A 121,037-nucleotide genomic window follows, 5' to 3' on the forward strand; every position below is an offset into this window, starting at 1 on the left:
TTATCCTGGAAATAAGGAGAAACTTTCTGACAGGGAGAACAATCAACCCATGGAAGAGAAGTGGCCCTCGGATGTTGTGGGAGCACCATCACTTGAGACTTTCAAGAAGAGACAGGACTGTCATTTGTCAGAAATGGTGTAGGGTCTCCCGCTTGGGCGGGAGGTTGGACTAGATGACCTACAAGGTCCCTTCCAACTCTGATTATCTGTTATCTCTTATCTGAGACGATGGGAGAGGAAAGGCTGACGGAGGCCAACTCTGCAGGCTTTTGTGTACATCGGCTGAATCCTCCCTTCTCTTGGAACACCAGGCAACCAAACACCAAGCTCTTTCCTCCCTCACCTGTACCAACTCTGTGATATTGGAGTGCCATCCACCCAGGTGAGCTGAGCCTCTCGCCACGCCAGTCCAATCCAGAAGTACGATGCATGACCCCTGGCACCTTCGGTAAGGTCCCTCAGGAACATCTGTGCCAAGGCAAGTTTCAAAGGCAAGATTGAGACCACGGCAGCATTTTCTCTGCTCCTGCAGGAAGTGGTCGGGCTTAAGCTTATCTATGGCTAATGCAGCAACAGAGCTGTCTTCATGGCAGCTGGACCCAAGCCAACCCCTTGCATGGCTAGTTTTCCACCCCCATCCTCCTCTTTTTATTCCCCGAGAGAGCGCGGATTGCAAATACCACCTCTTACTTGCTTGCTATAATCCTTGATGACCACTAGATCTGCGTTTTGGTCCTGACAGAAGACTCTGGCCTCCTTCCAGGAGAGAACAGGAGCAACCGGGAGGTAGAGGCAGAACTCATCTCTGTATGGGATCCATTTCGGGGGGCATTGCCCCAGTCCTGCATGCAGAAGCAGTAAAGGTGCATCTTGGATCAGGGTTTTTGTTGCTAGACAGAAAAGGGCTAAGCCTTAGTCCTACGGTGTTTAGTTCTGCTTAGTCCTACAACAGCTCCTGACACATCAGGCCAAGATTCAACCTTCCCAAGTATGGCCACTTATCACAGGCAACGGCGGAGCACCCAGACGATCGGTCCTTCTAACTATAAGCCAGCTTTCTTCCTTGGTCTAACATCAACTTGGCACTGATTCTGCAGGCAATCTTCTACTGTAGCAGGTTCTGTGTCTCTTTCTGTCCTCACTCACACAGCCAGACTCACATGGCCTGTTAGGATCCACAGGCTAAAATCTTTCCATCCAAATAATAAAAGGAGCTTTGGCAGACCCAACAGTAGAAGAAATGAGAGGACATGAAAAGGAAATATTTATATATAAGGAAAACCAATATTAAAATGTTCTATCGTTGACATTTGGCACCCTCAAGACTGGCTAAGATTTACCCAAATTTAAAACCAAATTGTTGGAAGTGTGGACAACAACAAGGTACCTTGTTTCATTCTTGGTGGACATGCCCCAAAGTGAAAAAAATACTGGAAAAGGATTAAAACGTGGTTAGAAGAGTTAACTAAAAAACAAAATTGATTTTGTCCCGGAATTATTCCTCTTAGGAATAATAAAAAAAACTATAATAGAAAGACAAAATATCTTATATTACATATATTAACAGCAGCAAGAATTTCATATGCTCCATACGGAAAGAAAAACTCCATACCACCTGAAGGATTAATAATAATAATAAAAAAATTTAGAGTGTGTGGAAATAGATAAATTAACTATGGAATTAAAAGGGAAAACAGACAGAATACAATGCAGTATGGGAAACACGGTTTATTCAGATTGATAATAGATATAAGAGTAGAAAATGTAAATAATGTGTATAATAAATAAGGCGGCATGAAAGTATTATGTATTGTAAGTTTTGATAGGACACGTAAATGTGTATATGATGTCACAGCGCCGTTTAATAACTATTGGCGTTATGTATCAATGGAAAAAAAAACCTCAATAAAGCATTCTTTAAAAAAAATAAATAAATAAAAGGAAATATTTTAGAAAGAGAGGACCTTGGGAGAGTGTGAGATAACCTCAGACCAGCGTGATAGTAAGGGGGATCTCGGTCCGCGTAGATAAAGGATTAAATGAAGTACCCACTCACCAGAATGTACGAGGAGCAATGCCAAAAAAACCCATGCTACCTTCCAGTGTGATTCTGGTCCGCCCATCTCAACGGGTCCTAAAACCAGAGGAAAAACTATTGTTTTCCTTCGGCCGCCTCTGGGGTGTGAAAACACCTTTAAGTGGGCGCATTTCCACCATGGATCAAGCCAAGCTGGGGGTCTCCCTTAAGAGCTGCCCAATTATCCGGTCACACACACCCCCATCCTACCCCATCGTGCAACATGGGGCAAGGGGTCCGGCCCCTCCCCAGGGAGGGCATCTCTGGGCATCCTCCTCTGCCCCATGGGTCAGGCAGCCAGAGCACCACCTCTCCTCTCTCTCTTCGTGGCTGGGCCAAGACCCCCTCAGAGACCCTCTTGGGCCCTACCTGCCTCCGCTGGCCCCGCTAACTCGAGGCAGGCTTCTCTGGTGAGGCCTCTGCCGCTAGGCCTCAACGGGCCTCCCCCAGGAACTGTAGCAAGGACCGGGGGGGGCGGGCAGTGCTACGGAGGGTGACCTGGGAATCCAGATTTATTTATTTATTTGTGTTCTCTGATTTGTCAACCGCTTACAAGATAACAGGTATAAGTATAAACGTAGTTATGAATACATGAAATGGATACATATAAGAGAAATAAATAGGATAGGGACGGTAGGCACATTTGGTGCGCTTATGCACACCCACTACAGGCCTCTTAGGAAAGGGGTGAGGTCAATAGCAGACAGCCTAAGGTTAAAGTTTTGGGGGTTTGGGGAAGAAACCCCAAACCTCTCTAGAAACCTGCTCCTCCTCCAAAGGCCAGAGCAGCAAGAGTCCTCTTGCGACAGACATACGTACCTGCCTGCATGCTTCCTACCTGGGCTTCCATCTTCTCACCTGGCCGCAAGCAAGAGCCTCCCCAGGCCCGCCATCTGCAGAGACCCGAAAGAGAGGCGCAACCCAGAAATGCTTTGCCTTTTCCAGAGAGGTTTTTCCTGAAGAGGTTCCCCGGCTGGCTTCCCCTTGGTTTGGGGCTACCTAAAGTCCCTCTGTACCTTCAGGGTCCGGTTGTTAAGCCTTTGTGGCTGCCTCGCGAGTAAGAATTTGCCTGCTTTTATTTTTTAAATAATAACAGCCACTTATAGAAAATACCAACCAATACCGAGGCATGAAAAAAATCATGAGCAGGTTCCTATTTGGAAAGGCAGATCGGTGACTTTTAATAAAAAAAACAAAGCATCTCAAATTTAAAATATCCAGTAACGGTGCATCAGGAAAGTAGAAGTAGCCAAGCCTTTTGGATCCCTTCGTGATTTGATGCAGCTCTGCCTGCTTGTCATTCAAACATCTAAGATGGGCTAAATTCAGTATTTTCACTCGTGCAGAATTCGACCAGTGAAATTAAAAGGGGATGAAGGTGAGAACAAACTATTGAACAACATTTTGACTAAGGGTCTGAGAATCACTCGGGTATCACGGATTTGAAAATCAAAATTCGCTATGTAGTACTGACTCCTCATGAAATTAGCACCTCTGTAGATCATCAATGTTAACGTTATTTTCTTCTAATTATGACATACCAGAACATATTTTAATATCACTATTGCAGCAGCAAAGCGGTATCAAGTTCTTTTCACTTGTGAACTCTTGTCAGAAAGACGCTCATTTTCGAAGCAGAGACTAACTTTAAAAAAATTAAGAAAATATATCTTTTACAAAACTTATTGAGGCTGCTGAGGTTCAGCCCCCCAACCAAATCAGACCCCAAGCGTGTTCTCCAAAATTGGAAACCGAGAAGGACGGAAGGGCATTTGCTCCAAGGATGCCTGGTGTTCAATGCAGCAATAGGACAAAAAGGAATCAGGGGAGGATAAAAGAGGGGAGAAGAGCAGAATGACAGAACTGGAGGGTTGGAGGGGCCTTGGAGGTCTTCTAGTAGGACCCCCTTGCTTAAACAGGAAACCCTCTTCTATTTCAAGGAAATGGATCTCCCTCCTCTGCAAAAACGAGAGCTTCTCTGGAAGCAGCCTGTGACCGACTAAAAAGAGACTAGAGGCAGAGTCCGAGCCATCGGATCTACTAGAGAGTCACTTGCAGATCAGATTTATCCTCTGGACACTCTCAGCAGCAGCGAAAGTATCAACTCAAGGGAAGCCCAGGAGGTGCAACTTAGAAAAATAAATAAAACGCCTCATTAAGAACGCACCCCGAGGAGTAAGACCAGCTGGCTACAGTCTGTAGCAATGCCCAGTTTGAAAGTCCTGAGGATCTGGTGCAAGATTTGGGGATGGAGGGCTTACGCGCATCTCCTGGGCTGGTCAGGAGATTGTGCTAGAAAACCACAGAATAGGGAAGTCCTGCGAGATGCAGCAAAGAGAGAGACATTTTCAGAAAATCCTGGAATCTGAAGTCCAGCAATGGGTCAACGCTTCTCCTCCCTTGCCAGTTACTCCCCAAGGCAGGCAGGAAGCTCGTTCAGCTCGGAAAGGCTGCAGCGGTTCCGCAGCAGAGAATGGGGTCGCAGCAGCAGCAGCACCACCACCAGCAGCAGCCATTCCGGGGAAAGCAGGGCTGGGGCTCAGGCAAAACTTCCTGGCACGAGCCGCTCAGCTGCTCCGTGAGGACCGGCTTCTCCTTGGAGAGCTGATCCGGCTGCAGCCGGCCTCCGTGCCGGGGAAGCACCTTCTCGGACTTGACGGCGAGGAAGGCCGCGAGGTCCAAGTCAAGCATTGCCACCCCTCCGCGGGGGGTGGGGGTGTTTTGCCGGCACTGGGGACACGGGACCCACCACTGCTCGTTGGCCAACACATTGAGGCGCCGGATACAGGCCTGGCAAAAGGCGTGGCCGCAGTGGAGGCGGCGAGGGAGGTGGGAAGAGAGGTCATAGGAGCAGTAACAGACGACACACTCGAGTTTGAGGTTGCTGGGATTGGAGACGGTGATCTCCAGGCCGGGTTTGGCTGCCTCGTCGTCCTCAGGCCCGGAAGGCAGAGCAGTCCTGCAGGGAGGAATGCAAGAGAAGAGCCGTTCAGGGCCAGCCGCGGACTGGACTTGGGCAGCAGCTCCAGTGGGTCTCAGTTGCCGCTCGGTCAAAAGCTCAGGGACTGCCTCTGAATGCCCGTCAGTCTGAAACTCCCGATTTTCTTTCAGAAGCTCTGAACTACTCGAGCAGGCATGTCCAAAATCCGGCCCAGAGGCCCAATTGCAGCCCGTTTTCAAATTTCGAGCGTCCCGCAGCCTCTTGTCCCCGCCGGCTCAGCCTGTCACTCATCCCCACCGGCCGGCATTTTTCCCTTCACTGCACAGCAGGGTCGGCCCACACACATTTTCACCTCACCAAATCTGGCCCTCCTTGCAAAAAATGTTTGGACACCCCTGTATTAGAGTAAAAAATAAAATAAAAATAAATAAAAAAGAGGAGGGACACAATTTCCCCTCTGATGTGGACAGCTGGGTTGCTGGCTAAGGAATGTCAGGTTTTAGATGGTGCCTTGGAGGATCCTGGGTGGCACCAGCTGCAGTTTTCATGCGAACCTACCCCTTGAAAGCAGGGGACAGCCCAGTTGACCGAGCCAATCACTTAAGAGCCTTAATTCAAGTGAAAAGTGAGAGAATTAGATGGGAACCCCTGCCAAATGCAGCACCCCCAAAGGGGCGACCTGCACAAACGGCCTCCAGGCTGCAGTCAGCAGGCCAAGATCCCCCTGCAAAGGGTTCGCCTTACCCAAAGCCAAAGAGTGGAGGCTGGTGGGGCTCTGGGGCTACACAATCGGCAGCAGGCTGGTTTCTGTGGGAGAAACTTACATTTCTTGATGCATCTTCGCTCTCCTCCCGAGAAAGAAAGGGAGGCTGACAGCCTCTCGGGCTGTTCAATTATACGAGAGGTTCACATTTCAGGCACAGTCGCCGGTACTGTATCTACCATGAGGAGGCCAACTTCACAAGATAGAGTTACGGTTGTCCTGGCCAACAACATAGCCACAGAAACGCAATTAGGTGCTCCCTCCCTTGCCTGCCTCCTCCAACTCATCCCCCCCAGCGCTGCTCTGGATGTCAGTCACGAAACCACTTTTTGCACAGACACCTGAAGTGCTCACCTCCCACCCACAGGAGAAAGGACCCTTAGGATTTAAGTATTCCTGCACCTCCGGAGCCATCTGCGACCACCCCTGGGCCTCAGGGTCCCTATGCCCCTCCTTCTCCACAGGGCCTCCTCAACTCAGCCTCAGAGTCTGGACCTTGGGCTTCTGTCAAGGTGTGTGTGTATGTGTGTGTGTGTGTGTGAGAGAGAGAGAGAGAGAGAGAGAGAGAGAGAGTGTTCTATCCTAAGGCTGAGAGAAGGATACCTGGAAGAGAGGGGCTGCTGGCTAGAGGAGCCTCAGGCAACCCCCTTGGGCAACGGGGAGAACAAGAGGCGTGGCGGGGGAGCATGCGAGGCGAGGATGCTGGTTTGTCTAGGTCGGTGATGGTGAACCTTTTCGCTGTGGTGTGCTGAAAGTGCCGGCATTCACAATGCTATGTGCTCCCCCGCATGCGCGTGTTCGAGAGAAGCCTCTGCAGCCTTGGGAGGCCGAAAAACGGGCCCATTTCGGCACTTCTGGTATTTCCTGAAGGCCTGCAGAGGCTGCTCTCTCTCAAACTCCACCAAAAATGAGTCATTGGGACCCTGCAAGGCCTCCTGCTCCAAGAGGCTGCACCGGCAAAGACGTAGTCACTGAATCGGTAGTAACACCGGTTGAATCCCACCCTTGATCAAAACCAAGTCTCCAAACACAAACCAGGATTGTCCAAACTTCCACAAGACTTGAAGCGCAAGAACTTCTTTGCTTCCTGCAAAGAATCACATCTCTGAGGGCTGGCTTTTATCCCTTGAGGGGACATCACTTTGCAGCCTTACTCCCGAGTTGCCTGTGCTGCTGCAGCTGCTCTTTCCTTCGAGCAGCTCTGCGTACACACGCACTGGGCCCAGGCTCCTCGGGGACCTCTTCATCACTGCTGCCAACCTCCACAAGCTCCGAAGGCAGCATTCTGCTCCCTGATGGTCCTGGCCCCATCCCTACATCGCACGCAAGCCCCTCATCTGAATCCTCGCTCTCCGAGACCTCAGCCATCTGCATCTGCTGCCGGCGAACCACAACACTGCCATAACTAAGATCGGGGGAAAGAACAGACCGTGGCCTAACTCTGTGAAGCCTCACCCACATGGGGCGTAGACGTTCTGGGGTGCCACACTGCAAGTCGAGACAGGGGGCTGAAGAAGGAAAGACTGTGGAGAAAAAAATTCTGCTGTGGGCTTAACGGTTGAGCGTGCTAGATTCGGAGCAAGCCTTCTCTTGCTTGGTTTCCTCCTGAACAAACAGCCGGCAGTGGGGCAGGCACCTGTCTGGCCACATTCCTCAACCCTTCACAGAATGCAGGGGGGGAATGTTTCATTTAAATGGGTTCCCAAGAGACCGTGGGTGAGGGGAGGAGGAAAGGGGTGGGAGTCAGCCCTTCTGGGGGTGGGGGAACATTTAGGTGGTAAATGCCTGCCTTCTGCTGCTTGCTTGTGTGCTGACCAATTTCTGCCTCCACCTGAACCCCCCCGCTCCCCTCCCACATAGCTGGTCACAAGCAGGAAGGAGGGAAGCCCAGAATCCCCTTTGGCACACACTAAATCACACACACAAACGACAACTCTTGATTCCTTTCCCGTAACCGGGCGAAACGTGACCGGAGGGCGAAATGTTTTGGACCAAGTACTTCAAACGGACTAACTCACAGAACGCGTCCGAAACCCAGGACTCATGACTCCAGTGGCATTGAAATTTGGCAAATTTTATAAAACTTTCGATGGCCTAAGATTATCCGAATACAAAACGTCATAAAATATTTCCTGTGCTGATGTTTTGACTATGTAAGACAGTTCTCGTGATGGGCCATTGTCAAGGCGGAAATGTCTCTGAATTGTCTCCCAGTGAAGAAGGCCGGTCGAGAGACCCCCACCAGTATTGAAGGAATTGAGAAATCCGGTCAGGAAAAACCCCCCAACGGATGAGCCGATGGTCCGTGGGTTGCCCAGCGCAGAAACTGAAAGCAACGCCCTTCCTCTTTATTTTTCTTCTGGCTTTTTTACTCTGCACTTTTTTACTCTGCGCTGCTGTCCAGACAGCCTTAGCAATGAATTTTGCTTTCTTCTCCTTGGCTCAAAGCTGGACTCTGCTTTCCAGGCCTCAGGGAGCCAGCTCCAAAGACCCCCAGTTCTCAAACTAGTCTGGCATAGACGCCTCTATGGCCAGCGAGTCCGAAAGGGAAGCCAGGCAGGGCTGTCAGGGCGTGGCGGAGAACAAGGCAGGGTGTCGCATTCAGCAAGGGTGGCGGGGCAAGGCTGGCAAGGGAAACGTGGAATCTCGCCCTGCTGGGGTTGTGCCAAGGAACGCCCATGGGTAACCTTCTGGAGCGTGCGTCCTTGGGAGGCATACAAAGCAGGTCCCAAGCCAGGGAGATGTGAAGATAAGGAAAATGAGAAGGCCAACACAAGGTGCAAGAACAACTGGGCAAAGAAGGAGAAGGGGTGCCCCTCCCAGGAGCACCAGGGAGACAGGCTGGCGGGGCAACAGCAAGTTTTATGACGCTCCTTATCAACAGATAACTTTCACCACAGCCTCCCTTTAAAGGGCAGAGGCCAAAGGCCCCACCCTGAGCAAGCAAGGTCATGCGCCTGCCCCAGTCCAGTGCCCACTCTGCCTCCATTTGTCTTCTACCCGCTCCCCTCCAGAGAAAGCACAGGGGCGAGGCTAGGTAAGGGAAGGCACGGCAGGCTCTGGCTGGTCCTCACAGAGGCGGGGGGCAAATGCAGCTCCAGGTCCATGGTGAGTGCCGTACCCACGTTCCATGTTCCTTTGCCAGGGGAAGCTTTTTCTTCTTCTTCATCGAAGGCCGGCCCGGAGCGCCCTCCTCCGCTGCCCACGTTGCCTCAGTGGAAATGCGGGGGGAGAGAAAAGTTGACTGTTCCTTTAGGCCTCCCTCCCGGGCATCAGGGCACCCACCATTCTGGCAGAGGGTGGGCGATGCCCAGCAGTGGGGCAGGTGAGCGCAGCCACGTCCGGCCTCGACTGCTCCTCGGTTAGGAGATGACGCAGCAGCGCTTCCTGCAGCAAGCTGAGCAGCAGCTGCGGCAGCCGCGGCAGCCGCCAGGATCCGGAGCTGCCTCTTCGTGGCTCTTCCAGCGGAAGGGCTCCGGAGCGTCCACCTTGGGGGCCGCCTTGAGGCTGGCGTAGGGGTTGGTGGGCCTGGCTTGAGACTCAGCCTGCGCTTGGCCGTTCCAAGCCAGAGAGGGGGATTTGGGGTCTGCCTCTTTCTGGGGGGCTGCCGAGCAGGAGCCCAAGACATTGGGACCGAAGTCCTCCCCCAGGTAGTAACTCAAGAAGTCGTCCTTCAGTTGAGCCCGCGGAATGGCGACGCTGGCATAGGGGTTTTCGATGGTCAAGCCCCGGTCCATGGCTGCCTGCTCTGCCTGTCGACGCTCCCTGCAGGAACAGTGGCTGCAGCGGCCCCAACGGAGGGAGGGCGGGTGGGTATGTGGCACCAGACCTGCCCGGCTGCTGCTTCTATTGTCCAGTCGCCAAAGAACGGACGCTTGGAGAGAAAAAGATTTTTTTTAACAACAGAGCAAGAAAGGAGGCACGAAAAAGAACCACATTGAAACTAACTTTGGTAAAATGACGGCGGAAGTCAGGAACCAGCCACAAGCACCTTTCTTCTGGAAGAGGCACAGCAGCCTACAGAAAGGGGCATTGTGGATGGGGGGGCGAGGGGGGGGGGAAGGAAGGCTGGAATACAGCCCCCACCCCCCAGTTTCCAAAGTTACTAACTTCCTTCTGGCCTGGGGCACCTCCCAAGTTTACCTGGTGACGGCAACACAAAAACAACGACAAGGGCGCCGAGAAAGTAAAAAAAAATGAGGAGAGGGGGGGCAGTGGGTTGTCCCCAGCATTTGGTCCACAACTTTCAACAGGCTGAATTTCAACCGGTGGGCCTTGTTTCTCTGGCTCCTGGGAGAGCAGCCCCCCCTTGACCTTCGCCCAGGAGAGGGGGGGGGGGGGCTGTCTTTGGAAAGCCCATGCTTGGATCCGGGAAAAGGAAGCTGGAACTTCTCCCTCCCGAAGGCAAAGGGGGAACCCGCCCTTGGGACGACGCCGAGGCTCCTGGAAACGAAGCGCGCCCAGCGGTGGAAGAGCTGAGCCGGCCCAGGTTGCCAGCCCAGCCAGCCCCTCCCTCCCTCCCCTGGGTTAGACGGATAGCTGGACGCCTCTGCTGCTTACCTGCCTGCCTTCTTCGGGCAGCCCCGACCCGGACCCGGAGCCCAGCCCAGCCCAGCCCCGCCGTCGCTGCCCGAGCAAGCGAGCCTTGGCTTCAGCGCGCTCCCGACCTACCTGGCAGGAACGTCGGGAAGAAACCGGCGCCTTCCCGGCCGGCGCTGCCCTCGCTTTGCAACGGTCCGCTCCGCCTCCGGCCAGGAAGGGAGGGACCTGACGGCCGCGCCGCCTCCGAAGGTCGACTTTCTCCCGGCAGGAGCCGGCAGCGGCACCGCCCAGCAAAGGCCGGCCGACGTGCCGAGCACCCGGGGCAGCCCGCCCGCCCGCCGCTCCGGGGCTCCACGCGCAACCACCAGGCGGCGCCCCTCCTTGAGAAAAGCCCCCGAAGTAAGAGAGAGAGAGAGAGAGAGAGAGTGAGTGTGTGTGTGTGTGTGTGTGTGTGTGTGTGTGTGTGTGTGTGTGTGTGTGTCAGTCAGTCAGTCAGTCAGTCAGTCTCCCCCAGCCCGGCGCCTTGCAGGGCTCCGGCAGCGGCAAAAGATCCCAGGGCCCACCGGGGAGGGGGCTAGGGATGCCCTCCCCCACCTCCAAATGCCCGCTCCTCATTGCCTGATGGAGGCCATTCCTCCCCCCCTGGAGGAGGGAGGGAGGGGGGGCTTCAAGAGATCTGGGCCAGCAACCCCTAATCTTCGCTGCCCCCCACAGGGCGCCTGGCTCCCCGTCCCCACAGAGGCGGGCTCTTCCTACCCTGAGGCTGGGGACAGAAAGGTTCCCAGGGCCTGCCAAAGGTGACCTACCTAAGGCATATGAAGAAAGGTTGCAGGAACTGGGCTTGGCTAGACCGGGGAAGAGAAGGACCAGGGGAGACAGGAGAGCATCTTCCAATATTGGAGGGGCTGCCCCAGAGAGGAGGAAGGGGTCAGCCTGTTTTCCAAGGCACCCGAAGGCCAGACAAGGAATAATGGATGGAAAGTGACCCAGGAGAGATTCAACCTGGAAATAAGGAGGAATTTTCTGATAGGGAGAACAATCAACCCATGGAACAAAAGTGGCCTTTGGAGGTTGTGGGAGCTTCATCGGTGGAGGCTTCCAAGAGATTGGGCTGTCATTTGTCAGAAATAGGTCCTGCTTGGGTGGGGGTGGGGGGTTGGACTAGATGACCTATAAGGACCCTTCCAACTCTGATTATCTTTTATCCCGCCCTTCTCCCCAAGGGACAGGCAGGCCGGGCAAGTGCTTTTCCCCAGAGCTGACGCTAGGGGTCAGCCCTCCCTTAGCCCTGGCCTGTTTCCCCTCCCTCCCTCCCTCCCTCCCAATGCTTGAGAGCTGAGGAGTCTGGGGTGGGAGGGGGTATGTTATCTCAAAGGCCCCAGGTTAACTAATCTGATGGATAAGGTGCGCGTGGCCTGCCTGCCTTACATACTGTCCGACATACGAAAAGAACTCCTAGGCAGGCGGTATAACTTTCTTAAAGCAAGGAAACGGGAGGTGCGTAGGCACATGGAAATGAAATGAAAAGAAAACTCTTTAACTTTCCCCCTTCCTCCCTGCTGGTTCCCAACGTGGGTTATTGTGCGGGCGATACTAAGGCCGCACTGTCCTCACAACCTCCAGCAAGCCCAAGAGCCTCCGGCACCCTGAAGCTCAGCCGCTCAGGCGCACCGCTTCAGCCACACGGAGGGGCTCTCCAAGGGCTGGGAAAGCTCCCCTCGGCCCTGGTCCACCCGGGGGAGGTCCAGGCCAATCCAGTTGCCTCTTGCCGACAGGGGCCTAGCTGGCCTGACTCCCCACGCCCACCCACCCCCTCTCCAAGGGCGGAGGAAAACTGGCCATTGTGGCCGCCCACCGAGTCTCCGGCTGGAGGAGAACTTGAGGATTTCCTGCCCCGGGACCGGCACTTCCGCCACCTGGGCCCCTCCCTGTGGTTATCACACACACACACCCCCATGTGGGTTCCACCCTAAGTCCTGCCCCGTGCTGCCTCTTAGTCACACTTAGCAAATTTCCCAGCTCAAGTCATGATCGGGGACAGCGATGCTATTCTCATTATTACTGTTATCATACCAGGTCAGAGTATCTCTCTGAGCAAGTTTCCTTAGTGTGCCGGTGGCTTTCTTGGTTTCCCCAGGGAAGATTCTGGCTGAAAAGACGGTGGCCTCTCTGCCTTTTGCAGTTCTCAGCCAGGAGCCTGCCAATGAAGCCTGCGTGGCCTCATTTCCCTCGCTTGGTTAGTCCAACCAGTTTCAATTAATTTCGTCTGTATTTCCCTATGAGTTAAGGCTATTAGATTAGAAGGAAGACACAGCTCATCCATAACACACAAAGCTTTGAGTACTCCTTGAAGGGAAAAAAAAAATATTGTTCTCTTTATAGAGTGTACAACGTGTACAATGGGATTGGCTGAGCCTCCCTTCGTGCAACACAACTCACAGCGAGGACAGAAATTCCTAACCCAGTCCCAATCTTATCACGCTATGTGTGACCTTGTTGCACAACGCCACAGCCCCGCAAGTCTGTCACACTATGTTGACACGAAGTTATTTTCCGTTCAGAAGTCTCACAGCCCACGGGTAGAAACTGTTCTTCAGCCCGTTGGTGTGCAGCCGGCTCTGCTTCTCTATCTCCTACTCAATGGTAGGAGAGTGAAGAAGGGCTGACCGGGATGTGAGGATTTTCCTCGCTCTTCTAAGGCAGCGAGCCCTAGCGAGGTCATCTAGTGGTGTCAGGTGTCAACAAACAATGACAATGCCCAAGCACCTCCGAACCCTCCAAAATTCCCTACCTCCTAAAAACACACAAGCATCCGCACAACAGACCACGTAATACTGTCCAACAGCTCACTGATGATCGTCCTTAAGTTCATTGTTAAGTGCAATTATGGCTCTGGGTAAAAACTGTTCAGGAAACGTGTGGTCCGAGTTTGAATTGTTCCGTATCTTCTGCCATGGGGCCTCGGTGGAAACAGGCTGCCCTGCCTCAAAGTCCATCTTCAAGGATGGCATCTGCCAGGCCTACCTCTGTGAACGCCCTCTTGCCCCCCTCTTGCCCCCCCCCTCCTTCGATGTCCAGCGGGGCGGGGCAGGGGGCCACCAAGAGAGACTAAAGGGCCGGAGAAAGAAGGCAGCTTTGTGCAAAGGGCCCAAACACAGCTAGGCGGGGCCAAGGAAGGTGCGCATGCAGGTAAAGACCAATTGCAAGCAGCCTGTCATTTGCGGCTCTCCCATGGCTGGAGGAATGATCCCACTAAGCCAAGGGTCTTCAAACTTGGGAATTTTAAGACTTTGTGGATTTCAACTCCCAGAATTCCTCAGCTAACATGACTGGAGGAGGAATTCTGGGAGTTGGAAGTCCACAAAGTCTTCAAGCGGTCAAGTTTGAAGCACAAAGGAATTTCGTTATCCCACAATCCTGATTTCCCTCCCACTTTTTTTGGGGGGGGGGGGAAATAACCTCCATCCTTTCTACTGAAGAGACAGTCCTCAATGAAGGCCGATTCCCTGCCCCTTCTGTGGGTGTCCCCTGACCCATGTGGGGTACAGACCCCCAGGGAACAAAATGATCCTCCCCACCCCCCACACCCCGCCTGCCTTCAATAACTTTTGCCAAGGCTCAGCATAGTCCCAGAGGAGGAATCCGCTCAAAACAACAGCACCCTGAGCCAAATAAAAAACCAAACCCACTTGGATTGTGGGATAACGAAATAAGCAGTAGTCTTACTGCTTATCTTATTTTCCGAGCAGTTTACGGACATGGAAAAAAAAAAAAAAAGGTGGGGATTAAAAGGGATTCGGTGAGCTGCTTCTCACTGAGGCCAAGATGGAAACTCTGCAAGGTGGATCCCGAAATTGGGGAATGGAAAGCACGGTGGTGCCTTGGGTGCTAAGAAAGGAGGCTGATGCCCTGCCTGGCCCCAGAGCCTCTTTCATTGTTTATTTCCACTGGGTGGGGGGGTAGGCAAGCAGGCTGAGCGAGTTTGGGAGGGATGGCTGTGGAGGGGGGGGGGGTTTAGAAGAAGGGGGTGTGCGTTGGCCTGAGCCACAGCAAGGGTGGAAGCATCAAGAGCTCCTGGGGTGGGGGGCGGCGGCTGCAGAGCGCCTTCCTCTCTCTCTCCTTTGGGCTCCCGCCCAGCCCAACTGCTCCGGGGTGGAGGTCGCCTTGGCCTGTGCTTTGCCCTTCGGGCTGCAGAGCGACCTACCCCGCAGGGCTCTCGTTGCAGGGTGCAAGGGAAAGCCCGGGCCACCCGGGAGCCGGAAGGAAGCTGCTGCAATCGCCGCCGCCGCCGCCCAAGGTAACTTCGCAACGGCCGGGCGGCCGAGGAAGGCGGAGCGGAGGCCAGCGAGCCTCTTTTTCTTCTCCTTCTCCTCCTTCTTCTTGCGCGACCTGCCGACAGAAGCTTCTCCGCAGCGCGGCTGGCTGGCTGGCAGGAGCGGGCGGGCGCTAAGGCAGCGCAGCCCGCGAGGTCGAGCCGGCGGCGGCGGCGGCTGCTGATTGAGGGAAACGTGAGCCGAGCGAGCGGGGCTGCCTGCATCACTGCAGTGCTCTCACTGCGGAAAGAGAGGGGGACGGAGCGAGGCGGCGGCCGCGGGTGCTAAGGCAGCTTCCCCATCGACCAGAAGCAAACCACCCCGCCGCCGCCGCCTTCGGGCCGAAGCATCCCCGGGAGCCCGCGCATCTCCGGCCTTCCGCCCGCCGCAGGAGAGGAGGCAAAGCCGCCGCCGCCGCCGCGGCCTCTCTTGGGTACCAATCGCGCCCGGGCGCAGCTTAAGCATCCCCGCTCCGCCTCGGGGCCGCTCGGACACCGAGAGAGAGAGAGAGGACCCTCCGGCCGGGCGCTCCCCCTCTCCGCGCACCTGCTCCACCTCGGACGAACCGCTGGAGCGGCGCCAGCCTGCTGGGGAGTCAGCTGCGGAGGATGCCCGGGGTCCCCTGGACAGCCGGGAGGGCACGGCCGGAGGTGAGGATCCGGGAGCGCGATGGTGGGGGGTGAGGGAGAGAGGGTGACGGAAGATCGGCCTCAGGCCAAGCAACATGGACCCGGGAGTAGCGAGGCCTCACCAGGCAACCTTCTCTACAAAGACAGCAATCTAGATGGGCTTGTCGGAGACCAAAACAGGCCACAGGCTTCCGGGCCTCTGCAAGGAGGGTGGTGGACACGGCCACCATGGTGGCCTGAATTCGCCAGGCCCTTTCCCTCAAAAGATGCCCCCCCTTCCCATCCCTCCTCCTCCATTCGCGTCCTCCTTTCACCAAACGTCTCTGCCACCTAGAAGAGATGGGCCAGCAGCAGCGCCTCTCTCTCTCTCTATCTTGGGGACCAGCCTCAAATTTCTGCTCCAGAGAGATGCGGGACTTGCATCCGAGTCCCCAGAAGCAGCTGAAAGGACGCGTGAGCGGTGTGGCAGAGCAGAGCAGAGGTGCCAAGCGGTCGTCTCTTCCTGCTCTCCGGGTCGCTCCTGGCCGCGAGCCTTCGCTCCTTGCTTTGCAAAACAGGCTTCTTGGGACGAACGCGGGGTTGGTGCTCTCACCCCGTGGCACCGATTCCTCCCCATCAGGGTCTGTGAGCCCCTTACTTCAAAAACTGCAGTGTTCCACCCTAAAAGGTTAGTACGCATCAATGCCTCCTGGCTTGTCCCTGGTGAACCTTAACCAATGGTGTCACCTACAGCCCTTAGATTGGTAAGCTTAGATCTCCACATCTCCGTTGCTTTCTTCAGCAACAAACCCCGCATCCCCTGGGGGCTTCTGGTCTTTAAACGAACCCCCCCCCCAGGAAGAGGCAGGCTAACACTGGCCGCTTGGAGTTCCCAGATTCCCCCAGAGGAGGAAGCGGCTGGTTGCACTCGGCCTCCGTGGCCAGGTTTGTGGCTGGAGAGCGAGGGAGCCCTTGACGTGGAGAAGGGGCCGGGACTCTCAAATGCAGAAGGGCCGGTGACTCTCTTCGTAGGGCAGTTTGGAAATTTGCCTGGCGCTGTTTGAGCAGATTGTTCCTGGAAGCTGTGGACGGAGATTGGCACAGCCCTCACCCAATCCTTTCCCCAGTCTCAACTGGGATGGGGTTGAGGGAGATTTAGGCGAGGGAGACCTGCCTTCAGAGTCCAGGGCTCATTGTGAAACTTTTCCACGTGGCCCCGCAAGGTCAGCCTTGTGCTCCATCCGTGTCCCGAGTGCGTTGGGAGCCGGAAGGTCTTTTGCAGGGTTATCCTTTCACGTAGATGCCCAGGCCCTGTCTGTTGCCCCTCCCCACAAGCTGAGGTTTGAAAAACGTCTTGCAGAACACCCGGCCTTGTCCAGAGCGCCAGACCCCTCGGACCTGTCTCCAGGGAGGGGTGATAGCTGAAGCCCAGATAAGATGCTTGGCACAGAGACGGTGCCCGGTTTGGTCCCTGCTATCTCTGGGTAGGAGGGTCAGGGACAGTCAGTGCCGAGCGAAGAGGACCCACTGCCCCCATATGGCACTGTTGCTTCAGAGCAGCGGGCAGAGGAGAATTAAAAATGCTCCTAGCCCATGGAGAGTAAATACGCAAAAAAAGGAAAGCGGGCACTGAGTAAGTCAGGGAACAACGGAGAAACAAATGACAATTGCCAGTGGGGATTTGAGCAAGAGGCCCAGGAAGATGCCAGGCGGGATTGCTGGTACTTTAAAAGGAGACTCCGGTTGCTGAATGCATTTTATCTGTTGCTTTGGGGTTCGGGAAGCAAAGGCACCCACAAACACTGCCGCCCGTCTGGTGACTTGCCTTGCTCTGCTTTGTTTTCCAGGGGTACCTGAAGGGCCAAGCCTATTCCAAGTGAAGAAGGAGCAGCTCACCCAGAGCGAACCCTCTGCCTGGCACCGAAGCAGGACCGTGCCCCACCTGGGGGCCTTTTCCCGGGACCTGATCGTCAGGGAAGAGCACCGAGAAAAAGGTGCACACGTCACAGCTCAGGAATTTGCAAAACACATTCTTGAGCGTTGTTAGGATCTCCCCGCACCGTAAACAGGAACCAAGGCGGCGCAAGGGGAGGGGAGCGCTCGGGCCTCCCTGGACACTCCAACGGCATTCCAAACGCTCCTCTTCCCCCCGCGTGGAATCAGCCATACCAGCGGGGTGATAGACAGCCCACCAGCCTGCGCTCTCCTTGGCCTCCTTTCCTGGTGGGCCGGCTGAGCATGCTCCCTGGCAACTAGGCCCAACGCCCGGCTGCCCAAGAGAGCTGGGTCCGTGGGGGTAAAGAAATCTGGTGTGGATATCACCCCTGGCCTGGCAACCTGTCTTGCCCAGAAAGCGTGGAAGGCCCAGGCCGCAGCCGGCGCGACGGTCGGAGCTGTTTTGGCAGCCCTGCTGCAGGATGCGTCCCGGCCCTGCTGTCCCCCTCCAGCGCTGCCCCTCTATGGTCCGCGCCCGGTTCAAAGCCTGGCTTGCCCCCAGCCCCATCTAGCCTCATGCAGGAGGCCTTCGGGGGACCCAGAGCTGCGGACAGGAAGGTGAAGAGCCTCCTCATGTCATGTCTGAAAGGGCAGCAGGTCATCCTCAAAATGGAGGCCATGAAGATCATCCACCCTGAAAAGTTCTCCGAGCTGCAGGGCTCCCAATCACGCTACGCCCCGGCCCCTCGCCGGGACCCTCCCCTGGTGGCCAAGCGGGCCTGGCCCTCGGAATCCGAGATCATCGTCAACCAGGCCTGTGGGGACATCCCAGCCTTAGACCACAACCCGGGGTCTCTGGGGCTGTCGAGGACCCCACCCCTGCCCCGGCGGGAGAGGCTGTATCCGGGGCAGCGCAAGGGCAGCTCTGACCTCTGCTACCACCGCCAAGCTCCGGCCCCGGACGAGGTGATCGTCAACCAGTACGTGCTGCGCCCCTCCACTCCGCCCGAGCCCCTGGAGTGCCCCACCTGTGGCCACACCTACAACTTCACCAACAAACGCCCGCGCATCCTCTCCTGCCTCCACTCGGTATGCGAGGAATGCCTGCAGATCCTCTACGAGTCCTGCCCCAAGTACAAGTTCATCTCCTGCCCCACGTGCAAGAGGGAGACGGTGCTCTTCACCGACTACGGCTTGGCCGCCCTGGCGGTCAACACCAGCATCCTCAACAGGCTGCCGGCCGAAGCGCTCTCGGCCAACCAGGCGCAGTGGAGCAGCGAGACCGACCGCAGCTGTTACCAGACCTTTCGCCAGTACTGTGGGGCAGCCTGCACCTGTCATGTCCGGAACCCGCTGTCTTCGTGCGCCATTATGTAAGCCGTGTCTCCACCCCTGCCCCGCTCTGCCCACCGTCTCTCGCCGGCCTCGGCAGTGGGATTGCCTGAGGGAAAAGAGGGTGGCTCCTGCGGCTCCTGGGATACGCCAAGGCCGACTGGACTGGCCCTCCGGGATCAGCAACCCTCCGGCTGCAGGTGCCCCTTGAGTTGGGATGGCTGCTGCTTTGAGGAGAGGAAATAATCTTGGAGGGGTCACCCCTAGTCGGGAGGGCTTGCTCCCGGGTGTGGCACTTGGAAGAGCCACCCAGGAAGTGCTGTGGAGGCCCGACCGCCCACTGCCGTCCCCTTCCATTTGCCTCCCCTTCCTCTGTGCATCTGAGAGACCCTAACCCACGCTTGGATTGGATCTTCAAGGGTTGGATTTGTTCTCTTTCCTTTTCAGCTCACGGCTTAAATCCCGGTGGGGAGGATAGGGCGGTAGTTGGGAGAAGACGAGCCAAGGCAGGACCCTGGAACAATACAGAAATGATGCCAGGCGGGGCCTGTGCTGGAAAACAAGGCAGACGCCAGTTTTAAGTTATTTTGCCAAAGCTTCTGATTCTGCGGCCAAGCGTTGGAAATGCACCCCGTGCTGCCAACTGAAGTCCAATTGCAAACAGGAATTCCTGAAGAATCACCCTGTTTTCCTGGCGCAAATTCTTAAGGGAAGCGGAAAACCAATGTACAGTTTTAAATCCTCGTTTTGGAGGATGCGTCCCTCAGCCCCTGTTTCAGACATGCATTTTGTTTGGGCCCTTGCTGCTGAAATAAAATGGACTGAGCGCAGTGATCCTTGGGTTGCGTCTCCTGGGGCAAAGGGAAAGGTGTGCCCCCTGGCAATGGAGGTTCTAGGCGTGGCAAACACCGCCCCTCCTGCCCGTGGCACGGAATCTCCTCCCGGGAAAAGGAAAGTGCTCTTTTCCGTCTAGGGCAGTTTCAGGAGCGGACAGTCTGTGGGAACACCCCGCCAAACTGTAGCCAGGCCCCGATAACTGTGTCTAAAGACCCCTCAGTCCATGAAAAAAAGAGCTTCCCTGACTGAAGGGGCAAAGAGAGGGCGGCCAACACAGTTTGATCCCTGGGATGTCATGACAGTGTCAGGCTGGAGGGAAGAGGGTACCCACTTCCTCTGGCAAAGGCGAGTCCGGGAGGAAGTGCCAGTCTTGCAAAACATTCTGTGCCAAGTTAGGAAAAAAAAAACCACCAAAAAAAACAAAAGCCATAACTTGATGTGAGTCCAACCCACGCCCCAGAAGTCAGGCTGAGAGAAAAGGGCATCCCTGGGTGATCCGTCTTCCCCATGCAGAGCTGAGATTTGCCATCGCGTTCGCTCGCCCTGTGGGCCTTTCTAGAAGTCAACCAGGAAGGCTGGCCGTGATGGGCAAAGGGTCACCAAGGGGTTAAGCTGGGTCCGAAATCTGGAGAACCCGCAGCGCAAGGAGGGCTGGGAGCAAGGCCCGGTGGGAGCCCAACAAACCCTCCAAAGAGGGACGCTGACTCTTGCCCAGCCGGGGATGCCAACATCGGTCGAAGGGCAGAGCCGCCTCTCCAGGCTCTTCTCGGCTTCGCTTCCAGGGAAGGGAGCCGACGACGGGGAGCCAAGGCCCCAGGGTCCCTCTCAAGGGGCGAGAGGAGGAAAGTGGTTCAGGAAAGGTCTGGGATTGGCTTGGCCAAAGGCCCACAGCCGCTTGTCCCTTCGCCCAAAGCCCAGGTGGACAGGAGAGGGAAAGGGGGAGCTGTAACCGTCAAGCTGGAAAACAAGATGGCTGACGAAGAAGATCCTGTTTTATACCTGGTGGTCTTGTTAACCCTCAGCCAAATCTAAATAAAGAATGCTCCTGAACCAACCTGTGCTTTCCATTCATGTGTGTGGATAGAGAGAGGGGTGTGTGTGAGAGAGAGAGGAGCAGGGGTGCAAAGAGGTCAACCCGCAGTGGACTGGGTGCCGGAGGAACCACTGGGCTCTGGGCCGCAGAGGCGGGACTCCCTCCGCTGACCGCTCTTGTCTGCAGCCAGACAGCTCAGCGTCAGATGGCTCAGCCCTCTCCTTGCCCTAACCAGCCAGCACCACGGGGGGACCAGCCAAAGGCAAGACAATTTCAGCCCCTCGTCTGGAAAAGATGAGACAACCAGCGGAAGGAAAAGCTGTGAAACCTGGGCTCCCTCCAGCGGGTCTCCGAGGGCGTCAAAACCAGCTTCTCTGGACCAGTTTGTAGAGATGCAACTGGGCGGGGAGAGGAGGATAGAGAGCAGCAACGTGACTTCTGACACCCCGGGGCCCCCTTTCCTGGGGAAGCAGCTCCCCCTCCTGCTCTTATCCTGACTTGTGGCAAAGAGGCCCAGGCCGGCTTGGCCTTCGCCAGCTCTTCCTCTCGTGCGCTGGCTTCCTGCCTCCTTCAAGATACCCAGCTCAACCCTGAGCTGCTGCTTTGAGGTCAATGGGAGATGGGCGGGCGGGGGGGGGGTTGCTTTGCCTCCTCCGCTGTTTCTCTCATCTCTTCCTCCACGTAGTTCTTGCTGCAAGGTGGAAAGAGGAAGTGGTTCTCTTCTGTCAGAAGCTTTTGCAACAGAGTGAGAAATGCTTGAAAAAAAAGGGGGTGGGGGGGAGGAAGCCTAGGAGAGGTGTGGCGGTTGGGGTCACGGCGGGGCAAAACGGCCCCTGGAAACGGGTTCAGAGACACACACCACGCACACAAAACGGGACTCCCAGGGTCATTTTGGTGAAGGATTCATATTTGTGTTGTAGGAGACCCCACACCATAACACATCGGCACACGGCACCTCACAGAGGTCATTGCTGCACAACACAAGGTGAGAACAGGCTCTGGGGTCAAATGTTAAAACGCCTGCTGGCGTAACCCTCCCCTCCCTCTCCCCCTCCTGCCCTCCCCTCCTTTGCCGAGAGGCCACAAAACACAAGCAGCTCCCCCAGCCACGGCCCTCCCCTTCCCTGTCCAGCTCTCCCAGGGGGGAGGTGTTCGTGAGCCTCCCCCTCCCCAAAGCGGCCACCCTCAAGGGACCCTCGTCTGCTCCACTAAGTAGAGTCGATTCCAGGATGGTCTGGAAACCCCGGCCAGAAAGGAAAGCCACACGCCTTGCTAGGAAGGAGCAGTGAAAGGACTGAAAGCGAGACAGCCATTCTCGGAAAAGCCTTTATGTGGGTCTGCCCCAGACAGCTGGCGTTTTGCCATTCGGGGGGGAGGGGGCAGGGCGCAGGAGAGAGGGGCGCTGGGGGGGGGGGTGTCTTCCAGGTGGGCAGACTGGAGAAGCAGCTGCTACGAAACCTCCTTGCGGGACACAATCCAGAGAGGCTGCTGCAGTGGAACAAAGCCAGCGGCCTTCGGGGCAGCTGCTGACCGGCGGGCTGCCTCCCCTCGGCTTGGGGCAGGCCGTGCCAGCCGCTCCCCACTCCGTCCTCCGCCCGGCCTCTCCAGCGGCTCCTCCACCAAGCAAGCAGAGGGCGCCTGGCACCTGCTGAGTCACTGCCAAGCAAGCCAGAACCCCCGCGCGCTTGCTTGGCCCGATTGCCTGGCACCTCCCTCTCTTCCCTCAGCCCTGTTACAACTGGACGGTGATTGTTGTCGGCAGCCACCATTCCCTGCGACACCCAGGCCAGAAGCTCCTGGCCAGCCTCCCGTCTTTGCTGGCTGGGCTGAGGATGGAGAGAAGCCCCCGCAGGGAGCAAGGATCAGAGCCTGGGCGAGAAGTCCCAAAGGCTGGCATGGGCCAAACGAGGCCAGTTTCCTCAAAGGCCCTCTGAAAGCACAGGAGGCCAGGCTGCCAAGAGCTCACCTGCTTGGCTGCCCCTCCCTCTGCCGCCCAGCCTCAAGGCACCAGGTGCTCCTAGCCGGCCCCGATAAGAAGGCCCATTTCCTCAGGCGCTCAGAGCCGTCTCCAATTCAGCTGCGACCCCCTGCCAAGGCCACCGTCCTCTGCTCTCCCAAGGAGCGGGCTTCTTGCTTTGTCGGAGGAGTGGGCAGCGTGCCATGGCTTGCTCGGTTCCCAGGGAGGCCACGCAGAGAGCGGCACCGAGCGCCGGCACTTCCCAGCTTGCGGGCTGTGTTTGGGGGGGGAGGGGGTCCCCACCCTCGCTCGCAGCCCCGGGAGCCGAGCCAGGCCATCGGGAGTCCTACTTGTCCAAAATGAGGAAGAGCAGCAGTAGCAAAAGGATGGGCAGGAAAACCAGCAAGAGGCTTAGCATTTCCGCTGCGGCCAGAGCCAAGAGAGCCGTCCGGTAGCACCAGGAGCAACGCCGCTCCAGCTCTGCCAGGCCACCCACCAGGCAGGCTGGGTAGCGGAGGCAGGGGAGGAAGCCCATCACGCGGCCCGTGTGGAAGCGGACGTGGAAGTGGTGCGCCAGGCCCCCCCAGAACCCAGGCTGCCGAGGCGGCAGCGGGCTGAAGGCGGGAGGCGCCGGGCCCTGGGCAGCGCTCAGCAGGAGCAGCTCCTCTTGCAGTTTGCAGATCTCCCACTCCATCATGGGAGTCTTCTGGCGGCAAATGGGGCACCGCACACGGCCAATGTCGACCGCGCTGCCTGCCTGCAGGATGGCCTGCAGGCACTGGCCGCAGAGCACGTGGCTGCAGTTGAGCACGGCCGGCTTGCGCTGATCTTGGTCGTAGAGCTCCGTGCAGATGGGGCACTCCTGCTCGTCCCCCACGGGGTCCTCGGCTTCGATGCAGCAGGACTGCACCAGGGACCCCTGGGCACCCCTGGCCGGGGCTTGGCTCCCCAGCAGGCAAGCCCCTTCCGTTTCCTCCTTTTCCCCCAAAGTCAGCTGGGGCGCATTTCCCGACGGGCAGCTCTCCTCCTCCTGCCCAAGCGCTGCAGGCCCAGCTGTGCCACAGGCCTCTTCGGTCACTGGGGAGCCTTCAGAATCCACTCCCGCCTCATCCAGACCTCCTTTCAGATGCCAAACGGGGGAATCGATACTTGCCTCCTCCTCCTCCTCCTCCTCCTCCCTGAATCCAGAGGGGTCACCTGCTGCTGGCCCTCTCCTGGGCCCTTTGCCTTCACTGCCATCCTCTTCCTCCTCTTCCTCTTCCTCCATAAACTGGGCACCAGTCCGCTCTTCCTCCAGCAAGCCTTGCTGTAAGTCGCCCAAGGAGGGTGCAGCCCTGAACACAGACACCTCCTTCTCCGGGTGAACCAGAACAACCGGCTCTGCCCCAAGGGCTGAATCCGAGGGGATTGTCCCCATCCCCGTCTTGCTCCCAGCTTCAAGGTAAAGCAGTCCGGAAGCGGATCAGCAGCTGCCGTCTTCTGCTTCCCGGGGCCGAAGTTGCCCGTGGGACATGGCAGGCTTCCATCTCGTCTAGCTGGAAAGTCTCGCCCGGGAAGAGCTCCGGGCTCCACGGCCCTGTGCTCTCCGGCTGGGCGGCCTGACCCAAACAAGTTGCCAGCTGGAAGGCTGGCACCAATTGGGATCCTCTTTCAACTTGCGACAACCGAGACTCTGCACCGAAGGTGGAGCAGCTTCCTGTCGGCTGCAGGCCAGGGGGCGGGGCCGGCTGAACAGGTAGGACCATCCAGGTTGCTCCATGGGCAGCAATGCTGGCAGGCGCAGCTCCTGTTCTCGCTGCCTTTCTGTTGGGAGGAGCTGGGCTGCCCCCTTCTTTGGGCTGGAGGGGAGGAGGGGGTGCTGCTCTGAGCAGCAGCAGCAGCGGCTGCCATTCTAAGCACTGCCTGTTTGAAGGGGGGATCTTCTTTGCAGCTTAATCGACAGCCCTGCTCACAGGGACGACTGCTGGCAGCCTAATGGAGGCCGAGAGGCCGATTCTGTCTCCCCGTTGGCCTCAGTTCTCGTCCTCTCTCCCTACCCCGGACCCTCCTGCACAGCGTTTCCATGAAGGCCAGATCCTATTCGAGAGACCTGGAGGATGTGGCTTCTGGAGCGAGGCAAACTCTACCCTTGTGTTGTTGTTTTTTTTTGTTTTTAAACTGTCCATGTTCCCCAGCTCTCCACTGGCACCCATGTGCCACTTCCAGGTAGGAAGGAGTGAGGTCAGCTTTGGCTCAAGCCGTGGGGCCCAGCCTATTTTTCTCTGCTCGTGGGTGGCACAGTGGCAGCAGCCACAGCAGAAGGGCTGAGCTGGCAGCAAGAGAGGGCAGGAGCGGTCACATCTGGAGGAGTCCCGAGTCTGGACTGGCCAGGACTGGACTTAGCCTGGCTGCTGGGCTAAACGGCCTGCCTCCCGTGCCTCTGGCCTTGGCTGCCTGTGAAGCCAGCTGCTTCGTGCTGCAGGAACAGAAGCCCCAGCCAGGTTAGCTTTGGGGGGACCCCAGACAAGGAACCCCCTGAAAATGACAAGGGAACGAAGGTCAGTCGGGCGAAAACAAGACCTCTCTGGCCAGAAGCTGGCTAGGAAGTGACGGTCCCAGCCTGACCTCTTCTGGGGCTGCTTGGAGCAGCTACTCAAATCGAAGGGACATACTTTCTTCCACTTTTCCCTTGATCTTTTCACCCCCCGGTTTGAGAAGAAGATGTTATATTCCCCCTTTTGCAAACCGTGAAGGAATTCTACTTCTTACGGTGAGAAAAAGAATAAACTCCCTGTCCGGCGACTATTTTCGCAAACTCTGTAGGGGCAAAGGCGGTTGGGTGAGACGCGACACTCGCACGCCACAATTTAATATAATTTAAGGGAGTTCAGTGGGGCTCCTCTCCCGTCTTCTCACGCAAGAGTGAAACCACCGTCCTCTGAATGCCTGCAGAGCGAGGAAGGACTTCTCAACCTGTGTCCTGGCAATGGCCGGGCATCTTTCCCAGGGCTGTCTTGCCATGGACCGCCGATCCCTTTTGGAACGAGGCAAAAGGGACCCGGAGATGTCCCAGTGGACACCGGTAAAGCCCTTCCACCAGCCCTCCTCACAGTCAAAGGCAAGAACCGAGCGGCGATAGTCTCCAATGGCCTGGCTTGGTTTATTGGTGGTGATCACCGCACCCGCTACAGCAATTTGGTCCTTGGCGATAAGCTTCCCCAGCCGTCCCAGATTCCTTGGCAGTTCAAGACCAGGTCTCAGCTTGGAAGCGGCGCGTTTGTGCCAAGAGGGCAAGATATTCCTCCGCTTCTGCAGCAGAGAGGCCTCCTTCCGACTGGAAAACAAACTTCAGGGCTTCTGCCACGTCCTCTGGCATCTGCTTGGCATTTCTGGAAGAGAGGGGTTGCCGTAACAGGAGGAGAAAGTGGTGACAGCAAAGCCTCAGGGCCCGGTGGGCACACCGGAGCTCCTAAGGGCTGCAGAAAGGTGCGAAGATTCAGTTCTGCCTGGGCCACCGCAGAAGGACCCCGACCTGGCTGATACCTGAGAAGATGCCACTGTGCCCCGTGGCCGGTGGATCGAGCGCTAATGGCCCTCCAGCCGTGGCTCAAAGTGGAGCCAGACCTTCCTTCGATGAAGCTACTTACAAGAGGAGACCAGGACCAAATCCGCGTACACCGATCCCCGTATGTTGTTTCTACATCAATGCTTTATATAACCAAGAAATTATACAAAAATCTAATGCAAATTCTGTATAAAATAATACCAAGTATCAAAAGTCACTGTTACCTTTTTTTTTTAGGTATTAAAACAAATCCTAGAAACATATTTAAATATCTTGAGGTGGGGAGGGAGGGGGGAGAGTAAAGGGAAGTTGACAATTCAGGAAATTGTTCTGGAAAATCTTGGCATCGGTTTTCTTTCCCCAGAAGCTTTTAGGGATTATTTTTGGGGCACGTGTGAAAAGTTGCTTTGATTGTGTCACCGTTGTGATGTTTAAAACTTCAGACAACTTTGAGGAGACAGTGTGCAACCTGCATCTGGGCTAACCACGCAACGCCCAGTTCCTCCTCAAGGCTGGCCTCCCGTCTGCAGAAATGTGAAAAAACTCGTTTTGGCCCCAGAACTGGCTCGACGCGGCCTCCACCCTGACCTGGGCAGGAAGGTGAATCAGGCGTTTCCGCCCAGGATACACACAAAGGTGCAAACAGGCCACACGTTGGAAGAAGGCGAGGCTTAAAAACCCAGGAAATGCCGCCAACGCTGGAGTCAGTGCAGACGTAAAACCAAGGACCGGAGCCCCAGCGTGGGAAGGAGGGCGGAGGGTTAAAAGCGATTCGGATAGCAGCTCCTGTCATCGCAAAAGATCCACTCTCTCTGCCCAGAAGCCGTAGCCGCTGAGTCAGCGCGGTTGCCTGACCCCCCGCCGGGACCTGAGGGTCCTCGTGATGGGAGTTCGCTCTAAATTCTAGCACCGCTCAATGCTACGAATTGGCTTTCTGTCCCCGGATGGCAAGAACCCTTTGCTTGCCAAGAGGAACAGGGGGAAAGTGCAGAGTGCAAAGCACCAGGCCTGTCCCTGAGCAGCCCTTTGGAGGAGCCACCACGGACTCCACCGGCCGTAGGATTCCTTCCACGCCCTGCCACTGAAGGGGACGGATATGCTACAAAAAATCCTTGTAAACGGGAGCCGGAGTTTGCTCGGGTGCTGAGGATGACTGGACAAGGGCTTAACTCTTTAGGCTGCTTCCTGGCACTCACCCAGATAAGTAGATGTGGGCCTCCTTGTGCTTCACCAGTTCCCACACGAGCGCCGCCTTCTCTCTGATACGGTGCTGGACATAAATTTTCTCTTCCTGTGGGGAGACGCCACAAAAGGTCAGGCAACCTCAAGCGATTTAGGCTCCGACAGGGAGCAGAGACAAAGACGGGGAGGGGGGTACTTGTTTAACCGTCCAACTGGGAAGCTCTCGAATTGGGCTCGGGGTGCAATCGCGTAGGAGCCCAAACAGAGGGTATACCGGAACAAATGGGAAGCTGTTCCGAGAGTGACTCTTCCACGAAGGCACACGCCGGCCTCTACAGAGACGCGCTTGGGCTGCCCAGTGAAAAGATACGAAGCAGGGAAAACGTCGTTCTTATACGGTCGCTTTCCTCACGCTATACTCCAGCCTGATCTCTGGTTTCCTTTTCCCCCTGGGCGAAACGAAAAGGCTGCTAAGGACCCTCAGCAACACGGAAAACCATATCCAACCCTGGTGGGAGACGAACCCTCGGAACGCCTGGGGTCACGGCGGGAGTCCGGCCTGAGCACCGGAGTTCCCAGGAAGGTGGCGGCGAAGGGAAGCATTTCAAACATGTGGCGTGACAAAGCTCCGCTCGGGCTTTCGGAGGAAGGCCACACCAACTGCGTGTTCTCAAGCAGCCACCGCAGGAAGCTGGGCAGGACACAGGGCCGCTCCTGTAATTGTTCTCTTCCTAGCCTTCTTCCGAAAGGCATCTTTCTGACTGTTTGGCCAGAGCCAAACTGCACGTCCAGCAGGAACACCCTGTGTCACCCCTTCCTGGGCGTGAGCCACATCAGAAGACCAGTCGCAGGAGGCCACGGGCTTGGCTAATCCTCTGGGCTTTAAAAGAATGCCGCAAAGGGAAGGTGGTGGCCAGGAGCCCCTTCTGCAGGGCTGAGAATTTGTAAAAGGGAAGGAACCATTCCCGCCGTGCGGTTTCCACCACCCCACTCCACCTGCTTGCAGAAATGGGACAGAATTAAAGCCAGAGGCAGGGCTGAAGCTGGACTATTACACGCCCGACTCAACGCTATTTTCCTTTCCTGAGCAGCAAACCACTTCCTGGAGCCTCGGGAAGGACTCTTGATGTAAGGTGGATTGTTTAAAAAAAAAATCTGATGCCTCCATTAGGGAGAGAACTGGACACCTTTTGCCCACAGATTCTTCGTCAGTTAATGCAGGAGAGAGCCAGAGTCAGGCCTGCCTGACTGGAAATAGGCAGCACTCTTGCCATATCGAGCCCGCATTTATTCAGTATCATGGACTATAGAAGGAACAGAACAGACCTCCAGCCCTTGCTTCTCAATGGAGACCGAGTGGAGCAAGTGGCTAGTTTTAAGTTTCTGGGTGTTACCCTAAAAGAAGACCTGACCTGGGGGTGCTCGCATTGCATCCCTGGTCAAAAGGGCCCAGCAGAGATTAGACTACCTGAGACTTCTCAGAAAACAACAACTGAATAAAAAACTGCTGGTGACCTTCCACCGCTGCACCATAGAGAGTATCTTAACTTACTGCACCTCTGTATGGTTTGCCAATTGCACAGGGGCAGGTAGGACAGCGCTCCAGAGGGTTAATGTCATTGTCCAGAGGATCATGGGTTGCCCTCTCCCCTCTTTGGAAGAGCTTTATAGTTCCCGCTGCCTTAAGAAAGTTCAAAACATTCTCAAAGATCCATCTCATCCTGGGCACCCCTTTTTTTTAACTACTACCATCTAGCAGATGGTACAGGATAATAAAAACAAGGACAAATAGGCTGAAAAACATCTTCTATCCCTGGGCAGTAGCTCTGTTGAATTCTACCGTATAGTGCGGTATCGGGGGTTTTCCATTCAATGTGTGGAGTGTGCAGGATGTGTGTGTTTGTGTTTATTTTCAGGGTCATGATGTGCACTGAAGATGGTGCTTGATTTCGTTGTACGAGGTGCAATGACCATAAAGTAAACTATCAGAACAGCAATGGATCCAGACCTTAGGCTAAGTGGAAAGCCCCGTCTGCTCCAGTGAAACAAAGCAAGGGGCAGCGAGGATGGCTGGATCTTGTGACCCAAAGCACCGCAATCTGTGGTTTTTTGCCCCCAAAGGCCAGGCAGTACTGGAGCCTGTCCACCTTGAGTAAAGGACCTGCCACCCAGCCGGCTTCTCCAAGGTGAGACCACCCCTCAACAGAAGGAGCCCAGCTGACCAAGCCACAGAAGCAGGTGGGAGAGAGGAAAAACAGCTGATATGCCCCCCCACTCCACCTCCTCCAGTGCAAACATGGCTCCTGCTTCCAGCCTTCCACGGAGGACAGTTCCAGAGCCCTCCTCGATCTGCCTTACGTCCATTTCATGGGAGCGGAAATCCGAAGTTTCCGGCTGGCACGTGGGGCGATTCCTTCTGCCCCCCGCTCTCCCTCCCGGTTCGGACCCCTCCAATGCCCATTGCAGCAATCCCGGCTGAGAGGCATCCTGTGCTTGCATCCTGTGCTTGGAAGGGCACGCGAACCCCCCCCGCATGAGGCTGCGCCCCGCGGGATTTACCTGATCCCGGGAGAAGGCCACAAAGAGCACCAGGAGGCCCTTCTTCACCAGTTCTTCCCACTCCGCCTGGCAGTAAAAGTCTCCGGCTCTGTTTCGGCAACCGAAGAACAGGCAGTTCCCTCCTGCGGGGGAGACCAAGAGGGGGAGGGGGGCGGCATCAGGAAGGTCAACGGCCAGAGCAGCCAACTGGGCAGGAAGAAGGGTCAGCTGGGCTTGTTTGCTAAAGGCTCTGGGCAGAGCCATCGCCCATGTCGTCATGGTCTAAGGGAGACTGGCCAATCGATGCCATGCCGGACAGGAAAACAGAGCCAATCCCGGTTCCCGCTTGACCGATGTGCGGACGGGGCAAATAAGGGCATGTTGGACATTTAATGGCCGACAGCTGGAATCAAAGCAGCGGAAGAGATCGCACTTCTGACAGCGGCCATTCACACGGCTGCTAAAAAAAACCCGAGAGGCCTCTGACGTGGCACCCAAGCGGAGACGGGAATATGGCCGAATTCTCCCGTGCGCCACCCTCCTGAAAACTACGGGTGAATCCACAGCCCCTCCGGCCGAAAACCACAAGCGAGACCACGCCGTACGCGTCACGGCTGTCCCAGGTGTGCTTGGGCGACTGCTCTCAAGATCAACTGGCCAGACTTTTAGAAGTTTGCCTCGCCCGCACAGCGACTTCACCTGTTTTGCCCTGGGCCACTCGCTCCTGTATTGCCGCTCTAAAAACCGCCACGCCAGTGCCGGGCCCGATCATGACTGCCGGAGTGGCTGGTTCCCCCGGGAATCTCAGGGTCCCTTTCTTCACCCACAGAGGAACCAGCACCACCTCTGGAAAAGGAGAGAGGAGCCGCTGAAAGGAAAGGAAAGCGAGGAGGCGTGGGGTGGGCACAGCGCCTCCCCCAGCCTCAATTTGGGATCTTCGAACAGAGAGGGCGCAAAGCTTATTCTTATTTTAAGTGCTTATTTTACTGCTATTTTCTTCTCTTGATAGTTGGCAGTGGAGTTGTTAGGAGTTCGGCGGCACACAAACGTGACCGGATAAATAGTCCCCAATACACCCCCGTCCCTCCCGTTCTGTTCACAAGGGTCTTGATGGGGCGAAAGCAAGGTAGCTCACCGTTCTGTGGGTTGAGAGAGGCCAGCCAGGTGGAACACAGGCCCCGCCGAGCTTTACTGAGGGAGGTCTTGTATCGCACCACAGCCAGGAGGATCTGAATCCGGCTGGGATGCATCTGGGAGGAGGAAGGCGGGGGGCAGAGAGAGAAAGAGAGAGAGAGAATAAAGCCCTGGACCCCGGATGGAGGCCCTTGGCGGAACTGAACTCGGGCAGCGGGGAGAAAGTACCTGATGCCCCGAGTAGCAGAAAAAACACCTCCCCCCTTTCTTGAAAAAATAAAAATAAAGAAGTGGCGGTGGTGGTGATGCCCATAAGCAATCAGTTGTTTTTTTGGGGGGGAACTGGCCAGACACAGGCAGAAAAACTCCCCCTGCATGAGAGTTTTATTTCTTTGGTTCTGTGGGGAAAGGGAAAGGACCAGCACAGCCTGTGATGACCTGGGGCGCGGCCCAAGACAACACAGTCATGTGTGTGTGTGTGTGTGTGTGTGTGTGAAGGAAGCATCCATTTAGCATCAGTTCAAAGCACCAGTCAGCCCCCCCCCCCCCTGCCCCGTTCCCCTCCCCACCCCTCCCCTCCAGGCACCTGCATACTCTTACTAGCATTGAGGAAGCGATGGAAAAGGCCCGGGGCCTGACTGGTGGAATGAGGTCTGGCAGGTAATTCCAGGGAATGGCACACGTTGTGTGGGGGAAGTCGCAGAGGACCTTGGGGGAAGGAGGGGAAAAAAAAAAAAAAACCAGGCTTGATTCAGGTTAAGTGTCAATGGCAATAATAAAAGAACCCGACACGGAAAAGGAAGCGGCGACATTTCTGCTGCCGGAAAGGACTTCTCTGAAGCAGCCAATCCCGAAAGAGAACCTGATGCAGAGGATCTGGAGGGTTTTTTTTTTTAATGGAACCAGACCAGCTGGGGCAGAAAGCACCCGGGTAAATGGTTGCGAGATCTCAAGCACCAGAGTTGACGGGGTTTCTCCAACCCAGAGTTCACAGAGGGAGAAAAAACGAACAAAATCGCAGCCACGCAACTAAAAAGGGCAAAGCTATTTGAAGGGCAATGGCTCCTGGCAGGCTCTGAAGGTGATCTGGACTCATCGAGGAAGGTGGTTGAGTTTGTTGACAGACAAGGAGGCCAAGACCGAAACCTTCCGATTAGCAAACAGCAGCCTTTCCCCGTGGCCGGGTGCAGATCCGGAAAGGACGCTGGCTTGGCCTACCTCAAGTACGGTCCTGCGGGGCCGGTTGCAGTAAGCGAAACGCTCCTCCTGGCCTTGGGCTGAGCTGAACTCCTGCAGCTTACTTCGCTCCAGGTCATTTGGAGAGAAGTGGGAGAGGAACTCGAAGAAGGAGCGACGAGGGACGCACGTTATGTCAAGGTAATGGGTCGCCAGGTAACGGACAGTGCACGGCTGGGGCAGGTGAGCGGGGAGAGGCGTACCTGGAACGCAGGAGGTCCAAGAAATCAACAGGACCGTGGGTGGCTGAAAGCCTACTGGGTTAAAGCTCCTTGGGAAAGGGGCTAAAATCTCGCTTGAAGAGCCTGCAGAGGGAAACTATTCATACCTGCCTCTGTTGGCGTCAAGGTGAAGCAGGCATCTGGGTCCAGGCGAAGGAGATCACAGAAATGCCGCACCTCCTCAGCGTCGTTCTGTGGCTGGATCATCACAACATCACCTGCAGCGTATCTGCCAGGGAGAGGCGAGGCCTGAGATCTGGGATCCTTGCTGGGGATCAATTTCAGAGACTCTCGGGGTTCCTGCTTTCTTTTAAGACAAGCTGCCCTGCGAAACCTTGTCGGGGACCCAGGAAGCTGCCTGCAACCTCCTCAAGTCGTGGCAACTCTTAATGAGGGCTGGGCGGGGGATGTTCCCTTGCCTTCCTTTTACCAGGCGATGCAACCAGGGTCTAACCTGGACGCCGGGCGATGGACCCTCCCTTCTTGGTCCTCTTCTAACCCTTTATCAGCGCACTCCACTTGAAGACCCAGGAGAGAGCAGCAAAAACGAACCAAGGAAACTCACTCGATCCCAGAGCCGGTGATATCAAATTCAAGAAGACGGACGTCTTGGAAATGGGATTCGGAGGTCACCCTCTCGTTGGAAACCATCCGGGCACAGAAAGGATTCCTTTCTGATGGAACATCGCTCAAGGCACCTTCCGGTTGTAGCGCCGCCCTGCGGAGGTCACCAGAGGCCTCATCCAGGAACTGAAAGGTGTACTTGGGTGGTAACCTGTGGAAGTCAGAATTGGGGTGATAAGTTGCCTTTCCCCAGCAGGTGTTCTGACCCAAACCTGGTTCCACGAGAGTAAACACAAAGGTAACAGCAAAACCTTTTCCTGGCTCATTTACGAATCCTGTTTCTTGACAGATAAAAGGCGGCGTCCAACTAATTAGCTCTGACAAGAAAGAGCCTTGCCAAGTTCTTGCAAGGCTGCCATGAACAACAGAATAAAGTTCCTAAACCATAAATCAAAGAGTCTCCAAAACACCAACTCAGATATTCTAACGTCCACCAGGCTCGAGTATCAAACTTCTTTGCCTTCTGCAAAGAGCTGCAGTTTCTCATCTGGCTTTTATCTTCTCAGGGAGGGGCCATTACCTTGCAACCTTTCCTTCAAGCAGCCCTACGCGCACGCACACTGAGCACAGGCTCCTCGGGGACCTCTTCCTCACTGCTGCCAGCCTCCACCATCTCCAAAGGCAGCATTCCACTCCCTGGTGGTCCTGGCCCCACCCCTGCATCCCACGCAAGCCCCTCACCTGAGTCCTCGCTGAGACTTCAGCCGTCCACACCTGCTGCTGGCGAACCACAACAGCAGGTGGGGCAGGCAGGAGAATGCTGAATAGCTGTGGCAAACCCATCCTTTTTTTTCCTTTACCTCCCTTTAAAGGCAACCCAGTTCCGTTTGGTTGGTTCAAAAAGGAAAAGAGTTTCGATTTTATTTTAACCAACACGTGCACAAAGGTAACCCACGTTTCTATGTCACTTTTCCTTCTTGCTGTACTTACAAAACATCGGGGCTAATCACACAGAGGCCGGGAGGAAGAGGATATAGAGCTAAGATCTTTTCCCATAAACTCAAAAGCCAGGGGTCGATGGCGGCATCCGGTCTAAAAAAAGAAAAAGAAATGGGTTTCGGAAGAGAACTTCCTTTGTGTTCGGTTACTAGGGTTCAGTACAGCAACCATGAGCTCGTAGAGCGCCCACATTTTCTGACTGGCGCCTCCAGCAAGGGTGGGAAAAGAGGCCAACCAATGGCCACCACACACAATGAGCCCTGCGACTGGGCAGGAGACAGCTTCTGTGAACCTGGAAGTGGGATAGGAAGCTTTTGACCCAAGGAGCAGAAGAATGGTAAAGAAAGTTAGGGCCGTGATGGCGAACCTATGGCATGTGTGCCACAGAGGGCACGCAGAACCATTAGTGCCGGCGTGCAAGCTGCGGGCAAACTTACCTCACTGCGCTTGTGCATGCCTCGCAGCTGATTTTCGGTGGGTTTGAGGCCTTTTTGACCTTCCAAAGGCTTGAGGAAGGCTTCTGCAGGCGAAAACTAGCCCCGTTTCGTCACTTCCTGTTTTTCCGAAAATACCGGAAGTGACGAACGGGCTAGTTTTCGGCCTGCAGAAGCCTTCCTCAAGCCTCTGGGAGGCCGAAAATCAGCTGTGAGGTGCAGTGCAGGAAAGGGGGCGGTGGGTGGTGGGTGGGGATTGCACACGCATGCGTGGGGGGGGGAATGTGCACTACCTTCTGGGTGCCGGCACACGAGTACAAGCGTCCAAGCGCATGCACAATTTTTGGCACAGGAGCCCAAAAAGGTTAGCCACCACTGGAGTAGGGGATAAGAGAAAAGCTCTGTGTCAGGGCTCCAGTAGTGACCCCCATTTAAATCATGAGTCTCTAGCCTGATTGTCAAAGCTCAAAGATTTATTAGGAGAAGACATGCTGGCGCTGCCTGGGTGTAGCTGACTCTGAGACACATCATTCATTGTCGCTATTCTGCCTGTCCTGTACAATGAATTGTGTGGTGTAGGAAGATAATAAGGTCTCAACTCCATGATGATTGAAGAAGCCACATGGTAATGGCTTCAGGCAAGAGTGAGGAAGCCTCCCCCAAACCGAACAAGAGTCAATTTAGTGACCAATCAGGATTACAGATGTGACCACGTGACATGGACTACATTTCCCAGGATACCTTAACTACGTTGATCATGAGGCACTCCCTTAAGGGGACAGCTCTCAATTCCTAACTATCCCAAATCCCATAAACTCTAAACTGTCTGGACAGCACAGTCGCCCTTGACCCTGGTTTCCTCCCACTCCCTGGATGTATCATAATTCATATTCTCCAATGGGACACATCCATAGCCAAAAGTATTCATATTCTCCAGTTAGAACTTTGCACGGCAGAAACTTCCGTCGCCTGGAAACTATCTATGAAAACATTTATGGAATGCAATTTCGTTTTTGCAGCTTTCTACACTGCTCCCCGCTCCCTTTCTGTTGGCAACTCTAAAAAGAACAGAGAAATATTTTATGAGTTCACACCCTGTGTTTTTTTCAGAGTTCCCTAACAAGTCCCTGTATTCTTCTCTTACCCCAAGTCATGCTGGTCATCACCCAGGGCAGCAGGCGCAAGGGGGTTGCCTCCAAGCTGAAGAAGCCGCCTGTGCAGTTTTTTGGCAATGAAGTTGAACCTGGACCAGGAGACAGAACAACATGCGGAGCAGCAATTGAGGAGGAAGCTTCCAGAACGTCCATCCCCACAGAAACAGAAGGCGGAAATGAGTTACAGAGCAGGAATGGTCTTTTGGATCAAGGCAATGCAAGGAAGCACCTTGTTTGCCAGGACACCTCACAGGGGGACAATAACCTTGTTAAAAGCCTCCTCCTCTCACTGCGTTCGGAATGATAAACAATTCAATCCTCTAGGAAAAAGCAGAGCGCTATAATGGACAGGGTGGTGAAATGGCAATGTGTGTACGTGTGTGTACGTGTGTGTGTGTGTGTGTGTGTGAGAGAGAGAGAGAGAGAGAGAGAGAGAGAAAGGGGAGAGAGATAGGATGGGGAGGAATCTATTCAACAGCATCCTGAAGAACTTATTGGCACAGCTGGATGAGACCCCGGAACAGCGAACAGGTTTGTAGCGATAAGCACAACAGGGCAGTCTAAAGGCACCGCCATTTAATGGATGAAAGTCACTACCACGATAGGGCATTTAAAAAAAAGGCGGGGGGGGGGAGAAGAAGGTTGCAGGAGAAAGAGAGGCCTGCAAATCTTATTCAGAATATAGTGAATGCTATTCAAAGGCAAACAAAAAAAGGAAAACGTCCCATTCATGTAGCATTTCAATGACCTGTTTCTGTACAACTCTATAGCCACCTATAGCTAACAATACTTAGATCACCCCGTTAGCTACTTGTGCCCCACATTTCTTTTGACAAAGCTCTAGAGCCTAGAACCTGTGGCACGCAGAACCATTTTGTGCCGGCATGCGAGCTGCAGGCAAACTTACCTCACTGCACATGTGCGCACCTCACAGCTGATTTTCGGCCGGTTTGAGGCCTTTTTCAGCCTCCCAAAGGCTTGAGGAAGGCTTCTGCAGGCTTCTACAAGCTTTGTAGGCCGAAATCTAGCCCCGTTTTGTCACTTCCGGAATTTTCAGAAAAACAGGAAGTGACGAAACAGGGCTAGATTTTGGCCTACAATGCTTGTAGAAGCCTGCAGAAGTCTCTCCCAAGCTTTTGGGAGGCTGAAAATCAGCTGTGAGGCACAGTGCAGATAAGGGAGCGACGGGGGTGGGTGGTGGTGGGTATTGCGCGCGCATGCGAAGGGGACGTGGGGCGGGGTGCACACTGCCTTCTGGGTGCTGGCCCCTGAGCACAAGCGTGCAAGTGCACGCACAATTTTTGGCACAGGACCTCAAAAAGGTCAGCCACCATGGCTCTAGAGCCCCAAAACCTGGTCAGCAGTAGCAGCCGCTGCTCAGAAGGCTGGAACTACAACATGATGAAGAACTCTGACTACCATGCTTGGCCTATTAACTTCCCTGAGAGAGAGAGAGAGAGAGAGAGAAGCGGCACTTACTTGGGATATGAGGAATCCCCAAGCCCCAGAACAGCGTAGTCCATCTGGCACAGGGAAGTGGGAGGCAAGTTCTTCCGGAATATAAACTTCCAGAAATTCTGGAAAATTAAAGAAGTCCCCAAAGGAAGACATTACATGGAAGTTTTTCCCCCAGGAACCCTATCCTGCTCACTGCATGGACTTTGGCGCCAGCCCTACTAGAGGGGGAACCAAAACTGAATGGCAGCCATCAGCCCTGCTGGCTGGCAAGGAAAAGGCAGAGCGGGGGGTCAGCCAGGTCAGCATTCCCAGGCTGCAGCCAGCCACACAGGCAAAGGGGCTCCCCCTCTGCCCCAGAGGCTTCCTAGGGTCAACTCGTAGACGGGAGGCTCTGCTGCCAAACGATTCGAGCCCAATAAAGTCCTATAATCAGGGAGGGAAAGGTTCATGTTCATGGCCTGTACCCTCCCAAGGAACAAGGGGAGGGGCTCGGAGCTGACCTTCATATTATCTGGAGGGTCTCCTTGTCCTGTGGTTGCACAAACAAAGATCACCAGCGGCTCATGAATCAGGTTTGCCTTCCAAGAAGCCATGCAACAAAGAGAGAGAGAGAGAGAGAGAGTCACAATCGGTTCCTCAACAAAGCCCTCAAGGTTCTTCACGAACATTGATTTCATTGCCACCCACCAATTATATTTGGGGCAGCTAAAATGGCAAAAGCACCACTTGTTGAGCTGGGCGGCTATTGAAATGAATTAAAATCAATAAAAAGTGAAACAAAAGGGCTAAAATGTAATTTAAAAATTAATAAATGTGAAAAGCAGTTCCCACTCAATTCAGGAAAAACCACGGTCTCCTCTGGCTGGAAGCTCTCCCTTGGGACCAAGGGAAGGAGTTCTTCCACAGGTCGGCTAGCTGGGTCTAGGCCAGGGGTCGCCAACCTTTTGGACCTCAGGGACCACCAAACTCATAATTTTAAGTCCCAGAGACCCTGGGAAAATTCAAAAAAAAAAAAAAATCTGCAGGAAAATTCCCCACCCCGTTTTCCTACCAATGGATCATTCTTTATTTGGGATCGCAGGATACCATCTCCAGCTCCGTTGTCACGGGGAGGGAGAGACTTTTGGCTTCATGCAAGGAAAGCAGCAGAAGTCTTTCTTTCTCTCCCCCAAATTCCACCAGAAATGAGTCTTTGCTGGTGCAGCCTCTTGGAGCAGGACGCCTTGCAGGATCCCAAAGACTCAATTCTGGCAGAGTTTGGGGGAGAGAAAGAAAGATTTCTGTTGCTTTCCTTGTGTGCAGCCAAAAGCAGAAGAAGAAAGAAGCGGAAAGAAGCAGTCCAATGGCCAGGCCAGGTGCGTGGGGTGAGTGGGGCAAGTTCCTCCCCTCCGCCCTTTCCCCTCTCCCCTCACTACCTTGTGTTGTTCGCAATGCAAGCAACACAAGCCTTGTGTTCCTGCACAGCCTGAATTAACTGCTTTGGGGGTGATATTTCTCTGTGCACCACCAACATTTTATCACAGACCACCAGTGGTCCTCGGCCCATCGGTTGGCGACCACTGGTCTACGCCACAGCTTAAGCTGAGGCGGGATGGCTTTCTATCGATATGTAAGCCGAAACCACTTTTAAGACCCTGAGCTGCTACTCACCACCTGGTAATCGTCCAGGGCCTCAACCTTACAGTGGAAATGGCATCGTTTGGCTTCTCGGCCAACCCTCTCGGCGGCATCCTGGGCAGTTCCTGTCTGGCTGCCATAAAGCACAAGCATCTTCCGGGCTGCCATCTAAAGGAGGGAGCAGGATGGAAACATCCAGGCATTAGGAGGCACAACTTTCCCAGTTTAAGTTGTCAGTGGAAACAGGGGAAAGAGAAAACGGATTTTTTTTCTCTCGACTTCAGCCCAGCTGTACCTACTTGCCGCCTCCTGAGCAATTCAAAGAAGATCCCAAGTCTAAACACGGACTTGTTTTAGACAAAACAGGTTGGTCCTGCCAAATTTACCCATGTATAAAATGAGATATATTGTAATGCCTACATGTGACCGTAGAAGCGTTTGTGGAATAAAATAAGATCTGTGCCCCTTATTTTATGTGTGTGTGTGTGTATGTATGTATGATGTATGTATATATGTACGTATATATGATGTACGTATATGTATGTATGTATGTATATATATATATATATGTATATGTATATATATGTACATATGTATGTCTGTTTTCTTATGTTTCCGCGGGTATTATATGTATGGTATTTAGGTTTCTTCGGGTATTTTCCCACGTCTTAGTATTTGTGCTTTTATTATAGCGACGTTTCAGCAGAATTTCATCTGCCAGAAAACAAATATCTATATATCTATATCTAATATATATCATCTATCTATCTACCTACCTACCCAATCTATCTGCCAACCTACCTATATCTATATCTATCACCTATCTATCTTATCTATCTCAAATATATATACATAGATAGAGGGAAAGATTTATATATATAGAGAGAGAGAGAGAAAGATATTTGTTTTCTGGCAGATGGGATTCCGCCGAAACATTGCTATAATAAAAACACAAATATTAAGACGTGGGAAAATACCCGAAGAAACCTAAATACCATACCTATAATATGTATATAAACACATATATGTATACATATATACATACATACGCACACGCATATATATTTTAAAACTACCGCTTAGAGTGTCTTTGCACATTTCAGGAATGCAGAGGAGGAGGAGGGCCGCCTGAGAGGCTCCCGGGGGGACTAGAAGTCACATCCAGCAGCTCCACACTGGAGCCTGGAGGTTTCAGGGAAGCTGCCCTCCCTCCAGATTCACGGTATCCCAACGGCACCTCAGTCTTGTGGGGATGCTCCCAACATTTTGAGCCCCGTCCGGAGTTACAGGCGCTTCTCTACGGCCAGCGACCTCGCCCCCTCCCCGCCCCCCCAAAGGAGCTCTCCCTCCCGGCCAAGCGCCGCGCCGCTTTGACGGGTCGCGGGAACAGCAGCTCCCCCGCCTGACCTCGTCCGTGGCGCCGGGACAGCCGAGCGGCGGATAGAAACGCGGCTCCGCGGGGAAGTGCCGGGGTTGCTTCGCACATCCCCGCCTCAGGCGGCGCGCTGGGGCGGAGGGCGCATGCGCGCAGCGGGAGGTGGCGGGGAAGCCGCTCTTGCCGGCCGGACGGCGACTCTCCCTCAGCTGGGGCCAAGCGCAGGCGCCGTCCCACTGGCCGGGGCTGCCACGCCCCCCCTCCTCCGTCGCGCGCGCGCGCCCGCCTTCGTCACCGGAGCGCGCCGGAAGCGCCGGGGCGGCTCCGCGGAGCCTGAAGCCGGGGATGTTGTTCTCCCTGCGGGAGCTGGTGCAGTGGCTGGGCTTCGCGCCGTTCGAGCTCCTGCTGCAGGCGGCGGCGCTGCTGGCGACCTCGGGGCTGCTGGCGCTGAAGGCGGACGGCGCGGCGGCCGGGCTGAGCTGGTGGAGCGTCTTCGCGCCGCTCTTCGCCGCCGACGGGCTGAGCACCTACTTCACGGCCATCGTCTCGGTGCGCCTCTTCCAGGACGGCGAGAAGCGCCTGGCCGTGCTGCGCCTCTTCTGGATCCTGACGCTGCTCAGCCTCAAGTTCGTCTTCGAGATGCTGCTCTGCCAGAAGCTGGGCGAGCAGAGCCACGAGCCGCTCTGGTACGGGCTCATCATGTCGCCCGTCTTCATCCTGCTTCAGCTCCTCATGATCCGCGCCTGCCGAGTCAATTAGCAGAAGGAGGAGGAGGAGGAGGAGGAGGAGGCGCTTCCCACTGGCAGCCTTGGCAGGAATGACCGGGACTCTCCTGGAAGACCCCCTGACCGGCTGCGGCTGCTTCCTGGCACCGAGGACTGAAAGCTCACGCCATGGTGGGGGTGGGGGGAGTGCTGCAGGGGCAGAGAATTGCACACACCGGTAACGGTTCTTGGGCTCTGGGGGCATAATGGCGGCTCTTCTGCCATTGGACTCTGATTTCCTGAGGGCCAGAAGATCTGGGCGAGCTCTGATTAAAATCAAGAATAAAAAAATGTAGAGCCAGTATGTAAGCCTCTTGCTTTTCTTCCCAACACTGAGATTTGGTTTTTAAATGTTGAAAGAAAAGCTTTTTGAGAAATAGCTGACAACCAATATTTGAAAAATGGCAGGCAGTTTTTTGATACAGGATTCTTTTCGCAAGGGTATACTTCCAAGTTATTGCTAACTGCACACATTCAACGTGAGCAGGGCTTCTTGCAAAGGGCAAACACCAATGAAACAGATGGCATATAAATTACAAGTGTGTAGCTGAAAATGAAGTAAGCGCTTGTCGAATGCTTGTAGTCCAGCAACCTCGATTGAAAGCTTGCGGCCACCGCTTCCTTTCTAAAGTTGCATCTTGTCAGGGGCTTGAAACATGCAATTTCAGGATTAAGGATTTTGATTTGGCTCGTGTGGGCAGCACGGAGAGATTTAGCTAATAACTGTTATGATCTGGATTGCTGGAAGAGTTCCAGAAGAAAAAATGTGAAAAAAATAGATGAGCATGTATCACAGCCTTACATATAGCTATATAACATGGAATAGAATATAATACTTGATTGACCAACTGTGATTGGACACACAAGGGTTTTGTTTTGGTGTAAATATTCTCAGTATACATAAAAGATACCTTCATCAAGAGTTGAGAATCAAGGTATGATACTTAATGATAGAGGGTACAATAAGCCGTCAAATCATACTAGGAAACAGTCAATATAAGTCGTAAGGATACAAGAGACAAAGTTACATAGTTACAAGTGGGAGGGGATAGGCGATAAGGAGTGATGAGAGAAGATTAATAGTAATAGTAGTGCAGACTTTGTAAATAGTTGGACAGTATTGTGGGAATTATTTGATGGTGTTCAGGAAAAAACTCCCCTTGTGTCTAGTTGTTCTGGTGTGCAGGGCTCTGTAGTGTCCTTTTGAGGGAAGGAGTTGAAGCAGTTTATGTCCAGGATGTGAGGGGTCTGTATATTTTCACAGCCCTCTTTTTGACTCATGCAGGATACAGGTGCTCAATGGAAGACAGGTTGGTAGTAATTGTTTTTTTTTCTGCAGTCCTAATTACTGTTTGGGCAATATGCTGACTCGTGGCCCGCTGGAACACGGCGTATTTAATTAACCCAATTGCCTGGACTCACAATACACCGACCCTATAAACAAAATAACCATATTTTAATTCGGGCGGACTAGTCTTGCAGGCAAACCCAGTGCAGCCTTAAATTTGCATGGCAGGTTTGGATGGGTTACGTTCTCAGCTTCTCTTTAAGAGCGCGTGGAGAAGGCCAGACACGACCCAGGGAAGGAAGGAAGCATGGGGAGGGCAAGCAGCCCAGAAGGGGGACGGCGGGAAGTTCTGTCCGAGTAGCTCTACCCTATCGCCCGCAGAAGGGCTGCGGCGCAGGCAGGAAAGCCGCCTCGGAGATTCCGGAGGCGAAAAGGCTGCTACATCGCTCCCCGGTAGCCCATCCTTGCCTGCCTCCAATTCCCAGAATCCCCAGCTAGCGGGAGGAAGGCTCCCGACCAATGGTTGACGAGTTTCTCCAAAAGACGCGACTCCTGCCCAATAGACCTCGCTTGCGCGCGCGTGGGCGGGGCTTCTTGCCCAGCGCAGTGCGGGGACGGGACGCGTGTCTAATTTGACGGGATTGTACGGAGCGTTGCCTTTAGGCCTAAGGACGTTTCCCGCTTAGCGCTGCGGCGCGCCCGAAGTGGCTTCCGCCCGAAGAGCGCCATTCCGTTCCAAGCCCTCCGGAACCAGAGTTCCGCTTTACCTGACGAAAAAAAAAAAAAACCAATGGGAGACCTCGGCAATCGACTGGGCGGGGCTGTCCCGCCTCCCCGTCCAATGAATGGCGCTGTCGACTGAGACGGACGCGGCTCCCACGCTGAAATCCAGCAACGCCCCGAGACTTCGCGACGGGACGAATCGGGTTCGTTTTTGGTGCGCCGAGGCGGGACTCCTTCGCGGCAGCCAATCGGCGCGGCCTCTGGCCAAGGGCGTCTCCTCCGCGGCCGGTGGGCGGCGCCATCGCCGGCGGGCCCAGGAAGTGGCTGGAGGCGGCGGCGGCGGCGGCGGCCGGTCGGCCAGGTGGGAGTCTGCCCGCTCGCCATGAGCGGCCTACGGGAGGGCGCGCCGGCCGAGGCGCCGGCCTGGAAGCTGGCCCTTCTGGAGCGGAAGCGGGCCAAACTGGCGGCCGGCATGGGTCTGGAGCGCGGCCGGGGTTCTGCTCCGCGGCCCGGCCAGAGCCCCGACGGACGCGAGGCCGGGCCGGTGGTGGCCGAGAGCCTGGGCCCGCTGCGGGAGAACCCCTTCATGCGCCTGGAGAGCGAGCAGCGGCGGCGGCGGCGGCGGGGCGCCTGCGAGCTCCCGGGGCCGGCTTCCTCCCCCGAGTCCCCGGCCGCCGAGTCCCCGGCCCTGGCGCAGCTGCTGCAGCTCTACGGGGCCATGCCCGGCATCCGCACCATCCGCGCCGACAACATCCTCATCATCGAGTCCAGCGACCCGGCGGAGGCCGCGCAAGGCGGCGCCCTCGGTCGTCGGAGCCCCCTGCGGGACTTGCTCGCCCGCCGCGGCCCCCCTCCTCCTCCTCCTCCTCCTCCGGTCACCGAGATCCGCGCCGTCCAAGTCGTCGTCTACGAGCCCGAGGCGCCGCCGCTCGCCGAAGGCCCCGATTCCGGTTTGGTCAGCCGGCTGCTGCAGAAGTTTGACCGCGCGGCGCAAGGGAAGGCGGGGCGAGGGGGCGACGGCCCTGCCCTGCCGGTGCCTCCGCCGCCCGGGCCCCCCGCCGCCCGGCCGGCCCCCTCGCCCGGCCTTCGGGGCAGCGGCGGCGGCGGCGGCTGCGTTTTCTTGCAGAAGATCGGCTCCAACTCCTTCGTGGTGAATCCGCGGGGACACCGCGCCGGCCTCGCAGCCGCCCCCGCGCTCAGCAACGGGCGGGCGAAGGCGGCGGAGGTCGCCGCTCTCCCTCCCGCCAGCGGTGCCGGCCAGCGCGGGGTGGCTGCTGTCTCCAAAGCCGTGCCATCCTCCCGGAGCCCCGGGCCTTCCTCTCCACCAGAAGCTGAGGCGGGGAAGCCAAAGTGCGAGGCTGCTGCTGCCCCGGAGACCTCGCCCCAGCCGCCTGTACCGTCCAGTGCCACTCTGGACAGCCGGCCCTCCTCGCTGTTCAGCTCCAGCTGCTCCTTCGAGATCCGCCCGGTGCCGAAGCCCGATCTCGCCGCCATCCCTGCTCACGACCTCCAGGCGCGCGCCTTGGCCAGCCTGCGCCTCAACTCCCGCAACTCCTTCCTCTTCGTGCCCCATCGGAAAGAGGAGCCCCCTGGCTCTCCTCCGCCCGCAGAGGCCCTGCCTGCTGCCCCCGAGAAGGAGGAGGAGGAGGAGGAGGAGGAGGAGAAGTCGGTGCCCGTGACTTACATAGACGAGGACTTGGTGGCAGCCATGCCGCCCTTGAAAGTCTTAAGCCCCAGGCTGGAGGGTTTCCGTGTGCCCGGAGAAGGTGCCTTGACGGAGGACCCTGATTTGCCCACCTTTTCCGCTGCTTCCATTCCCCGCGCCAGCACCTTCACCGTAGTGCCCAAAAGGAAGCCCCCCGCAGCCAGCCCGGAGCCCTTCAGCAGAGCCTGGGTCCAGGAGGAGGAGGAGGAGGAGGAGGAGGATCGAAGCCAAAGGGAAGCGCAGATGGGAGCCCTCCAGCAGGAATCCGGTCGCCTCAAAAAACGCTACCCCACCGTCAATGAGATCGAAGTGATTGGCGGCTACCTTTCTCTTAATAAGTCCTGCATGAGCAAATCGGGTATTCAGCGCAAAAAGGTAACCAGTTGACAGTGGCTGACCAGTCCTTTGTTTCGGTTATGCTTCTGCTGAATTTTTGCAGCGTGCGGAGGTGAGCAGGACTTAACCGAAGAGTGCTGGGTTGCTGTTGTGCAACTGCCCTAGGGCCTCTCAATTTCATAGGTTCTTTAGGGAGCCCCGGGAACACGATGTGCCACTGTTCACTTCGAGTAGCTCACGGTATAAATAGGCCAGACTTGAATGCAAGTGCAGAGCTAGCTGTGTGAAATCGCAAAGGAGAACTTGGAAAGGTTTTTTTGCACGCTTGATTTCATTCATCCGTTGTGGAGGGTAAGGAAGGCACCCTTTGGTGCTGCGCTGTGATTCAGTGGTGGTGGATCCTATACAAACAAGCATTGTTTATGTTTAGAAAGTTTTTTTAAAAAAATAATAATAGTGAACTTTTGAAGTTGTGCTTTTATTGGGGGATAAGAATTTCTCTTGGCGAAAGAGTTACAGTCTATACATACAGATCAGGGTTCAAGATGACAGGCTAAAAAGGGCAAATGTGGCTTCCTATCTTTTCACACTCCTGTGTTCTGCAAGATTACAACTGCTTAGAAACTGATGGGCAATGCAGGCCAATTGCTTTTGGGCCAGTGCTAGGCTGGGGTCACTTCCCAAACCGATTCATACCCAACCAGCGTCTGTTTCCTTCTGATTCATGCAGTTGACTTGCCATTGGTACAGATTCCTCTAACAGGGTGTGGCAGACGCAGGGTGGGAAAGTGAGGTAAAAGTGATCAAATTATTATGCAATATCAAGGGTCGGGCTGGAGGAGGGAATTATGTCTACATTTCCTTGCAGCTCAAGTTCCCTTTGAGACATTGCTGCACTGTTTCTTAGCTGGCAAAGTATTTTTTTTTTCTACACCAAGGGTTCCCCCTCCCCTCCCCCCCGCCCAGTGCCACCTCGTTGAGGGCTAGTGCCAGTTTTTCTTTGTCCTTCAATGGGTTGCCTACTGAGCTCCCCCTCCCTTTCCAGCTGTGGAAGGGCTTCCCGCCCTGTCCCAGCTGAGGTTGACTTTTATATTTCGAAGTCGCCAGAGGGAAACCTGCCCCTTGAAGAATCTTTGTGCTCCTTGTGTTCAGTTCCTGCTCTGGTCAGTTAACTGGCTTTTGGCCTGGGAGCTCAGGTTGCTATCAACAAAGAAAACAGGAGCATTGATGAGAGGCCCCTGCTGGAAGGACAGCTCCTGAACGTGGCCTGATTGGCTGTTCCGGTCAGAATAAAGCATTCCTGGAAATTACTTTATGTCCACAGGATACCTGTTGGCCAGAAAACAGCCTGCCAACTTCATCCAAAGAGGATTACTTTCAAAGGACTGCAAGTTAGTTCTTGGTGATGAAGATCACTTCTTCCTGGAGTTCCAAGTAGCGGTTGTAGTTCTTTGCAGGAGCTCTGTGAACGAGGTGAAGGTGAAAGAGAGGAGTCCTCCCAGACTGAGGATGTGCTTGGCCCCAAGGCCTCTTGTTCTTGGTCCAAGGCGGTTTAAAGTAAAACTTGGTGGACTGTGGAAGTTGGCCACGGTCAAAGAGTTTTAACTTGCTTGCTGTTCCAATATTTGCAGTATCTTCCCTTTTGGGGAGACACTTTGAGTTAGAAACCGTGTGTGTGTGTGTGTGTGTGAGTGAGTGTTAGCAAACTTGCCCCAAGTGTCTGAAACCTGGATCTCCCCAGTGGCACCTGATCCTGCGCTCCTTTGCAGGATCCTTCGGGGTGTTGATTACAGGCTGAAAGGCAATCCACTTTACGGGCCTTCTTTCTTCTGGCATTTTGGCCCAGTGTTTGTTTGCATTTGAATTGCAAAATGATGATCCAAGGAGAGATAAATAAGGAAACACCTGGAAGTAGTGTGAGAACCAAGGAAACATTGGCTTCTGCGCTGATGACGACGAAAGTTTTCCACCGGACGCTGTGGATGTTTACACAAACTGAAAAGCTTTTTGCGTGAATCGATTTCATAAGGCTTTAAGCTCAGTGTTGAGGTTGCTTTCCTAAAGTTCTTGTTCTGTCTTGTTGAAACTCTGCAAATGGGACCACCGGGCACCTGGCCATTGCCACAAGGACCTTGCAGTTTGTGATGTATTTTCCATAGCTTAGAAGAGACTTTGGAGAACTAACCGCCTGCTTTTTTCTTTTCAATGCTTGAAATTGGATTACTGGCCATATGCGAGCATTGTAGTCTTAGCTTCTCCGTTCATGTTTCTTTTAAACAAGATTGCTTTTGTTTGGGACATAAGTTACTTTATTTTTAAAGTAGCTGCTTCAGAACAAGACTCTTAAGCGGTGACAGTGAAGATGATGTGAGGTTCTAAAAGGGAGCAAAAGTTATACGTTCAGTTTGGCCGAGTGGTTAAGGTCCCAGGCTAGAAAGAGAGTAAATTCTGAGTCCCACCTTAGGAATGAAAGCCATTTGGGTAACTTTGGGCCAGCCTGACCCACCTGTAAAAAATAAGGTGGGATATCAATAAATATGACAAGGCGGCTTATGAATCTGCTCTATATCCTCTTGGGAAACTTCCTGAAGCATTCAAAAGTGTTCTGTCTGCCTGTTGATTCCCACTCGTCACCTGTTGAAATAGGTGGCTATAGAAATCAAATAAAAATACTGAAGGAATAAGCGAGAAATTTGCCTCCCTGAAACCTGCGGTAGAATTGCAAAGCAACTTCTTACTGTTCTTTCAGATGAAAATATCCTTCAACGAGACCAGCTTGCAAACCATGTTTGAATATCCGTCTGAGAGCTCCTTAGTGGAGGAAGAGGAGGAGGAGGAGGAAGAGGAATATGCCACAGAAGTGGATGAGAAGCCTGCCTTTCGCATTCCTCATCCGAGCAGTACTGTCAACTCACACCCAATCAACTCAGGTAAGCCTCTCCTTTTCTACCCTATTTCAAAACCTTTTGGGTTGACGCTATGGCAGATCCCCAATCATGATGTCACTTTTGGAACGAGCTTGGGCGAGACAATGGCACTATTATCCCGTACTTTCCACATTCAGAAACGGAGTAGGTATTAAGCACCTGCTGCTAAAACGGCAACGTCCCCCAATAAAATAGAAGGAAAGAAAAAAAATATTCAGGAAGTTGATACTTTAAACTTCCACGTCCTTCTTGATGTCCAGTAGAGATTTTGCAGAGGACAATGACTTTCCAGCCTCAGGGATTCCTCAGTGGAATCTCTGCTCATGCCACCCCATCTTCCTCTTCCTCTTCTGCTCATTCTGGACCTCATGTTCTTTGATAGGTTTGTCAGGTTACACTCCAAAGCACTCCCTAGGCTTCAACAAGTGGCAGGAGCAACAGTACCCGAAGCTGCCTTCAACCATCGGAGCCCTTCCACAGGAGACTGACCAACCAGAGCAACAGGTCATGGTAAGACTTGGGCAGGCGTGTTCTTGTCCTTTTGCCTACAGCCTTGGGGTGGGGTGGGACGTATCAGTGGGCGGCAGCTTCTTAATGCACAGACAAAATAAACTTTTCTGCAATAGAGCAGAGGCAGCAGGCAAAGTTCTGTGCTTGCAGCAGCTCAGCCGGTGGTACAGGTAAAACTCAGCGTCATTCCAGTTTTGAATGGCTGCCCTTTCTAGCAAATGGGACGGAGGGCTTTGCTTTGCTGCATTTCTCTTCTCTGGAAAAAAACAACAGCATGGTAGCTATCTTTGTCTCTTCACAGCTCACCCCTGCCGAAAAAAGCCACCTGTCTGACTTCAGTAGCGAACCTGCCCTCTACTTCTGAGTCCTGAGCGCCGCTGAATATATTCTTCGCACCTTTTCCCTACCAGATACCTGGAGAGACAAAGGTGGCACACAAAGCCAAACTTCTCTTCCCTCCTCAGGTACTGAGGTGCCCCAGAGGGCCTCACGTTCAAATGCACCTCGTTTTGGCAGTTTGGGGGGGGGGGTGTTTTACCTGCAGCCTTCCTGTTCTGAGAAAAACAAATCGCCTGAGGTGGCCAGATGCTGAATGGGCCGCCAAAAGCTCAGACCGCTGTTGAGCCACTAGGCTGAGCTGCTCCCTCCAGCCAGATGTGCACAAGATGGCTCAGCGATGAGAGCTGGGTGCCGAACAAACAAGCAAGCAAGCAAGCAAGCTGTAACCTAACGGAAAATATTGCCTGAGAACTCACCTTGGGGAAATTATGCTCCGAACACTTAGCAGAAGTGGCCATTGAGTTTTTCAGCTTGGCAAATAATGACAAATAACGTTGCCTTTAACAGACTAACTGTACTAGTGGACTCTGTTTACTTTAAAGAAGATTCCAGATCCCAAAAGGGCTAATCGCAAACATGCACCCTCCTAATCTGATGCTTGCATTTCTAGGACCAAATGGTGCAGCAGCTCAGCTGCACAGCTACATCACCCCATTAGATGCCTCCTGTGGAATCCTGTAGAAAAGTTGGCCAGTTGTGATCCTTATAGTCTTGTTTTCAGCGGCGCAGACCCCCAAATGCTGGTAACAGGCTTTTAAGAGTTCCCCGTGTCTGAATGAAGCTCTAGGTCAGGTGGCCAATCCTTTACTTGCTGTGCCACTCGGTGCTAGTTCACTGCTGCCCAGCGCTTGGAGCCAAGTTTTTCAGCACTGACTCAGCTCAAGTCTGAATCTTTGGAGAACGGATGGAGACCCCTGGCTCTCTGATCCTTCCTCTTCCAAGTACAGCGATAACCTTTTGCTCTCATATTTTCCAGCAGAGCTGCTGGTCTGACCATCTGAAGGAGGATTATACAGATTAACTAGCTAGCACTGCATTCAGGTTGTGGAAAACCGAAATAAAACACTCTCATTAGCATTTCAGCCACACTCCAAGCAAAAGCAGAATGCTGTGTGTTTATGTGACAGGCTCAGCCACACGTGAAAGGACCAAGTTTTAAACCACCTGGAGAGTAGGCGTTTGTCTTCTTTTTCTTTAGTACCTTAAATCAAAGCAAGCTAATTGACTCTTCTATATTTTGCACTTAATTGTTAATGGAGGAAGCCGGGGGTTTGATCTTACACTCCGCCAGATCCGCCTGGAGAAATGAAACTACTGTACACGTTGCTCTTCTGCCCTCGAATGGCGTCACTTTGGCCTTCCTCATTAAACCACACAAGTGATTTCTTCATGATTGTTGTTGGGTGATTTATTGGGCTCTTTCATGCAAACGCTCTTATCTGCGTGCAGAATCCCAACGTGGACCTGCAGTTAGATCCCCTCAACGTTCAGTCGTGGATTCCTATAGCATCTGGCCATTTTGCTGGGTTCGTGATCAGGGGAGCTGCGAAAGCATAGAAGGCTGGAGGAAAAAGAGGCCGGATGGCGGAGAACAATCTCTATTCGCTAGGCCAAAATAGAATTGGGCTTCCCTTTCTACGCAGAGCTAACACCGTGCACGGTTCGGGAAGCCTTCCTTGCTGTTTTTCTATTTACCTTTCTGCGCTGCCAGGGGAGCCGCAGCTACAGGTTCCACCTCCTCTACCTGTCCCTTCCGCTCTCCCTGCACTGCAGGAGCCACCCACCATTTCCAAGATGCCAGGTCAGCGCCACCCCAAATTTCCTTCGGGGCTCAGGGTTGCCTCAAAAAACGGCGAGATGGGTGGCCTATAAAATTTAATAATAAAAAACGCCACGTTCCCTCCTCTGAGGATCTGGGTGGCTGTGTCCCACAAAGAAAAGCCGCATTGGTCATTGCAGTTGCTGGAAACTCCTTTCCCTCTTGCTGCCCACCTGCGTTGGGGGGCAAGGGGTGTGTGTGTGTGAGAGAGAGAGAGAGAGAGAGAGAGGGAGGAGGGGGTTGGGAAAGGCCCCAGCCTCCCCCCATGCAAACCCTCTGCCTCCCCCCCCCCAAGTGAAAGCTGCAGGAGGCTCTTTTGCAAAACCCATCCACTTTATTTAGTGCTCCCCAAGCGCCCCCCACCCACCCACCCCCAGTTCAGCTGTCCTTGGCCGGGAGGCTCTTGGACTCGGTGGCCTTGGCCAGGTTCCCGGCTTCCTTCTTCAGCACGTTCAGCAGCGTCTGCGAGCTTTCCAGGATCTGCAGCGGGGCGGGAAAAAGGGGGAGCCTGGTCAGGCGGGCTGGGCCGGGCTGCGGTGGGTGGGGGGCGCAGGAGGTCCGGGCTCTCTCTCACCTTCATGTAGGCCGCCTCGGTCTCGGCGATGGTCTTGTCGAACTCGTTGCGGGAGGCCATCTTGTGGGCCAGGGTCTCGTTGATGCGGGCCAGGCGCTCGGTCAGCAGGCGGAGGTCGCCCTGCAGCTTGGCCTTCTCCTCCTCCTCCTGCCGGATCTGCCGGCTCAGCTCGTCCCGCTTGGCGCACAGCTCCTCGATGCCTGCGGAGGGCGCGGGCGCGGCTCAGGGCCTCCCGGGAACTGCGCCGACCCCCAACCCACCCCCGCCGCCGCCGCCGCCTCAACGCTCCCCACCCACCCACCCACCAGCCCGGCTTACACTTGACCAGCTCGTTGTTGTAGCTCTGCAGCGCCGCGCCTTGCTGGGTCATCGCCGCCGCCGCTGCTGCTCTCTCCGCCCGGCTGCCTTCCCGCCCGGCGGCTCCTCCTCCTCCTCCAACGGCCGCCCGCCCGCCCGCCCGCGCGATGGAGCTCTCGGCCGCCTGGCACGCCCTCAGCACCGGCCTGGTGCCGGCCGCCGCTCTGGGGCTGGGTCCGGAGGGCCCGGGGACCCCGGGGGCGGCGGCGGACGAGCTGCGCGCGGCGGCGGCGGTGCTGGCTCGCCACGGGCTGCTGTCGGCGCTGGAGGAGTGGCTGCTGGAGGTGCTGCAGCGGGACCTGCAGGCCCGGCTGGCGCCCGAGTTCTGGAGCCGGGCCGGCGGGGAGCCGCCTTGTCCGCGGCGCTTGCTGGAGGCCTTCGGGCTCCTCCGCCGCCGCCTGGAGCCCTACCTGCGCGGCCTGGGCCTGCTGGAGGAGTGGGCGAGGCCGGCGGGGCGCTGCTGCCCGGGCGGCCCGCGCGAGAGAGCCGGGGCCCTGCTGCGCGCCGTCCTCTTCTCCGCGCCCCCCGCCGACTTCCGCGAGGCCGTCCGCCGCTTCTACGGGCGCAGCTTCCGCATCTACATGCGGCAGCACGGCGGGGCCGAGGAGGAGGCCGGCGGCGGCGGCTCGGGTTGCGGCTGCGGGGAGGAGCGCTGCTGCTGCCCGCTGGCCATGGAGCAGTTCCAGCAGCTCAACGCCATCCTGTGGGTACCGGGGGGCCCGGGGAAGGGGCGGCCGGGCTGATTCGGGGGTCGGCGGGGCTGCTGAGCGGGGTCTTTTGTCTCCCCTCCTCCAGCCACGAGCTCAACCTACTGGAGCGGGTGAGCGCCGACGCCGTGACCCACGTCCTGCACGGGATGATCGAGGAGCGCGTGGAGTGGCGCTGCCGGGGCGAGTACGAGCGCTCTTTCCTCGGCGACTTCCAAGAGGTGGGCAGGGGGGCGAGGAGAGGTTGGGATGGAGGCCGGGGCGGCCCCTCTCCCTGCCCGCCGACCCTCCCCCCGGCTAAGGGGTCTCGCCTTCTCTGCCCTGCCCCAGTGGATCGACAAGGTCATCGGGTGGCTCAGCCGAGTCTTTCTGCAAGAAAGCGCCGGGGGGCTGCCCGGCCCGGCTGCCAGCAGCACCCTGAAGCGATGGCGCTGCCACGTCCAGATGTTCTTCTACCGCCTGTATGCCAGCATGCGCATCGAGGAGCTCTTCAGCATCATCCGCGGTGAGCCTGGCAGCCCCCTCACCCCGCTCCCACCCACCCCAAGCCGGCTTGAGCATCCTGTCTGCGGAGCAGGCCCAGCGCTGGGTTGCCCTTCCTCAGGCTTCCTCCTTCCCTCTTGCAGATTTCCCGGAGTCGAAGCCTGCCGTGGAAGACCTGAAGTACTGCCTGGAAAGGACCAATCAGCGGCAGCAGCTCTTGACTTCCCTGAAAAGCGCCTTGGAACTGCGGCTGCTCCATCCCGGTGGGTGATGGCGGCTCTGCAACACCAAAGCCCCCACCCCCACCCCGTCTTCCTCTTCTCAGCCTTGCGACTAGCCTCCCGGCTCTCTGTTTCAGGGGTGAACACTTCAGACATCATCACCCTTTACATCTCTGCCATCAAAGCCCTGCGGGAGCTGGACTCTTCCATGGTGATCCTGGAAGTGGCCTGTGAGCCCATCCGGAAGTACTTGAGGTGAGAGGGGCTGGTGGGCGCCTCTCCGGATGCCCTGGCTTGCCTTTGCTGGTGTGGCGTCACGGTTGGGTGGCAGACCATAAGCCACAGAACAGACACACACACGCACGTACTCATCCCTAGGACCAGGGAGGATACCGTGCGGCAGATCGTGGCCGGTCTGACGGGGGATGCGGAAGGATCGGCCGACCTGGCAAATGAGCTCTCCAAAGCCGACCCAGTGACACTGGAGAATGGCCAGGAGAGCGAGGATGATGTCTCTGAACCCGAGGACTGGGTGCCCGATCCGGTCGATGCCGATCCCGGTGAGTTGGGGCTGCGGTTGGAAGATGCTTTGGGGGAGACGGGTCCGTGAGGCTTCTGGCCTCTGCCCGTTACACCCACTTTTTACCAGGGAAGTCCAGTTCCAAGCGCCGCTCCTCGGACATCATCAGCCTGCTGGTGAGCATCTACGGCAGCAAAGACCTCTTCATCAACGAGTACCGGACGCTGCTGGCTGACCGCTTGCTGCATCAATTCAACTACAGCGCCGAGAGGTAAGGCCCGAGAGGCGCCCGCAGCTGCGCCAAGTCCCCTGAGGCACAGCCAGCAAAGGGAGCCCCGTGAGCCAGAAAGCCGCCCTTCGCTCTGCTGCGGCCAGGGACAAGGAGGGTTGCGGGGCGTTCTCCTCCGGGGTCAGGGGAGCTTTTCCGCAGGAGCGCAGGCTCTGAGGTGAGCAGCAGAGGCCTCGGCAACAGCCCTGCCTTCTTCTCGCTCCAGGGAGATCCGAAATGTGGAACTGTTGAAGCTGCGCTTCGGAGAGGCCCAGATGCACTACTGTGAGGTCATGCTCAAAGTAGGTGTTCCAGACCACCCCTGGTCCCTCCGAAGGCTGGTTGTACTCGGCCCCACGGTGGCCTGTCCAGACGAGCTCGGGCGCCCCAGTTCCTTCCCTCTCTCCCACACAGGACATGGCAGACTCTCGGCGCATCAACGCAAACATTCGCGATGAGGAACAGAAGCTGCCGGAGCAGGAAAGGCCTCCCTTCAGCCTTGTGGCCATCATCCTCTCCAGCGAGTTCTGGCCCCCGTTGAAGGAGGAGAAACTGGAGCTCCCGGGGCAGATCAAGGAAGCCATGGAGGCCTACGCCAAGAAGTACGAGAAGCTGAAGGTAGAAGAGAATGCGGGAAGCTCAGCCGTGCGCAGCTGGCAGCCAACCACGAAGGCGGCCTTCTGTTTCTCCTCCGGGAACAGCCCAGGTCCCTTCTAGGATTCGGCTGTTCCTTTCTTGTTCCTCTCCCTTCACCCAGGACGCCCTGCGGCGTGCTCCTGTGTGGAACAGCACATGCGGCCCCTCAGCGTGAGCAGCCGTAATGCTCCCTTTCGGCTTCTTCCCAGGCCATGAGGACCTTGAACTGGAAGCATCACTTGGGCTTGGTGAACCTGGAGGTGGAGTTGGCGGACCGGACGCTCTCCCTGTCTGTGTCGCCGGTGCACGCGGCTGTCATCCTGCACTTCCAGGGCAAAAGTAGGCCTCCAGCTTCTGCCCTTCTCCCGCAAAGGAGATCTAGGCGCACACGCACAGATGTGGGCCATAGGAGGCAATCCACGGGGAGGGGACGCATTTGGCAGCGTCAAGGGAGATGGAGGGAAGGTTTCCTACTAGGACATCCTTCTTGGGGGTGGGGCCCTTAGGTGGCACTGCTGGGCCCTAAGCAGGGTGTGGGGGGCCTTCTTTGCAGGCACGTGGACCTTGGAGGAGCTGAGTGAAGCTCTGAAGGTGCCTGCAGCCTCCCTGCGGCGCAAGATGACCCTCTGGCTGCAGCAAGGGGTGCTGAGGGAGGAGCCCCCCGGGACTTTCACGGTGATCGAGGAGGAGCTGAAGGACCAGGCCGAGAAGGTGGTGCTGATCGACAGCGATGAGGAGGGGGATTCGGCCATGGCCTCCCAGGCGGACCAGAAGGAGGAGGAGCTGCAGGTGATCATCTGGGGGAGGAGGAGGAGGCTAAGAGGTCTAAGCGCTGGCTTTTGGCTGGGTGACCCGCCCTTGTCTGGGCACAACAAGGGAGCCTTCACGCTCAGGGCTGACTGGATCCCAGAAGCACCTTGGTTCCGCTGCTGCCATGCGGCGGTTCCGATCTCCGCCTTGACCTCGTTTCTGTGTCCTTACGCCCCCTTTGCAGCTCTTTTGGACCTACATCCAGGCCATGCTGACCAACCTAGAGAGTCTCTCCCTGGAACGCATCCACAGCATGCTGAAGATCTTCGTGATGACCGGCCCCATGGTGACCGAGATCGACATCCAGGAGCTACAGGTCTTCCTCCAGAAGAAGGTCCGGGACCAGCAGCTCAGCTACTCGGGGGGTGTCTACCGCCTGCCCAAAAGCTGCAACTGAGGGCGGCACCTGATGGGTGTGGGTCACCCTTGGACCCTGGCCTGGGGTGCTGCCTTGTTTCGCCTTGGTACATGTGGCCAGTGTGTGTGTGTGTGCGTGCGTGCGGCCCCAGAGACTGCTAGCAAAACGTTTTGTTTTGATGGATTTCCTGGTTCATAATAAAGTGGCTTCCCTCGGAGCCGTTGGGACGGCGGTGTATTTTTTTTTCTCCGTGAATCGGGCCGGCTCGCTCCCCCTTGCAATTCGGTCCGTTGCCAACGGTTCCCTCCAAGGCCCTCTGCAGCGTATCGGGGAGACATAGGGCTGGTGGGGCGGTTTGGCTGGATGGGTACCTTTCTCCTTGCCTGCCTGGGGTGCGTTTCTTGCCAAGGACCGATGCCGGAGAGGTGGGGAAAGGGACGAAGCTTGGGGGAGCTCCCTTGGCCAAGGGCCGTGGCCTCCCCCTCCGTGGGCCATCCCAGGAACAGGGATGTGGTCCCCTGGGAAGGGAAGGGAAACTGGCACTGGGTCTCTTGGGCAGGAAGGCTTCTGAGTATCAGCCCAGCCGCTTTTAATGCCTGTCACAAAGCGTGGATTGTAGCCGAGTCGGGCTGGCAGGAAAGGCCGAAAAGAACTGGACGCTGCGGATATGGAGAACCCCTCAAAGGCAGTTGACAAAGGCGGAGAAGGAGCAGAGAGCCACCGGCTGCCACGGAGGACTTGGGGTGAGTGACTGAGGCCGTGGTCTTCCTGAGGCTTCCTTCGGAGGAGGAGTGGGGCTGCGACTGCTGGAGCTGCCCATTGGCCGGCCAAAGTTCTGGGACCTTGTGAGGTCACAGAGGCTCCCTTGGAGCTCCTGCCTGGCTGGAGGGGTTTTCAAGGCTCCTGGGAGATGGGGAGAGGTTGGGCTCAGGGCTCCAGGATGCAACTGGCCGGCCTGTTCATCATAAGCGTCCTTTCCTTGGCTTCGTGTGAGTAACGGGCCTGATCAGCCACCTTGGGTTTGGGGCTGGGAAGAAAGCCAGGAGCCAGACACGCTGCAGGGTATTTGGGTTTTAAATCCGAGCGCACTTGTAGCCCCCAGGCAGGCATCAAAAAATTTGAGATATCTGAAAGCAGCCCGCAACTGGAGCGGGGGCGGAAGACAAGCAGACAAAATATAAATTTGTGGGCAGGGTGGGAAGAACCCAGGCCAAATCTCCTACATCCATTTTTTGCGCTCAGAATTCTCCGTTGGTTTGCAGTGAGAATGAACAGAGCAGAGGCCTCGAGAGCTTCTCCAGCCAATTCCCACCCGAAGCACAAAAAGAAAATAGTTGCTTCTCTGAACGATGACTGGAAGGAAGGGGAAGTGGAAGAGAAGGAGGACGAAGAAGGATTCAGTCAGCGGATTGTTCGAAGAGCTGTGAGGAAGGTCAGCCTCCGGGAGCCCTCGCTGTGAAACGCCCTCTGCGACAACCCAGTTTGGAGGGGCATGGTTATCCTCCTTCCCCCCACCCCCTTGGAATCTCAGGGTCCCCAAATGGGCAAGTCGCAGCCCCCTGTGCTGTGGGGGTGACGGCATTGGCAGCAGGAGGGTTGGAAGGATAACGGGATGAAGAGACCCCCCCCCCCCAATGCAAACCCTGCCTGGTCTGAGTCTGTAACCCAGTGTTATCCCCAACAGTATCCCGAAGACGCTGGGGATCACGCGGAAGCTGGCCACCGGCAAATCTCCATTCCCAGTAAGGGCTTCTCCCTGCTGCCTGTGATTTTGGGGAGCTGCACCCCTTCCCTCCTCCCCGTGGTCCGGGGAATTTGGTGTGGCTTTGCTCCACTGAGAACCTGCTGGGAGGGCCGGAGGCGGCCTCAGAGGACCGTTTCTGCCTCTTGCTGCCTGGATCCTGGATCCAGGGCATCCGTCCACAGAAGACTTGGGGGGGAGAGGGTACCCCTCCTGCCCCCTGACTCTGCTTCTCCTTCACGTGCCTTCAGTGGGCCGAGCGGAGGGCAGCTGCCCTGAAGTGCTGTCCAAAGGGACCCTGGCAGTGATTGTGGCCGCTTTGGCCTTCTTGGGCTTCTTTTCCACTTCGGTCCTTCTGGTGGTGGCGGTCTGTGTCTTGCGGATGGCGGATAAACAAAGGTGAGTCTTGCGGGCCGGGAAGGGAGGCCTGAGGGCCTCTTCTGGGTCTCCTTCCTGCAGCCACTGCGGAAGCTTCCTAGGGGCTGGAAACCAGCCAGGTCTTTCTGGGGCTGGACATTCATTGCAAGCAGCAGGGGTGCCACCTCCTCCCTTGGCTGTCCTCCTGGCTCTGCCGGAGGGTCCAGTGATGGAGATGGTGAAGCAAACTCTGCAGGCCAGAGGATTGAGTTTGCAGGCCAGGGTTGCTCACTGCCTCCGCCTCGCTCCCCACCCTTTTCGTGTCTTTTGTCCGTCTCAAGGAAAACAGGGAAGGAAGGGAAAATTGGTTATCCTCCTTCCAGAAGGACTCTTCCTCCTATCCCGTAAGTGAATCCGATCAAGCGGGGGGCCGTTGCAGGCACTCAGAGGTGGGCGGGGGGCGGGGGGTAGGGTCTGCCTCTCGAGATCTGGATTGTCGAGGGCGAGTAACCGAGAGTGGGGTCTCACCTGAAGACTTCAGGATCAGGAAGAAAACTGATTAGCCAGCTGAGGGTTTTGTCTGCTCAGGCAGCTGGTCCTTGTCTCAGGTTTGGTCTGCTGCTTCAGGTGCGGTGGGCCTCGGGAGGGAGGGAGGGAAGGAAGGAAGGTAGGAAGGAAGGTGTGTGCCGAAGATGGACGCAGGCCTCTTGCATTCTTGCCCTCCACTTGCAGACCCCCTCGCCCAGACCATACGTACATGACCATGAGGACATCTGGCCCTGGTCACCTCCGTCCAGCCACCCCGTGAGTAACAGCTCTGGCATTGGCCTCAGAGCAGCGCTTCCTTTATAGCCCGGACAAAACCAGGAACTATCCCAGTGTGGATTTTGAGCTTCTGGGATTTGGCCACTTGGGCACTCTTAAAGGGACTGCTTTAAAGCTCCTGGGGGAAAGAATATCTTGCCGAAAACAAGGAGGTCTGAAAGAGTCTTTATTAGCGCAATTAAGTTCGGACGCCTGGAGGAGAAAAGTGTTTTTGTCTGGTTCAGAAAACAGCCCAGAGGTCTCGGTTGGGCCCCGTGTGGGATTGAGGAGCTTAACTCAAGGAGGAGATGGGAGGAGGAGCTGGTTCCCTTTCTCTGCTGGACCCCTGAAGCCCATTCTTGTCCCCTTTCAGGCATGCCCCAGAGGACGGCTACCTGAGTGTCAGCGAGCTGAATCCCGGTCCCAGGTGGGTCAGCGAGAGAAGGTGGGTGGGCAGAACGGGGCGGGATGCCCGGGGAAAAAAAGGGCCTCTCTTGGGTGGCTCTTTCAGAGCTGCTTTTAGGGTTTGTTTAGGCTTCTCAAGGCAAGCGGTAGAAATGCTGTTTTAACAGGAGACCAGGGCTGGCTTGGTGGCAAAGCCGTGCTCTCTGACAGCATTTGGGGATCTTGTGGGCTACTAAAGAGGCCTTCAGCCCCCTTTCAGGACTGAAGCGGGCTCTCAATGTGCCCTGGGCCGCTGCTGAGAAGCAGAGCACCTCTTGGCTTCTCTTCTGCCCCATGAAGAATCAGGCGCCGCAGCCTTTTGGGGAGGAGTGAGGAAGTTAGGATATGCTTTCTGGCTCAGGCCGTTCCTTCCAGCCTCAACGTCCTCGGCAGTCAAAATCAGACTTAAGAAATGATGGTGTGTGTGTGTGTGTGTGTGTGTCTTTGCTAACCCGGAAGCACCCGTTGCCGGGTGGAAGTCCCCCTCCACAGCCCAACAGCTGTTCGTGGGTGTCCTTTTCGTTTCAGGACCCGTCAAAAACTCCACTACCAGAACGTGAGCGCGTCATCGCCACCCAAGTCAGTAGGAAGAAGGCAGTGTGGGGCTGGGGGAACAGGGCTGGCGGGTGCGCTTGCCCCGGGGGGCAGAAGGCGTTTGCTCTTTAAAAGCCGGGAGCAGATTCCTTGTCTGGGCTTAGGATCCTTTTGGCAGATGCCTCTCTAGGTAGCAGAGATCCTGCCGAGCCCCAACCCTTGCGGTCCGTCCCCTGCTCTCCTTGGCTGCTGCAGCCCTTCCTTTCTGCTTCCAGGACCCCCAAGGAGAGGGAGTACATAATCCCCAAAGGGGCTCAGCCCTTTTCCAGGTGAGTGTGAGGGATCTGGGATGAAGTTTTAAATCCTCCAGTAAGAGAGGCCACAGCTAAGGCACTGCCGGTCCCTATGTATGCTTTAATAAGGAATCACGTGAGCTGACCTTGTCTAGAAGAAACTGGAAATCCTTACTGAACAATGGCTCAGGGTTTCCTTCTCCGTCAATGTGCCTGAGCCCTTAAGATAAAGCTTGTCTGTAGGTGCGCTTGTACCTGTGAGCTGCTAGGTAAACTTCCGGTGTGCTCTGCTCCCAGGGAGCCTGTTTGGGTCTAGACTGGGCGACACCTGGAACTGGCAGCGTTAGAGCAGGGGTGTCAATCTCAAGGCCCACAGACCAGATGTGGCCTGCAGGGTGCTTAAATCCAGCCTGCGGGGCTGGCCTGGAAAATACCAAAGGACCGGCCCACAGTGCCTCTGGCAGCTAAAACGGGGTGCATGTGTGCCTCATTTTCACCCTCCATGGCCTCCTGCAGCACTCTCCTAGCCAAAACAGGCCTGAAAAGGGTCCAAAAATGGTCCTGGAAACTGCCTGAAAAACAAGCTGAAAACAGGCCGAAAAATGGGCCGAAAACAGGCCACGGAGGGTAAAAATGAGGCGCAGGGACCTCCCGTGCCTTGTTTTGGCTGGCAGGGTACTGCAGGAGGCCTCCGTCCCGCACCACCGCCCTCCCGCTGGCCCTGGAAGAAATCCAGATTGACACTCCTAGAGCCTCCATGTCCAGTAGCTGCCCATCAGTAGATTTGTCGGTGGGCTGGGAAGGAGGAACCGAAGTGAGAAAGTATCTACCACAGTACACCTGGGGGCCTGGTTGACTGCTCTCATCCAGCAGGATCCATTTGTATTTCAGCCCTCCCTCAGCAAAAAAGTATGAGAAGGTGGAAGAGTCACACCGTACAGCTGTGTAAGTTTTGTGGGTCGAAAGAAGTGCTCCCTCTTTCGATCTCGTCCTCCTGCAGAGGCCTAGAAGGGGCTAGCAATTAGATGCCTGGGGGAATTGTAGCACGGCCATGTCAACTGAGGCCAAGCGGAAGCGGGCCTTTGCGCCTGAATGTCGTCTCTGTGAACCTTTAGCCAGTGAGCGGCTAAGAGTTTTGGTAACTCTGATCAGGAGAAAGAGGTGGTCCCCTGATCACCCCCAGCCTCTTTGCAAGGGGGGAAGACAGGAAGTTATCTGCTTTCCTGTCTCAGATCCTTCGAGCAGTTGTTCTGCTCATTTAGCACCTTCCCTAATAGGATGCTCTGTACCTTTCTTTCCTTCCCAGAATGGGAGGCTCTCCAGAGATTGGGATGACACCTCAAGGGTGAGTTAGCACTTCCTGGGACTGTGGGAGATGGGCAGGCTGAGTCAGCTGTTTTGTGTGGAAATGGTTTTTGTTTTTTCCAAAGACGTTCTCCTTGACCCAAAACGGTAAGAGGGAAATGCAGGTTTCAGGAGACAGGGCGTTGGTTTAAACCATCACGCCTTTAAAAGGCATAGACAAGGGAAAAAGCCATGCATGCCGGCACCCCAAATCATCTAAGCTTCACCTCTGCATTACTGGGATCTGAACTGGGTAGGACTAGTCAGGAAAGGGAACTTGATGGTGCAGTGGACAGCTTGAAGGAAATGTCAATCCAGCATGCAAATTTCATGTTTGGAATCATTACAAGAGGAGCTGAAGATAGAACAGTCCCTGTATTGGTGGAAGTCTTTGCTGAAAGTATTTTATGTTGTTTTGGTCCCTTAATGTGCAAAATCATTGTGTCTACCCCACTGATCTTGTTTTGTGTGAAAAAAACAGGCACCGTATCATACTGGCTTTTGTTTATACAGACACGACAATCACATTTACGACGAAGTGGAATAGGAGACTCGCCTCGGAAATGGGCTGATACACCGTATATGAACTTTTCTTCGGACTCCTTGGACTGTGAAGTGGCCCCTCTGGTGGGGAACACAGGGACCCCCTTCCTATTAAACCATGGTTTAATTCTTCTTAGTCTGTTGATTTTGCTGCGTGTGCCATAGAACCCGTTTCTTGTGAGAAGCTTGGCTTGGAGTGTTCTAGAATGCTGTTGCATTTTGAATTGAATTCTTTACTGTCATTGTACATATATATACACAGTGTACATACAATGAAATTTTGCATCCCTCCAAAGAAAAATTCTTATCCTTTTGAAGTTAATGCTATGTGCATGTTCTTAAAATGTAGTGCATTGCAGGACAGAAAATGCAGCTTTATTAAGCTGGAAACTCAACTACACAATTGATCAATCCTGAAAGAAATAGTGGAGCGCTGGTCACTGGCAGTCTCCTGCTGGTGCTGCCTGGCCCAGGGTTTGGCCTCTGCCCAGCTGGCATCCTCAGCGCTTTCTTCACAGGGGACAATGGGAATGCAGTTGGGGAAACCGGGAAGGGGAGAACGGGGCTGGAGAGAAGGCCTAGCAGCCGAGGATAGAAAAACTAGAGTGCTTCAAGGCGGTTGGGGCCTTGTTTACAGCCCTGGATCTCCGTTGTGGAGGATGCTGTCAGTGGCCTTAGAGGCGTTGCTAAGGCAACGGAGACCCGTTGCTAAGGAGCGGCTTGTTTGGCGTCCACCGCAACCGCCACGCCGACAGCGCAGCGCGCGGGGAGCTTGCGCTCTTAACGTAGTCGCCGTAGCGCGCGGGTTTCTCCAGCCTACATTCGCGCGGGCGTTTCCCCCTGCGACCGTTACTAGGAGACGCGTCTCTTCTCAGCCGCCAATTAGAGGCCTCTGTCATTCAATCAGTCATTCAAATCGCCCAATAGAAGAGTCGTCCTCGGGGTTGTTTTTTTTTTTTTCCCCGTTGGCAGGGAGCACGGAGAACCAACGCGAGGAGGAGGAGTCTCGGGCGACCGTTGTAACGTTCTAAGTAGAAAATTCGAGGGAGAAAGTCCTCGCGCTAAAAAAAAACCGTTCAAGCGCGGGGAGGTTTTTTCGGTTAAGACTGACATCTCGAGCGCCCAATCAACAGCGCAGCTCGGGCATTTTCGCCCAATCACCACCGGCAAGGCGGATGACGGGAGAGGTGGAGTGAGGCTGAGAGGACGCGCGCGACTACGCGGCCCCGCCCCCTTTCTTGCGCCTCCTATATAAAGGCGTCCGTTGCCTTGACGCAGCTAGTATTCGCTGTGCCGTCGGCGTTGTCTGTCTCGCTGTCCAGACCGGAGAGGTCGTTCCCGCCCGTCGGTTCCGGCGCCATGAGGGAGATCGTGCATTTGCAGGCCGGCCAGTGCGGCAACCAGATCGGCGCCAAGGTCAGCCGAGCCGGCCGAGAAGGCGGAGGAGGCCGGGTGGGGCCTCGGGAGGCCGCCTTGCGCCTCCTTCTCATAGCTCTCCCCGCTTTTCCGCCCTTAGTTCTGGGAGGTGATCTCGGACGAGCATGGCATCGACCCCACCGGCACGTACCATGGCGACAGCGACCTCCAGCTCGAACGCATCAACGTCTATTACAACGAGGCCACCGGTGGGTCCGCTGAGCGCGGCGCTTCTGAGCGCGCGCAGAGTGCCGGGGGCGAGGGGGGCTCGTCGGGGCGGGGAGGAGGAGATGATGGGGCTTGTAGTCCTGGCGGGGCGGCTTCGCGGGGTTGGCGGCTGAGCTGGCCTTTCCTTCGCAGGCGGCAAGTATGTCCCTCGGGCTGTGCTGGTGGATCTGGAGCCGGGCACCATGGACTCGGTGCGGTCGGGCCCCTTCGGGCAGATCTTCCGCCCCGACAACTTCGTCTTCGGTGGGTAATGCTCGGTTGGCCGACGGGAGTTTTTTTTTGGGGGGGGGCAGTTGGCATCCAAGGGGAGGCTGCAGCGCATCCTTTGCTCGTTAGGATTGGATGCTGAGGCTTTAGGGAATCCAAAGGGCGTTGAGGTTAGTTGCCTTAACTTGGGCGATCTAAGTGGGTTTGGGGAGTGGAATTGCGAGGGAGGCTGGTTTGCAGGAGCCGCATTTCAGGCAGGTGCAAAAAAAAAAAAACCTATCCAAGCGTGCAAGAGCATTGATACGCGGAGGTGCTTTGTCACTCCATAGGGCCAAGGCGGCCTCCAGGCCTTGCATGGCATATATCTGGGCCGGTAAATGCTGCTCAATGACTTGCTTTTGTGCACGATTCAGACAGGAGCGCGTTAGAGGCTCACCTAATGGGTTGTCCATTCTCCCACTCGCTTCCCTCCTCCCTTGCAGGTCAGAGCGGAGCAGGCAACAACTGGGCCAAGGGCCATTACACCGAGGGAGCTGAGCTTGTTGACTCTGTGCTCGATGTCGTAAGGAAAGAAGCTGAAAGCTGTGACTGTCTCCAGGGTTTCCAACTCACACATTCCCTGGGGGGTGGCACTGGTTCTGGCATGGGGACGCTCCTAATCAGCAAGATCCGTGAAGAGTACCCGGATAGGATTATGAACACTTTTAGCGTTGTCCCCTCCCCCAAGGTGTCAGACACTGTGGTTGAGCCCTACAATGCCACTCTCTCAGTCCACCAGCTGGTAGAGAACACAGATGAGACCTATTGTATTGATAATGAAGCCCTGTACGATATTTGTTTCCGGACCCTGAAGCTGACCACTCCTACCTATGGCGATCTCAACCACCTGGTGTCGGCCACAATGAGCGGAGTGACCACTTGTCTGCGGTTCCCAGGCCAGCTAAATGCTGACCTGCGCAAGCTGGCAGTCAACATGGTCCCCTTTCCTCGGCTACATTTCTTTATGCCTGGCTTTGCTCCTCTGACCAGCCGTGGGAGCCAGCAATATCGTGCCCTGACCGTGCCCGAGCTCACCCAGCAGATGTTTGATGCCAAGAATATGATGGCAGCCTGTGACCCCCGCCACGGGCGCTACCTCACCGTTGCGGCGGTTTTCCGTGGGCGCATGTCAATGAAGGAGGTGGATGAGCAGATGCTGAATGTCCAGAACAAGAATAGCAGCTACTTTGTGGAGTGGATCCCCAACAACGTGAAGACCGCCGTCTGCGACATCCCTCCTCGCGGCCTTAAGATGTCCGCCACCTTCATTGGCAACAGCACCGCCATCCAGGAGCTCTTCAAGCGCATCTCGGAGCAGTTCACGGCCATGTTCCGTCGCAAGGCTTTCTTGCATTGGTACACTGGGGAGGGCATGGATGAGATGGAGTTCACCGAGGCGGAAAGCAACATGAACGATCTGGTGTCGGAATACCAGCAGTACCAGGATGCAACAGCTGAGGAAGAGGGTGAGTTTGAAGAGGAAGCAGAGGAGGAAGCAGCTTAAGAGACTGAGGGGGAGGGGGGGTCACACCTGTTTGTTCAAAGGTGTCACAAACTTTTATTTGTTCAAGACCTCTTGTTTATGTGTGCTGCGTCTTCTTTATGTCACCTGTCTGATGCTGTAAGGACATTAAAAACGTTTTCATCCTGTACGTTGTCTCTGCTGTACTTCATCGTAGAAAGCTTTCCGAGTGCTGTTGCCAAAAGTTAGCGCATAATGTTCACGGATAGCTGGGGAGAAGGAAAACCCCAAGTCAGCAGCTCTGCATGCTGCAACCGGTTCGTTCACGTGGCTATGCAGGATTGAGTGGAATGTTTAGAAGAGGGAACGGGTGTAAAGGCGTCATTTTTTTCTCTGCAAAGAAAACTTCGGCAGGCAGAAGCAGTCAGAGGAAAAGCGTCTCTTGAAAGGGTACAAAGGATTTTACCGGCCAGAAGACGGGCAAAGAGAGTTGCAGTTTCTCCTAGCTCGTCATATTTCATATCCAGCGCTAAGCAGCTGTCTGCCAAATTGCAGCTGCTGAATGACCTCAGCTTGTTCAGTTCTGTGTAGCCAGAGGCCCCGGGAGCAAATGTGTTACTTTGAACAGATCTCAACCAGCCCTGAGGAGCTGATGGGGAGGGGGGAGAAACTTGTCTTGGCTTGACAGGTCTCATCACTTACTTGGCACAAACCCGGTGTAGAATGGAACCAGGCCTCTGCTGTTGTAGATCTTCGTGTTGGGCCAGTAAGTGTGCGGCAGGCGCTGTCCAAAACTATATATAGGGTTTCTCAGCCTTTCCTGAGGAAGGACAATTGAGTGTGTTAGGTAGCTGGTGCCTTGCAGCTAAATTTGACCCCTGGCCTGGAGTCTTCCTTAGGTGAGAAATTATTTCTAGAGACCAGTTTGTCTCCAGACAGCATCAGTGCCCAGCCACATGACTGTTTGGGGGGTGGGGGTGGGGGATGATGGGCCCAGGCTCCCTATCCCTGGATTACCTGGTTTCTATCAAAATTATTCATGGCATCTTTCACTCCCTTTAGGTAGTTGACTCCCATAACCCAGGTGAAGCATGGGATAAATCCAGCATATCCTGTGTGAAAAAGGTTCCAGGGAGCTGCTCAGGGCCCAAAGTGGCTGCGGCTACAACCCCTTTTTACTCCTTCCAAGCCCAGAACCGGGGTGGGTGTGGGGCTGCGGCTTTTATAAAATCAGTCCTGCCTAGTGAGAATCTGGAAGGGTCTGAAGGTAACGGGGCATACATTTGCTCTCACTTCTTCCAACAAATGATGCTTCAGCTCAGAACTCCTGGCCGTCTTTTCGGGACGCCTGGAGGGCATCAGGCAGATGCAGATGTTCCATCCAACGCTTCCCAGCCCAGATTGGCATGCTGGAGCATGCTGCTGAAGATGGAGCGGGGGGGGAATGACTGGCTGAGGCATCGGGGAGATTTGGGGCAGGGATGGGTATACTGTTAGCTCAAAAACTGCTTCGTTGCTCCATGTGTTTGTTTCAGAAAGGAAAGCCCTATGGGTTTCAATGTTTTTCCTGATTAAAGAGAGCACTCTGTGTGAGAGGAGGAAGACTCGACGCTCTTATCTCACCATTGCCCATAGTCTACCTGAGATAGCTTTTCGCTGAATGAGGTTGGGCAGGTCCAGTTTGGGGATCCGGTCAAACCGCCTGACATTCACTGTTTCTGTTGCCAGTGGCAAAGGCACACCTTCAGTCCTGGTTGGCTGCGAGAGAAAGGAACAAAAAAATTGTGCCTGACTTTCCGCAGGAAACATGCAACTACCTTTCAAAGCAATGGAAGCCGCTGGTATAGCTGTTAAGACTTCGGGCTATAAATACCGGGAAATGAGTTTTTAGTCCCGGTTAGGCACATAGCCAGTTGAGGGACCTTGGCCCAGTAAACCACTTTTAGCTCCAAGTAAGTACATTTCTTGGAGTAACGTAAAACAAAACACCCCAGACTCTTTCCCATAGGTGCCAATGAATATTGTCAGAAGGGCTCCTCGCTGGTCTCATGTTCTGGGCAGATTCATAAGGAAATTGTGGCTTCCTCTGGGCTTCAGAGGTAATGGGATAGACCTAAGACTTCCAACCCAATATGTACAGATGCTGTTGTACTCGTTGGGGGCAACTCCATCAGAAAGAGTTGTCTACCATTGAGATTGGACAAAGACCTTGACTGCTATTTGCACTTTGGTCACAGATGGGAATCACCCCAGGAGTTCGGTGCCTCTTTTCTGTGGTCTGCTCATTACAGCTGGTCTCTTATCTCATGGTCAGCTTTTAAGCACCTACCTGGTCAGTTCCTGCGTGGCAAGGAGGCCCCCTCCAGCCCTGTCCGCACACCAAGGACATGCCAGCCTTGCAAGGTCCTCGGCGCTCCTCCTGACCACACACCAGCGCAATGTCCGGGTGGCAGAGAAACCTTTGCTCGTCTTTCGGGGAGTCCAGCTGTGAGCTGGCTGTGGCTGCAAATTGCCTCCACCCGGGCCCACAGGCTAACCGGATGCCGGGATGACAGGGGATGACTTTCCTGTGAGCTGGTGCTGGATGGCCCTCTGTCCACAGAGGAGGGTCAGGCCGGGGAAGAGCCCTTGGCAAAGGGAGCTGCAAATCTTGGCTTGGAATAGGAAAGCAACCAGCGTAGGGTACAAATCCTAGAGAGGGAAATAAAAGGAGAAAACCAACATCCTAAATTCAACCTCGAAAGGAGCCTGTTTACTGTTGTTTAGTCCAGTCAGAGCAGTAGAGCCAACAGGAGTCCCGGACACACCAGGAGCCGCCTTGCCCAATTTCTTCCAGGTGCTCACCTGTGTATCCCGGGATGTACGACTGGCCCTGATCCATCCTGTCTGGTGCAGGGAGTTTCTGCTGGCTGAAGTCTTCTGTGAACTTGGGTCTCTTCAAAGGCGTGAGAACGGAGGACGGGCTCTTGCGGACCTCAGGGTCGGTCAGCATCCTGGAGGTGGTTCGGCCGTAACTTTGCCCAACTTGGTAGCGGACCTGGGGGTAAAAGCCTCCATACCTTAAGAGGCACAAACAGGTAAAAGGAAATGAATCCACACGTGAACGTGCTAGAAAAAAACGGGATTAATTTAGCATGAATTTAAGTCGTTTGGCACCAATATTATTAAGAGATCTGCCATGGCCGTTTTACGCAGAGATTGAAGTCACAAATTCCACCCTAAAAAGGGGTGGAAAAGGAAAAGGGATTGGTAGCCATGGCAGGGGTGGGGTGGGTGGGGGAGAAAGCCCAGCTAATCCTTAAGTCAGAAAAAGCTTCCACGAGGGGCACAGGCGAAGGAGAAGGCCGTGGAGGGTAGCAGTTCCAGCCTCCCTGGGCTCAGCGGGGTAGACTGCTCCTGGAGGGGGAAGCTCTGCTGGGAGACTGGCACCAAATCGCCTTCCTTCGGCCAGAGGCCTCCGAGAGCCGCGGGCTCACCCAGGGACGTAGTAGGGCTCCTGAGGGAAGAAGCTGCACCTCTGGGCTGCCGTCATGGTGGGCCAGCGCGGCTGCTGCTGCTGCGGCTCTCCGGGGACCTTCGCCTGCCACAAGGCTGGGCGGGCCGAGCCGGCCGCGTCGCCCGGGCGACCATTGTTGGGGAGCGGCCTTCAGGCGGAGGGACCGGGCCTGGTCCCGGGGCGGCAGCCCCCGCGGCCTCCCATCCCGCCGCCGGGGCGGCCGCGAGGGGGCAGCGCAGGACCGCCGACCCGGAGGCCGCCGCCGCCGCCGCCGCCGCCCTGCCTCGCGGGGCCGTTGTTCCCGCCGAGCGAAGGTTCCGCCCGGGGTTCGCCGAGCCCGGGGGACCGTTTGGGCGGCGCACGGGCGGAGCGCCACTTCCGGCCCGCCTGGCCCGGGAAAAAAGGGGGCGCCGCGGGGACCCGTCGCGCTCCGGGCGATCGCTCGGCTTCCTGGATCGGGCGGAAGCGTCGGCATCCCAAGGCCGGAAAGGCTCGGCTCTCCCAGAAAGGGGCCCCCGGGCGAGGAGAGCCCCGCCGGACTGAAGGCTGGAGGGCTCCGGGGAGCAGGTGGGTGCCCGAGCTCCCGCGCCCCGCGGGCCGGAGGGAGGCCGGTCCCCTCGTCGAGAAACCCAACGCCCGGCAGGGTCCTCAGCCGGGCCTCGGACTGCTCTCCCCTGGCTCTTCCAGGGCCGGAGCCGGAGCGAGCGGCCGGCTCCGTTCCGGCCTCCTGCCCGCCTTTGGGCTCCTTGGAGAAGGGCTGGTGCAAGAGGAGGAGGAGGAGGAGGAAGGCCCGGGCGGGGGGCTGGCCCGCCTCTCCTCCGCGGTCCCAGCAGGCCTGCCCGGGCTTCTTCTCTCTCTGCCTCTGTCATGGAGGCTTTGCCGGCGATCCGATGGCGGCTGCGGACCTTTTTCCTGCGGAAAGCACCGTTGTCTGGGCCGCCTTCCTCGAGGGCATCTGTTGGGCTTCGGCCACTGGTTCCTTCCCCTGAGTCTGGTGTCCGGTCGGTTGGAGGGCAGAGTCCCCAGAGCCCCTTCCCAGATGAGCCTTGCAGCTGAGACCCCTGGATGTTTCTGCACCTCTGTGTGTGTGTGTGTGTGTCTGCTTTGTGAGAGTTTGTGAGTTTGGGGCCAGTGGGTGATCTGGTTGTGTCTCAGGGTGGATGGGAATATTCTCTCGGTGCTTTCGAATTTGGAGGGAGCTGCAACCAAAAGAGGTTTGGAAGTGAAGTAGATCCTCTTAAGAGCTCTCCACCAAGAACAGCAGCTGGCTGACTCTCCCTTGTCAAGGAGTTTTGATGTGGTTTGCCTTTACCGGACACTTTCATGTGGTTTGTGGGTGGGTTTTTTTTTTTTTTTTTTTGAAGTCTGTAGCCCCTAAGAAATGTTAAACGGATCACAGATGTCAGCTTCAGAGGCTGCCTGTGTTCTACAGGACTTTTAGGGGGGAAAAAAATATCTACATCCCTGGAAATCCTCCGTTGGCAGCGCACCCAGCAGCTCCTAATTTTTCAGCTAAGCAGCAGCGCATCTTAATTTTTGTGTGTGTGTTCTTATAAGTTAAACTCTCAAAGCGAAAAACAAAACAAAAAAAAGCAGCACACTCAGCAATTGTCCAGGAAAACATCTGGCTCTCTTTCCCTGTGCAGCTGTTTTCTCAAGAATAAAATGCTGGCTCCCAGTGCATTTCTTCAAGCCTTTAGCTCACTGGAGAGGCCATGCCTGGTGCCAGTGAAATGCCAGCTCAGAGGCTTCTACACGTGCCTTTGCCCTCCTGTGCTTCATGCGGGGAATGACCACCAGGTCGTGTTCCTTGGGTTGGACTTGGGCCCGACCTTTCTTTTGTAAGGGGGCCTTGGGCTAATCAGCATCTCGGCAGTGGCCAGGAAGCCGCATTTAGGCAACCTGGAAAGGGATCAAGGAGAGGTCACCCCTCAACGCCGCCTCAGCAGCTTTTCTTCCCGGCATTTGGCTTCCCCAACAAGCACAGACCTCCTCCTCCTCCTCCTCCCTTCAGACTGAACCTTTTTTCTTGGAATGAGGCTATCCCACACTCCCACCAAGGGCTGGCAGTAGCCGAGGTGGCATTTGATGTCATCCACTTGCGGCGAATAACCAAATTCTCTCCTGCTTCCCAGGACGAGGGGGCAGCTGTCTTCCCTCCCCCAGAAGACACCTCGGTGGAAGATTTCCCAAGTCACGACTCCAGCGGTGAGGCCCAGCTTCTGATGGTTCTTCCTCCTCCTCCTCCTTTTCCTGGCTCCTCGTGGGGGTCCTTTCCCCTCTGGAGGTCCCTGTTTTTAGATACCAGCCAATCGGCGGTTTTTGAAATGCGAGGTTGACCACAAAGACTTGTTGCAGAGAAGTAGGTATTTCAGGGCTGAGGGTCTCCTCCTTTAAATGGGCCCCTCTAAAACCATGGAAGGGCTTTAGTCGCCTGCAGTTGGACCCAGAGGTTTCCTGGAGCCACTGGTGCGAAACCCGCTCCCCTTTTACTTGGACTTCGCAAGTTTGGATCATCCCTCCTGCATGTTTAGAAAGCTTTTCTAATACTTTTTGGCTTTGGGAATAGAGAGGGGGAGAGTCCACAGCAACATCCCAGGCCCCTTTTTCTGGCTCTCTCATTCCAGGGACCAGGGGGCGGAATAGGATGCCAGGTTCCCCTATCTATTTTTTTGCATAAAATAAGCTTTAGCCGGGAGACCTTTGGAGAAAAATAATCTAAATTCTCTTTGGGCAATAGCTCGTTTATGTCCTAAAAGGAATTAGTCCTGTAGAATGCGTGGCGGGTAGGACAGAGATATCCATGGGAGTGGGGGGAAGTACAGTACAGGAAAAATGGCTCGGAGAAGCCAAGTTCAGTCGAAAAAAAACGTTTTTAAGTTTAGAAAGCCCTTGGCGAGGAAGCCTGCCGTGAATACTTGCAAAACGTCCCAGAAAATTCTCGCCCCTGCCACAGTCTTGAGAAGACTGCAGGCTTCGACCAGATGTGAGCACTCCAAGGAAACTTTGGCTGCCTTCTTGGATTCTCTCCTGTTCTCCAGCCCTCCCTCCTCTGATCGGTCCAGGGGTCGCCTCTGCCTGTCACCCTCCGTCCGTCTGTCCTTCCTGCAACAGGCAGCCCCTGTTCAGCTGTTTCCAAGACAAACACTGGATTTGGGAGCAGGGGGGGAGGGGGCTGCTTCTTCAGATTAAAAGCCTGGAGCCCCAGGCTGTCAGCCTGCCAAGCTGAAGGCCTTGTTCCCTCCTCTCCTTTGCAGGCAGAGGCTCCAGCAAGCCGTATTGTTCAGATCTCTAGGTGACACACAAACACACCCACGTGGGGGGACTTGATGCCAAGCCATCAAGTCCCCCCACAGGCTCACACTCCTCTTTTCACACTGTCCTTTAAACCCCCTTTCTTTGAGGTCCAATTCTGAGAAGCAGAGACAGCCACACTTGCAGGGTGAGATGCTACCGTCACCCCGTGCGGGAAGAGGATATCCTGGCTAGACTGAGTTGTGGCTGCCTGTCAGGGGCTAACCGGGCCCAGCATCTCCCAGGCCACAGAGACTGGAAGCATCAGCTGTCCCACCCCAAACTCTGGGGACCGGACCTGGCACCTTCCCAGCCCTGTCCCCTGAGAGTCAGCCTGCCAACCACCCTCCGGGGGGTCAGGACTGCAGGTTGAAAGAGAGAGCTCCTGTCCAGAGGGCTGATTTCAGGAGAACTGGTAGTTTCGGGGCTGCCCTCTCCCTGAGACGTCTCAGCCAGCCCAAGGCACTTGAGCCTGCATTTCCTGCTCCCATCACGTGGGGAGAACGGGAGGCCAAGGGGTGTTTCTTGGAGAGGAGGGAGAGGCGGAGGTGGGTCTCTGCGGGAGCGGCACTTCCTGGTCAGAGGGCCCAACCCGGCCAGAAGTGGTTGATCGGGCCTCTGGTTGGCCCTGAGTTCCCAGGGGGCCTTTCGGGTTGGAGCAGCAGCTGGCCAGGGCAGCTCATTGCAACAAGCACCCACCCCTGGTGGAAATGTCCCGGATGGACCAGGGTTTTGGCCCGCGGGCCTTTATTTCTGTAAGCCATTGAGTTGAGCGATGGAAAGGCACCGCTGTTCGGGAGGCCCCGATACCCTCAGCAGGGCTGGAGGGCTGTCCTTGGCCAGGCCGTAAGCTTGTATGTGGGAGCCCTGGGCCTCGCGGGTGGAGGGGAACCACTTCACATTTCGTTTCTCTCCCTCCAGAGCAAGACCCCTTGCTCCAGAAACTTCAGGCTCTCTGGGTATGGAAGGACATGGAAAAGGTGAGTTCGGTAAAGCATCGTACAAGACATTCGCTGCAGTGCCCACCTACCCCCAGTGGAGATACCTATTCTCTTCTCTCTCTTGCTCCCATCTGCTCAGGCCCTCTGGGGACCAGCAGGGGGTCGGAAGGGGCTGCTTGGTTAATTGGTAATCTCCCACCATGGGGGTGGGGTGGGGTGGAAATTCTGCTGGTCAGCTGGGGCCCTTTCTCCCTCGCGGGGAAGCTGGCACCTCGCAAAAGCTGGGTGTCCCGCGGGGGGGATATGTGGCCCGTGGGCTGGCAGAGCAGAGCCCGTCGGGAATCCTCCTGGATTTTTTTTCTAGCTCCGAGAAGAAATGCGCCTGGGCTTCGCCAGCCTGCCCGACCCGTTGGCCTGGCTCCTGGATGTGCTGGATTGCTGCAAGGACTGGGGAGGGCCGGGCTTGCTGGTCCACATTGTCCGTGAGCTGCAGGGCTGGATAAAGAACCATGCCAGGGATCAGCCGGTAAGGGGACTGCTGGACTCAGCTGGGGCACAGTCCTCAGCGCCGTGGCCCTGAGTGGGCGTCCAAGGAAGACTGGGGAGACACACAGTGGCCTTGTCCTGTCGCCTCTCCAATGGGTCGCAGGGCTCCTCCCCCCCCCCGCCCCTTTGTGGTCAGATGTCATTGGTTGCCACTTCCCTCAAAGTTTGGCGCTTCCCGCAGACTTGGAGCGGGAAGAGGGGTCCCGCCGTTCCTCCGTGTCCCCAATTTCAGCCTGGATTGCTTTGGGCCTAGAATTCACAGCCTCTCCCTCTCCTTCAGTCCGGCTTAAAGCTGGAGGAGCTGCAGGCTCGTCTCTTGACCTGCCTGACCCGGTGCCACGTCAGCCTGCTGCAGCCCCTGGTCAGCCTCTATCAGCTCCACACTGCAGACTCTCACCGTTTGCTGGGCTTCGTCGACCAGCTCTGCCAGCAGGGGAAGTTCAAAGAGGTGAGGTGCCCTCGCTTGGCCACCGGGGGGCAGTGTTGCTCTCCCTCTGGGACGGTCTGGGGAGCAGGTGGGGGCGGGGGCAGAAGGGTGGATGGGGAGGGGGCAGCCCCCCCTCTTACCAGGCTCCTTTGGGACACCATGTGGGAATCCTCTGGGACTGGAGTCTGTGTCCCTCTTGAGTTAGCTGCAGCCAGCTGCTCCAAGGGCCTCTCTCTGTGCCTGCCTGAGCAGCCCTTTCTGGCATCCCCTTCTCTCACCCACCCACCCACCCACCCACCCACACCCACACACACATGTGAAGGTGGCAAGACAAAGAAGGATGAAATCCGGTCTCCCCTCACCAGCCGTGCTTCGGTGCCCCCGTGATGTCGCCAAGGACACGGAAGGTCCCTTCAGCTTTGACTGGCGGGGGGGGGTCCCGCGGCTTAACGTGTCGCGATATTTCCTGTTGGAGGAACGGCGGCTGCCTCCGGGGCGGCCTGAATACCCTCCGTTGTCCGTTGGGTTGTTTTATTTACAGTTTTTTAAAGAGCTCCTAAAGGTTTTTTAAAAAAAAGATATCTGTGCCTTTCAAAAGCATGCGCGCGTGTGTGTGTGTCAGCTTGTGCCTTGAGATTGGGAGGAGGAAGATGACTTTCTGTGGTCTACCTGGAGCAGAGCAGTTTTTCAGCTGTTCTGGTCCCTTCAGAAGAAGGGTGCAGCCTGGGAAAAGTCCTCCCTGGTTTGGAAGGCCTTTCGGATTACGAGAGGCAAAGGCTTCCCTCAGTCAGACTTTTCAGTGAAGTAATTTGGAGTTGGATCTGCAGGAAATGTCCTTTGCAGCCCAGTGAGAGGGTGGCAAATGATTGGAGGTTGCATGTGTGTGTGCGCGCACACGCACACTCACAAATGCACATTTGTGAAAGGAAGAAGGGGGACTGAAATCAGAACCACTCCAGATCCCCAGCGGGGAGGAAGGAAGGCCCCCCACCCACTCACCCAGAGGCTCCGTTTTGAAAGAGAATTTATCCTCAGGTCGCCGGGCTCAGAAAGAAGGGAAGGGGCGGCAGCCTTGGGGGTGTGTGTGGGGGGGAGGGTCTCCCCGGGTTGGCGGTGGTCTCCCTGGCCACGGAGGAAAGCAGATGGGCGGCTAGTCAGCCATTTGCAACGGGGGGAAGCATCCCCTCACTCCTTACTCTCAGCTGCCCTCGCTGGTTCCCATTGGATTCCAGAGAGCAACCAGTCCCCGAGGGTATGTAAAAATAACAGCAAGGGAACAACGGCACGGAGGCTGCTCCGTTGTGGTTTTTTCTTTTCTTGCCAGCCTCCTCCCTCCCCCTCTCACTCTCATTTCCAAAATAGAAGCCTGGGAATGGCTTTGGGTCTCCATTTCCCACCCCCCCCCCCCACCCCCTTTGGTTGTCTTCAGCTTTTCAGAGGGGGCAAAGTTAGGTTCGTCTCGGAGGCTCGGGATAGCTGTGGAAGAGCGCTGCGTTTTAAATCCCCCCCCCGTATGTTTAAAGGAGGGTGGGTCACTTTACGCCCTTCCAAACGAATGGCCAGAGACCCCCTGGGCTCACAAGCGCTTCCTGGGCATCCCTGTATCTCTGGGGTGCGGGAAGCTTTGTTTGTCAAGGCAGGGCCAGGAGAGGCTCCTGGGCCAAGCACACGCATGAATAGCCCTACCAGAGGTGGATAACACGGGTGGAGTTCTTCATGCCCTCGGAGCTTGGCTGTTTGTTTGCAGATGTTCCATCGCCCAGCTGGACAGTACCAGCGAGGGGTCAGTCACTGGTGCTTGAAAATGTTGGGTAACTCTTTGGGGCCAACGTCCCTCGGAGGGAGATGTGCCCCTTCTGAAATGTGTGCGCGCTGAGAGGGGGGTAGGGTGCCCTCTGGCTGTGCTTGAAGGGGTCCGGAGGGAGCATTTTTGCCAACCCCAAGGAGCTGCCTTGAAAAATGCCAGCAGGCCAGCCCGTGTGTGCACGTGTGCATGCGTATACATCCACAAAACCAGGGGTGGGATTCAAATTTTTTTTAACTACCGGTTCTGTGGGTGTGGCTTGGGTGGTGGGCGTGGCTTGGTGGTCATGCTATTGGCTGGGCGTGGCCAACTCAAGATCACTCACATCGAGGCACGCATCTCCTCGCCTGGCCTCTCATGACTGTGGGGATGCTGCAACAGTCGTAAGTGTGAAAAAGGGCCATAACTCACTTTTTTCAGTGCCATTTTATTTTGAATGCACTCCACACAAGCAAAGTACCAACAAAGGAAGGGGAAAAAACTCCAGAGAAGTTCCTGAGACAGGAAGTCTAGTTCTGCCAAGAATGTAATAAGGGTTACCGGAGAGGCAGTTTCTGTAAGCAACACCAGAATGTTTCCTTCCTGCTTCCCTTACAGGATTAGCCCAGTAATTTCTTCTAACAACCGGTTCTAGCGAATAGGTACGAACTGGTGGAATCCCACCCTTGCACAAAGCCCTTTTTGCTGACTCTTTGCACTGCTTTATGGACTCTCCTCCCACCTTTCCTTGTTTCCTAGGCTGCTATTTTAAGTATAAAACTGAAACTGCAACCAGACCTGGAATTTGAGAAGGTAAAATTCCGCGCGCAATGCAGACGTCCTTCCCGCTTCTCCCTGAAGTGCTAGCTGTCCCACCTGCAGGGACACGGGGCATTTGGGGCTGTTTAGCCCAATTGGGTAGCTCTCCCGCAGCCTTTTGGGCCAAAGAGAGTGCAGAGTGCCAGTGCGTCTTCCCCCCCCCCGCCTTCCGTGCCCTAGGTGTGCGTCCCGTTGCTGCTTCAGGACAGAATGGAACTCATCGAAGCTTACGTGGAAGGCAGCCTCGAGCTACAGCAGAGCCTCTTGCAACTCCTGGACTCCTGGTCCGTTCCAGGCTTCCAGATCAAAGACCTCGCTAGGTGAGGGGGCTTACTGGGAGCCCATCCGGGGAAGGACCTCTTTCTTGGGGGAGCAGCATTTCCCCCTCCCGCAGACAGCTGTTCCTGCAGCAAAAAAAGGGAAATGGCTGCTCGCTTTCCCGAAATTTGCTCCGCGGAGTAGAGTAAACATTCTTTCCTCCTCCTCTTCGTCCCTTTTGCTCCGACTTTACCGTTGCTCATAATTAACGTGAGGAAGGGGAGCCTCCCTCGAGCCCCTGTCAAAAGGCCCCAAAGGTCCCCACGCAAACGTGCTCCAGATCCTTGTTCCCGCGTGAATATTCAAAAGAAGCCCCGAATATGCAGGGGTGGGATCTTACCGGCATAACAACCGGTCCGGGGAGGGTGCTACCAGTTCCAGCAAGCATTTACCTTCTCTAGCTGATGAGTGGCACTCAGATAAAGGACAGCCTAAACCCCGGGCGGGTGGGTGAGCCAAACAGACGACCGTCAGACAGTTGTCACAGCGAACCAGTTTGGTGTCAGCTGCTCTTCGGGGCTACGGTTCTATAGAACCGGGACGAACCGAGAGCATCCCAGCCCTGCAAATATGTCTTCTGCGCTCCTGGATGAATCAGAGCATGTGGAGGGAGGGAAAGAGAGGGAGCGCGTGTGTGCCTTGTACGCACAGGGGCATCACCTCCTTAGTGAAGTGGCTGAGGGGAATTCCCTGCCCAGGGTCAGCCCCCGGCAAGAGGCCCAGGGGTCTCGCTGGCCGGACTTGACTCCTTCCGCCTGCTTTGGGTTCCTTTCAGACAGTATCGGGCCCTGCCTGGCAAGTGGCCGGAAAAGATCAACCACAGGACGATGAATAAAGTAGCCTTCCGGTTGCTGCAGAAGTACAGCCTGGACCCAGGTGGGCACGGCTGGCATGTGTTCTGTGGGGAGGGGGGGGAGCCCTCATTCTGGGGGGACAGTTGGGAGCTGGATGGAGTCCGGGGTTGCTCAGGGTTGCTTCCGATTGAGAGAGGAGGGAGGAACTGGGTCCCACAGTCTCAAGGGACCAGAGAGACCAGTTTCCAACACGAGGATCTAGTTTCTGCCCAAAGAGAACCTCTGGCCGGACCCTGCACGTCCTTCAGGATTACGAAATAAATGGTTATTTTTCCATTGACCAGACCAGGGGTCTCCAGCCTTGGCAACTTAATCAAGAGTCAAGCTTAGGGGTTGAAGGACCTGGGCAGGTGGTTGAATGACCCCTGCTTGGTCCCTTTTCTCATATTTCCTCTGACCTTTCTCTCCCCCCAGTGCTTTATCCCCATATTCTCAACCAGCGACACCTGGGCACCTTGAAGTACCTGCTCCACAAGAGATTTGTTGAGGTATGTGGTGGGAAGTGAGAGGCCACGGAGGCTCCAGTCCAGTGTCTTCACAAGACGTTTTGCAACGTCTCTTACAGAAATCCATGACGCAAGAAAATTGGTCCGATCACATCCAGGTCAGTGCGATTTTGCTCCCGGCCAGGTAGGTCCCTGTGGCTGGCTTGGCTTGGGTGCCCACAGCGGTTATTGCGGTAGAGCTGCGCGTCTTGCTCTGCGGGGAACGGCGGAAACAAACCCTGGGTCATTGCAGGGGGGGCCTGTGATTCTGCCTCGGGTCTCCTGCGCCGAAGTAGATGAAACGTCTGCATTCTCATCGTCAGCACCACAGGCCGCACGTTCACTTTTACGCCAAAAGTCCGTGCCGTCAATGCAGATAATGTTTTTTTCTCTAAATCAGAGACGTTAGGCATCCCGTCAACCTCAACCGCCCCGTTCCTCCACCCTTGTAGGTAGTCGTGTCGCGCTTTTCCTTCTCCGGGCACGCGGTGACCTCACAGGTTTGGGTTTCCTTTGCAACGTGATTATTCCAACGTGGCCAAATGGGACCCTCAGCCGTACCCAGTGGGAAGGACTTGGAAGGAGGCTCCTTCCTTCGGAAGGGGGTTTATTATGGGGCTGAGGGACGCCTTGCCAGGCTGAGAGTGTCTTAAGGGCATTCGGTCTGCCTTCCCAAGCGTTGGGGCATGGCTGGACGACAGAAAGCGCTGGCAGACGTACCGAAGGGCCTTGAAGGGAGGTTAGAAAGAGGGAGAAAAACGCCTCTGCGAAGAAGCCTCCCGCTTCTTCGCAGGATCTTGCAAACCTCCTGTGTGCTGCTGCTTTGGCCTGCAGCCAGGGAAATGCCTCAAATAAACGGTCTTAAGCCAAGCCTCCTCTGGCTTATTTGCAGCTCCAGGGGATGGAGCTGGGCTGGGGCGGCATCTGCCCGTCCCCCAAGGGGGCTCAACAGTAGCAGGCAGAGGGGGGGGCGCTGTGCCAGGTCCTCCGCCTTGCTCCTCTTAAGGGTGGTGGGTGGAAAAAAACCACGGCTGAAATGGGGGCCGTAGCAAGCAGGCTGCCCAGACCGCAACTGGAGGGAGGAATTCCCCAATGGAAAAGGCGAAGTGAAGCCATTGTGCCTATCAGGGTGTTGGGGGACAGGGCGTGATCTGTAGGCCCCCTCCGCCACCCTCCTGGCCCCGGTGGGACGGCTTTCCCTTACTCCTTTGCAGGGGGTGGTCTTTTGTTTTCACCTTTTGGGCCCTTCCGAGCAATCCCTGTCCATTAGCCCCTCCCTCCTCCTCCTGGATTCCCCTCCCCCCCCTCCATATTTGCCAGAGGCCGCCTGGTTGATTGGCTTGGAGCCAGCGACGCCCCCCTTGGCGTGCCCGGAGCTGGAGAGGAGGGAACGCTGCCCGCCCCCCCTCACTCTCCCCCAGCTGGTGCTTCCTCGCTGGGTTGCCCCAGCCCTGCTGCCTCAGCGGCTCTAGCAGGGAAAAGGCCAGGTTCCCACACGTTACCTGTGTCTTCCTTCGTCGCTGGAGAGAGAGAGAGAGAGGAATGCGGCCCAGCCGGTGTTTCGCCTCCGGTGCTGAACCCGTAAAACAAAACCGGAACGGTGGGAAAGGCCGCCGAATGCAGGGCTCCAGTTTCAGGCTGGCCTGCTTCTTGGGAATCCCACACACAGAAAGGCGGAAGGAGAGGAAGGACAGGCGCGTGTTCCTGGGCAGCCTTTCCTCCCAAAGAAGACGGGAGTAGGGGCCGTTTGGGGGTGGAGTAGGCGCTTAAAGGAAAGTATGGAAACAACAGAGACTGAGCAATAAACCCTTAATAAGCAGAGTTCTCCGTGAAAGCATAAAGCAAAATGAGCGGCAGGCAAATCTAAGACCTTCCCTTTCCCTCATGGCTGGATTGGAGGTCCACAGTTCCCCCCCACTCCCAATTAGAAGTAGCTCCAAAAATGCTTATGTAGCCCCCAGGGAGGGGGGTCTTCGCCTTTGCCTTCCCTGACCTGGGTCTTGTCTGCCTTCCTGGGATGTTTGACTCCCAAATGCAAGGCTGGTGGGACTGGGCTGGCTCCCTGCTCACCGTCACACACCCCTTCTCTCCTTGCTTTCTAGGGCATCATCGAGGACAACCAGTGGCTGCAAGAGCAGCTGGTCCAACTCCTGGTCCGTTACGCTGGCCTTGAGGTGGCTGTCCAGTGGGCCCGGCACTACAGACTCCTGGGGGACAGCTTGCCGCCTGGCCTGGCAGCCAGGATGGACGAGCCAGCCATCCCGGAGAGGTAGCGAAGAGGGTCGAGGAAGGTCCTTCCCCTGCGGCCGGCAAGAGGGCTAGGGAATCCCAAGGCAAGGCCTGCCTCGTTCCTCCAGCCTTTGGGGCCAGGGTTCCCAGCCCCCTCCGAGGGGGACCCTTCTGGGTGGCGTGGTGGTGGTTCTCGACTCCCACAAGAGGGAGGTCTGAGGCACCCCAAGGCGCCCCTCCCGCAGGGAAAGGGGTCCAAATGGTGAAGAGCATAACCCGCCCGTCTTCAGATGGGGGTGGGCACCACGTTGGGATGCTTCCCCAGTTCATCAAGAAGCCGGCTCACGTTCGGCTAGCAGGGCTTTTGTTTCAGAAGAGCGGCCGTTTCCAGGGATGGCTTCTTGGCCTGTTCCACCCCGTCCTTAGACCGAAGGGAAAGCAACCTTTGGTGCCGACACCTGCCAGGGCCGCGTCCCTCCTGGGCCGCCTGCGTACAATTCCTCCTCCCGCTGTTTTGGCTCTGGGACTTGTTTACAAGCATAGGGAATGCCTTCTGCTTTTATTTTTTTAAAAGAAGACCCCCCCCACCTCCTGTACCTTCCCCCCCACCCCCCACCCCCGCAGGGACGATGCCTCCCAGCAGGGCCCGAGCGCCTGGGACAGCCTGCAGGAGGGCTGCTATCAGCTCCCCGTGCCGAGGGCGGACGTCCTTTTCTTATCAACCTGGGAAGAGGTGATGGCGTGCCAGGAACAGGTGCTCCAGGTGAGGACTTCTTTCCCTCCTCTGGCTTAAAAAGACCCCCTGAGTCACTTTAATGGGGGCTGGTGGCCATGGATGCCCAAGCAGGGAGACCTCCCCCCCCTCCCCAACATCTGGGAAGGGCTGACTTCTGCCTGAAGAGTCTTTATGCCAGCCATGCTGTCCAAAAGCTCCGTGGGGTCCTTCCTTCCACCTGCCCCACCAAGCTGCAGCTCCTCCTCCTCAGGGACCGTGAGATAACCCGCCCGCTGTCCTTCCGTCCACAGCCCGGCCAGACCGTCGGCGTCGACATGGAGTGGCGCCCCTCGTTCAGCACCATCGGAGGGAAGCCGCGGGTCTCGGTGGTTCAGCTGGCGATTTGGGGCCGCGTCTTCCTCTTGGACATGTTCCGGCTGCTCCAGGAGGGGGGAGAGGAGGTGCAGGCCTCTCTCTGCGGCTTCTTCCAGAGCCTCCTGGGCAACCCAGCCATCTTGAAACTAGGCAAGCGGTGCCCTGGGTATGGGAGCCCTTGCGGACGGGCCCCTTAGCGTGCGGTCAGCGTTTTTTCAGCCCGAGTTATCCTTCTCCCGCTTTCTAGCTGAAGAGGGTTCGATCAATCAATTAGAATAGAGCTGGAAGGGGCCTTCAAGGTCTTCTAGTCCAACCCCCCCCCGCCCAAGCAGGGGACCCTAAACCATTTCAGACAGCTGGCTGTCCAGTCTCTTCCTCCAAACCTCCAATAATGGGGCACCCCCTGGGATAATGGTTCTTCCTGTCGGGGGAAATTCCTCCTTAGTTTTAGGTTGCTTCTCGATTAGTTTCCACCCGTGGCTTCTTGTCCTGCCTTCAGGGGCTTTGGGGAATAAGGTAGGCCGGTCCTACCTCGCGGGGTTGTCAGGCAGGCCTTAATAAAACGATGTGTTGAATGCGTGTTCCCAGGCCGGGCTTTCCTTTGGGCTCTGGAGCAGCCAAATTTGGGAGTCAAACCCCGAGGCGGGCTTTGTGTCTTTCTGCAGGTTACGGGATGTCGGGAGACCTGCGTAACCTCATGGCAACCTGTGGCATTTCCAGAGATGCGAACCTGCAGCTCTGTGGAATTCTGGACCTCCAGCTGGTGCACCAAAAGGTGAGGAGGGAAAGTGGACTTTGTGGCCCATGGAGGGAAAGAACCTCCCCCCACCCAGCCACCCACACCCAGCCACCCACCCATACACACACACACACGCGCGCGCACACACACACCAGGGTTGAGCAGATCAGGCCCACCTTGGGGTGCTTCAGGGCAATCCCGGGCTTTTCACAAATGCTGCTTCTTTGGGAAACTCACAAACACACACACACCCCGACACCCACCATTTTTCAGCTTCTCCAAACTTGGAAATGCATTTCCCTAAGACTTGGCCCAAATCCAGGGTTAAGGATGCTGCCCAGACACTACCTCAACTCACCCTCCCTCCCTTCCTTCCTTCCTTCCTTCCTTCGTTCGTTCCTTCCTTCCTTCCTTCCTTCCTCCCTCCGTCCCTGCCTCCCTCCCTCCTTTCTTTTCTTCTCTTCTTCCTTCCCTTTCCTTTCCTTCTTCCTTCCTTTCTTTTCCTTTCCTTTCCTTCCTTCCTTTTTCCTTCCTTCCTTCTTTCCTTCCTTTCCTCCTTTCCTTTCCTTTCTTCCTTCCTTCTTTCCCTCCCTTCCTTCTTTCCTTCTTTCCCTTCCTTCTTTCCCTTCCTTCCTTCCTTCCTTCCTTCCTTCCTCCTCCCTCCCTCCCTCCCTCCCTCCCTTCCTTCCCTTCCTTCCTTCCTTCCTTCCTTCCTTCCTTCCTTCCTTCCTTCCTTCCTTCCTTCCTTCCTTCCTTCCCTTTCCTTTCCTTCCCTTCCCTTCCTTCCTTCCCTTCCCTTCCCTTCCCTTCCCTTCCCCTTCCCCTTCCCCTTCCCCTTCCTTCCTTCCTTCCTTCCTTCCTTCCTTCCGCAGTTGCCTAAGCGCTCCAAGAAGAGCTGCCAGCCAGCACCGGACCCCTGCCCGGCAAAGGAGAAGGCCTGGGGAGGCAGGCTCCCTGAGAAGGGGCTCAGCCTACTGGTGCAGGAGGTCCTGGGCAGGCCCCTCAACAAGACGGAGCAGCTGTCCAACTGGGAGAAGAGGCCCCTTCGGGAGACACAAATCCTTTACGCAGGTCTGGCTCCTTTGCCCCTTTCCAGCTGAGCAGCCGGACCACGAGGGCCCTTGAGTGGGGTGCGGTGGCAGGAGGGGGGGGGGACTTCAAAAGCTTCCCTGGGGGAGCCGCCCAGCCTTTCCCACTCCAGGGAGCTTCCTGCGTGGTGATGGACAGGCGCTCTGTTCCCGCCCCGGCTTCCCTGCCGCACAAGTTGGCGCTGCCCTACCTCGCAGGGCTGTCGTAGGTTTATAGAGAAGAGCGATGGATGAGAAACCAAGCCCTGACTGCGGTGGCCTTTCCGCAGCCTGTGATGCCTATTGCTTGCTGGAGGTGCACGCCGAGTTGCTGAAAGACCCGGCTGCCTTCGGCCTGAGCTCCGATATGGAGGCGATGATGAGGAAAGACGGCCATCCCGGAGCGAAAGCCAAGAAGCCACCGAGGAGGGAGCAGGGACAGCCCCCCACGCGCAAGGAGGTATGTCGGGTTGAGCCTGGAGAAAGGAGGCCCGGCTGCCGAATCTCTGGGCCGCTGCTGGGCTCGTCCCGCAGCCAACCATGCTTCGTCCGCTCTTCTTCCTTCTTTACGTGGTGGGCACCAAGTTTCCCCGCCCCTCCACCTTGGCAGAATGGGGCTGGACCCCGGATGAGCCCGTTTTCCCCTCCACACGCAGATCCCAGCGCCCGTCCCGGCAGACGCCCCCAGCCCTTCAGCCGGCATCCTGGCACAAGACTTCCGCGTGGTCTGTGACAACATGTTACAGGGCCTGGGACGATCCCTGCGCTGCCTCGGGGTGGATGTCCGGATCCTGGGGAACGACGATGAGCACCGGAAGGCTGCTGAGGTTGGTGGCTGTTGGGCCGAGCCTTCTCGGCCCAATCTTGGGTCTGGTAGAGCAGTCGGGGCTCTGGCTCAACCCGCAGGAAAGTCCTCAGCTGCCCAAGGGAACACGGAGATGAGCTTGGTTCAGTCCTGCCCCCCCACACTTCTCCTGTTTCCATGGAGACCAGGCAATTGGCCTTCCTAGTGGTACCACATGGCTGGTTGGTTAGTTTACTTTATGGTCATCGCACCTCGTACCACAAAGTCGAACACCGTCTTCAGTGCACATCGTGACCATGAAAATAAACACAAACACACACATCCTTCACCTTCCACACATTGAATGGAAAAACCCCAAAACCGCACCAACGCTGCACCATTCAGTAGAATTCAACAGAGCTGCTACCTCGGGATAGAAGCTGTTTTTCAGCCTGTTTGTCCTTGTTTTTATGATCGTCCTGTACCGTCTGCCGGATGGTAATAGTTCAAAAAAAAAAAGAAAGAAAGAAGGATGCCCAGGATCTTTGAGAATGGTTTGAACTTTCTCGAGGCAGCGGGAGAATGTTTTGAGCTTTCTTAAAGCTCTTCCAAAAAGGGGAGACGGCAGTTGCATTCCATACAAGATCTTGTGTTAATGTCGCACTATATGCGGTAGAATTCAACAGAGCTGCTACCTTGGGATAGAAGCTGTTTTTCAGCCTGTTTGTCCTTGTTTTTATGATCGTCCTGTACCGTCTGCCAGAGGGTAATAGTTCAAAAAAAAAAGGGTGAGATGGATCTTTGAGGATGTTTTGGTGGCTTTGAGCCACGCTTGGCTAATCAAAGATTCCCCCCCTCATCTCCCCATCTCTTTTCCTTGGCTCAATGGGGGTGGGGGGACGATCAGTTCTGGCAGGTGAACCAGGAAGCTCCTTGCAAGCAGCCCCCCAGTCCATCTGGCTTATGTCCCCGTCTCCAATGGCTTTGGCTGAGCCTGGGAGCCAACCCTTTGGCAGGTGGAGGGCCTAGCAGTTGTGTGTGTGTGTGTGTGTGTGGAGGGTGGGTTTGTCGCATTTGTAGTCCCACTTAGACGAAGGGCAGAGAGCCCTAGGTTTCCCACTGCTGCGCCGGTAGCGAAAGGTTGCCCGAAGCAAGCCTGGCTTTTATGGATTCCTTTCTAGATTGCCAGGGAAGAGAACCGAGTGATTTTAACGTCCGGCCTTCCATTTCATTCGGTGAGTGCGTAGAGTGGGGAGAAGAGAGAGGGGGGAGTCTCTCCCGGGAAAGGTTGTCTCTTCCCTCTTCCGTGGCCAGGCGGGAATCCCAGCTGGGAGCTTCCCCGGCCGCCGTGGTGGTTCCTCTCCCTCCCCCAGCTCTTCCCAGGTGCAGCCCGATCCCTGCCGCCTCCTCCCAAGCAGCTCCTCTCCTGCTTTCTCGGCAGCTGCGGTCCCAAGTGGGCGAAGGCCGCTGTTTCTCGGTGAGCTGCTCAGAGAAAGCCAGGGATCAAGTCCTGCAGGTCGTGAAGCACTTCAACGTCCGGGTGGCCTTGGCCGATGTTTTCAGCCGCTGCCAGGTAAGGCGGCCGGAGCCTCCCCTGCCCTCTCCCTCCGGCAGGCCCCTTTCTCTGGGTCCTATTGGCTTCGTCCGGTTCTCTTCCTTGTCCTCGTGGGACCGGGGCGGGCGCCGAGTAGTTAAGTAGGTGGGCAAGAGCCCTTCTCCTCGGAGGGAAGGAGAGAGGCGGCCCTTTGGGATGCTCCTTTCGGGTCCGCGGGAGGAAGGCGGCTGAGCCCCCACAGAGAAGGAATGATTTTGGGAGGAGCTGGGTGGGGGGGGTGTATGTAGGGGTGGGGGGGATGCTTTTTGCTTGCAATGCCAGTTTCCTCTTCCTGGACTTAAATGGACTGACCCCTTCCGATCGGTTTCCTCCTCGTGGCTGCGAGGGGAGCGTTTACGGGCAGGGCAGAGGGTTGAGTGTGGCTTCGAATGGGCCTCCGGCTCGGTTCTCCTCGGCTGCGCCCGCTTCCCCGGCGGACTTCTCCACAGTACGAATCATCGGGCACTTTTTTTTTTTAAATTGTGTCTTTCCGCGCCCGGGAGATCAAAGCTGGCCCTTCTACCCTTCTCACTGCCAGGGGTCAACAAAGCATTTCTCCAGCTGATGGACTATGGGGGCAGGGAGAGAGCGGGCAGAGGGACTGGCGTGAGGGGGGGCATCTCCGTATCTTGTGCACGGTGGAGGAGGACCGTGGGGAATGTAAGGCCTGAGCTCTCGGCCTTCTTTCCAGGCAAGACCGTCCGTCGTGGATGCGGGGCGTGGTGGGAGTCGGGGCGCCCAAGGACCTGGTCCCCTGCAGAGAGCGGCTCCCCCTCGCGCCCCGATCGGGAGGCGAGGGGCTCGCTCGGGCAGGCTCCTTGACCGAAGCAGAGAATTCGCCCGCTGTGTTTTGTGCGGGAGCCTCTTGAAGGGAGGAAGAGCGAGTGGGGCTGGTGGGGGGGGAGGTGGGAGCGGGTGGGGGGGGGAGTCATTTGGACCCTGGCCGGGATCTCACCAGCGGTAGCTGCCTTGCGGAGCGCTGCTGCCTGGTTCCCACAGACGGTCTGTTTTCCTGCCAAGATCTCAGTATCTTCAGAAACCCAGCGGAGCATGAAGGTCACAACCAGGGAAGAACGGCACACACACATACACACACACACACACACACACACCCCTTGTGCTTTTCTCTGGCCTGTCCCCCCTCGGAGTCCAAAGCGGGGAGAAGGGAGGGGAGCCTTCGCTGCCTCTGCTGATCGGGTGAGGGGAGGTGGCAGGCCCAGATACGCTCCTTCCCTCACCCTGCTCAGAACGGCCGCCCTGGACGGCGAAGAGGTTGGCCTTCCACCTGGCCTGCTTATCTGCTTGCCTTACCTGAGGCCACCTGAAGGTGTTTGGGATGGAGCAAACCGTTGAGGCTTCCCCATGGTTTAAAACGCGCCAGATCTGGGTTGGCGTTTCTCTCCGTAGAGGCGTTTCCTGCTGAGGAAGGAAGGAAGGAAGGAAGGGAAGGAAAGGAAAGGAAAGGAAAGGAAAGGAAAGGAAAGGAAAGGAAGGGAAGGCTGGAAGAAAGGAAAGGAAAGGAAAGGGAGGCTGGAAGAAAGGAAAGAAGGAAAGGAAAGGAAAGGAAAGGAAGGAAAAGAAAGGAAAGGAAAAGAAGGCTGGAAGAAAGGAAAGGAAAGGAAAGGAAGGCTGGAAGAAAGGAAAGAAGGAAAGGAAAGGAAAGGGAAGGAAAAAGAAAGGAAAGGAAAAGAAGGCTGGAAGAAAGGAAAGGAAAGGAAAGGAAGGCTGGAAGAAAGGAAAGAAGGAAAGGAAAGGAAAGGAAGGGAAGGGAAGGGAAGGAAGGAAGGCTGGAAGAAAGGAAAGGAAAGGAAAGGGAGGCTGGAAGAAAGGAAAGAAGGAAAGGAAAGGGAAGGAAAAGAAAGGAAAGGAAAAGAAGGCTGGAAGAAAGGAAAGGAAAGGAAAGGAAGGCTGGAAGAAAGGAAAGAAGGAAAGGAAAGGGAAGGAAAAGAAAGGAAAGGAAAAGAAGGCTGGAAGAAAGGAAAGGAAAGGAAAGGAAGGCTGGAAGAAAGGAAAGAAGGAAAAGAAAGGAAAGGAAAAGAAGGCTGGAAGAAAGGAAAGGAAAGGAAGGCTGGAAGAAAGGAAAGAAGGAAAAGAAAGGAAAAGAAGGCTGGAAGAAAGGAAAGGAAAGGAAAGGAAGGCTGGAAGAAAGGAAAGAAGGAAAGGAAAGGAAAGGGAAGGAAAAGAAAGGAAAGGAAAAGAAGGCTGGAAGAAAGGAAAGGAGAAAGGAAAGGAAAGAAAGGGAAGGAAAGGAAAGGGGAAAAGAAAGGAAAGGAAAGAAGGGAGGAAAGGAAAGGGAAAGGAAAGGAAAGGAAAGGAAAGGAAAGAAGGAAAGGAAAGGAAAGGAAAGGAAGCTTCCCCAGCCAGCATTTTCCCATCCTTGGGAGCATGGCACGGATCTGTCCCCTCCCCCAGTGGGAAAAGGCCCTGTGGAGTTCCCAGGCTGAGAAAGGCGGCTGGCAGGTTCTCCTCCTCCTCCTCCTCCTCCTCCCCTAACCCCGGGCTGGTTATCTGAGGTCATGGACTCCGAGGCTTGCTTGCTTTCTGGAATCGGAAGGCCTCCTTCCCCTGGAGGAGACGACCCAGGCCCCAAGCCCTTCTCCCTGTGGGGCTGGGGGCCCCCGGGGGCCTTTGCGTTTTCTTGGGGGGCTCATGAAAGCAGCCTTTCCCCTGTCATTCCCAAGAAGGTCCCCTTCTTGGCAGCCAGGCCCCTTTGTGGCTTCCACGCCTGACTGGCCCCTCGTGCCCGGGAATCACTTTTCTCGTGTCTTTGGGAGGGATCTTGGCTTGCCCCCATCTCCCCCATTGTGGGATCTCCTTGGTGGCCCCCTTCCCACCAGCAGAGCTTGCATTGCAGCCCCCGGCGCTGTCCTCCCTCCGGAACAAAGGAAGGCCACCCAGGAGGCCACGGACCCTCTTCCGCTCACTCCCTTTGGCGCTGGAGGGGAGGCGGCAGGACAAGAGACCGGCTGGCCAGGCCGCTCTCCTGCAGGTGCCGCTGGCGGCCATTTGGAATGTCCTGCCGCTGACCAGGGAGCTCTTTTCCGGTGTGAATCGCCTTTGGGTGAGCCCTGCTGGCCATCGCAGGCAGCCGAGAGGCCTCCTTCCCTGCCCCGTGGGCCAGCCCGAGGCCTCTTCGTATTTCCCCCAGATTCCTTGCAATCCTTATTTTTCACAGTCTGGCCTTCCTCCCCTCGACCAATTTCCCAGGAGGGCTGCTTGGAGGGCGAAGATTTCTCACGATAGCGGAGCAACCAGAGCCTGCGAGCCCTCCCGGGGCCCCGGCGGTGGGGCCTGCTGTCACTGGGCACGCAGCTGCTCCGATACCCAGAGTGGTCAGTCCTGCCCTCCCTCCTCAAACCCGCCCCCGGACGGGCTTGCCCGGGCAAAGCCGCCTTTCCCGCCAGGGACGAGCGAGGCAGCTCCTGCTAGATCTGTTTAGGGACCGCAGGGAGAAAGTCCAGGGCTGCGGACGGCGAGTCAGGAGATTTTTGTGCACCTGCCAGGCGAAGGGGGCCCGCAAGTCAGCCCCCTAGCTCCCTTCAGCAGAGTCCTGGGGAGATCAGCTCAGCGGCCCTCCTGTGCCTCAGGGGCCCCCTCTTCTGGGGGCCACGGTGCCTGAGCGCCTTCCTTCCCTGAACGGATCACGTGCCCGAGTTTCCAGGGCCCGTCCCTGCTCCGCGATCTGTTGGTGCGCGGGAGAGTTCTCACGCTAAAAATACCCTCTCGGTGATAAGAGAAAGCTTGCGGGGGTGAGGGGTGGAAGGCATGGAAATGTCCCTGCACGAGGAGGAAGAGACTTGCCGGGCTGCTGCTAAAAATACGTGGGCATCTGAGGGAAAGGCGATTTTTTTTGGGGGGAGCACCGGCTCTCAGGCCTCATCCTGCGGGTAAAGTTGCAGACCTTCTCCAAAGCCAGGTTTTGCTGGCAAGGGGGCTGGGGGCTTGGCAAGGTGGGCGAGTCTTCAGCGGCTACGTGCCTGGGCTGCTGTCATACCGGAGCGTTCCCCAAGCGCTTAGCGAGGCCGGGAATGTTCCGGCCTGTTCCATAGGTGCCCCTGGCAAACTGGTTATGGGGCCCTGGCTCTCTTCCTCCCCCTCTCCCCCCCAGGATTCGCATCCCACAAGCCAAGGCAGGTGTGGGGGGTGCCAAACAGGTGCCGCAGGGTGAGGAAGGGGCCGGGAGGCTGGCCTCTTGGCCTGAGCTGGGAATCTATGGCGAGCGCTGCTCACCTGGGCGCGGAAGGACATGCCCCTTGGGTGGCACCTGGCACAGTCGCTTTGCCCGCTGAGGCTCAAGCCGTGGGATTAGGAACCAGCCTCCTTTAAGCAAAGCAGAGCCCCATTCCAAAGGAGCTGATGAGGCCGGATAGCTGGTGTGTGCGTGTGTGTGTGTGTGTGTGCGCTTTGGGTCAGGAGGGTCCCACCTCCGCCGCCTGCTGTCTCTTCTTGTGGGCAGGGGTGGGGGGGAAACAGGGGCTGCTTTGCACCCAGGTGTCCCTCCTCTGTCCTCTGGCCCGCCTGCTGTGGGCCGGATCAACCTTTCGGGGTTTTCCTGACCTCGGATTAGCTAGATGCCAACCAAGGCTGGAGAGAGACAGACACAAGGCTGATAACAGCGTAATCTCCCTCCGCGATGATCGAAAAAACCCCGGTTGCAGATAAAACCCCACAGCCTGTTCGGTGGGGCTGAGCAGCCGCCCGCTGGCCTGGTAGCCCTTTTGGACACTTGGGGACGCCCGCCTGGGGACCGGGGGACGGGGAACTCCCTGGCTTTGGGGAAGCCACCATCCTGGAGGTGGCGCTTCCCAGCCCGCAAGCTACTTTGGGGCGCGCAGGGAGCAAGACTAAGGGCCTCAGGGCTCAGGCTGCCTGGGAGAAGGGCCCCTTTTCTGGAGGGGTTTGGCACAAAGGCCTTCCCGAACCCACGGTGGCCGCAGCGCTCCCTGGCCAAGGGCTCCTTTCCCCTCGGAGGGGGGCCCAAGATAGCCAGGGCCGTGTGTTGCCCAGGACCCAGACCGAGGGCAAGCTGAGCTCAAGGCATCCGACTCCGGTGTCCAGGCAGGGCATCCAACTGAGTTGGGTCCAAGGCCAGGCAGCGCGGTGTCCACCACTCTCCCTTCCTCAGGCTGCTGGTGGCCAGCTAGCTCTGAAGGGGGCAAGGGCGTGGCGCTCTGGTGGACGGAGGGAGGGGGCCGAAGGGCAGACGGGCTGGGGGGGGGGGGAGAGGATGCAGGCGTAAACACATGGGGAGGAAATGGAAGAGATGCGGAACCGGTCACTCTTCCTTTCGGGCGTCTTTCCTCGCCCTTCCCGCAGATGTCCAAGAAGCTTTGAGAGGTTTGCTGTGGCTGTAAAAAGCCACAGGAAGAAAGGGGGGAGCTGTATGGGGTGGGGGGCTGTATGGAGTGGGGGGAGGTGTCCTCCATTTCTTAGAGACGGACCGCGGTTGCAGGCAGGTGAGGCTCTGCGCTGCCTCCCTGCCTTGTCCTTCCTCCTCCTCCTCCTCTTTCTCCATCCCTCGTTCAGGTTAGCCTCTCCTCCTTCCCGCTTCTCAGTCCCGGGGAGGCAGGAAAGGCTTCTCTGAGCGGAGGGAGCCTGAGCGCCTTTTGGCCCCGATCCCAGAAGGAGCCGCTTCCTTATCGGCTTTCTGCTGGCTTGGAGTCCCTGGACAAGCTCTTATCTCCATCCGTCAGGATGTTTAAGCGGCTCATTAGGGGAGAAAGCTTACATTGGCGGGCGGGAGGAGGAGGAGGAGGAGGAGGAGGGGCAGGTTAGCCAGGGAAGGGGGAGAAGCAGGCGGTCACCGCAAAGGAGTCCCACCTGGAGGCGGGATTCAGGGGCGGAGCACACGGGGGTGGGAGGCAGCTTTCTAGCAGCCCCAAACCACCTTTGTGACGCAACATGGCTGCCTTAAGGGGAAGCACGGGTGCAGATACCTCCCCTCTCTCCCCAGCTGGGTCTGGGGGCTTCAGGGCCAGCTGAGACCCCCCCTGGCAGTGTCACCTGCTAGTGGGGGCTTTCGTGAACTCCCCCCTGCAGGGAGAGGCGGCTGCTCAGAGGAGCTGAGCTGCTCCGGGGCCTCGGCCAGAGCCGGGAGGCAAAGGGCAGCTATTTCCAGTTTCGTCCCCATGAACTCCAGTTCAGGAGTTTTCCTCAGCTCGAGGGGTGACGGGAGGGGCGTGTGTGTGTGTGTGCGTGTGTGCGTGGAAACCCAGGGGCTGGAGCTGCTCCCGTGCAGCCCAAAGGATATAAAAGGAACGGAAAATTGGCTTCCAATCCGGAAGCCGCCTCTGAAATGTTCTCACAGAACCCGCTTCCCTCTTTAGCTCCGGTCACGGGGGAGTAGGGTGCTCTGGGAATGCGCCTGGGGGCTTCCCAGGGGCCCCCCTCGTGGAGCCCGGTGGGGGGGTCTGATGCAGCTGGCCCCACCCCTTCCAACGAGTCCCGGTGAAGAGGGGAAGGGGGACTCCGCATTCGGAGTGTTGGGGGGTGTGGGCGTGTCGCGGTGCCGCCTTCTCCCTGTTTGCGGCACGCGAGGTGGCCGCGCGGGCAGGACCCTGCCCGCCAGGGGCATCCCTCGCAGGACGGGAAGGTTTGGCAGCCTTGCTGCGCGAGGCCTGCCTGGCCCTTTGGGCAGGTTTGGGCAAGTGCCCAGGCGTGAGGTCCGGTCGGTGGTCTTGCACGGGGGGGAAGAAAGATGACCGGGCTCGGCGGTTTAAGTAGAGGTTGGTGGGCAGGGCTGCTGGGGGAGTCCCAGCCCACCTACTCACCCACTGCTGCACCTCTGTGATGGGTGGGGGGGCAATTGGGTGTGGATGCTGGAGCCGGCGCAGTCTGGCGACCCCTCCCCACAGGAGGACCCCAGCAAAGGACGATTGGGTGGAAAAGAGGAATTAGGCCCTGAAACGTCGAACCCCGGATCCGGCGGCCACAGAATGGCTATTTTAAAGGTCTCCCCTTTCCCCCTCCCCCAATTAGTCCCTCCCTGGGTGGGGTGCGAATCTGTTTGTGGCTGGGCACAAGGCCGCGGCTTCTAAGTGCCCCGCAAGGCCATTTTGGGCCGGCTTCTTCCCAGCCACGCCAGCCCAGTTGGGGGTTTAAGCCAGCGTGGAGGAATGGCGGGTGGGGGGGGTGGAAGAAGGTGGGCTAGAGGGTCTTGGAAGAGATGCCCTCGGTAGAAACTCTCGGCATTGGCTGTAGGCACAACTCTGGGCTCCTAGCTTTGGGCCCGGGTGGGCAAAGGCAGCCCGGAGGGAAGCTAGGCTGGGGTTGAGGTCTTCCTTCCCTCGACTGCCAGTCAGCCGGCCGGCCGGGTCGCCTCCCCTCCCTCCCTTTTCAAAAGGCCAGGCCTGCCCCCCCCCCTTGGGCTTCCCAGGCCTTTGTCTGCTAGCAAGGCCTAGAGAAGGGAACAGCCTCCCCCCCCCCCCGACCCCCCCTTCATTCCCACACTCATAATTGCTGGGTCACGGGAGGCCCAAAGCGTTGGGGGCAGAGCAGCCGGCAGAGGGGGTGTTTTTTGGGGGGGGGGTGGGGGAAGATAGGGGAGCCGTTGCATTTCTTTCCAAGCTTCTAGGAAGGTTTTCCCAGGCAGGGATCCCTGCACACACACACACACATACACACACCCCAATTTCTCCTTGGCTGCCCCCCAAATCCTCCCCGGCAAAAGGCCCCGCCTGTCCCAAGCAATCTCCCCCCTTGCTTTTGGGGTGCAAAGGCAGCCCTGGATGGATGAGAGGGGGTCTTTGGAACTTGAATTGAGGGGGGAGGGGGTTGAAACTGGCATTATTTGGGTTGGAGTTTGCAGTGTTGTGGAAATGCTGGTAGAAGCTGCTGGCGCTGGGAGGCTTCATCTTAAAACGGGGCTTGCTTCTAGCTGACGTTGCCACCCGGTTCCCCCACCCGGATGTCAGCCTGACAGTGGAGGGTGGGGAGGGGCTTCCCTGAGTGTATGCCAGACCTTTGTGACCAGGGGGGGCCTTGCTGGCGGGGGGGGCCCTGCGGATCAACGGGCAGGAGAGGAGACTCGGGGCCACAGCCCTGCCCTGGCTGAGCCCATCCCCCGGCACCCCCAGGCCCCTCTGGGAGGAGGTTGGAGGCAGAGCAGATTCTGCCCGAGGGGAGCCCCTCCCTCTGGCAGCAGGAGGCTGGGAAGGTGTCCTCAGGTTGCCTCCTGCAGCCGCGAAGGGGGAGGGAGGATTCCCACGCCTCCTCCCCCGGGAGCCTCCAGGGGCCAAACTTCTCACGCCAGCCCTGGCGCTTGGCACGCAGGGAAGAGAGCGGCAGGCTTTCCCTCGGAAGCCTCCGGCGATCAGGAGGCACCCCTTGGGCCCTCCCTCGTCCCCCGTCTTCCATCGGCCCAAGACCCTCCTTGGAGGGCAGCCCATCTGCAGCGGCTCGGCCGTCGGGGGCATCCGGCAGGGGCAGGGCAGCTGTGGGGATGCTCGGTGGGGCAGGGTCGTCTGGGGCTGGACACCCCCCCTCATGCCCAAGCCCTCTTGGGCTTCGGGGGGCAGGGGGTGTCAAGGACCCCCCAAGAGGCTCAGGTTCTTCCTTTGCCCGTGTTTTGGAGGTTGCTGCCGCCGGCTGAGCATCTGGGCAGCTGCCCTCGGGGTGTTTCCCAGAGGGGAAGGGGTGCCCGGGAAAGCGGTCAGGCCCCACACCCTTGGTGGGTGGGAGGGTGGGGGGGAGGGCACTTCCTCTCCCAGCCCCGGGGTGACGTCAGTCCCTCCGGAAGCACCTGACAAAGAGTCAGAAAATCCGGCTTCTCCTCTTCCTCGGCCTCTTTTCTGAGGGAAACGCTTTTCCTTCCTTCCAACCAAGTGCTCGGAGCGGGGATTGGGGCCAAGGAGGGTGGCCGAGGACCTCGGCCAGGCCGGGGACCCTGCTTTGGGGCTGAGGGAGGGTGCGTGCACACGCACCGAGGCTTCTGGGACGGACACACAAACACACAGAGAGAGAGCTTTTCCGCAACTGAACTGCCCCGAACGTTCCCTTTGCCAGAGGGCTGTTTGCGCCGGGTGTTTTGGGGCCCTGGCTTGGCCTCCACTCCTCCTGCCCTTTCAACCCCCCACACACACACAGCGGCATTGTCCCGGGGCCGTGAGGGGCCAGGCAGACGAGACGGTGCTCCCTTCCTCGGACTGCAACCGGTCGGCATTCGCTGCCCCCTTTGCAACAGAAGTGCAGGGCCCGATACTTTCCATCCTTGCGACACGGTCCCTCCTCCCTCTGCAAACGGAGCTGCAAGGCTGCCAGGGGGAGGGGGGCTGCTCCTCCTCCTCCTCCTCCTCCTCCTCAGGCCGCCATCTCCTCTTCCTCCCTGCCGCGGCTGCTCAAAGCCGCCCGCCCTTCCCCCACGTTCCCACACTGCTTAGCATGTCGACAGGTTCTCACACTCGGCTCCCAGGGGGCCCGTCTGCTCCAAAGCATGTCCGCCCAGCCCAGGCGCTTCCTCTTCCCCACCCCCCCACTTCCCCGGCCAGGGAAGCACCCTCACCCCCCACCCCCGTTGCAGGCGGGCACGGGGCATCCTCCGCGCTGGGCTTCGCATGGCCAGAGGCAGGACCAGGGGCGCGACAGCATCTGGAGAACCAGCCCGACGGTGCCCTCCTGTCCCTTGGCACTCTGCCCTGCCTGGCAGTAAGGCCTCCCAACTTCCCAAGCCCGGCTCCCGGCAGGGCAGGCGAGGCAGAGGGTGCAGAGGAATGAAAGGGACTGGCACCCAGGTGGGCATCGAGTGGGGATCCAGCCAGGCCAGGCAGAGGGGGGGCTGAGGAAGGGAAGAGCGCGTGCGAGGCTGGTAGGACCTGCTTAGCGGGGGAGATGGCCAGCCCCTTCGGTCGGGGCGAGGGCCACTAGGCATAAATGACCCCCCCCCAGCCACACAAGGGGGGTCTCCCTCTTTGCCCCTTTTCCCTCCCTCCCCATTGAGGGGACACCACAAAGCCCCCCTACCCTTGGCCCCAGCGACCTCTGGGCTCCTGGGACCGCCTGGCCCCCCTCCCAGGGTTGGTCGCCAAATCCTGGGGTTGCCCTTGCCCTCCTCTTCCTCCTCCTCCTCCTCCTCCTCTTCTTCCTCCATCCATTTGGGAGGGAAGGTGGGGGCCTCTCTCCCTTCGCTTCTGCCTCTTTCTCACTCTGAAGGCTGGAGCCCCTTCCCTCTTTTGGGGGCAGCCCCTGGCTGTGGGGTTTGCGCTTGCCCCCACGGACCGTCCGGTCGTGCCCAGAATCCTCCGAGATTCCACACCCCCCCCCCCGGCCCTTCGCTGGACTCGGAACCACAGAACTCCCGGAGAAGCTTGAGGGGTTGCTAACTTTCAGGGACTCTGCAAAGCCCGTGACAACTTTTCCTCACCTGGCCGGAATTGGGCTGGGCGTTCCCGGGCCACTTTGACTTTCCCCGTGCCGAACAGGAGATGTGCCCCCCAGGCAGCACCCCCACCCCAGAATGGATCCCCTTATTGAAGTTGCCGGCCTCTTGCAGAAGCCACGGCTTGGTCTCCGGGGAGAGGGGCAGTAAGCAATGCCCCCTTTGAGGTCCGCCCACCGGGTCGACCGGGCAACTACAGCTTCTGCTGACGAGGGGGACGTAGCCCCCAGGACTTCCCAAGGTCCTGGGCTGCTCCTTGCTGGGCCCGGGGGCTCCCACCCCCAAGAGTCAGCCCCATCAGACTCTGCCTGGCCTCGGTTGGTGTCAGCGATGGGCCGTGTCGCTCGCTTGGGTGTGAAAACAAGGGGGGACGTGTGCGCGCACAATCTTCGGGGACTCACAGCACACGCAGCAGCTGCGGAGGTGAGGGAGCCGCCAGCCCTTGCACATCCCCTGGGAAGGCCTTTCCTCCCCGGCTCACACGTGTTGACCAAGCCACCCCCTTTCTGGTTCACTGCTGAAGGAGGGCTGGGGTGGATCAGTGGAGTCCAGCCACAGCGTGGAAGGGACCCCCCAAAGTTGTAGGAGGGACTGGAGATGGCATTGGTCTTGGGGGCTTCCAAAGAGACACCAAGATCTCCCTTGCCAAGGGAGGGGATGTCTTTGGGGGGCCGGGCAGGAGACCGGCGGGGGGATGTACGTGCTGTGAATGCCGGTTGAGTTTGCTTCCTTGTCTTGGAATCACCCGCCTTCCATTTCCCTCCCGCAGGGAACGACACGCTGGCAGGGTAGGCTGGGCTGACCGCCGGGGGGGGGGGCTTGTCCCAAAGCCACCCAGGCCACGTCTGGGCCCTTCCCTGCCGCCCCTCTTGACCGCCAGGGCAGCTGCAAAAAACAGGGGGAGGGGGCTGCTGTGCAGCGGGAAGAGAGGGGAGCACCAAGGCTGAGCCCACCTCCCCCCTCCGCCTTCCCTGGGAAAGGGTGTGTGGAGCGGGCCCAGCCCAGCGGAGAGGGAACAGCTGGGAACATCTGGGCTGTGCCCTCTCGCCAGGGCCGTGGGGCGGCCTTCTCAGCGGGAGCCGCGCTTAGCTCCTCGGGTGGCTCTGCCTCGAGACACGGCGAGTTTGGAAAGGGCTGGCTGTTTGCGGGGCCGGGGGGCGGGGGGGCAGCCGGGAGCTCCGTGGCGGGGTTGGGGTCAGGTGTCTCGAATGGGGGTGGGGGCAACCTTTCAAGACGGCAACAGCCTCCAGGAAATGGCTGCCGCCTTCCTGCCTTGTGTCCCGTCTCTCCATTCTGGGGGGACAAGCCTTTTGGGGTGCACAGGCTTTCCAGGGGCGCCTCGGGTGTGGGGGTGTACCTCGCCTTTCGCCCCCCGCTCGACGCCCCTTGGCTGCTGCCTCTCTCATGGGGGAGGCCTGTTTACAGACGTGGCAGCCTCTCTTTCTCTCCCCCCACACAACCAGAGCCCTCACACACACACACACACACACACACCGTGGTCTTGCAGTCAAAGGGGTGCCATTTTACCCTGGAGGCCAGAATCCCCACCCCTCTTCTCGGTCCCAATCAGCACCTCCACTTTTGGCCCGGATGCACCCCAGCTTGCGTGCGTGTCTGGATGGCCGCGGTGGTCTAATCCCGGCCCCGGGTGCCTCCCCTATCCTTGTGGGCCGCTGCCTTCTCAGGAGGCGGATGTCGTGGCTGATGGGCCCCGTTGGTCGTCCGGCTGTTGGGCCGAGAGCAGCCAGGAAGCTCCGGTGGCATCCCGGCTGTTTTGACGTCCAGTCGGCCTATTGGCATTTTTTTCTCTGCTCCCGGCTGGTTCCACCTTGTGTGCGAGGAACCGGTTTTTCTCTTCCTCCTCCTCCTCCTCCTGGGGCCTTTTGTTTCCGCTAGATCGGTTACGTTGCTCCTGGGCCTCGCTTGCGCTCGCACTCGCTCGTATTTCCTTTCTCACGCTTTCTAAAGGGCGTCCTTGTGTTGGCTTTCCCCGCTTTCTGGCAGGTGGGAAGAGGACAGGGCACCGCGGAGCAGCCCTGGCTCTGGTCACTCTCTCCGGTCAGCTTGCCTTACGACGGGAGGAGAAGGGGCAGGATTGGCAGGCCAGCAAAGGAGGGCCAGGCTTTGGAGAGGGGGAAGGACAGCAGTTGGTTTGGGAGGCTGCAGGGGGCCTCCAACCTCAGAGGCAGTCTACATGGGAAGGCAAGCTGCCCAGCACCCGTGGCGAGAGAAGGGGCCTGCTTTCTTGTTCCAGGTGTTTGAAGGGGGCTTCTGGAAGGCCGGGCAGGCAGCGCTGTGCAATGCGGGGTGATGGAGGTGTTGCACGTTCTGCATGCACGCGCACGCATACACACACATTCCGGATTCAGCTTGCGGTGCAGCCTCCAGATTGGGGAGGGCCTGGGGAGGGGGCTTTCTCTCCCCCCTGGAGGGGGCACACATAGTCCTCCCCCGCTCTGCTGCCATGACTTCCCACCTTCCCAGCCCTGTTCTTCTTCTCTGAGAGGCGGCTCCCCTTCCAGGACTCCAGGACCCCTGAGATGGTTGGCCTGAGCAGTCATCCCAGGGGTCCCAATGGATTCCCTGGATTCTAGCCCCCAGCTTTGCTTTCCCAACACCCAGGTGAGGGTTGGCCCTTCCCCGGGCCCTCCTCAGGTGAGACCCTCCTTTAGCCCCCGCCACCCCCCACTCCACGGCTGCAGAGACGGGGACCAAGGAAACGCCTCTCTGCGGTTTATCTGCTCGGGCCCTTTTGACAGGGCAGGGGCGGGCAAGCGATGAGAGCAAGTGCCAGGGGCCCCGGGAGTCCGGGGGGGGGGCGGGGCGTGGAGCTTGTTTGGGGGAAACCGGAGCCGAGGTTGGAAGATCCCAGCATCCAGCCACCAGGGCGGGAAGGCCTGGCTCATGCGTGTGTGTGTGTGTGTGTGTGTGAAAGCACATGAGACATCTCCCAGAAATGTGTGACTAATGGGCACAGGGAAAGAGGCTGGCTGGCTGCTGGGCTCCTGGGCTGAACTCTGCTCTGGGGAGCTGGCCCAAACCGCCTGGTGCCGCAGCCCTTCCCCCCCCCCTACACCCCCGATGGATAACCTGGGTTTGGGGAAGGCCAGCTGCAACCAGCAGACCCCTTCTGGCTGCCCTTTGCCCCTTTTGGGCGGAGGGGTGTGTGTGTGTGTGTGTGTGTGTGAAAAAAACACCAGTGCTCTGCTAGCAGCTCATTCCCAGCCCCCCACCCCACCCCCCTGAGAGCAGCCCAAGGAAGCAGTGAAGGTACAGACTCTACCCTGGCGCCCTCCCTCCTTCCCTGCCCCTCCCCAGCCCTACAGAAGCAGCCCTGTCCAGCCAGAAGGCCACCACCTGTGCCCCAAGAGCCCTGCCAGTCTTGGAGGCGGATTCCAGTCCCTCCTGGGACCTGGAAGCAGGGCCCTAAAGGAGCAGGTAGACTGCGCCGGGGCTGCCCTCGCTCAGGTGAGCACTCCCTCAGGGAGGAGGAAGCGCTGGGCGGCTGTTCCCACACTCGGGCAAAGCTTGCCAGCTCATGCTGAATGGATGCCAAAGCCCAGACGGGCCCTCGCGGCCTCCTGGCACCCTCCTGCGGCAGCCTCCCGAGTCGCGGCAGGCCCTGGTTCCCACGGCCTCTCCTGCCAGGCCAGCAGAAGGGAGGGGAGGAGGGGCGGCCCCAGGGGCCCGCCGGGGGCCTGGTGGGTCCTGGGCAGAAGAGAAACGGAGCTTGGCATCCCGAGAGTTGCCAGGAGCATCTGGCTGGCGGGGGGGGGACGGCGGGGGGCGGGGGGAGGACTTCCCCGGAGCTGCCCTTTACGCAATTCCCCCTTTCCTCGCCTGGCTCCCCGGGCAACCGTCTTCAGACCTTTTCCCCATCCTCTGGCTTAGGAGGAGTAGCTGAGATTCTGCCAGCTCTCCCAGAGCCCCCCACCCACCCACCCCGCCGTGCCCTGCTTGGGGGAGATGGCAACCCCCCACGTGGGGTCCTTCCTTCCCAGCAGCTGCCCAGGGTCAAGCGAGGCCCGTGGGGTTCCTCAAGGAAATGGGATCCACTGGGTCTCTCCAGCTGCAGAGGAAGAGTGCCGGGCTCCCACCAGCCCAGGTTGGACTGGCGAGCCTTGCCGCGCCACACCTGCCTAGCGGCTTCCCCATGTGTGTGTGTGTGTGTGTGTGCGTGCGTGCGCTTCTCGGTTGACAAGGTGTCGGCCTTCAACTGGCCCAGCCCTCTGAGACATTTTCCCATCGGAACGGCAGGAGCCGTGTCATCCTTGGGACCTGCGCTGGGAAGCGTTCCCAGGGCTCGGGCTGGGCGCAGGTTCCCTCCTGCCGTCCAAGTGGGACGGGTTCAGGAGAGAGAGAGAAAGAGAGAGAGAGAGAGAGAGTCATTCTCAGGGCTGCCCTGCCCTTCCCAGAAAAGAGTGTTTGGCAACAAGAATTGCCGTACAGGTGAGCAAAGCGGGGAAATTCCCCGGGAGAGTCAGACGGGGTGCCCCAGGATAGCTGCACCCCCGCCGGGTCTTTGGGGCCCAGAGGCAGGGGAATGGCAGTGGGCACCATGCCAGCCTGGCTCCCGGGTCTCTGCCGGGCTCCCCCAAAGGGCAGGCGGCCTCCCTTTCCCAGGTGCAGTCAGGCTGACCCTAACTCTTCAAAGTGGGTGCCTAGGCAGCCTGGCCTGCACGGAGCCCCCCATCTCACCACCCAGCCCTCAAGCAACTCCGGCCACTTCATTTCCAAAGGCCCCTCTGGAACAACACACCTGGGGGAGTGCTGGCTGGAGAAGCCGTTCCTTCCTTCCTTCCTTCCTTCCTTCCTTCCTTCCTTTCCTTTCCTTTCCTTTCCTTTCCTTTCCTTTCCTTTCCTTTCCTTTCCTTTCCTTTCCTTCCAGCCTTCCTTCCTCCCTTCCCTTCCTTCCCTTCCTTCCAGCCTTCCTTCCTTCTTTCCTTTCCTTTCCTTTCCTTTCCTTTCCTTTCCTTCCCTTCCTTCCCTTCCCTTCCTTCCTTCCCTTCCCTCCCTCCCTCCCTTCCTTTCCTTCCTTCCTTCCTTCCTTCCTTCCTTTCCTTTCCTTTCCTTTCCTTTCCTTTCCTTTCCTTTCCTTTCCTTCCTTTCCTTTCCTTTCCTTTCCTTTCCTTTCCTTTCCTTTCCTTTCCTTCCCTTCCCTTCCCTCCCCTCCCTCCCTCCCTCCCTCCCCTTCCTTCCTTCCTTCCTTCCTTCCTTCCCTTCCCTTCCCTTTCCTTCCTTCCTTCCTTCCTTCCTCCCTCCCTCCCTCCCTCCCTCCCTTCCTGGGAGATACCCTGGCAGTGCTGTGGCCCTTAAAGTAGGTCTCCTCCTCAGACATGACAGTTGAGGTAGCTTGAGAAGAGCCCCCTGTGCCAGGACGAGGAGGCCTTTGGCCTTTGGTTGCCCCGGGGTCGATTCTGCTCTCCTGGACTCCCCCCCTTTCCAAGGAGCGCAGGCGGTTCTCACGAAGGCTCCTTCCTCTCCCCCCACCCCCTCTGCCTCCAAACAGGCCTGCAACTGCAGCCAGTACGTGAAGGTCTCCAAGGAGAGGATGGGGCTGCTGAGGAAGCGGAGTGGCGGCTGGACAGGGCAGGAGGACGCAGGTACGCATCGGAGCCCCGTAGGCGGCCGGGATAGGCGGCCAGAGCCTGCTGCAGCCCCCCGTTGGTGGGGAATGGATCCAGGGGGTCAGGTCTGGCGGTTCACTTGGGGGCGGGGGACACCGGAAAGCGCCTCCCCTCCCTGGCTGTCCTGAAGGGGAAGGTCGCCCGGGTGGTGCAGCCCAGGGGCTTCTCCTTGGCACGGCTGCCATCCCTGGATCCCCAGTGGGATGCAGCAAACAGCAGCCGGCAGGACAGGGTCCTTCCACACACACACACACACACACACCCATCTCCAGAGCCTGAGAGGTCCCACAGGGGAGACCCACCCCGTTTGCCGAGACCTTCCCTGGCCCAGCTGCCATTCTTGTGACTGATCCAGCTGGCTGAACAGGTTTCTCTCCCCAGGAAAAGCTTTTGAGAACAAGAAAACAAGCCGGCTCCCTCCTCGCTGGTCTCTCATTTCCCACAATGCATAGAAAGCACCCTCCTGCACCCCCGCCCCCCCGCAGCTTGTAAGGAAGAAATGTGAGGGGTGGGTGAGAGCAGACGAGCGGGCTACGGCCCCCTTCTCTCCCCCTCCCACCCTTTCCAGGCCTACATCTCCACCCTTCTGGTACCGACCCTTCCTTTGCCCCGTTTCTGGCCTTGGATGGGCCTACCCCGTTCCTTCTCTGGACAGGTCAGCAGGCCAGCTCAGGGGCTGGCTGTGCTGCTGCAGGGTGGGGGGGGAGGTGGCCAAGGGGGCCCTTTTGGCTACGGCTCTCGAAAGGTGGAGCTGCTGGCTTCTCTCAGGAGGGCCCCCCTCAAGCCAGAGAAAGGATGGAGACGAGGGGAAAGGCGGCTCTGCCCTGGGAACGCTTCAGCTGAGTGGCTGCTTTTCCCTGAGACCAAACTCAGTCCTTCCTTTCCTCGTGCCCGCTGCTTTTATTTTCATTTGAAATGTGCTTGCACGTTAGCAGAGGACAATTAATTGTGGTATAATTACTCATTTGAATTTTTCACCTGAGGCCCCGTGCAGGTTTTTCCCAGGCTGTGGGATCCCTTTTCCCGCCCCTTTCCGAGGCTCGCCGCCTCCTCTCCCCCCCCCTCTGCCTCCCTGTTTTGGCCAAGATCCTCTTGCGAGCCCCAACAGGTCTGCCCGCTGGCTGCAAGGCCAGCCAACCTTGGGGTCCTGGGCACGTTGTGTCCAGCGGGTGGGATTCAAATGTTTTAACAACCGGTTCTGTGGGCGTGGCTCAGTTGGTGGTCATGGCTTGGTGGTTATGTTATGGCCAACTCAATATCACATCGAGGCACGCATCTCCTCGCCTGGCCTCTCGTGACTGTGGGGGTGTTGCAACAGTCAGAAGTGTGAAAAAGGGTCATAAGTCACTTTTTTCAGTGCCTTTGAATGGTCACTCCACACAAGCAAAGTACCAGCAAAAGAGGGGGAAAAAAAACTCCAGAGAGGTTCCTGAGACAGGAAGTCTGGTCCTGCCAAGAATGTAATAAGGGTTAACGGAGAGGCAGTTTCTGTAAGCAACACCAGAATGTTTCCTTCCTGCCTTCCTTACAGGATTAGCCCTGTAATTTCTTCTAACAACCGGTTCTCCAAACTGCTTAGAATGTTAACAACCCGGTTCTAGCGCATAGGTGCTGTCCTGGCACCCTTGGCAGCAGCAGTCGGCCAGGCCCTTCAGGCAGAGAACGGGGGCCTGTTGGCCCCATGGAGCAGGGGTCTCCAACTGTGGCCCCCAACTCCCAGCTATGCTGGCTGAGGAATTCTGGGAGTTGAAGTCCACAAGTCTTAAAGGGGCCACAGTTGGAGACCCCTGCCCCGGAGGGTGCCCAGGGACCCTGAGGCAATCTCGCCAGATGCTTCTTTTTTCTCTCTCGCACTCCTGAGAAGTTTGCACACCCCTTACTGGACCTTTGAACTCCAAGGACGCTCCCAGGGTGTGTTTTTAAGACCTGGGCAAGTTTTATGGCCTCAACCTCTCCCTTCCTCTCCCCAGAAAGTTAGCACGCCTTTGGAATCCTGAGAAGGGCTGGCTTTCCCTAGGGAAGTTGCGAGGGCGGGTGGGTGGGCTATCTTGAGCCTCCCAAGGACTAGCACCTTGTCTGCTTGCCGACGGAAGCCGAGGCCGTTCTGTGCGCGGGGCCTGAATTCCCCACCGTCACCTTTGAGGGACAAACTCCGGCCCTTCCTGATCCCCGTGACCTGTGAAGGTGGCCAAATTGCTCCTATCTGGAGGGTGTTTGTTGATGTTGTCGTGACTTTACACAGGAAAGGAAGACGGGGCCCCGTTTGGCCTTCCTTGCCAGGGACACTTCAAAGGGTCACCGAGACAAAAGCACTTCAAAGTGGCCGTTTGTCAATGAGGGACTTGTAAAGGCCCCCCCTCCCCGTCCCATTGCAGCCCCCCCCACCCTCCCCCGCCCCTCCAAGGAGCTCTTTTCAAAGCCCTCCTCCCTTGGAAAAGCCCCCCCTCCTCCTCCTCCCTCCCGCCAGCGCACAGAATGCCAGCCAGGGCCCCTCGCCAAAAGGTCATCTCCTTGCCGGCTCACCAGAGACAAAGGGGGTTTTCTTTTTTTGGAAGGGAGAGTTGGAGAAGTTGGTGGGCGGTGGGGGAGCCCCCTTGGAGTGGGGGAGACGAGTCACCAGCGGAGTTCTCGCCCCCCCCTCCCTCTCTCTCCGCTGCTGCACCATCGCCCCGGTGGTGGTTGATGTCACACCGTAAAAAGGCCTCCGCAGAAATCTTCCCATTTTCTGTTTACGCTTCAGGATCTCTCACCTGGCCGCCTCTTGAGGAGTCTCTTCCTGGGACAGCTGCATGTTTTGCACTGAGAGAAGGAGGTTGCAAACGGGGGGCGGGGGGCAGATCTTTGCCCCCAGAGCCTGGTGTCCCCTCCCTCTGCACCCTGCAGGGCTGCCTGGATCCAGGGACTCCACTTCGGTCACCCCTCCCGTCTCTCTCTCTCTCTCTCTCTCTCTCTTTAGTCTTCTCGGGAGGAGGCCAGGAATGGGGACCCCCCCCCCCACAAGAACAGGGAAGTCTAAGAGCTGTCCTTTTGTTTTGCAGAGGCCTGTTTGGGAGATCCTGGCCCCTTCGCCGCCACCGCCACTCCGGAGCCCCAGAGTTGCAGCCCAGGCTGGCAGACCCCGGAAGCGGCAGGCCCGGAGCTGCTGCTGCCGCCGGGCGTCCGCCTGAGAGTCGAGGCCGTTCCGCCCGGGGTGCTGTGCAAGGAGGACCTGGACTGCTTCTACTGCTGCAGTCAGTGCGGCCAGGTGTTCTGGGAGGGCTCTCACCTGGGCCGCCTGGTCTCCCAGTTTAGGGAGGTGCTGGAGCTGCCGGAAGAGAGCTGAAGCGGCGCTTGTCCGTGGGGTCTGCGCAGGAATGGGGGGGGGGTGAACCCCCCTCAGAGCCTCCCTCACAGCAGGAAGGCATGTTGGCAAGGCAAACTCCCCCCTCCCCCCCTTTTCCAGAGGGCTCTTTGGAAGGATTTCCGGCTTTTTTCCCTCCGGTGCTGTTTTGGCACGGACCACCGTCCCACAGGGTGGAGACCCACTGCAGGCAAAGTTGGGCCCCCATCGCCCGCTGCCTCTGGTGTGAGGTGGATTGTTTAGCAGCATTCCAGACCCCGGGACCAAACGTTCTCTTGCAGGTTGGGGGATTACACACACACACACACACTCACACTCACACCTACCTCTGCACAGTGCAACTTGGAGCTTTTGCTGTAGAACTGTATGCTCTCTCTTCCTCTCTCTCTCTCTCTCTCTCTCTCTCTCACACACACACACACACACACACACACACAGAGGCACAAAGGAGGTCCTTCTGTTTCTCTGGAGATAAGAGGCCCATGCAAGAAATCTCTCCCTTCATCCCAGCCAGCCAGCCAGCCCTCCCGCCCCGTTTCTCCTCTGATTTTTCGCCAGGAGATTCCCACAGGGAGACCTTTTTTCGGCTGTTCTGAGGAATCTGGACCCCTTCAGCCTGGAGGGCGGCAGCCTGCTCTCTCTCTCTCTCTCTCTCTCTTTCCTCTGGGGGCTTTCTTGTCTCTTGTCCCCCCCCACCCCACCCCGTAGAGCCCAGGGCCCCTCTCCTCACAGAATGAGATGCTGCCCGGCAAGGAAGATAGAACGAGGCTTTGAGCCGGGCTGCGAGAGCCCGTCAAATCCGTCTTTTTAACGCGTTCAGACGTTCAGCTGCCAGTTTTTAAGGACAATAAATGAAGGTGCTACTGAAACAAGCTGAGGTTCTCTTGCGTTACTCTTTCCATCTGCGTTTGGCTCGCCAAGCCCCACAGTTAGGAAGGGGCCGTTTCTGCTTTCGAGCAACCAGTGTTTAAAGTTACCCTTCCGCCAAGGACGATCAGCGCTGGAATGTTCTGCTTTATGCGGACTTTCTTCCCCAGGTGCCCCTCAAGGGCAGGCAACTCCCCTGCCCGAGGCCAAAGACCCACCAGGCTCCTGCTGGGGAGGTTGTGTGTGTGTGTGTGTGTGTGTTGGGGGCTGTCTGGCTGGCTCTCCTGGCACGGGAGCTCCGTAATTCCGGAAGGAAGCTTCACTTCCCTCCCTCCATCCTGTCCCCAAGGCAGGCAGCCAAAGGGCAGGAAGCGGGTTTCCGAGCATCTCGAGACAAGTTCGGTTGGTTCCAGAGGACGTCGACCTTTCCGGCCTTTGGCAAAAACCCCTCCCCAGGGAGGAAGGTGACCAGGCCTCTTGGCACAGTCCCCACCCCCACTCCCGAAGCGGCTCAGGATTCCCAGCGGATCCCTCTGCAAACTGTCCGGGCAGGCACGCCTAATAAAATGACCCTCCGAGCCAGGTTTGGAGCAGCAGCAGCAGCAGCACCGCTGGCTGCAGATGCGAGAGGCCCGGCTGGCTTTCCTGGGGCACAAAAGGAGGCCCCAAAGGCTGGGGCGGGGGCGGCCTTTAGAGGATAAAGAATCAAAAAGTTTTGCATTTTATCCTTTCTGATGGGGGGCTTCTTCTCCGTCCCCTGCCCCCGCCGCCCTTTGCCCAGGCCAAATGGCTACATCGGAGGGCAGGAGGGCTGTCCAAGGATTTAAAGCCCCAAATCGGCGTCCCTGCCGGGCTGGTCCTTCCTTGGCCCCTCTCGACTTCGCTTATGCCAGCCTACGGGCGGACGGGGGAGCCCTCCGCCGCGGGGCCCGGCTTCCTCGCCGCCGCCTCTTGCGCCCGGGGCTCCGCGCTCCGCAGGCAGAAGCGAAAGTTGCTTTTCCCCGTCCGAGATCTCGGCGGAGATAGCGCCGGTTCTCCCCGCCTGTTTTAATCGGCAGCGCCATCTCCCTTCCCGGAGGTGCGCGTGCGCGTGCGCGCGCGCCCGTCTCTCTCTCTCTCTCTCTCTCTCTCTCTCCCCCCGCCCCGCCTCCTCCGGCCCCGCCTTCCCGCGGCTGGGAAGAAAGGCGCAAGACTTTCCCACGCTCCCGGGTTCACTGTAATGAGGCCGCGGCGGCCCCGCCCCCGCCCCCTCCGCCCGCAGGCCCCGCCCCCGCCTCGGAGGGAGGGGGTCGGCCCGGCCCCCGCCTCACGGGCCCCCTCGGAAGGCCGCAGCTCCGGGGAGAGGCTCCCACCACCACCCCCGGGACACAAAGCGGCAGCCCCCCGGTCTCTGCGCGCCCAGGTACGCGTGAGGAGGCCTGGCCCCGTTTCCCGTCACGCCTGGGCAGGAATCCGGCCGGCTCGCTCCACAGCCTAAGGGCCCCAAAGCAGCCCGTCCGGGCGGCTGCACATCCAGGCGGCTGGAGCTGTTGTCTGACCACAACCGGGGAGGGTGGGGGGTGTTCAAGGCTTCCGTTTGTCCCTCCACTCCGGCCTAAGGGCCCCTCCCTCCCTGTGGCAGAAATACTCGGAATTATTGGGGGCTTTGCTGCCCGAGGATTTTTTGAGGGGGTCGGTGCTGCACTCCTGCCATTCCTGGTTTCTATCCCTGCGAAGTACAAGGTGGCTCTAAGCCCTCCCCACCTTCTCAGTCTCACACACACACACCCCAACCCACGCCTGAGAAAGTCACACCCCCAAAAAAAAGTTTCCTTGACTGAGGTGGGTTCTTCACCCTCAGGCAGGAAACCAGAGAGAGAGAGAGAAGCCTCTCTTGTGGTGGAAGCAGAGGTGAACCTGCAAACTTTCGGGTCACACGGGACTCTTGGCCTCGGTCTCTTCTTTCATCTTGGTTTAAGTGCTCCTTGGAATGGGAGACGCGCCCCCCCCACCTCCTCGGCTGGCCAGTGCCTGTTTTTTCTCACGCCCCGGTTGCCCCCTGTCTCCCCACCCCACCCCCTGGCTGTTCCACTTTCAGTTTTCTTCCTCTTTCTCCCCCCCAAATTGATTGAGTCAGCAGTTCCTTTGTGGGCTTGGCTGCGGCTTCTGTCTTTTGTTTGCCCAGCAATCGTTTTCAATAGATCTGCTTCCTGATAAGGGCCCCCTGCCTCCTGCCCCATGTAAACCCCGAGTCCTCCCTTTGAGGAACAGCCACTCCACAGAAGCAGGCAGGGACCCACGGACAACCAGGAAGCCATGGCACGCCTGCACCCCACCATTTCCCCCTTATGGGGGGGCTATACCAGGGGGACAGGAGGAGGAGGAGGAGGAGAGGAAGGCAGGAAGACCTTTTTGCGCCCACCGCAAGGCCTTTTCTTGCTACTTCTGCAAAAACTGCCAACCACAAGAGAACCCCACGTTTTGTCTTATTAAAAAGCACCTACTTCTGCAAGTTTGAATGCATGGGGCAGCCCCACTTCTCTGTGGGGTTTGCTGCCATCTGAGCCAGGGTGGTATCCCAGGTTGTGCTGCCACCTCTGCCCCAAGCTCACCCCCCTTCCAGTTTGTTCCTTAAAATGTAAGCCAGACCCTTGACCTGCGCCTGCTTGGTCTTTCAGGGATGCCCTGGATCCTTCTGCCCTGGGAACAGAGGACAGGAGCTTCATGCAGGTGGGAAGCAAACCTGACAGTCAGTAGGTTGTTTCTTTGGGGCAGAGAAAACAGGTGAGTTAACCGGGTCTCTTTCAAACCAGGCTGGTTTATTGGTTGTTTTGTGCTGTAGTTTTACTGTAGTTGTGTGCCAGGTGGGTGTCCCAACAGGGAGCCCTCCAGAGAGGCCAAGGGAGGGAGGGGCGCCTGGGAGACCTGCGTGGTTTGAGACCTACCTGGTCAAAGAGAGCAGGTGCTTCCGCAGAATCCCAAGATTTCTTTGCACCCTTTTGAAAAAGGGAACGGAAGCAGCAGACAATCCAGCCAGGCAAGCATTTCGGAGCAGAAAGTTCAAGGGACGGTAGCCACCCCTGTTGAATTTCTGCCTCACAGGCTTGTTTGCAAAGTGCAAGGCGCCGTTTTGAAGGGGAGGGAAAAGGGGTGAAGCGCCTCTCGGCTTCTCTTGCTGGGAGTTGGGGGCTGATGCGCGGTCAAGGAGGGGGAAGAACGGGGGAAACGGGCGTCGTGCACCTCCTGAGCCCAAAGGCCAGCGGCTTGGCTATTTCTGTCCCACCCCGCCGGGGCTGCATCTACCCAGGTGGGGAGCAGCAACTCGCCCCCCTTCTCTCCTCTCTCGATCCGGGCGATCTTGCCGGCTGGAGGAGGAGGAGGAGCAGCCCTCCCAGGCAAAAGACGGGCAGGGCAATCCCTCAACGCGCGCCCGGTTGCCCGGGAGTCCCGATCGCACAGCCGCCGCAATGCAAGCGAGGGCAGCGCTCGGCCGACCCCGGGAAACTGCCGCCACCGCCGGTGCGGGTCCCACGACCCCCACCCCCCACCCCCTCCCCGGTCCAGCTCGGGCCGTGTGCAGGGAAGGCGGGGCTGTGTCGGCCCTCCCTCGCCAGGCAGCGACCAATCCGCTCCCGGGAGGGTGGGGAGGGCGGGGCCCCGGCCCATTGTTATGCAAATATCACGGGGCCGCCTAAAAAGCGCCCCCGCCGGCCGCCCGCTCAGTCCCCGGCCGACCCGCGGCGCTCGGCGCCCGTAGCAGCCAGGCAGAGGCAGCCAGCGGAGCCAAGCGAGCCTTCGAGCCAGGCGGCGATCCCGGGCGCGGCGGCGGCGGAGGCGAAGCCAGGCCGGTCGGCCTCTCCGGGGCCCGCGCGCCGCCTCGCCCATGCGGGGCCGGGCGCGGCGCCTGCCCGTCGCCAGCCGGGCGCGCAGCCATGAGCCAGGCGGAGTTGTCGGCCCCGCGCTCGGCGGCGGCGGCGGCGGCGCCCAGCCAGCGCGTCTTCCAGGAGGCGGTGCGCAAGGGCAACACGGCCGAGCTGCACTCGCTGCTGCAGAACATGAGCAGCTGCGAGTTCAACGTGAACTCCTTCGGGCCGGAGGGCCAGACGGCGCTGCACCAGTCGGTGATCGACGGCAACCTGGAGCTGGTCAAGCTGCTGGTCAAGTTCGGCGCGGACATCCGGCTGGCCAACCGCGACGGCTGGAGCGCCCTGCACATCGCCGCCTTCGGGGGCCACCAGGACATCGTCCTCTACCTGATCACCAAGGCCAAGTACTCGGCCGCCGGCGGCGGCGGGGGAGGCGGCGCGGGCGGAGGCGGCGGCCGCGGCTGACTGAGCGCGCTCCGGGAACTCCGTCGCGGCGTCCGCGGCGGCGGCCCGCAATCCCCTCCGGTCCAGCCCGCCGCGGAGGCGCCTCCCGAGGACTCAGCCCTGCGCCGCTTCCGGGAGAGATGCGCGCTTGTTGGCCGGCCGGCTCCCCCCGCCGCTTGGGCAGAGGAGACGCGGGCGCTGGGCCGGACCTCCCCGCCCTTCGGGAGCTGTACTACCGCCGCCGCCGCTGCTCTGCCTCTCATCTACCTCGGTTCTTCCACAGTGTTGGTTCCTCCGCTCGCTCGCTCGATCGATCCTTCCTTCCTTCCTTGGCGCCGACCGGCTGCTGCCCGCCGCGCCCAGGACCTGGGTCCCCTCCGGCCCGTCTCAAGCAGCCAAGCCGACTTCGGAGGGTCCGACTTGCAGCTCTTGCTCCGGAGCAAGACGCCCGTTCGCTTTTTGTCTGGTGTCCAGACCGCAATCGCCGCTCCCCCGCTCGCTCCTTGCAGCCTTTGGGTCGGTTCTCCCGGAGCTCCCCCCCGCCCCGTTCTTCTTCCCCAAAAAAAAGGCTGAATTTCGCCCGGCCTCTTTCCACGGAGAAAAAAAAAAGGGGGGGGGACGCTTTTAGGAAGCGTCTCCGGAAGATCGAGGGCGCCCCCTGCTGCTGACCGGAGGGAAAAGCAAAACTACTGAAAGGCGAACCTTTTTTTTCGAAGGAGGCGATTGTCCAGGGCGGGGGGTCGCTTCGGAAAGGAGCCCCGCCACTGACTGCCCGCCCGCCCGCCCGGGTGCCTTCGATGCTGCTCTTGAGTCTCTGCCCGGCGTGGTGCGCGCCCAGGCAGCCCCCCATGAATGTCGAGGAAGTCACCCGCCTCTTCTTCTGCCCCCCCATTTTCGTGTGCACTAGAGAGAGAGAGAGAGAGAGAGAGAAAGAAAGTAAAATATCCCTTTCACTGCCATATCACCTGCGCCTCTTCTCCCCACCCCTCAAATAGCCATTAAACCTTTTCAAATATAGTTCTTCACTGTGTTTGGGCTGCGCGTTTTAAGTATTTATCTTGTCCGTGTGCAAGGATGTGTGTGAAAAGGAGTCATTTGTGATTTGAGCGGGGTTTTTTTTATTGTTGGAAGGGATGTTTATTTCAGCAGTCCAGAAAATGCAGGTTTTGGGGGGTTTTTTCTTCTTTTTGGAGGGGTTTGTTTATTATTACGCATATTTCTTCCCTAATTTCCTGCATTGCACTGAGTTATTTTGCTATCTCCAGTTCCTCCATGCTTCCCCCCCCCCCAAAAAAAGGGAGCCGTTTCCTCACTTGCTTACTTTTCCTGGTTGATTTGCAAGGAATGGTGGTTGGGGCTTCGCCAGCCCTGGTGGGAACTGCTGTGTGTGTGTGTGTGTGCGTGTGTCTGTGTGTTGCAGGGCCCCTCCTGCATGTGGCTTTCAGTCTGGGGGTGTTCTTTGTTGGGGGCAGAGCCACTTCCTATTTTCAACTTTGAGGGGGGTGTTGTAGAGTTGCACATGATTTCTTTTTGTCTTAAAAACAAGATTTGCCACGATGAAAAAAATGTCATAACATTTATGGCATCGTTATTAAGGAAGAAAACGTAGCTGGTGGTCCAGAAATCCCAAGATCAGATTTCAGTTTTTAGAAAAAGGATCTTGGTTCAAAAGCCCATTTTGCTAAAGAAGAACTCATGTAAAGATGTTGACGCATATTTATATTTTTATATATATATATGAAAAATATACCTTTGGAGACTGTGAAACCTTTTGTGGGGTGGGGTGTGTGAAATGAAATATCCATGAGGCTTGTTCTGTTGCGTGGTTTCTGCCATCTCTACTCCTTTCCAAGAACCAGTAGGAGTGTTTCCCACGCCCCTGCTGTGGGAAGTGAGTTGGGACTACCTGGATCCCTCAGCTAGCCAACTAGGTTCCTTCCCATAGGGATCTGCTAAGCATCCTTGCTGTAAAGTAAGATCTGCCCAGTTCGGTGGGACTTGCTACTCTGGAGCTGACAAGGGCAAGAAGGGAGTAAATGGGATACTTTCTATGCAACCCGTAAAATTATTGAATGTAGCCAGGTATTGTGTGTCGTCGTCCCCCCCACAAACACACACACACCCCAAAATACACACACTGAGACATAAAAGGGAAGGTGTTATTTGGCTACTACTGCTGCTGGCTCCTTTTGTGCCAAAATGGGAAATGTCTCTTTGCCATTCTTTAAAGGGGGTTGTGTGTGCGCGTGTGTGTGTGTGTGGTATTTTGAGATGCACCAATTTTGTGCTGAACGATCTTCACGTCTGAATATTTTTCTTGGGGAAATGCATTAACGTTCGTGAGGAGGGGTGAGGGGGAAAAAGCCAGACGTTGGAAGAAGCCGGCCCGCGGATTATTTCAGTGAGCAGCCTTTTTGCTAGAACAATGGTCTTGTTTTCCCCCTCCCCCCTTTCTAGGTGGCAAATACCTTTTCTTAATTATGTTAATTAATTTGTGGAGAATTTTAGGCTTATGTTGAAGCTTTATGTGGGTCACTGTATGATCATTTTTTTTAACTGGATGAAAGAACTACAAGACTAAGGGGCGGTGGGGGCGGGCGGGTGCTGTGTTTTCAGAGTATATCATAGCATTGTGTAGTCCCAGGGTGAGAAGTTTATAAATAATTTTTCCACTGATCTTTTTTTTTTATATATATATAAAAACAATGTTCCTATGTTTGTGTGTGCTTTGTTTTTCTTTTTCCGACCAGAGGCTGAATTATCAAGGAAGCCGCGGATGGGCAGGGAGCGAGAAAGGGGTCAAGGCAAGGAGGGGCGGGTGCGCGAGAGAGAAAGAGAGAGAGAGTTGTCTCGGGAACTACAGCTCCCATCATTTCCTCGCCAAGAGGGAGAGTCAGACAGCCTGGAAGGGATCAAACCACGGCAACTTTAGCAGGCCTGGGACTGATGGAAGGGAAAGAGAGCCTCCATTTCCAGTAGCAGTTCAGCTTCAAACAGAAAGCATCCGTATGGCTTTGGGCTCCCAGGAGGGAGGGCTGTAGCTCCTCACCTCTTTTGACAGAAGAAACGGGCCCCTTTGGTTTCTCTCCCTCGCTTAAGTGTTCAGCGGGCACAAAGGCCCTGGAGGAAGAGGGGCCCGGGACCCCGGCAATATTTGGAGGGCCACAGGGTGAATCTATGGGAGGCCACCAGGTTGTGCAGGGCGCTTGAGGCTGCTTGGCATCCTTATATGTCAGGGAAACTGGCTTCCCGTGATGGGGACGGATTTTGATCCGTGGGACGGATTGGCTTTCTCGCTAAAGGAGCTGAGCCCCACCGAAGCCTTTGGGCTGGATTCGCACCAGGGCGGTGCACTGGGTGAGCTGCCTCGGCCTGTCGCCAAAGGCGGAGCCGCAGGCAGTTGTGCCACCTGGCAACGGGGCCCCTTGCTAAGTGACTGGTAGTTTCGTGGTCCAGGTTTTAGAAGGCAGAGGTTTCTCCCCACCGCCCCCCAAGATGCCTTTGGGTGGAGAGGAATCAGAGCCACTGTCCGCCCTGGAGGCCTGTTTGGTCCTCCGCACCTTGGGCCGATGGGCAGCGGATGCCCGTTGCCAGTACTCTGCCTCCTAGGGGGCACCTGACAAAGTCTGGAGATGGGGTTGGGGTGCCTATCTCTTCTTCATCCCACACCGGAACCTGGCGAGGCAGAAACGGGAAAGGGTCACTCAGCCCAGGCCCTTAAGTCCTGAGGGTTTAGCCTCCGCTGCATGAGCCTGGCCTACCTAGAGCAGGCAGGGCAATCGCGGTGGCGGCGGCGGCAGTGGCACTCACCCCTGGATCCCCTCCCCACGGCTGGCACCTGGGCAGGTTGCTTTGCTGGCGTGGGGAGCCCTGCCAGCTGGGTTGACGGGAACATCTTTCTCTGGCATTTTGGATTGCAACGCCGCTATCCCAAGCAGAGCCGGCTGCCGTGAGCTCAGGAGATGCCATGGGGTAGGAAGAAAGGAAGATGGTGCTGTCCTGCCCTGCTTGGCACGGCTGCCAGGGAGGTTCCTGGGTCCTTCCAGCCTCCGAGGATTCCCCCGGGGCAGAATGGCAAAACTCCCATAACAGCAACATCTTGTTTTTTGTTTTCTCTCTCTTTAAAACGGCTGGGCTGCTTCTCTTCTTTCTTTTTTTTTTAGTTTGCCGTGCCAGGCTGTTATTCTAATTGTGTGTTATTTTTTTTCTGAATCTCATTGTCCCCGAGTTGCCTTGCGTAGGCTCTGGTTGCCGCGAACCGAAACCCGTGAAAGAATTTTGAACTTCTCAAGTGTTTCCTGCAATTGTCTCCCAGTTTTTTTTGTTTTTTTTTTTCGTTTGCGCGACTGACTCCAAAACAGATGGACCGGGGCACCTCTCAGTCTTGGGCGGGGAGTCGGGGTGGGGGTGGGGGGTGGGGGGGCAGAGCGAGGGCTTCACGTTTCCCTTGTGATTGACGCCGGGAGAGGAAAATAAATCCGTATTGACTGTCTCGATGCGCGAAGAGATATCGAGCACGGGGCGGCGGAATCAAGTTGTTGTGGAGTCTGCGAGCCCCCAACCCCCTAGTTTCAACCCTGCATCATGGAGAAGAAGCTGAGCCGAACCCAATCGAAAAAATAATGGATTTTTTTTGTTTTAAATAAAGGGATTTGGAGGAGGGGCTTATTGAATTGGGACAAGGGCACCCCAAACCTGTCTGGGCTCACCTGGCTCAGCAGGGCCTCTGACCCCGGGCTCCAACTGAGCCTCGCACCCCAAATGCTCTTCTGCAACCAGGTAAAAACCTCCTCCGGGTGAGAATCCTCCAGGAGCCGAAGCCCCTTTGGGGCCCACTCCTCGTCCTGCGCCCCACCCACCCCCCAGCCAGCCCTGGCCAGAGGGACGAGTGGAGGGGGGGGGCCCGCCTTCCCAGCTCTTCCGAAGCAGCGCCGCCAGCTCACCATGCAGCATCGCCGGGCCTTCTCGGGGTGGCAGGGCCTTTTGTGAGCGGCGGGCTTTTTCCCACACCCTCTCTCCGTCTTGGTGGGGCTGCTGAGAAGGCGGCAACCCCCCTCCCCTCCCTCCCCTCTGCGGAGAAAGCGGGGGGTCTCATTCAGTCCCTCTTCCTGGGTCACTTCTCCCCCCCGCCTCGCCCATCTCTTTTCTTCCTGGTTCCCTGCGCCCCTCGGAGCCCCCTCTGGTTCCTTTCAAAGCGGCATTGATGCCTTCTCTCACCCGCCTCCCTTCCCCACTGTTCCCCTTCAGCCTTTTTCCAGCTATTCATTCCCAGGGCAGCCCCTCCCTCCTCCTGCTCCCCTCCCTCAAGCAGCTGGTATGCTAATGAGGGCCCCCACCGAAGAGGGGAGGGGGCTGCAGAAGCCATGCCAGGAACAGCAGCAGCAGCAACCGGAGGAACAAAGGAGGCTCCCGCCAGCCTCAGCCTGCCAGCTTTTCACATTCAAATCCATGAAACTGGGGAGCGCCAGGCCCTTTTTTCAGAGACCTGCATTAAATGCAGGAGCCCCCCCCACCCCCGCAGGCAGGCAGGGGGGGAAGGGAGGCTGCTAGGGGGGAGGCGGGAGGGGGCAGGGACCTCTGGAAGGGCTTGGGCCTCTTCTGATCGGCCCCCGTTCCCAGGTATATTGGGGGGGCCGGTCCCGAGTGAGAACCAAGAAGGGCGGGCTTCCATTTTGCCACACGCGGTCTTGCAGGCTGGCGCTTCAGTGTGGCTCAGAGGAGGGGGGCCACTGTCCATCCGGGGCGGGGGGCAGCCTCAATCCCTCCCCCAGGCATCCTCCCCTTGCTGCGACCTCCCTCCGTGCAGCCTTCTTAAAGGAGAGGCTCTCCCGGGCATGATCTCCCCAGTGACCTGTGCCCTCTGCCCCTCCCCCAGTCTCCTGCTCCCTTGCCCCCCCCACCCCCCTTGGTCAAGGGTCCTGTCCCAGACCAGCCCTGTCTGACAAAGTAAGTGGGGAGGGGAGAGGCCCGATTTCCCTTCCCCCCCTCGCGCGACCCTCTTCCTTACAGGTCGGTGTGTTCCCTGAGCCTGGCTTTTTTGGGGGGTGGGTGGGTTTCTTCCTTCCTGGCCTCTCCATTCAGAGCCCCCTCCCCTCCCGCCGGGCCTCCCTTCCTTCCAGGGAGGAAAGCAAGGCGGGGGGCGGGGGGTGTCTCTCCCTGGCGGAGGTGCCAGCCGTGGGGTCGTCTCCTCGCTCAATGCGCCATTCACCCTGCTCAGCCACACAGAAAATCTCGGTCATCAGATCCTGGCCCTGCCTGGAGACAAACGGGGGCTTTCTTCTTTTTTTTTTTTTAAAAAAAAGGCTGCGGCGCTGTCCCTTTTGGGGAGGGGGCTGAGAAGCAGCGAGGGGCTTCGGTGGGAAAAGGGCTGGGCCAGGGAGCGGTTGCCCACCCCGGCCTGCTGCCTGTGAGCCCCTCCTAGCAGGGCATGTGTGTGTGTGTGTGTGTGTGTGCGCGCGCGCGCGTGCGTCCATCCTGCAAGCTTGGCACAGCCATTGCAGAGATATCCACCACCACCACCACACACACACAGGAGACCAAATGGCCCAGGAGAAGCTGGCTGCTTCTGTGTGTGTGTGTGTGTGTTTGTCCCTCCCAGCCTGCCAGGGAACGCTGCCTGGAGCACCAGCCGGACAGGCCAAACTCTCAGCTGCCCAGCAGAGAGGGCAGTTGGGGTGCCATAAAGGGCTGCTGGGCAATAGGGCTGGAGTCAAGACATGCTGAAAAAGCAACAAGTGATGGGGGAGCCCCCCTCCCCCCCCGCAAAGCCCCCTCCCCACTTCAAGCGCCCCCTAAGATTTGGCTACAGGCCGACTGTGCCAGTGGATGCCCGGGGCAGCCTGAGGGAGCCCTGGGGAAAGGCAGTGCTGCCCCCTGGCTCCCTCTGCTGGTACCAAGAGGAAACATCCACCAGGGGAGAGGATGGCAGAAGCCACCCCCGCCCCCACAACTCCCCTGGACCCCTCCACTCCCCCGGCCCAGGGCTTAAAATGGGAAGAGCCACAAGGTGCGCAAACTCCTTGGCCTGGGCCCCCCAGGACGGGCAAACGGAGCGGAAGGACGTGAGAAAGCCACTTGAAATTGCCCGCGAATGCCACGGAGGGAGTGAGGAGACGGGGGTCGCTTCAGTCCAGCAGCTGCGTTTATTGATCCGGCTTTGAAAAAAGGGGGCTGCTCCTCTTGCTTCACGGCCTCTCACGGGGCGGATGGGCGCAAGAACTCCTCCCCGTCTGCAAGGGGAGACAGGGGCGTCGGGGTCCCTGGTGAGACCCCAGGCTTTCCCCTCCGAGCCGGCTGCCCGCCCTCAGGGGAACCAGGAGGCCAGGGGGCTTGGCAGGACCCGGCCCTGGATTACGACGGATCAGGATGAAAAAGGGCGCTGTTCCCCTCCTTCCCTCCCCTTTAGGATGCCCCCCTGAGAAGTGGCCACCGGGGGCGGGGGGGCTTCTTCCCCGACGTACCGCTGGGGAGGAGGCCGCAGTACTCCTGGCACTCTTTCTCCAGGTAGAACTTGTTGGCGTTGCCCCCGCAGCCCTGGAAGGTGAGGCACTTGCCCTGCTTGGCATCGAAGGCCCAAAATGTGTCCTTGCAGGCGTCTCCCGGGACGATGGGCAGGCGGCAGGCGGCTGCGGGCAGAGAGGGAAGGAGAGGTTGCCGCTTGAGGGTCCGTGCGGGACGGAGGAGGAGGGCCCAGGCGCCACTAGCCCTGTGTTGTGGTTCGCCAACAGCAGGTGCGGATGGCTGAGGCCTCGGAGAGCGAGGCCTCGGATGCGGGGCCTGCGTGTGATGCAAGGATGGGGCCAGGACCATCAGGGAGTGGACTGCTGCCTTCGGAGCTTGTGGAGGCTGGCAGCAGTGATGAGGAAGTTCCTGAGGAGCCTGTGCCAAGTGCACATGTGCACAGGACTGCTCAAAGGAAAGAGCAGCTGCACTAGCAGGGGTGACTCGGGAGTAAGGCTGCAAGGCGATGGCCCTTCCCTTAAGGGATAAAAGCCAGCTGAGAAACCGGAGTTCTTTGCAGGAAGCAAAGAAGTTCTTGCCCTTCAAGACTTGTGGAAGTTCGGACTATCTTGGTTTGTATTTGAAGACTTTTTGTTTGGAATATTTCATGGCAACTTCATCTAGTGCTTTTGGCAGCCTTGCGCCACCTTGGCAAGGCTCGTTCTTATCAGAGACACTTAGTTCGAAACAGCCTTTTAACCACGAGGGAACAGACTTTGTAAAGAATCATTAAAAGGGTTTGCTGTTACCTCCATTTTGTGTTTGTTCCCTTGGAACAAGGCTCGGGTCAGAACACCCTGCTGCACTCACCCTCTGTCCGGCAGGTCTGCAGGCAGCTGCGCTCCGAGGGGAATTTGTTTTGGTTTCCCCGGCACCCGCCGTAGAAGAATTTCTCGCAGTTCTGGGACGTGCTGTTGTAGAAGTAGTGCAGCTCCATCCCCAGGCAGGGACCGGCGTCTTTGGGCTGCAGGCAGAAATCTGCGTGGTGTGGAGGGACGGGGTGGGGGAGAGAGAGAGGCTTACGCCAGCCCAGTTGGAGTATCGGCTGCACCCGGGAGAGCCATTTCAGGCAGGAAGGGAGGAATAACCCGCGGCGGGCATCATCGGAGTCCTGCCCACACTGCCGGTCCCCCCCTGTCTCCCCCCCTCAGTCACTGGCTGCCCAGCCAACGCAGGTCCTTTGGGGGCAGCTGTGGGGAGAGGAAGGGGGCTTGAGGCCTCCCACGGAAGCTCACCTTCCTTGTTTACCCCCATCAATGACAGGGAGCCATCGGCAGAGCCTGCTTCCTCATCCCAGGTGCTCCTCCGGTCTCTCTGGGGGAGAAAATGGACCAGTCCTCAGCTCAGGTGTGTGAGGGGGCATTAAGGGCTGAAGCCAGGTAGGCCCCCCCCCCCCCCGAGGAAATAGTACCTGCAGGTTGAGTTCTGGCTGTGGGGGCACACACTCCCCTGAGGAAAGAGGCGCCGGTCAGAGACGGGCGGGGGGAGGCATCCAGGAGGGGCAGAGGAGCCAGGCAGCCTCAAAGACGGGGCGGGGGCTCCCTCCCTCGCTCTCTGCCTGCCCCCTTCCCATTCCACCTCTCCCCCCCCCCCCACATCTCCTGGCCTGGGAAGCCCCTCTAGCTCCTCGTTTGCCTGGTTCCGTCATTCTGAAGATGGCGTCGTCAGGAATGCCCAGCGCCACCGAGAACTGTCTGAACTCCTCTATCAGCTCCTCGGACAGGTGGGGGCTCCTCCCTGGAAGGGGACAAGAGGGCGGCGCGGCTTTGGCATTCCCTGCCGTATCGATTCCCTCCATTGCTGAGCGGAGCCTCCCCCTTCAGGAGCAGGCTACCTCGTCCTACGAGCGCCGGCCAGGGCCGGCGGCTGGCATCGCTTGCATTGCAGGGCTCCCCTCGGAGCCTGGGGGGGGCTCTGGGAGGCAGCCCAGTGAGTCTCCCATTTCCCCCCCCCCAAAGCAGCCAAGGGAGGGGGGAGGCTGACTCAGCTGTTGGCCAAGAGGCCTGGAAACGTGTCCCTGAGCGGCAGCCCCTCACTCCGCCTGGCCCTGCTCCCGGAGGACCAACCCTCCCGCCTACCCCCTACCCCGCCTTCTGAAAATCAGGGTAAACAGGACACCCGTGGGCGGAGCCTTCTTTTGCCCTTGAGCCCCAATCCACCTTGCTCCCCCCCCCACCGCCTGCCACTCCTGGGTGGGCTCCTCTGCTGGGGATCAGGTGTGTGCGTGTATGTGCGCCATTTCTTCCAGCTGGGGGCCCAGAGAGAGAGGAGGGTCTTTCTGCAGGCAGGCAGGGCCTAAGTCGGATCCGGAGGGACTGCCTTGGAGGCTGTGGGGATCGTCGACAACACGTCTCTGGCCCCAAAAGTGGAGGGCCAAGGAACACCCCCCCTCCCCCGTTTGGCACAGGACTGGCTCCCGTCCCTGCAGAAGCCACCTACCGTAAAGTTGAGTGGTGATGACATAGCCGTAGCTACTGTTCTTCTTCCAGGCAAGGAAGGTGTAGTCGTCGTAGTTGGTGCGAGCCACGTAGCCCACAATGTGGGTCTTCCACCCTGGGGGAGGTGGGGGGAGGAAGGCAGAATGATTCTCCCCCCCCTCTAATGCCCCAGAGCCCCCTCTCCCCTCATTTCCTTCCCCTTCCTAGGAGCCCCACTCCTATGAACCTTCCTATGGCCCCAAACGGTGGGCTGCAAATGCTTCCCACTCCCCGGAAGCCCACCGGCTGAGCACCGAAGTCTCCCAACCTACTAGAATTGTAGTACTGGTATTTTCCCGGGATGCTGGTCTTTTGGTAAACTCCGGCCACTTGGCTGCAGATTCCTTGCCTGCAAAGGGGGGTGGAGGATGGGAAGGGTGGCTGAGAACCGACTGGGTGGCCTGAATTGTTAATTCCCGACTGGTCTCGCAGCCACGAGGGCCGAACTTACCGCAGTCTTGTAGAGGTGACTGAGAGCTCCTTGCTGGTGTCTCCCGGAGCCACCATCAGGGTCCCCGAAAGGAAGCGATTCTTATATGTCTTCAACCACTTGCAGGTGGTGCCAAGCGCGATGGCGTACCACTTGCCATAGACCTGGTGAGGACAGCCCAAAAGAGGTCATTTTAAAACCGTGTCCGATGCCCGTCTGGCGACAGACTTGGGCCGAGTTTTCCTCCATTGCTAAAAGGCTGGAGTTTCTGGGACTCTTGGCCACCGTATTTTGGCGCCGGTCCTCCATTGGAGTCAGGGATCCTCGGGACATTTCTAGCTAGAAATTCCAGCTCCGGGTCCGGCAGAAGCGGAGTTGAGCCCGACCCATCAGAAGCGGAGTTGAGCCCGACCCATCAGAATGAAAGGAACGGCGAAAGGGATTGCGGGCTAAGGCCCCCGTTCCTCATTTTATCACGTCAACGCAAGGGAGTCTTACTCTTGCTTCGTCAAAATCCTTCTGGATTTGGATGGGGTCAGCCGGAGCGACTGGATTGCTGCTGGCCGAGAGGAAAACGGCGCTGCAGATGAGAAGAAGGCCCTGCGGTTTCATGGCTGCGACTGCACTTCTGCTCTGCTTCGCTTCTTACGGACGGTTCTGGCCCTGCCGAGGGGCAGCTTTGTTTTTTTAGCGTGGGGAAATTTGAACTTTGGTCTCTGGGCTGCACCAAAGGTGAACGGCCTTACGATGAACGTGGCCACCCGGGAGCCTGAAGATGGGGTCTCCTGCAAGACCCCTCCCAGTTGAGCTGGAGGGGGGGTGGAATGACAGAGAGAGAGATTTGGATAAGGGCATGGGGGCTTCCCTCATCTCAGTCTTCCCAGTCCCTTCAGCTGGGACAAGGGGGTCTCGCCAAGCCCTGGTTTGACTCCAGGGTGGTAGCCTCCTTTTCGGCGGAGGGTCCTGGTGGGCAGATCTGCGTCTTTGTCCTCTGCAGGGAGGCCACTCCTGGGGATCTTTGCTTGGGTCTGGCTCGACCCAAAGGCATCCTGACACCATGGGGTGGGGGGTCTTCCTGTCAGCCTGCAGACCCTCAAGCCCTCCCTTGTTGTCCGGGC

The 121,037-nt window shown here is 57.4% G+C and overlaps 16 protein-coding genes across 26 annotated transcripts in view; 8 read left to right on the forward strand and 8 right to left on the reverse strand.

Annotated features, from left to right (window-relative positions):
* The window catches only part of LOC113443906 (uncharacterized), a 22,760-nt gene extending 19,506 nt beyond the window's left edge, over nt 1-3,254 (reverse strand). The window contains exons 1-3 of the mRNA XM_087914495.1: nt 2,057-3,254; nt 691-842; nt 344-468 (exon numbers count right to left, since the gene is read on the reverse strand). Coding sequence (XP_087770621.1) covers nt 344-468; nt 691-842; nt 2,057-2,123 — 344 coding nt within the window. The 5' untranslated portion in view covers nt 2,124-3,254. The remainder of the gene's footprint in view (nt 1-343; nt 469-690; nt 843-2,056) is intronic.
* A 40-nt stretch (nt 3,255-3,294) lies between these two features.
* On the reverse strand, nt 3,295-6,195 carry RNF224 (ring finger protein 224). Its single transcript, XM_087914731.1, has 2 exons — nt 6,051-6,195; nt 3,295-5,292 (listed from the first exon to the last, which is right to left on the reverse strand). The coding sequence occupies exons 1-2, from the start codon at nt 6,193-6,195 to the stop codon at nt 4,514-4,516; spliced, it is 924 nt and encodes a 307-aa protein (XP_087770857.1). The 3' UTR covers nt 3,295-4,513.
* A 1,644-nt stretch (nt 6,196-7,839) lies between these two features.
* CYSRT1 (cysteine rich tail 1) lies at nt 7,840-10,672 on the reverse strand. Its single transcript, XM_026712409.2, has 2 exons — nt 10,453-10,672; nt 7,840-9,655 (listed from the first exon to the last, which is right to left on the reverse strand). Exon 2 carries the CDS (start codon nt 9,516-9,518, stop codon nt 9,144-9,146), a length of 375 nt encoding a protein of 124 aa, XP_026568194.1. The 5' UTR covers nt 9,519-9,655; nt 10,453-10,672; the 3' UTR covers nt 7,840-9,143.
* A 3,765-nt stretch (nt 10,673-14,437) lies between these two features.
* RNF208 (ring finger protein 208) lies at nt 14,438-19,773 on the forward strand. Its single transcript, XM_087914496.1, has 2 exons — nt 14,438-15,286; nt 17,092-19,773. Exon 2 carries the CDS (start codon nt 17,756-17,758, stop codon nt 18,554-18,556), a length of 801 nt encoding a protein of 266 aa, XP_087770622.1. The 5' UTR covers nt 14,438-15,286; nt 17,092-17,755; the 3' UTR covers nt 18,557-19,773.
* Nucleotides 19,774-21,693: 1,920 nt separating this feature from the next.
* On the reverse strand, nt 21,694-24,054 carry LOC148124524 (ring finger protein-like). Its single transcript, XM_087914506.1, has one exon. It carries the CDS (start codon nt 23,753-23,755, stop codon nt 22,685-22,687), a length of 1,071 nt encoding a protein of 356 aa, XP_087770632.1. The 5' UTR covers nt 23,756-24,054; the 3' UTR covers nt 21,694-22,684.
* A 1,397-nt stretch (nt 24,055-25,451) lies between these two features.
* On the reverse strand, nt 25,452-40,029 carry NDOR1 (NADPH dependent diflavin oxidoreductase 1). 4 transcript variants are annotated; one of them, XM_087914500.1, is made up of 15 exons: nt 39,657-40,029; nt 38,453-38,587; nt 37,303-37,380; nt 36,824-36,921; nt 35,335-35,433; nt 33,748-33,849; nt 32,759-32,968; nt 32,301-32,422; nt 31,955-32,175; nt 31,337-31,444; nt 30,738-30,852; nt 30,302-30,448; nt 29,624-29,745; nt 27,079-27,173; nt 25,452-25,706 (listed from the first exon to the last, which is right to left on the reverse strand). In XM_087914500.1, exons 2-15 carry the CDS (start codon nt 38,585-38,587, stop codon nt 25,562-25,564), a joined length of 1,797 nt encoding a protein of 598 aa, XP_087770626.1. In that variant the 5' UTR covers nt 39,657-40,029; the 3' UTR covers nt 25,452-25,561. The 4 variants fall into 4 exon arrangements, with proteins under 4 accessions (XP_087770626.1, XP_026568177.1, XP_087770627.1 ...); XM_026712392.2 differs by having other exon boundaries at nt 39,827-40,022; XM_087914501.1 differs by lacking the exon at nt 25,452-25,706 and adding an exon at nt 26,015-26,406 and having other exon boundaries at nt 39,827-40,005.
* A 43-nt stretch (nt 40,030-40,072) lies between these two features.
* TMEM203 (transmembrane protein 203) lies at nt 40,073-40,859 on the forward strand. The gene has a single exon (XM_026712408.2). It carries the CDS (start codon nt 40,140-40,142, stop codon nt 40,551-40,553), a length of 414 nt encoding a protein of 137 aa, XP_026568193.1. The 5' UTR covers nt 40,073-40,139; the 3' UTR covers nt 40,554-40,859.
* A 526-nt stretch (nt 40,860-41,385) lies between these two features.
* Nucleotides 41,386-49,776, forward strand: TPRN (taperin). The gene is made up of 4 exons (XM_026712589.2): nt 41,386-44,649; nt 47,360-47,540; nt 47,920-48,047; nt 48,349-49,776. The coding sequence occupies exons 1-4, from the start codon at nt 42,952-42,954 to the stop codon at nt 48,409-48,411; spliced, it is 2,070 nt and encodes a 689-aa protein (XP_026568374.1). The 5' UTR covers nt 41,386-42,951; the 3' UTR covers nt 48,412-49,776.
* Nucleotides 49,777-50,519: 743 nt separating this feature from the next.
* On the reverse strand, nt 50,520-51,237 carry SSNA1 (SS nuclear autoantigen 1). The gene is made up of 3 exons (XM_026712590.2): nt 51,098-51,237; nt 50,780-50,979; nt 50,520-50,685 (listed from the first exon to the last, which is right to left on the reverse strand). The coding sequence occupies exons 1-3, from the start codon at nt 51,147-51,149 to the stop codon at nt 50,584-50,586; spliced, it is 354 nt and encodes a 117-aa protein (XP_026568375.1). The 5' UTR covers nt 51,150-51,237; the 3' UTR covers nt 50,520-50,583.
* On the forward strand, nt 51,134-55,356 carry ANAPC2 (anaphase promoting complex subunit 2). The gene is made up of 12 exons (XM_026712391.2): nt 51,134-51,839; nt 51,932-52,064; nt 52,174-52,348; nt 52,470-52,589; nt 52,685-52,802; nt 52,926-53,107; nt 53,197-53,338; nt 53,562-53,637; nt 53,750-53,953; nt 54,181-54,310; nt 54,525-54,760; nt 54,966-55,356. The coding sequence occupies exons 1-12, from the start codon at nt 51,244-51,246 to the stop codon at nt 55,176-55,178; spliced, it is 2,325 nt and encodes a 774-aa protein (XP_026568176.1). The 5' UTR covers nt 51,134-51,243; the 3' UTR covers nt 55,179-55,356.
* Nucleotides 55,357-55,672: 316 nt separating this feature from the next.
* On the forward strand, nt 55,673-61,420 carry LOC113443897 (uncharacterized). 6 transcript variants are annotated; one of them, XR_015739753.1, is made up of 12 exons: nt 55,673-55,882; nt 56,402-56,571; nt 56,824-56,881; nt 57,132-57,279; nt 57,579-57,641; nt 57,970-58,041; nt 58,415-58,468; nt 59,014-59,041; nt 59,295-59,348; nt 60,204-60,257; nt 60,619-60,657; nt 61,170-61,331. XR_015739753.1 is itself a non-coding variant. In XM_026712401.2 (12 exons), the coding sequence occupies exons 1-12, from the start codon at nt 55,807-55,809 to the stop codon at nt 61,201-61,203; spliced, it is 873 nt and encodes a 290-aa protein (XP_026568186.1). In that variant the 5' UTR covers nt 55,673-55,806; the 3' UTR covers nt 61,204-61,331. The 6 variants fall into 6 exon arrangements, 5 of the variants coding, with proteins under 5 accessions (XP_026568186.1, XP_087770637.1, XP_087770639.1 ...); XM_026712401.2 differs by having other exon boundaries at nt 59,014-59,064; XM_087914511.1 differs by lacking the exon at nt 60,204-60,257 and having other exon boundaries at nt 61,170-61,420.
* A 758-nt stretch (nt 61,421-62,178) lies between these two features.
* On the forward strand, nt 62,179-64,738 carry TUBB4B (tubulin beta 4B class IVb). The gene is made up of 4 exons (XM_026712398.2): nt 62,179-62,615; nt 62,716-62,824; nt 62,976-63,086; nt 63,533-64,738. Exons 1-4 carry the CDS (start codon nt 62,559-62,561, stop codon nt 64,591-64,593), a joined length of 1,338 nt encoding a protein of 445 aa, XP_026568183.1. The 5' UTR covers nt 62,179-62,558; the 3' UTR covers nt 64,594-64,738.
* On the reverse strand, nt 64,608-79,279 carry CIMIP2A (ciliary microtubule inner protein 2A). Of its 3 annotated transcripts, none has more exons than XM_087914509.1 (7): nt 79,017-79,279; nt 67,396-67,610; nt 66,881-67,242; nt 66,192-66,309; nt 65,569-65,663; nt 65,254-65,371; nt 64,608-64,820 (listed from the first exon to the last, which is right to left on the reverse strand). In XM_087914509.1, exons 2-7 carry the CDS (start codon nt 67,541-67,543, stop codon nt 64,732-64,734), a joined length of 930 nt encoding a protein of 309 aa, XP_087770635.1. In that variant the 5' UTR covers nt 67,544-67,610; nt 79,017-79,279; the 3' UTR covers nt 64,608-64,731. The 3 variants fall into 3 exon arrangements, with proteins under 3 accessions (XP_087770635.1, XP_026568184.1, XP_087770634.1); XM_026712399.2 differs by lacking the exon at nt 79,017-79,279 and adding an exon at nt 68,028-68,501; XM_087914508.1 differs by lacking the exon at nt 79,017-79,279 and adding an exon at nt 68,067-68,098.
* Nucleotides 68,082-105,222, forward strand: EXD3 (exonuclease 3'-5' domain containing 3). Its single transcript, XM_087914732.1, has 21 exons — nt 68,082-69,048; nt 70,109-70,255; nt 72,263-72,321; nt 72,647-72,808; nt 73,121-73,276; nt 75,798-75,851; nt 76,038-76,177; nt 76,951-77,051; nt 77,444-77,517; nt 77,595-77,633; nt 79,617-79,783; nt 80,368-80,506; nt 80,770-80,983; nt 81,499-81,608; nt 82,445-82,643; nt 82,930-83,099; nt 83,296-83,466; nt 84,605-84,658; nt 84,865-84,996; nt 100,899-100,992; nt 104,055-105,222. The coding sequence occupies exons 1-21, from the start codon at nt 68,082-68,084 to the stop codon at nt 104,336-104,338; spliced, it is 3,633 nt and encodes a 1,210-aa protein (XP_087770858.1). The 3' UTR covers nt 104,339-105,222.
* Nucleotides 105,223-108,929: 3,707 nt separating this feature from the next.
* NRARP (NOTCH regulated ankyrin repeat protein) lies at nt 108,930-112,226 on the forward strand. Its single transcript, XM_087914519.1, has one exon. The coding sequence runs from the start codon at nt 109,135-109,137 to the stop codon at nt 109,531-109,533; it is 399 nt and encodes a 132-aa protein (XP_087770645.1). The 5' UTR covers nt 108,930-109,134; the 3' UTR covers nt 109,534-112,226.
* A 4,409-nt stretch (nt 112,227-116,635) lies between these two features.
* AMBP (alpha-1-microglobulin/bikunin precursor) lies at nt 116,636-120,578 on the reverse strand. The gene is made up of 10 exons (XM_087914510.1): nt 120,418-120,578; nt 119,941-120,083; nt 119,762-119,838; nt 119,452-119,565; nt 118,648-118,749; nt 118,424-118,461; nt 118,248-118,326; nt 117,823-117,990; nt 116,973-117,137; nt 116,636-116,741 (listed from the first exon to the last, which is right to left on the reverse strand). The coding sequence occupies exons 1-10, from the start codon at nt 120,529-120,531 to the stop codon at nt 116,707-116,709; spliced, it is 1,035 nt and encodes a 344-aa protein (XP_087770636.1). The 5' UTR covers nt 120,532-120,578; the 3' UTR covers nt 116,636-116,706.
* Between the last annotated feature and the right edge of the window lie 459 nt (nt 120,579-121,037).

The sequence above is a fragment of the Pseudonaja textilis genome, chromosome 17 (genome assembly GCF_049901715.1).
Source record: "Pseudonaja textilis isolate UNSWEBS1 chromosome 17, rPseTex1.2, whole genome shotgun sequence".
Lineage (NCBI taxonomy): Eukaryota > Metazoa > Chordata > Lepidosauria > Squamata > Elapidae > Pseudonaja > Pseudonaja textilis.

Coding starts and splice junctions, on each gene's coding strand:
- RNF224 (XM_087914731.1), bottom strand. CDS start 6,195: ATGGCTCCGGAGGTGCAGGAATACTTAAATCCTAAGGGTCCTTTCTCC. Junction 5,293..6,050: donor GGATGAGTTGGAGGAGGCAG/GCAAGGGAGGGA, acceptor TGACAGGCTGAG/CCGGCGGGGACAAGAGGCTG.
- CYSRT1 (XM_026712409.2), bottom strand. CDS start 9,518: ATGGACCGGGGCTTGACCATCGAAAACCCCTATGCCAGCGTCGCCATT.
- RNF208 (XM_087914496.1), top strand. CDS start 17,756: ATGCAGGAGGCCTTCGGGGGACCCAGAGCTGCGGACAGGAAGGTGAAG.
- LOC148124524 (XM_087914506.1), bottom strand. CDS start 23,755: ATGGGGACAATCCCCTCGGATTCAGCCCTTGGGGCAGAGCCGGTTGTT.
- NDOR1 (XM_087914500.1), bottom strand. CDS start 38,587: ATGGCAGCCCGGAAGATGCTTGTGCTTTATGGCAGCCAGACAGGAACT. Junction 32,969..33,747: donor GTGATTAGCCCCGATGTTTT/GTAAGTACAGCA, acceptor TGACTTCCACAG/GTTACCACCCAAGTACACCT. Junction 27,174..29,623: donor TGGCCTTCTCCCGGGATCAG/GTAAATCCCGCG, acceptor GTCTCCCCACAG/GAAGAGAAAATTTATGTCCA.
- TMEM203 (XM_026712408.2), top strand. CDS start 40,140: ATGTTGTTCTCCCTGCGGGAGCTGGTGCAGTGGCTGGGCTTCGCGCCG.
- TPRN (XM_026712589.2), top strand. CDS start 42,952: ATGAGCGGCCTACGGGAGGGCGCGCCGGCCGAGGCGCCGGCCTGGAAG. Junction 47,541..47,919: donor CTCACACCCAATCAACTCAG/GTAAGCCTCTCC, acceptor GTTCTTTGATAG/GTTTGTCAGGTTACACTCCA. Junction 48,048..48,348: donor AACCAGAGCAACAGGTCATG/GTAAGACTTGGG, acceptor GTCTCTTCACAG/CTCACCCCTGCCGAAAAAAG.
- SSNA1 (XM_026712590.2), bottom strand. CDS start 51,149: ATGACCCAGCAAGGCGCGGCGCTGCAGAGCTACAACAACGAGCTGGTC. Junction 50,980..51,097: donor CAACAACGAGCTGGTCAAGT/GTAAGCCGGGCT, acceptor CGCCCTCCGCAG/GCATCGAGGAGCTGTGCGCC. Junction 50,686..50,779: donor CCGAGGCGGCCTACATGAAG/GTGAGAGAGAGC, acceptor GCCCCGCTGCAG/ATCCTGGAAAGCTCGCAGAC.
- ANAPC2 (XM_026712391.2), top strand. CDS start 51,244: ATGGAGCTCTCGGCCGCCTGGCACGCCCTCAGCACCGGCCTGGTGCCG. Junction 53,954..54,180: donor AGAAGTACGAGAAGCTGAAG/GTAGAAGAGAAT, acceptor GCTTCTTCCCAG/GCCATGAGGACCTTGAACTG. Junction 54,311..54,524: donor CCTGCACTTCCAGGGCAAAA/GTAGGCCTCCAG, acceptor CCTTCTTTGCAG/GCACGTGGACCTTGGAGGAG.
- LOC113443897 (XM_087914511.1), top strand. CDS start 55,807: ATGGAGAACCCCTCAAAGGCAGTTGACAAAGGCGGAGAAGGAGCAGAG. Junction 57,642..57,969: donor AGGACTCTTCCTCCTATCCC/GTAAGTGAATCC, acceptor CTCCACTTGCAG/ACCCCCTCGCCCAGACCATA. Junction 58,469..59,013: donor GAGCTGAATCCCGGTCCCAG/GTGGGTCAGCGA, acceptor TTTTCGTTTCAG/GACCCGTCAAAAACTCCACT.
- TUBB4B (XM_026712398.2), top strand. CDS start 62,559: ATGAGGGAGATCGTGCATTTGCAGGCCGGCCAGTGCGGCAACCAGATC. Junction 62,825..62,975: donor CTATTACAACGAGGCCACCG/GTGGGTCCGCTG, acceptor TTTCCTTCGCAG/GCGGCAAGTATGTCCCTCGG. Junction 63,087..63,532: donor CCCCGACAACTTCGTCTTCG/GTGGGTAATGCT, acceptor CCTCCCTTGCAG/GTCAGAGCGGAGCAGGCAAC.
- EXD3 (XM_087914732.1), top strand. CDS start 68,082: ATGGTGGGCCAGCGCGGCTGCTGCTGCTGCGGCTCTCCGGGGACCTTC. Junction 72,809..73,120: donor ACCATGCCAGGGATCAGCCG/GTAAGGGGACTG, acceptor TCCGGCTTAAAG/CTGGAGGAGCTGCAGGCTCG. Junction 77,634..79,616: donor ATTGGTCCGATCACATCCAG/GTCAGTGCGATT, acceptor CTTGCTTTCTAG/GGCATCATCGAGGACAACCA.
- CIMIP2A (XM_026712399.2), bottom strand. CDS start 68,083: ATGACGGCAGCCCAGAGGTGCAGCTTCTTCCCTCAGGAGCCCTACTAC. Junction 65,372..65,568: donor ATAATTTTGATAGAAACCAG/GTAATCCAGGGA, acceptor GTCCTTCCTCAG/GAAAGGCTGAGAAACCCTAT. Junction 64,821..65,253: donor CTACACCGGGTTTGTGCCAA/GTAAGTGATGAG, acceptor CCTTCTCCCCAG/CTATCCGTGAACATTATGCG.
- NRARP (XM_087914519.1), top strand. CDS start 109,135: ATGAGCCAGGCGGAGTTGTCGGCCCCGCGCTCGGCGGCGGCGGCGGCG.
- AMBP (XM_087914510.1), bottom strand. CDS start 120,531: ATGAAACCGCAGGGCCTTCTTCTCATCTGCAGCGCCGTTTTCCTCTCG. Junction 117,991..118,247: donor GATGGGGGTAAACAAGGAAG/GTGAGCTTCCGT, acceptor CACACCACGCAG/ATTTCTGCCTGCAGCCCAAA. Junction 116,742..116,972: donor CTGCGGCCTCCTCCCCAGCG/GTACGTCGGGGA, acceptor CTCCCCTTGCAG/ACGGGGAGGAGTTCTTGCGC.